Raw genomic sequence first — 122,608 nt, 5'->3', positions numbered from 1 at the left:
CGATTCCCCAGCACCACATATACAGAAAACGGCCAGAAGCGGCGCTGTGGCTCAAGTGGCAGAGTGCTAGCCTTGAGCGGGAAGAAGCCAGGGACAGTGCTCAGGCCCTGAGTCCAAGGCCCAGGACTGGCCAAAAAAAAAAAAAAAGAAATCACTACTTGGAAAATAACAAAAGTAGCAAGGGCTGGAGGTGGGGGTACAAATGGTAGAGCAGCTGCCTAAGAAGCTCTGATTGGCCCTGATTTCAAACCCTAGTGGCTCATAAGTGAACAAATAGATGCTGTTATTAAAAAAATTTCAGAGCTGGATTGATAGCATGTAGAGCTGTAATCCCAGCCTTGAGGAGGCTGATGCTGGAGGATCATGAATGAGTTCCTGTCTTGTTTTGTTTTTTGTTTTTTAAAAAAAGAGTAAGTGCCTGTAAATCCTAGTTACTGATATCAAGAGGATGGTGTCCTAGGCCAGCCTGGGCAGAAAAGTTCACAAGACTCCATCTCAGTGGAAGTAAGCTGGGTGAGATGGCATACGCTTATCATCACAGAGATGACTACCATATAATCCTATCCTGAAAAAGAGACCTGATCTCAAAAACAGCCAGAATAGTACTGGAGACATGCTCAGCAGTAGAGTGCTACCTCTCAAGTGTTGAGGTCTTGATTTCAAACCCCAGTACTACCAAAGGAAGAAAGAAAAGAATGGAAAATCGGATGGTATGGAGGCTTATAAACAAAATAAAAGATGACACAGAATCTTGTAACTGTTACCTTTTTGTGCATTTACCTATATACGTAGCTAATTGATATAAATGGAGTCAGAGTCTACTGTCTATAGGTTTGATTTTTTTTCAATTTATATTCTGGGTAACTATGTCAATAAACAATTATATATTACCATGAAAGTGACACATAATACTCTATTGTTTGTATTTATTACACATTCTTTTTTGTTGTTTTGGTTTTTTTTGGCCAGTCCTGGGGCTTGGACTCAGGGCCTGAGCACTGTCCCTGGCTTCTTGCTCAAGGCTAGCACTCTGCCACTTGAGCCACAGCGCCACTTCTGGCCATTTTCTGTATATGTGGTGCTGGGGAATCGAACCCAGGGCCTCATGTATACGAGGCAAGCACTCTTGCCACTAGGCCATATCCCCAGCCCTTATTACACATTCAAAGGGAGATATAACTGGGCACTGGTGGCCCATGCCTGTAATTCTAGCTATACAGAAGGCTGAGATCCGAGGATCAAGGGTCAAACCCAGCCTGATTAGAAAAGTCCATGAGGCGCTTATCTTTAATTAACCAGCAAAAAAAGCCAGAAGTGGAAGTGTGGCTCAAGGAGTAAAGCACCAGATTTGAGTAAAAAGCAACTAAAAGGAGCACAAGGCCCTGAGTTTAAGCCACACACACGTGCACTTTTACCTTAAGTAGCAGAACACCACCTGTGAGTAGTACATGCTCTACAAGAACACTAGGCTAAAGCCGGGCTCTGGTGACTCACACCTGTAATCCTAGCTACTCTGGAGGCTGAGATCCAAGGATTGTGGTTCAAAGCCAGCCCAGGCAGGAAAGTCCATGACACTCCTACTTGCAACTAACCATCAGAAAACCAGAAGTGGCCCTGTGGCTCAAAGTAGTAGAGTGCTAGCCTTGAACTAAAGAGCTCAGAGACAGTGCCCAGGACCTAAGTTCAAGCTCTAGTATCAGCACAAAGAAATAAACAACAAGCCAGTAAGTAAACAAGTATGCGCTGGACATACCATCCCTTCCCCAGGATACCCACTTTTGTAGGATGTACAGTCTAATGGAAGGCACTGATATCAAATAATGAATATAGACCTGTGCACTGGTGGCTCACGCCTATAATCCTAGCTACTCTAGAGTCTGAAATCAAATTGAAAGCCAGCCCAGACCGAAAAGATCATGGGACTCTTATTTCCAATTAACCAGCAAAAATCCTGGGCAGGATGTGTGGCTAAAGGAGTAGAGCACCAAGTGAGCATAGAAGGTCAGTAGTGAGCACAGGGACTTAAATTCAAGTATCTGTTATCTGCACAAAAAGGAAGAAGACCAGGAAGAGAAAGTGGGTGGTATGTTCTCCAAAGGCCCGGTGTTGCTGCTCCAGAGTGTTCTCTGCACTCCTAATGTAAACCGTGAGGTGCCTTGTCCCAGACCCCTGCCATCACCGTGGGGCAACCTCATCATCCTTCACTGATAGACTTTTATGAATATGGCGCTATTAGAGGCCGTGTGTGTGTGTGTGTGTGTGTGTGTGTGTGTGTAGGTACAGGGACAGTAAGAGAAACAAGGCTCTGTTCCTTAGGTAGAGCCTTCCTCTGATGTTTGAAAAAACAACCCAAAAGGGAAGGAAGTTTGAAGAACTGAAACCAGACTTGGTGTAGGTCAGTATTAACTTCTACATTAAAGCTGGTGGCGCACACCTGTAATTCTAGCTACTCGGAAGGCTGAGATCGGAGGACCATAGTTTGAGTCTTTTTTGTGTTTTGTTTTTGTTGCCAGTCCTGGGGCATGGACTCAGGGCCTGAGCACTGCCTCTGGCTTCTTTTTGCTCAAGGCTAGCACTCTACCACTTGAGCCACAGCGCCACTTCCGGCTTTTTTCTATATATGTGGTGTTGAGGAATCCAACCCAGGGCTTCATGTATACGAGGCTAGCACTTTACCACTAGGCCATGTTCCCAGCCCTAATTTGAGTCTTTGAGACTCATCTTCAATGAACTACCAAAATAGCTAGAGGTGGAACCATGGCTCAGGTGTGGGGTCTTCCCCATGCCCATCCACTCCCCATTCAAGTTCACTAAAAGGTGATGGCTCCAGTGTTGCTTTTCTTGAGAAGAGAAATATAGATGACATCTTCCTGACAAGTTAGGAGCAGTGTGGAAGGAAGACTTTACCATCTTGGCCCTAATATAAATAGAATGTACATGAGGTGTTTTTCATTCATGGAATCACCTGGTTGGTGCCCCACTTGTAGTAGTAGTGAGGGAAAAGTTGAATCAAACTAAGATAATATGTATAATAATGCTTTATGTGCGTGTGTGTGTGCGTGTGTGTGTGTGTGTGTGTGTGTGTGTGTGTGTGTGTGTGTGACTGGAATGTTATCATTCTCCCACTAGGGAAGATCAAAACATTGGAGACCTAGGAAGCAATCTCCAGGGGTGCAAGAAACCTCCAGTAGCAGGCATTAAATACAAAATGGATGCACAAAAAAAATCTCCAGTAAGTGTATTGGGGTGATATTGCATGCCCAGGCAAACTTAGTCACCGAGACCTGCCAAAAATGGGGACTGGCCTGGGAATATGGCCTAGTGGCAAGAGTACTTGCCTCATATACATGAAACCCTGGGTTCAATTCCTCAGCACCACATATATAGAAAAATCCAGAAGTGGGACTGTGGCTCAAGTGGTAGAATGCTAGCCTTGAGAAAAAAGAAGCCAGGAAACTCAGGCTCTGAGTTCAAGGCCCAGGACTGGCAAAATAAAACAAAACAAAAATGGGGACTAATGCTTAGCTAGCTCAAGTATAATTACATAAGTGCTAAAATAAAGTCACAGTGAATTGAAAAAAAAAAGGGGAGTAAGAATTCTAGGTCTAGGGAAACAACACAACAACAACTACAGAGCTTAAGGAGCCTCCTTAAATATTGCTCAATAGTCTGTTGGGGAGAATGTTGAAAAAAATATTTGAGAACAGCTAATTTTCTTTTTTAAATATAATTTTATTGTTATTATTAAGGTATTGTACAGAAGAAGGGTGACCATTTCATAAGTAAACAGAGAAATTCTTTTTGGGCAGTATCACTCATTCCTTCACTTTCTCTGTTTCTCCTCCCATGCCTGCCCACAAGTTTCACATAGTTCATTTTTCCCCTTAGTATACTGAATATCATGACTGCATTGATTCATCATTCCTCCATTTCTGCATCTGCTTTTTGCCTCCGCCCCTAAAAAGACAAAAAAAAAACAAACTCAAACAACTACGACAAAAGTTCTGTGTTTCTGTTTTCTGGAATTTGTTTTGATAAACAGTATTTTAGATGTTCAGAGGAGTTACACCTTTGGGCTCCTCCCCTAAGAGTATCCTCCTTTAGTCTCACTGTTAGTGCATGAAGTCCTAGAGTCCTGTATAGGTTATCATGTCCAGTTATATGTTAGATCTAGCTGCCATCTATGAGACATGTACCATTTGTCTCGATGAACCTGGCTTACCTCACTTAGCATAATTTGGTCTAGATCCATCCATTTCCCTGCAAATGACATAATCTTATTCTTTCTAATAGATGATTAAAATTCCATTGTGTATGTGTATCACGTTTTACTGATCTACTTTATCTATTGTAGGGCATCTGGGCTGTTTATATAACTTGGCTATTGTGAATAGTGCAGCAGTGAACATGGAGGTTCAAGTGTCTACTATATCCTGACTTGGGACACCATAGAAGTTGAGACTAGGTGCAAGTAGACTATGTATGTGTGAAATGGATTAAATACTCTGTGCATTAAATAAAAGTGACTTGTGCTTGTGCAGCCCTGAAGGCCAGAGAAAGCTCCTTGGGTTGACCTCATAGAATGCGTGATCTCTCTATGTGGTCCAGAGAAATATGGAAGACCTTGTCATTGCTATTTCTGACAAGAGTCTAAAATAAGCTGGGCACTGGTGGCTCATACCTGTAATCCTAGCTACTCAGAAGGCTGAGATCCGAGGATCGCAGTTTCAAGCAGCTTGGCAGGAAAGTCCATGAAACTCTTATCTCTAATTAACCACCAGAAAACCAGAAATGGAGCTGTGGCTCTCAACATGATGGAGCACTAGACTTGATCAAAAGAGCCCTGGGACAGCGCTCAGGCCTGATTTCAAACCCCACAATTGACACACACACACAAAAAAGTCTAAACTTCTCCCACAAAATTGTTCACCCCTCCTCTCTCAAACCAAACTATACCCCTTGCCTCTCTACATAGGAGGGATAATTGACCCCATTCCTGAGAAACTTGTTGGGTTGCAGTAAGAACCAACTATTTGAAGAGATAAACAGTTGGCACTAAGCATAACCAAGCAGATACCTGCTGGAATCATGGAGGATGGGGCCTCACCAGTCAACTGGAGTAGTATCTGTGTTCTAGTTCAATTGTCCACCCTCTCACCCTTGCCATTTCACCAGCTTGACCCATCTCAAATGAATATCTCATACCGGGTAAGGAGAGACCTCATCCTGGGAGGGGCAATGCTATTGGGCTGGGAATATGGCCTAGTGGTAAAGTGCTTGCCTTGTATACATGAAGCCCTGGGTTCGATTTCTCAGCACCACATATATAAATAAAAGCCAGAAGTGGCGTTGTGGCTCAAGTGGTAGAGTGCTAGCCTTGAGCAAAAAGAAGCCAGGGACAGTGCTCAGGCCCTGAGTCCACACCCCGGAACTGGCAACAAAAACAAAAAAATTATAAATCAATGCTATTCCGGGGGGGGGGGGGGTCCCTGCAGAAGTTCTCAGTAAGTTTTGTTGTTATTATCGGTCTGGGGCACTGTCCCTTGTTTATTTGCCCAAGACTAGCGCTCTACCACTTTGAGCCACTGTCCATTTTCAGTTTTTGGCAGTTAATTGGAGATAAGTCTTACAGACTTTCTTGCCCAGGCTGGCTTGGAACCATGATCCTCAGACCTCAGTCTCCTTAATAACTAGGAATACAGGTGTAAGCCACCAGCTCCTGGCCCCAATGAGTATTTTTTAGTAACTCAAATATTGTTTTTAGAAATTAATTTTTATTGTTATTATAAAGGTGATGTACAGAGAAATTACCATTTCATAAGTCACATACTGAGTATATTTCTTTTTGGACAATATGACCCCTTTCTTTTTTTTTTTTTTTTTTTTTTTTGCCAGTCCTAGGGCTTGAACTCAGGGCCTAAGCACTGTCCCTAGCTTCTTTTTGTTCAAGGCTAGCACTCTACCACTTGAGCCACAGCGCCACTTCTGGCTTTTTCTATATATGTGGTGCTGAGGAATCGAATCCAGGGTTTCATGTATACGAGGCACACACTTTACCACTAGGCCACATTCCCAGCCTCAGCCCTTTCTTCTCTCTCATCCAGTTTTTCTTTTCTGTCCATGACCACAAGTTGTATAGTTCATTTTCTTTTTTCTTTTTGCCAGTTCTGGGGCTTTTGGACTCAGGGCCTGAGCACTGTCCCTGGCTTCTTTTTGCTCAAAGTTAGCACTCTGCCACTTGAGCCACAGCGCCACTTCTGGCCATTTTCTGTATATGTGGTGCTGGGGAATTGAACCCAGGGCTTCATGTATGGGAGGCAAGCACTCTTGCCACTAGGCCACATTCCCAGCCCTGTATAGTTCATTTTCAACACCCAATGAGTTTTAAAGTCAGAAATTAGGCAGCAGCAGGTGTGTGTGTGTGTGTGTGTGTGTGTGTGTGTGTGTGTGTGTGTGTGCCAGTCCTGAGACTTGAACTCAGGGCCTGGGCACTGTCCCTGAGCTTCTTTTGCTCAAGGCTAGGACTCTGCCACTTGAGCCACAATGCCACTTCCAGCCTTTTCTGTTTATGTGATGCTAAGGAATCTAACCCAGGGCTTCATGCATGCAAGGCAAGTACTCTACCACTAAGCCACATTCCCATCCCCATCCATTCTATGGATACAAATGTAGATTGACAGAAAAGTCCATGTGATTCCGCTCCTAAAAATGGACAGCTGAGGACCTGGAGTGGGCTTGAACCACAAACCTTTTGACCAACAGCCAAATGTGCTAACCTGTTGCACCACAGAGACACTGCCAGCTCTCTTGCTCAGGACCTATGAGGAAGATGAGACCACTGCCTGTTGGCCTGGGAAGGCCTAGGAGGCCAAGGAGGTCAGGACTGCAAGTTTGTGGCCTTGGAAATGTAGTGCTTGGGGTTGGGGAGGCAGCCAGGAGGCCAGGCAATGGCCTTCACCCAGCACCGTGATAGAGGCGCTGGGCAATCTCCTAGGTGGCTCTTCTGGCCTTCTGTTTGCCAACATTGAGGCACCCTGAGAATGGAATCAGAGTATTTCCTGACTGCACCCTCCCTGCCTGGGTGTCTGCAGAACTCAGTCTCACCCTACATTTATCCCTACAGAGTGGAACCAAGAAAGGAAAAAGCACAGCGACAACCAGGAGTGACAGACTTCCCGAGACCCCTGGGCACTGGCCTTGCACCTTAGCCTTGCATTCCTGGCATTGTATCCCTACCTTGCATCCCTAAGCCTTAGACCTCTGGCCTTGCACCCTAAAGTATACTCTAAGCTGGAGCAGTTTAGAAGCCTGACTGTTGGATGTCTCAGCTGGATAAAGAACACCATTCACTTCCGAGAGGGGAGGAAAAGTTTAATGTACCGAGACACAGAGCAGCAGCTGCTGGGGAGGGTAGTTAAATTGAGATGCAGACAACCAGGCAGAACCCCCAGCCAACACTGATGAAGCTTCTCCTCAGGTCCCAGGGACCCGACAGAGTCGGGTGAGAGCACCAGCTGGCAGGAGACCTGGCCTAGTCCCTGTGCCTCCACAGCTGGCCAGGAGCAGCTGAGTTTGACACTCAGAACCAAAGGAGTCTCAATGGAGGCCCAAACTGGGTTCAGGAGATAAACAATCCCCAGCTTTGAATTTGGAGTGAGTTGTGTGTAGAGATGCATTCAATCAATGCCTTTCTTCAGAGTAGTTTACCCAAATTTTAGAGATCAGGGACTGGGGATATGGCCTAGTGGCAAGAGAGCTTGCCTCGTATACATGAGGCCCTGGGTTTGATTCCCCAGCACCACATATACAGAAAACAGCCAGAAGTGGCGCTGTGGCTCAAGTGGCAGAGTGCTAGCCTTGAGCAAAAGGAAGCCAGGGACAGTGCTCAGGCCCTGAGTCCAAGGCCCAGGACTGGCCAAAAAACAAAACAAAACAAAACCAAATTTAGAGATCAAGAAAAAGAAGATTGAGTTGGGCACTAGTGCTTACTCCTGTAGTCCTAGCTACTCACAAGGCTGAGATCTGAGGATGGCGGTTCAAAGCCAGCCCTGTCAGGAAAGTCTGTGAGACTCTTATCTCTAATTAACCATCAGGAAACTGGAAGTTGTGGCCCAAAGTACTAGAGCACTAGCCTTGAGCACAAAGAGCTCAGAGACAGCACCAGGCCCCAACTTCAAGCCCCATGACCAAAAAAAAAAACAAAACAAAACCTAAGGTTGGCTAAAACTGCAGATGCAGAAGACTGTGGGGAGAGCACAGGAGTTTAGTTCAGCTCTCTGGGACCTTCACTGAAGCAGTCCTTAGGAGAGGAACTCTGCCTTTGTTGCTGCACACCCCTCTGGGACCCTAATGACTTTCGAGATCCCAAGGGCTTGTGCTCAATCAAGCTTCTCCTTCCTATACCTCTCTGCCTCTACAGACTGTGTCTGGGCCCATGTAGCTAATGGGCAAAGGCACATCACGGGTGCATCAGGTGCTCTGGGACCTGGAAGGCCTGGCAGCGTGTCCAACACCCCACAGAGTGCTAGATCTTGCCTTTGGCCAAAACAAGGAGGAAGTGGCCAATTGGGAGAAAAGGGAGGGCTGAACTAGGGTGCTGAGAAAGCAGCCTAGGTCCTGGCACTCAGACCAATGGACGTTGAAGGTTATGCTCATTTATTAATATTAAATTTAAATCAAATGTATTGTAATATGTTTTCTTAAATATTTGACCTCAAGCCCAGTGCTGGTAGCTCATCCTTATAATCCTAGCTACTTCCAGGAGATTGAGATCTGAGGATTGTGATTCTCAAGCCAGCCAAGGCAGCAAAGTCTGCGAAACACTTCTCTCTAGTGAACCACCAAAAGGCCAGAAGTGGAGTTTGGGGGTCAAAAAGTAGAGCACTAGCCTTGAGCAAAAAAGCTAAGAGAGAGCACCTAAGTTGAAGGGTAATTAAATCCTTGTGAGAAAAAGTATAGCTCAGATATGCAAGACTCTGGATTAAATTCCTATTATTAAAAAAAAGAAAGTAAGGAAAGGAAGGAAGGAAGGAAGGAGCAAAGGAAGAAAGGGAAAGAAAGAAAAAAGAGAAATGAAGAAAGAAATAAAATAAGGAAAGAAAGCAGAAAGAAGGAAGGAGAAAAGAAGAAAAAAAGAAATGATCCAGATGAAGTTTGGCGTTCCTCCATTATTCATCTTTACCCACATACTCACTTTGTATCCTTTATCTGAGTATCTACAGTTAGTTCAGATATTTGCAGGCCTCTCAGTTACTAGGTAGAATTTTTGTTGTATTTCTGTTTCCCTGCTTGAAATAGAGTCATTGGATTCCATAAAGCACTTCCTAATGTTCAGGTTGTACAAAGTACAAGGACTTGGAATAGGAATTCTTTTCTGGAGCTTAGAAGCAGTTGTGCCTGGTCATCTTATTGCACGTGTGGAACAGCATTTTACAGGCATATCGCTTATCACTTGATCCTGTGCACACCAACCCATGGGATTCTTGCTATTCTCGGCCTCGTCTATGAACTAAAATTAGAAGTCGGCTGACATTACATGTCACTGGGTTACAGCCTCCCTGAGAACTGTAGGCATTTGCAGCCACACTGGAAACAAACAACAACAACAAAAATCACCCTGTAATCCATTCCTTGCTGACTGATAATCACTAACTTTGGGCACACTGGCTTCAGTGTCTACCAGCACTGGTAAGTATTTTTCATAACCAGTTTTTCTCTGTTCTTCATATATAGTTCGCTGATGATCAATTTCTGGTGTCTGTAATTGCCAGAATGTACAACTAAACTTGGATGAATCTTTTTGTGGGGGGTGGGGGTGGGGGTGTCATGCTTTTCTGTACAGGCTTGTGTTTCTTTGGTCTTTTTTCCCCTCTAAGAAGCTGACCTCCCCTGTGTTGTCACTGCCCTGCCCACCTCCTGGATGTCCTATATGCGTTCCAATTACATGTCAATCAAAGTCTAGGCAGAGATCTTGTGTTAGAGGTTGGTTCTCTTCTGAGGGAAATCTGCCATCAAGTGCAAAGTAATAGATGACCGAAACAGAATGGCAAATGAGGAAACGAATTCACCAGTGACTGATGAATGGTTATATATCTAGTACAATACACACACACGTAGGTAGTTAGGGCTTTAAGAATAGTTTTCATTATTTGCTGTTTTTTTTTCTTCAAATTTTTATTATCAAACTGATGTACAGAGAGGTTACAGTTTCATACGTTAGGCATTGGATACATTATTATTTGCTGTTATTTAAAGTAATAAAATATTTCAATATTGCTAATATATGAGAGTAAGAAATTATATGGAATATGCCCAGGTAATTAGATTATTAGTACATGTACCCTCAAGGTTTTTGTTTGATCTTTTGTGTGTGTGTATATATGTATGTATATATGTGTATGTGTGTGTGTGTATGTGTGCGCATGTGTGTGCCAGTATGATTGCTTGAATTTAGGGCCTCACATTCTTTTTAAATTAAATTTTATTGACAAGGTGATGTACAGAGGGAGTACAGTTACATAATAAGGTAGTGAGTACATTTCTTGTCTTACTTGTTACACCCTCCCTCATTTTTCTTTCCCTTACCTAGTTCAGATAAGCATATATACAATATCCAGAGTAGCAAAATCATATACAGTGACCACAGGGGGTACGCCAAAGGAAATTCACCTAGTATATTAAACACAATGAAAACAATAAAATCTTCCTGTTTCCATCTCTTGGAGTTCATTTTGCTTAGCCTCAACTTATATAATCATATGTACATAGCTGCTGAGCTATTGTGAGGGCCTCACATTCTTGTTTAGCTTTTATTTTAAGTTCTTTTACATCTTCATAAAGCTATATCCCTATTTTTATTGTCTTTCTTGGTTAAAATATATGTAAACACACACACACACAAAACGAGATTATACTATGTTGCCTAGGATGGCCTTGAATTTTGGAGCTCAAGTGATCCTGCAGTCTTAGCCTCCCAATAAGCTAAGATTTCAGACCTGCCCTACCACATTTGGAATTACATTGTTTAAATATCAATATAACATAGGATCTGGATTTTACAAGCATATTTACAACACAAACATCCACTTTTAAAAGTTTCTCTTGTCTAGCCTATTGAGATCCCCCAAGGTTCAATTCTCAGCCTAGAGAAATAAGCACATAACTAAAATCATTTCTCTTTCATTCAAATCTCGGGGACTTAAAAAATACCTTTTCTAATTTGAATGCATCTACAGTTAACAAATAGGCAAAATATTAATTTCTGAATCAAAAGTCCATAATGGCAACATCCAACTTTAAGGTGAAATATTTTATTGACCATGAAATAAAAAAAAAAAAAACTTCCTTTCTTCTTTGTAATTCAGCAAAACTACCTCCAACTTCTTCCTATAGGCCCAAAGGCACTGGCTGTCCTAAACTGTTCCTTGTCATCATCTGTACCTTGCTGGCTCATCTGTGCAAATGAACTGTTCATAGAAGTGTCACCATATTCTTCCTTGTGCTACAGCCTGGCAAGGACCAGACAGTGGAGCATAGGCTGGGAAATGAGTCATCAGGGACACAGTGACCTGATTAAGACTTAACCAGACATCCTGGATCTGCCACTTGAGTGAGGACATTCATTCCATCTTTGTTCTCCTTAGCTTTTTGTGTGATGTTGGTTATAGGTTTGTCTTATGTAGCCCTTATTATTTCAAGGCATGATCCTTTTAGGCCTCGTTTCTTCAACATTTTATGGAGGGAGATTGATTTTTGTTGATGGGTTCTCTGCACTTACTGAAATGAATCTGTGATTCTATATACGTGTTGTATTCTGTTTATGAATTTGCATTCTTGGAATAAAAACACCCGATGATGGTACATGACTTTTTTTTTTTTTTGGCCAGTCCTGGGCCTTGGACTCAGGGCCTGAGCACTGTCCCTGGCTTCTTCCCGCTCAAGGCTAGCACTCTGCCACTTGAGCCACAGCGCCGCTTCTGGCCGTTTTCTGTATATGTGGTGCTGGGGAATCGAACCCAGGGCCTCATGAATATGAGGCAGGCACTCTAGCCACTAGGCCATATCCCCAGCCCGGTACATGAATTTTTAAAAATGGGTTGTTGAGTTTGGATTGGGAGTGCTTGGTTGACAATTTTTGTGTTTATGTTCATCAGGAACATTGGTCTGAGCCAGGTGCCAGTGGCTCACACCTGTAATCCTAATTACTCAGGAAGCTGAGATCATTTGAAGCCAACCCAGGCAGGAAAGTCCTTGAGATACTTATTTCTGATGAGCTTTCAGGTTTTTGCTCGTTAATTGGAGATAAGAGTCTTACAGACCTTCCTGCCCAGGCTGGCTTGGAACCACAATCCTCAGAGCTCAGCCTCTGGGGTAGCTAGCATTACAGGGGCGAGCAGCACCTGGTCCTAAGGAACTTTCTTAAATGTCACAAATATTCTTTTTTTTTAAATTAATTTTTATTGTTTTTATAGAGGTGATGTACAGAGGGATTGCCATCTCATAAGTCAGTACTGAGTACATCTATTTTTATGTATTGTTTATTTTTTAATAGAATTGCTGGCTCAAAGTGTGTGAATGTTACAAGATAGATCCAAACTGATTTGGTCCCAAATCTCCTTTCAGTCACTGAACTAAAGTTTCCACAAAAGGTCATCCTCACCAATACCCTACTGCAGAAAAGGATACCCCAGCATGCTTTTCATGTGCACTTCTCCATTTCTAAATGTTCCATGAAAATATTTGAATTGTAGTATTTTACATAAGGGTTTTTAAGGGAAATATGACATGTAAAATATACACAATAGTCATAAGGTCTGGTGGTGGATGCCTGTATTGGTTATTTGGGAGGCTCGTGTGAAAGGACTGTTTGAATCTCTGAGTCTGAGACCGACCGAGCAACACTGTGAGACTCTGTCTCAGAAACCAACTAACCACTGGGAATGAGAGAGGCTGAGGCTCTCATCTGTAATCCTAGCGACTCAGGAGGCTGTGCTCTGAAGATTGAGGTTCAAAGCCAACCTGAGCAAACAAATCTGAAAGACACTTATCTACCATGAACCACCAAAAAGCTGGAAGTTGTGTGACTCAAGTGGTAGAAACTCAGCCTTGAGTGAAAAGGCCAAGTGAGATCACAAGGCCTTAAGTTCAAGCCTCAGTTCTGGTGCAAAAGAGAAGGGGGGGAGGGAGAAAGGGAGAGAGGGAGAGGGAGAGGCAGGAAGAGAGAGAGAGAGAAGAGAGAAAACAAGCAAACAAAATAATCCAAAAACCAATCTGAACAGTTTCTGAAACAGTGTTCAGCACACATTATCTAGTATGATTATCAAGGTATTTGATGAACATTCTAAACACATTGCTTCTCACCCTCCTATGGCACCATCTATTAGGTTCTTTCTGAGTGGTTCACTGTGATCCTGCTATTCAAACCTTCATGAAGTTGATGCCTTACTGACAATGTAGAGAAATCATGACAGAGAACGTGGTTTGCACTGGAGTGTTTCATGCTGCAAAGGAAGTTTGGGAAAAAAGAATAAAGAAACACAAGGAAGATCTGAAGCGAGAGAAGGAATTCCAACACAAGTATGCTATGACGCTTTTTTTTTTTTTTCCAGTCCTGGGGCTTGGACTCAAGGCCTGAGCACTGTCCCTGGCTTCTTCTTGTTCAAGGCTAGCACTCTACCATTTGAGCCACAGTGCCACTTCTGGCCTTTTCTATATATGTGGTGCTGAGGAATCGAACCCAGGGCTTCATGTATACAAGGCAAGCAATCTTGCCACTAGGCCATATTCCCAGCCTCCTGCTATGACACCTTTGTTATTTTGAATTAGTGAACATTCATAATCTCAACATTATAGAAGCTTATTTACTAAGTACTCAGTGGTAGAGTGCCAGACTTGATGAAACAGCCAAATGAGAGCTCAAGGCCTTGTGCTCAAGCCCCACTGCCAATTTTGTAAAAAGTGTTTGTATGTGGAAATGGTGGTCATGCCTTGTGGTAGGTGCTGTGTAACATTCACCAGTTTGAATGGTATCAGTCACCCTCATTTTCAGGATTGTTATTCGGTATTATTTTTTTTTTTTTAGTATCTAAAACAAGAAGTAAACACTAGAAGCATGGAGGTCAAGTGCTAAGCACCTCCCTAGCAAGTAAAAGGGCCTGAATCCATAATCCAGTACTAGAGGGAAAGATGAAAAGTAGCAGGTGACATTGGTTCACAAGCTTCAAAGCCAGCCTAAGCAGAAAAGTCTTTGAAACTCTTATCTGCAATAATTCAGAAAAACGTTGAAAGTAGAGGTGTGGCTCAAGTGATAGAGGGCCAGCCATGAGCAAAAAGAGCACAAAAAGCCTGAGTTCAACCCTCAGCACACACACCCAGAAAAAATCTGGCAATAGAAGGTACTACAAATTTCTAGCTACTTGAATAGCTGTAAGTTCCAGCTATGGCTCCTGAAGATCGCCTGATTTCTAGATTGGGGCTATATTTACGTTTGATGGCTCTCATATCCTCTGCCTCTTCCATATCTTACCTACTTTCCTGATTGTGCCACTGATTTTTACAAGAACAGTCCTTTTTCTCCTAGATTCCACATACAAATTCTCAGTCATTAGGTTTTCTTTTAAAATAGTAAATGTATTCATATAACTTAGCAAGTCACAGAAAATTCAGTATAAAAGGCCTAGCTAGGCAATTGAAAAGTAAGACAGATTCAAAAGTAGTCAGAGCAGAACCTCCATGCTGGCAAACTAGGCTTTGTTCTTACTTTCCACTGCCATCCCAGGCTGCCAGCTTGGGGTTTGTGTGAAAGGCCCTCAACCTTCCAAGATGACCAGAGCATTTGCCAACATCACAGCCAAGCAATTTGATGTTTTCAAAAGAAACTTCTTTTTCATTCATTTGTTCTTTTGTTCGGGCTATAGCAGAGTTTGAACTCAGGGCCTCTTACTTGCTTGACTGGTGCTCTTCCAATCAAGCCATGCTTCCAGTTGGACTTTTTGCTGGTTATTTTGAAAGTGGAGCCTGAGGGATTTTTCTGCCTAGGCTTGCCTTGGATCTTACTTTGGTCCTCTGGATCTCAGCCTCCTAGGTAGCTAGGATTACAACCAAGCCATCCAGAACTTGCTTTCTTTTATCTTTAAGAGTGAGGAGATGTTTCTCAGGTCCCTCCAGTAAACTCCTTCAATGGCCAGAATTGGGTCATTTGTACACCCCAGGCAGTTACCTTGCAGAGAAATGTGATTGAAATCAAGATGTATTCCATGATTGCTTGGGAGTAGGGTAACAATTGGTATTCTTCCACTAAAGAATAAGGGAGAGTCAGTCATGGTGGCACATGCCTGTAATCTTAGCACTTTGAGAGACTGAGGCAGGAAGATAGAGATTGTGACGCCAGCTTTGGATACAGAGTGAGACTTTGCCATTCATTCATAGATAGACAGACAGATAGATAGATAGATAGATAGATAGATAGATAGATAGATAGATAGATAGACAGATAACCAAATAAATCAAATAGGTGAAAGGTTATTGATAAGCCACAATTTGCATCTGGCAAATGTACGTGATTAGACTCTGGGCCCTGATGGCTCATGTCTATAATCCTAGCTACTCCTGAGATCTGAGGCTCTCAGTTGAAAACCAGCCTAGGAAATAAAGGAGACTCTTATCTCCAACTAACCATCACCCCTCCCCCCCCAAAAGAAATCTGGAAGTGAAGCTATAGCTTCAGTGATAGAGCACAAGCCTTGAACAACAATAACAACAGAAAGCTTAGGGGTAGCATCCAAGCCCTGAATTCAAGCCCCAGTTCTGACACACACAAAAAGATCAGGGTGAGGTTCTCATTCTTTCCATGCAAAGCCAACAAACATGCTAACAAAATAAAAAGTGATAGTAGCACTTATTTCTAGAAACTTTGCTGGCTGGTCTATTTTTTAAATTAATTAATTATTTTTTACCTGTCATGGGCTTGAACTCTTTAAGGCTAGCGCTCTATCACTTTGAGCCACAGCGTCACATCCAATTTTCTGGTGGTTAATTAGAGATAAGAGTCTCATGGACTTTATTGCTCAGGATGCCTTTGAACCGCAATCCTCAGATCTCAGCCTCCTGACTAGCTAGGATTACAGGCCTGAACTGCCAATGCCCAGCTATCTAGTTTATTTGTTGTATTTAATCCTTTTCAACTTGCTGAAATAACATAATTTGTACAGTAAGCTTGCTCTATTTGTTTATTTATGCCTTATTCAATCATGTGGTTTGGGCCCAGGCATGGTCAAAAGATTTTTTTTTTTAAATCAAGAGAAATTTAAGAAAAATGTTTACTTCCTCCATATGCATTATGTAGCACCACAGAGTCGGCTGTGTGCAAGGCCCGGCCCTCTATTGTGTTTGAGTCATTCTATGATCTGCTGAACACTTCCCTGACCTTAGTTTTGTGAAAATAAACCTCCATAAGAGTAAATGGGACACCAAAGCAAATCAAAAGTTAGTGTGTTTAGTATAAGTGATAAAGTGAACATCTAAGATTTGTTGAATGGATATTGAGCCATCAGATGGGGGAAATGAGTCAGACATCGAATGCTGTTCATCCTGCACATGTGCAATTTCACCAATCAGTGGTGGTTTCATGGGAGCCATACATCCGGTGATGCCATGGGTTTGCTGTATTAGGTTGTTCTGTGAGAGAACAAAAACAGAACAATAGCCTATATAAGTTCTGATCACTTTTTTCTTTAATTTGGTTCCAGTGCTTGAACTCAGGGCCTGGATGCTGTCCCTAAGCTTTTTTCTACTCAAGGCTGGTGCTCTACCACTTGAGCCACAGTTCCACTTCCTGCTTTTGGGTGGTTAATTGGAGATAAGAGTATCATAGATTTTCCTGCCTGGACTGCCTTTGAACTGTGATCCTCAGATCTCACCCCCCGAGGAGCTGAGATGACAAGCATGAGCCACTGCTCCACTTTCTGTTCACTGTGAACAAGCACTGCAGAACTGCAATAGCAATTCCACCGAATCAGACACTTAAAGCCCTCTCCTTTACCTCCCAACTATACATGGTTTTCCATTCTTAAAGTTCTGCCTCCTCTCCCACCTTCTCCCAAAATAGATGGGCAACTTCAGCCATCACATGCACTTCCAGCCAGCAGGAAGTTGCCCTTCAAAGAAAACGAACACACTTCTAATAGTCCATTGGCAAAACTTCACATCACTTATTTGTAGCTGCAAAAAAGAGTGAATGGTTAAATGTCTAGTGCCTAGTTAATTTAAAGGATTTTTTTTTAAGATAGAAACTTGCTGTGTAGCCCAGGCTTGCCTCAAACTCTAAAAGCCTCCTGCCTCAGCTTTCTGAGTACTGGGACTACAGGTATGCACCATTATACCCACCAGAGGACCCATTATTGGGAAAAAGGCATAAAATTATTTTTTTAAGGCATAAAAATTATTAGAGGATGATGAGTAGTCTTGGCCACATATAAATACTATTATTTTTCTCCGTTGCAAGTAGAAAAACCCAAGGGACAGGCCAATGTGTCTTTTCAAGGATCACATTGCCAATTAATGCAGAACTGATATTCACACCTTGATCTGACTCAGTGGGTATTACATTCACTTAGGCCTTCATTTTCCAGAGTTTCCTCTTTTATAAATAAAGCTATGCTTGTGAAATGTACTATGCTTATATTTTGCCAATTATAATAGTTTTCGCTTTCAGAGAGTCTTATAGTGGTGGAGAGGAACTAGACTCAACTCTGACTGCAACAAATAAATAAAAGGGTGATTTGCAGGCAGGAGGCAGGGGAGGGAGTGGATGGAAACATGTTAAGAGGAGTCAGAATGGGATTTCTGGCTGATGTAACTGGATAGGATTATTGCTGAAGAAAAGTGGCTAGGTAGTAAAAGCAAGGGATGTTCACCAAATTTGCTCAGCAAGATTCTTTTTGTTGTTGTTTTGTTTTTTTGTTTTTGCCAGTCCTGGGCCTTCGACTCAGAGCCTGAGCACTGTCCTTGGCTTCTTTTTGCTTAAGGCTAGCACTCTGCCACTTGAGCCACAGTGCCATTTCTGGCCGTTTTCTATATATGTGGTGCTGGGGAATTGAACCTAGGGCTTCATGTATATGAGGCAAGCACTCTTGCCACTAGGCCATATTCCCAGCCCCTCAGCAAGATTCTTGCTCATATTATATTCTATCAAAACAAAGAGGGCATCCCAAGGCAGGGCCTGTTTAAAGAGAATCTCAAAGGAAACTGTCATTGTCATTAATGACCCTCTTTCTCTGAAAGTCTCCAGATGTTGGAGGGGCTGTAAATCTAAGAGAAGACAGGAGAGCCTTGCCTAGCATGATTGAGACTCTGGGTTTCATCCCCAGCAAAAAATAAATAATCTGAAGAAAGATTATCAGCTAACATCTTAATCATTTAGGTACAGGTTTTCTTTAAAAGTTTGAATGTTGGGCAAAGGGAGAGGAAATAACCACAAATGACAATTCACAAAGGAGTGGGAGGTAACTCACTGTTACCTCAGGACATTTAGGGTACTGATAACTTTTATAAATTTATTTTTTATTTTTTATTTTTTGCCAGTCCTGGGCCTTGGACTCAGGGCCTGAGCACTGTCCCTGGCTTCCTTTTGCTCAAGGCTAGCACTCTGCCACTTGAGCCACAGCACCACTTCTGGCCATTTTCTCTATATATGTGGTTCTGGGGAATCAAACCCAGGGCTTCATGTATAGGAGGCAAGCACTCTTGCCACTAGGCTACATTCCCAGCCCCTGCTTTTATAAACCTTGCAAAATCAATTCTTGCCCGATATCCACACAACAATGACAGCTATCTATGCCAGTACTTGGGAACTAAAGTGATTGTTTGGTCTCTTAGACTAGCCCGGATTTGGGAGGAACGAGTGAGCTTAACTAAACTAAAAGAAAAGGTCACCAGAGAAGATGGAAGAGTCATTTTGAAGATAGAAAAAGAAGAATGGAAGGTAAATTCTAGAGAAGAAACTTATGATTTTGCACCTTTTGTTCTTGGAGAGTTGAGAAAATTATTCCAAGACTTTGTAATTAAGATTATAATAGCTGGTTCTGGTGGCTCACTCCCATAATCCTGAGATCTAAGGATCACAGTTCAAAGCCAGCCTAGGCAGGAAAGTCTGTGAGAATCTTACCTCCAATTAACCACCAAAAAGCCAGATGTGGAGTTGTGGTTTGTGGTAGAGTACTAGCCTTGAGCAAAAAGAAGCCAGGGACAGTGCTCAGGCCCTGAGTTCAAGCCCCAAGACTGGAAAAAAACAAAACAAAACAAAAAAACACCAAATCAATTTGGGCACCAAGAAGAATAGGAAAGAGACATATAAATTTATGTTGCAAAAATATAATTTGTTGTTGAGCACTGGTGTCTCATGCCTGTAATATACCTGATTATTTAGATTCAAAGCCAGCCAGCCAGGTAAGTCCACGAGACTCTTATCTTCAATCAATCAGCAAAAAGTAGGAAGTAGAGGTATAGGTCAAGTGGTAGAGCACCAGCCTTGGGCAAAAAAGCTGAGGGACGCTGTCCAGGCCCTGAGTCAAGCCCCAATACTAGTAGAAAACAATTTCTTTAAATTATTTGCTACTTAAGCTCAAGTCATTTGTGATATTTCTCCTAACCTTTGTTTTGTTTTCTTTGCCAGTCCTGGGGCTTGACATCAGGGCCTGAACACTGTCCCTAGCTTCTTTTTGCACAAGGCTAGCACTCTACCATTTGAGCTATAGTGCCACTTCCAGCTTTTTTTTTCTATATATGTGGTACTGAGGAATCAAACCCAGGGCATCATATATATGAGGCGAGCACTTTACCACTAGGCCATATTCCCAGCCCTCCTAACCTTTATAATATGTAATTTCTCATTTTCTTTTCTTTTCTTTTTTTTTTTTTTGCCACTCCTGGGGCTTGAGCTCAGAGCCTGGGCACTCTCCCTGAGCGTCTTTTGCTTAAGGCTGGCACTCTATCACCTGAGCCACAGCACCACTTCTGGCTTTTTCTGTGTGTGTGGTACTGAGGAATTGAGCCCAGGGCTTCATGCATGCTAGGCAAGCACTCTACCACTAACCCACAGTCCCAGCCCTCATTTTCTTTTTCTTTTTTTTTTTTAAGATGACTATCTGGCTATCATTTCTTTTAGAAATGATTGATTAAAGCTTCATGAAATAGAATGGATAATATTATTTTGTTAGGGGTGACTCCTGATTCATGTTCTTTCCCTCTTTAACTGCTGGGCTAAATCTATCCTCTCCTTTGTGGAGAGACAAAGCCTTTTATCCCCTTATGTGTTCCCTATCACTCTCGCCCTTGGCTGCCTGACCTGCAGGTGATCCAAGGTGGAATGGGGCCACAGATAGCCTCGGCTGGCGTGTGGTTGCGAGAATGCCCTCCCCCTCCCTATACTCGCCAAGGAAGACAGGTATGCATGGGCACTTCGGAGTAAGCTTCAGGAGCTTTCTGTTTATTCAAGGGAGGGGCAATCAGACTTATAGCAGTAATGACAAGGGAAGGAGAGGGACTGACCAGGTGCTACCGATAGGCTAATGAGCATGTCCATCCAAGAGCAGCACCATAGGACCTCCCCAACGGGCTAACGTCATTTCCCACAGAACCGCCCTCTGTGCGCCTGACCCCCCGCCCCCCACCACTACAACACACGTGCTTGCAGCTGGGAGGCGGGAGCTGGTTAGGCTGCCTCTTCCGGTTTCGGACCAGGAAGGAGGTGGGAGTGGCTAGCAGCCAGCAGTCCCAGGTCTTAAAGGTATAGCCATCCCCACACCTAACTATATTAAGCATACTGTAATTTTTATAAGTATTTATTTTTATGCATGTACATAGGTATTTTTAGCTACATGGTTGACTCCCTTGCTTCCTCTTGAATCTATTTTACACTGAATTCAAAATCAATAGAATTTAGAATACATGAAACTCTTTAAAATTTCCAGCTTAATGATACTTTAAAATACCTTGAAATGAAGAAAAGTTTAAATGACTGATTGAGAAGATCTTTTGGATAATCTCTTTTGTATGTGGCCAGTCTTGGGACTTGAACTCTTTTCTTTTCTTACTATTTATGCTACACCTCCACTTCTGGCTTTTTGCTGGTTAACTGAAGGCAAGAGTCTCACAGATTTGTCCATGTGGGGCTGGCTTTCAACCTATGATCCTCAGATCTTAGCCTCCTGAGTAGCTAAGATTACAGATGTGAGCCTCTGGCACCTGGTTGAATATTCCCAATTTATTAGCCCATTAACTCTAGGAAAGCCTAGTAGAACAGAATCTTTGAGACAAACTTCAACTTGTGTACATTGTTGACAAGATATGTCACTTTGTTTATTCTGCTATAATTGGAGTCTGAATTTTAGCAAAAAAAAGATAAAGGTCTTAGAACTTAGTACTAACACAGAGTACCTAGAAAAAAAACTATAAAGTTTGGTTTGTTTGTTTTTTTTTGTAGGTTCAAATGCAAGATCTGGGTGCTATCCTTTATCTTGTTTGTTCAAGACTGGTGCTCAACCATTTGAGCCCTAGCTTCACTTTCTGCTCTTTTGGTGGTTAATTGGAGATGAGTCTTACAGAATTTCCTACCTGACTGGCTTTGAACCGTGATCCTTAGACCTCTGCCTCCTGCATAGCTAATATTACAGGTGTTGTGGGAGGTCCATGGATCAACATGCAATGAGACACTCAGATTAGGAAAAAAAATTTTTTTTTAAATTTTGGCCAGTCCTGGGGCTTGGACTCAGGGCCTGAGCACTGTCCCTGGCTTCTTTTTGCTCAAGGCTAGCACTCTGCCACTTGAGCCACAGCGCCGCTTCTGGCCGTTTTCTGTATATGTGGTGCTGGGGAATTGAACCCAGGGCCTCAGGTATACGAGGCAAGCACTCTTGCCACTAGGCCATATCCCCAGCCCCAGATTAGGAAAATTTTAAAAAGATTTTATTGAGCGAGAAAGTACTGGCACATCAGGACTGCAGGTCAGGATCTCAAGACACAGTCCTGGCCATCTCAGAAGGCTTCGTATATACGCCAAAACCACAGGAATTTTCCCTTTGACTTAACTATAGGGGCTTGTTACTTCTGAAAAGTGTGGGTCACAACAGGTCAGGGTGCCTTAATCTTCACTGGAAACCATCTAACAAGGAGGTGGCAAAACAGGACAAAACTCTCCAGGAGTAGTTTACAGGTGTGGATCAATACAGAGCAAAACAAGTTCAAAGCAAGTTGGGGGCTGGGGATATGGCCTAGTGGCAAGAGTGCTTGCCTAGTATACATGAGGCCCTGGGTTCAATTCCCCAGCACCACATATACAGAAAATGGCCAGAAGTGGCGCTGTGGCTCAAGTGGCAGAGTGCTAGCCTTGAGCAAAAAGAAGCCAGGGACAGTGCTCAGGCCCTGAGTCCAAGCCCCAGGACTGGCCAAAAAAAAAAAAAAAAAGCAAGTTGGGTAAATACAACTACATAACTTTACAGCAAGGGCCAGCGTCAGAAAAAGTTTTACATTAAACAATACAGAATAAAGTTTTACATTGAACACTACAGGATAGTATCAGCAATACTTTGTTTTTGAGAGCTAGCAGAGCAACAGATTATCTTCATCACTTCACAGGCATCAGCCACCAGTGCCCAGCTCCAAAGTGCTTTTATTAATTAATATCACACCTCATTGTGCTAATGATCTAACTTAAGTCATATAGTGGTGATTCATTTCTTTTAGACTCTCCCTTCTTCTTTACTGAAACTCAATCAACTACAGGAATGGCAACTTCATAGAACTGGTTTATTGAAAATTCCTGAATTCATTGGAAGGTTCCAGAACCTCATTGTGCTAGATTTATCTCGAAATTCAATTTCAGAGATACCTCGAGGAATTGGTAAGAAAAGATTGCTTTTATTCCTGTGCTGTTTTACCTAACTGTTTTATTTTGAAGCTTACAAAAAAAAAGCTTGTGGGGCTGGGAATATGGCGTACTGGTAAAGTGCTCGCCTTGTATACATGAAGCCCTAGGTTCAATTCTTCAACATCACATATATAGAAAAAGACAGAAGTGGCACTGTGGCTCAAGTGGTAGAGTGCTAGCCTTGAGCAAAAAGAAACCAGGGGCAGTGCTCTGGCCCTGAGCTCAAGCCCCAGAACTGGCAAAAAGCAAAACATACAAGCAAACAAAAAAAAAGCTTGTGGCCTATACATATCCCTGAATCATGAGAATGTTGTAAACATTTAATCTAAATTGAAACTCAAAGGATGCAAGCTTCTGGGTTAGTTGGGGTTATGACAGATGAGATACCAAAGTGATAAAAGTCTGTTTGGAGACACTGTTCTAGAGATTTGGCAACAACATTGCTGGTTTAGCTATTCCTCTTACAACAAGCTGAAGGCAATAAAAACGAGTTAGTGTGGTGCTGGTGGCTTATGCCTGTAATCCTAGTTTCTCAGTGTTGTGTGGTAAAATATATCTTAAATCAGATATAAAACCAGTCATGAGAAAATCGAGAAGCCACATCTTGAAAGTCCAAATTGTGGAGTCTTTATTGGGTCTGCAGGTAGGCCAATTACAAAACCTTCTGGGGCTTGGACTCAGGGCCTGAGCACTGTCCATGGCTTCTTTTTGCTCAAGGCTAGCACTCTACCACTTGAGCCACAGTGCCACTTCTGGCTTTTATCTACATATATATGTGGTGCTGAGGAATTGAACCCAGGCCTTCATGCATGCTAGGCAAGCACTCTACCACTAGGCCACAGACAAAGGTCATGTGTTGGGTGTCTGGGTGGAGACCAAGCCTCAACAAAGCATTATACAGAAATACAGCACAAAGAGTAGAGCTCTCCTGGGGCTAAACAACACAAGGTACCTACATATTCCCCAAAGTGGGGCCATCTGACTCTACTCCTTTAACCAGGCATCTGCAATTCAAAGAATGGCTTGTCTCTGCTCTAGGCCTTGGAGCTGGGTCAACAGTCCCCCAACTCCTGGCTAGGCTCCTCCAGGATGTCCGTGAAAACAACAGCCCCTAGCACCTAGCCAGGCACCAGGATGGCTGTGACTCAGTTTCTGCATTACATCTGGAGGCTGAGATCTGAGGGAGGTTTGAAGCTAGCTTAGACAGACAAATCAAAGAGAATCTTATCTTCAATTAATCAGCAAAAAACCAGAAGTGAAGGTGGGGCTTGGGCTCTTGAGTGAAAAAGGCAGGCAAGAGTACAAGGCCTTGTGTAAGCCTGATAGTCTCCTCTCCCATAGCTTAGCATGTTCCCTTCCTATGCAACAATAGGTCCATATCGAAAGAGCGGCAAAATATGTAGCCCCCACCCCCTCTTCCTTGAGATGGCACTCCTTTTGTACATTTATGACCATGTAAGGCAACAAGACCCCCTTAGACTGACCTCCAGGCCTGGGCAGTTGCAGGACCCCCCCATATCTACCATTTGAAAGCAGCAATCGATCATAGCCCAACATGGTGAAGCCTCTGGTTCCCACATCCACACAGAAGTCCCCGCCTCTAAGACCTCCTAGGTTATATTTATCACTCTGGACAATAGACCGCACTTCTTCTCAATCCTCCCTGGTGAGAAGGGTTCTTGCCATTCCCTTTGCCAGCAATAAACTTTTCCTTTGTTCTTTTGTACCTGGATGTCTGCTTGGTTTCTGGCAATGTCTAATATATTTTAACACTGAAGAAAGAAGGGAGCGAGGGAGGGCGGCAGGAAGGCAGGCAGGCAGGAAAGAGAGTGGAAGAGAAAGAAAATGAAAATGAAAAATATTCATTGCACAGTGGGAAAAAATCCTCCAGATGAAAAATTACTCAATACATTTTGGTTTTGGTGTTGAGGCACAAACCCCATGCCTGGCAGATGCTAGAGCAGGACTCAACCACTGAACCACCTTCAGCCCAGGATATCTCAATGAAAATAGTCGAGTTCCTACCACCCTATGGCACTAATAAACTTGTCCAGTGTTTAAAGTCGGGGGAGGGCACAGACAAGAAAAAGAGGAGGAAATAAGAACTGTGAATTATATATGAAATCTGTCCTATAATACTTGGTTGTTGCTGGAAACATTTTGTTCATCTGCTTTCTACTATGTTTTATTTTGTAGGACTACTTACTAGGCTTCAGGAACTGATTCTTAGCTACAACAAAATCAAAACTGTCCCCAAGGAACTGAGTAATTGTGCCAGCTTGAAGAAACTAGAACTGGCTGTTAACAGAGATATATGTGATCTTCCACAAGAGGTTCGAAAGATCCACGTGCTTAGCCGATTATTGTCTATCTACTTGTAGTTTTCTCCTCCATTATATGTTAAAAAAGAAAGCTCATGAGGAAATACTAGAAATTTTATGTCAAAAATACTTAGCGAGGGGCTGGGAATGTGGCTTAGCGGTACAGTGCTTGCCTAGCATGCATAAAGCCCTGGGTTCGATTCCTCAGCACCATATACACAGAAAAAGCCAGAAGTGGCACTGTGGCTCAAGTGGTAGAGTGCTAGACTTGAGCAAAAAGAAGCCAAGGACAGTGCTCAGGCCCTGAGTTCAAGCCCCAGAACTGGCCAAAAAAAAACCCCAAAAAACAAAAAACAAAACAAAAAAAAGTAGTGAAAACCATTTCCTATTGTAGCTACATTGCAGCTTTTTTTTTTGCCAGTCCTGGGCCTTGGACTCAGGGTGTGAGCACTGTCTCTGGCTTCTTTTTGCTCAAGGTTAGCACTCTGCCACTTGAGTCACAGCACCACTTCTGGCCATTTTCTGTATATGTGGTGCTGGGGAATCGAACCCAGGGCTTCAAGTATACGAGGCAAGCGCTCTTGCCACTAGGCCATATCCCCAGCCCACACTGCAGCTTTTAAATTGAAGAAAAATCTTTGTAGCACAAAAAGTACTTCCATTATTGTCATTGTATTGATGTACCTTGTTGATTAGATTGCTATTTGCTTGAAAGCTAGACAGAATTAAATTTAAAAAATTAGGAAAATTAAATTAAAATTAAGTTAAAAAATAAAATTTTATGCTCAACATCCCTGGTAGTAAAGGAAATGCAAATAAAAACAACCCTGAGATACCACCTCACCCCAGTTAGAATGGCCTATACTCTGAACTCAGGCAACAACAAATGCTGGAGGGGGTGTGGGGAAAGAGGAACCCTTCTCCATTGTTGGTGGGAGTGCAAATTAGTACAACCACTTTGGAGAACAGTATGGAGGTTTCTCAAAAAGCTCAATATAGACCTACCCTATGACCCAGCCATACCACTCCTAGGCATCTATTCTAACCAGCAAACCCCAAGATATCAAAAAGACATTTGTACTTCCATGTTTATCGCAGCACAATTCACAATAGCCAAAATATGGAAACAACCCAGATGCCCCTCCACAGACGAATGGATCCAAAAAATATGGTACTTATACACAATGGAATACTACATAGCGATTAGGAATGGTGAAATATTGTTATTCGCAGGGAAATGGTCAGAACTCGAACAAATAATGTTGAGCGAGACAAGCCTAGAACACAGAAAACAAAGGGGCATGATCTCCCTGATATATGACTGTTAACAAAGGGAGACGGAGAGACAGTAGAGACCAAGTCTGTGAAACCAAAAACTGCTTGTCAAATAGTAGTCCCCACATTATTGGGGCAGCGACCCAACAGTATGTAACTAAAACCAAACAATTACTCAACATATAAAGGTCAAAAATTGACCTCTCAGGGGAATACAATAGCTCAAAAGCTATGTATGTACGTTCATATAAGACTACTGCCGACATATGGTCTAATATCAACATTACATTTAAAGCCCTAGGCGAACTTTCTTGGGCGTGGCCACGTGGCTACTGTATATGTTCTTGATACATTGTATATTGTATATATGTCTACCTGACCTACAGAAGGGATAGAAAAACAGGGCGTAAGATATCACAAGAAATGTATACACTGCCCTACTATGTAACTGTACCTTTTTTGCACAACACCTTGTCAAAAAATTTGTGTTCAATTAATAAATAAATTAAATTAAAAAAAATTTAAGACAAAAAAGCCAGGTGTTGGTAGCTCACACTTGTAATCCTAGCTACTCAGGAGGCTGAGATCTGAGGGTCATGGCTTAAAAAACAGTGCCCAAACTCTGAGAGACTTTTTTCCAATTAACCATCAAAAACCCCTGAAAGTGGAGATGTGGGTTAAGTGGTAGAGTGCCAGTTTTTGGAAGAAAAAAAAAAAAAAGCTAAGTGAGTGCACAGGCCCTCAGTTCAGGCCCCAGTACTGGCAACCAAACAAGCACTTAGGTACATTAATCAAAACTGAAAACCACGCAGAGCAATGATACATAGCCAACTGTATGAAGTAGGGAGGAATAGACTAGAAACTGTCATATCAGTATATTTTTTGTTAAACTGAGAATGCTAGTATTGTCCTACTGTGGTTTTTTTTTTTTTTGCCAGTTCTGGGGCTTGAACTCAGGGCCTGAGCACTGTCCCTGGCTTCTTTTTTGCTCAAGGCTAGCACTCTATCACTTGAGCCACAGTGCGACTTCTGGCTTTTTCTGTATATGTGGTGCTGAGGAATCAAACCCTGGGCTTCATGTATATGAGGCAAGCACTCTACCACTAGGCTGTATTCCCAGCCCTAAAAGGTGATGTACAGATGGGTTCCAGTTATGTAAGTCAGGTAATGAGCACATTTCTTTTTGAGTAATGTTACCCTTCCCCCCTCTCTGTTTTTTCCTTCTGCTCCCACCCACAAGTTGTATAGTTCATTTTCAACACAGTGTCTAGTGAGTATCATTGCTGCATTTGTTCACCCTTTGCCCTTTCATCTCTATGCCCTCCTTACTTTTCCAAAGACAGATAAGTGAACAAACAAGACAAAAGAAAACAAAAACAGCAATGAAGAAAAAACCTCTTGTTTCCATTTCCTGGAATTCATTTTGATAATTATTTTGTATGATCAGATGTACATAGGCATTGTGTCTTTGTGTCCCTCTCCTGAATATCTTCCTTTGGTCTCACTGTGTGTGAAGTGTCTAGAATCCTGTATAACATATCATGTCACAGTGTATTTTATTTTCTCTTAAACTTATTTATTGTTTTATTTTAAACTTATTTGTTTTGTCAGTTGAAAGGCTTGAATTCAGGGCCCAGACTCTGTCCCTGAGCTCCTTTGCTCAAGGCTAGTGCCATAAGGGCACCATAAAGGGGGGGGCACTGGGTTGGGAATGTAGCTTAGTGGTAGAGTGTTTGCCCAGCATGCATGAAGCCCTGGGTTCCATTCCTCAGCATCACATATAAACAGAAAATGCCAGAAGTGGCACTGTGGCTCAAGTGGTAGAGTGCTAGCCTTGAGCAAAAAGAAGCCAGGGACAGTGCTCAAGCCCTAAGTTCAAGCCCCAGGACTGGCACAAAACCCCAAAACAGAAAAATCTCATGGGGACTTTCCTACCCAGGCTGGCTTTGTACCCTGATTCTCTGATCTCAGCCTCCTGAGTAGTTAGGATAACAGGCATAAGCCACTGGCACCCGGCATCCACTTTATTTTAGGTCTAGCTTCCATATATGAGAGAAAACACACTATTTGTCTCTCTGATCTTGGCTTACCTCACTTAACATGATTTGTTCTAGGTCCATCCTAGAACAAATGACATAGCATTATTATTTCTAATGGCTGCATAAAATTCCATTGTAAATAGGTACTACATTTTTTGGATCCACTTATCTATTGTAGAGCATCTGGGCTGTTTTCATAGATTGGCTATTGTGAATAATGCAACAATGAACGTGATGTACAAGTGTCTTTGCAGTATCCTGGCTCCTGATGTTCTAGGTTAGATGCCCAAGAGTCGTATGGCTGGGTCATAGGAAAGAGCTAGGTTTAGGTTTTTGAGGAACTTCCAGACTGCTGTCCAGGGTGGTAGTTCTAGCTTACATTCCCACCAACAGTGCAGTAGGGTTTCTTTTCCCATATATTCCAGCCAACATTTGTTGTTCAAATTCAAAATGTTGGCGAATCTAACTGGGGTGAGATGTATTGATTTGTATTTCTTTTATGACCAGTAATGATGAGCACTTCTTCATGTATTTCTTTGTCATTCTTTTTTTTGCCAGTCCTGGGGCTTGGACTCAGGGCCTGAGCACTGTCCCTGGCTTCTCTTTGCTCAAGGCTAGCACTCTACCCCCTGAGCCAAGGCACCACTTCCAGCCTTTTCTGTTTATGCGGTGCTGAGGAATCGAACCCAGAACTTCATGTATGCTAGGCAAACACTATACCACTAAGCCATATTTCCAGCCAGCCCATGCCAAAGAATTTTTTCTTCTGAGAAGTCTCTCCTTAGCTCCTTTGTGTCCTACTATATATTTATATGTATTTGCTGGTTCCAGGGTTTAAACTCAGTGTCTTGTACTTTCTCAGCTTGCTAGCTTGCTCAGTTGATATTCTCCCATTTAGCCAAGCCAGCTTTTTGCTTGTTATTTTGGAGTTGGAGTCTTGTGAACTTTTCTGTTAGTGTTGGCTTCAAATCACAATCCTCCAGGTCTCAGCCTCGTGTGTAGATAAGATTACAGATGTGCATCACCACTATTAATTTTTGATGGTTTATTTAGAAACTGTAATTATCAAGCAGTAAAGTTGATGTATGGATGAAAGTAAAACATGATGATAAATGTTTACTGTTCGGGGGAAGCAAAAGCCTTTCCAGGAGGGTCCTGTTAACACTGGTACTTGGTTACTTTGGAAAATGAATTTGCATTGAATAGACACAATCCCACCCACCCCTTCTCCCCTCTTTTGTGCTAGACTGTACACATGCTAAGCACACACTCCATCACTTAGTTCTATCTAAGTAGATACAATCTATATATGCAGCAATATATCATACAAATATGTGTAATATATCATACACGTGTGTGTGTGTGTGTGTGTGTGTGTGTGTGTGTGTGTGAGTCCTGGGGCTTGAACTCAAGCAGGGTGCTGCCTCTGAGCTTTCTTTGCTCAAGGCTAGCAATCTACCACTTGAAACACTCCCATCTTTTTGGTGGTTAACTGTAGATAAGAATCTTACAGTCTTTCCTGCCCATGATGGTTCTGAACCATAATCCTCAGTTCTCCACCTCATGAATAGCTAGGATTACAGGACTGCCCATCTGTATCAGAATTTTTTTATTTTCCTGGAAGGCTACTAAGCTTTATTTTTCTGTTGGTTGTGAACTAGTATGCTAGAAGCTCAAATGTAATATGAACATCCCTCAGTGTCAAATAGCTCTTGGATCAGGGTGAACCTTTTAGTAGTTTACATGGTAGACATGTGGTTTTGAAAAACCTTGCTTTCTTCTTCAGCTCAGCAAACTGTTAAAACTGACTCACCTTGATTTGAGTATGAACCAGTTTACTACCATCCCTCCAGCTGTGTTGGACATGCCTGCCCTTGAGTGGCTAGATATGGGAAGCAACAGACTGGAGCAACTTCCTGAAACCATAGAAAGGTAAACTAAATAACTAACCAATGCCTTAAAACCACCTATGAAAAACAAGAATTGAAAACAAACTGAACAAGACAAAGGGGAACCCCCAATTCTCCATCACAATACACTCATTTAGTTTAAAATATGCTGGCTTGCCACAGAATATTTTCATTTGTGCCAAATATATAAAAGGGTTTGGAGAGTAGAAAAACTGGTTGTGTCACTTCCAAGACATTTGGCAAGAATATGCCACAGCTATACCCACAGGGCTGAGTGCATGCCGGGCATTTCTATGTACTTTACAAAAGGATGTGGGAATGAATGTAGAGAACGTTAGTCCACACCTCCAATGTCAGTTAGTAAGGTATCCTGGCCAGCATCCATGTTGTTAACCATTGTGCATTCCAGCTTTCATCTAACAGACCTGGTGATAATTTATGACTTTTCTCTTAAGACTCGATTGCATAACATTTAGCAACACCAAGCAAATGGTGACAACTGTGAAGAATTGTAAAATACATTGATTTCATTTCTACCACCATAGGATTGCAGAATTATGAAGCTTAATTCTGTAATGTAGTTTTAGTCAGGTCATGTGAAGTCAGTAAGGTCCGTACGTCTATTGGTTCAAAGAGACATTGCAAAAAATGACACTTCTTTGGGGTGTGTGTGTGTGTGTGTGTGTGCATCTGTCTGCCTATATTGAGCTTGAACTCAGAGCCTGGGGTGCTGTTCCTTAGCTTTCTTGCTCAGGGCTCAAGGAGCTCTACCATTGTCACAGCTCCACTTCCACATTTTTTTGGTAATTAATTGGAGAGACTTCTACTCAGGCTAGCTTTGAACTGAGATCGTCAGATCTCAGCCTACTGAGTAGCTAGGTTTGCAGGCATGAGCCACTGGTGCACATCCAATTTCTTTGATTTTTCAGGTAACAAAAATCTAGATTTTATATAATGTACTAATCGTAGAAACCTCTTTTAATTTTCCAGAATGCAAAATCTACATACTTTATGGCTACAGAGGAATGAAATAACATGCCTGCCAGAAGCAATCAGCAACATGAAAAATCTGGGTACTCTTGTTCTCAGCAATAATAAATTGCAAGATATTCCAGTATGCATGGAAGAAATGACAACTCTGAGGTAAGGAGTTGTAGATAAAAAACTGACATGTTCATTTTTTGCCACACAATAAGGTAATATTTAGAAATGATCGTTAATAAATCTGGTTCTTGGGCTGGGGATATGGCCTAGTGGCAAGAGTGCTTGCCTCCTATACATGAGGCCCTGGGTTCAATTCCCCAGCACCACGTATACAGAAAACGGCCAGAAGTGGTACTGTGGCTCAAGTGGCAGAGTGCTAGCCTTGAGCAAAAAGAAGCCAGGGACCATGCTCAGGCCCTGAGTCCAAGCCCCAGGACTGGCAAAAAGAAAAAAAAAAAAGTGGTTCTTATTTATTTGATGCATATCTTCTCAGAACCTTCTCCAATTGGGTTGGGATGTAGTGGCAAAACACTTGTGTAGCAAGTGCAACATCCTGGGTTCAATCCCCAGTACCAGAAAAAGACAAAAAGAAAAGTCAAAACAAACAAAACCTTCTCTAATGTTGAAATTCTATTATTTGACAAATAAGATTCATATAATACTGGTCTTATTCAAGAAAGAATGATTAAAAATAAACTGTATAGGGATTTTTCAGTCTTAAGAAATAGCCTGTGTTGGTGACTTTTTCATGAAAAGTATTTTTATACTGCTAATAACTGTCATTAGCTAATCCTAGTTACTCAGGAGACAGCTGGGGATTGTGGTTCAGTGAAAAGGCTGTGAGACTCTTACTTCCAATTAAGCTTTAACAGAAAAAGGAAAGGTGGAAGTAGAGCTGTGGCTCAGTTAGTAGAATGCTTGCCTTGAGCAAAAAAGCTCAGGTACTGCAGGTACAGGCTGGCATGCACACAAAACTCATTGGCAACAGTAAGTACTAATAGTATGAAATGAGTATTTTTTTCTTCTAGGAAATGTAAAGATTTTGGGGACACATCTCATCAAGATATTCAGTAGCTGAAGTGAGTCATTTGATCTTTCTCTAGGAAAATAAATGTACACATCGATAGCATCTATAAAAATACTGTTTTTGGTGAACTGCTAGGTTTGTCAACTTCAGAGACAACCCACTAAAACTGGAAATTACACTTCCTCCCCGTGCAAGCACAGATGAAGAGGAGGAACAGGAACTGTTTGGCCTTCAGTTTATGCATACATACATACAGGAGTCACGGAAAGCAGGTAGGTCGGTACACAAATCTATTTTGGTAAAATGTGCATAACTTTTCTTTCATTTCTTTATATATTTATCATCCCATCTTACTTTTTCTACCAGTTTCTAGTCTCTTGGCCAATATTGTAGGAGAAAAGTAAGGGAAATTGGAAACTCTGACAAAGATAAGGAAATAAAAGGTATACTCACATATTTTCAAATGGTGTCAGGAAATTCTTTGAAGCACTTGAAGCATAACCAAGTGAATGAAGAAGTAATCTACTATCCATTCAATTTCCCTGTCTATAGAGATGCGGGCCCTACACAGGAGGCGGAGATCTGAGGGTCATAGTTCAAAGCCAGTCTAGGCTTTGACTCTTACCTCTAATTAACCATCAGAAAACCAAAAGTGGTGTTGTGGCTCAAAGTGGTAGTGATGGTAGCCTTGTGCAAAAAGAACTCAGGGACAGCGTCCAGACCTGAGGTCAAACCCCATGACTGTCCCCTCCCCCCAAAATAGTTTGGGGCCTAAGTTTGGAAAGCAGAGAGGGTAAATATACCAAAGATAAGTTGGAATAAAATTAATCATCGAGTAAAGATGAGTAAAGGGAAGAGTTTAAGATGTATTTTTGGTTAGAGTAACAAGGCAGATGTGGACGCTGAGATGGGGAATGAAGGAAGTTGATTTGAAGGGCAGTAGTGGTAGAAGCTAAGGATGAGGCCTAGTTTTAACATGAAATCTGATGCATCTATGGGACATTCAAGGTGTGATAACTGTGCAGTTGAATATCAAGTTCAAGGAAGGGGTTTGCTGAACCTGAAAAATCTACAACTCAAAAATAGCACTATCTTAAGTAATCATCTTTTCCTAACATTGGAGAGTAAAACAAGGTTGGGAAAACAGTAATCTTGAACCAAGGGTGGCATGCTGAAGGAAAAGCTGATTTTTCCATAAAGTATTCTTATCATTATTATAAACATTATTAAGCTAAATGGGCCACAGAATTGAATCATTATGATAGTTCTTGGATGTGTAAATATGTCTTATTAAACATAATTGAGATTTTGTCTGAAGTGGAGGTGTAGCTCAAGTAGTAAATTGCCAACCTTGAGCAAAAAAGCCAAGTACCAATGCAAAGCCCTTAGTTCAAGCCCCAATCCTGGCACCACAAAGAGAGAGAGAGAAAGATTATATCTACCATAGAATAATTTTTATTCTAGGGCATAAACTGTTCAGTGATACAAACAAATCTTAGGACAAAAATTGACATCTATGATTCGGTAAAATAAGGGTATTAAATGATGTATCATCTTTTATATTCTCTTAATTGGAGATTGAATAACTTAAACATAATCAAAGTAACTTACTTTAATAACATTTGACATAAAACTTACGAGAAAAACATAACAGAAGTATTAATAGCCTGCCTGTTATTAAAGATCCATTCCTGAATTACTAGAATTACCATCACTAATTACGATTTGTTGAGCATTTACTTTGTGCCTGAAACCATTCTAAACATTTGAGGTGCACACAATGATGTTGCGAGGTAGGTTTTGTTATTAGAATCATCCCCGTTTTAAGAGAACATTGAGGCCCAAAGGATGAAGGAGCTTGCCCAAGATCACATAGTTGAGAGGTGGTAAGGATGGAATTTGAACCTAGACACTGTGAAAAGACATACAATTAGAGACAAAGGATAAAAAGACAAATGACTCCAAAAGCAATACTTGCAAAACCATTTGGTGTAAACCAACTGAACAATGCATGGGAGGAGAGGGAAAGGGGGAGATAACAAACTGTACAAGAAATGTATCCACTGCCTTACATAAGAAACTGTTACCCCTCTGTACATCACTTTGACAATAAATAAATATTTAAAAACACCTCTAAATCTAAAAAAAAAGACATACAATTAAAATAAAGTAGAAAGGTCCAGAATACAAAAAATGGGCTAGCATTATAGTTACCTTGCTAGCATTCCATTTTCTACAATTTTAGATTCTGGCATATACACTAATAATTAAGACAGTTTTCACAAACGAATATAGAAACAAGTCAAGGATAGATGTGCAAAAGAATAACAGTCACACCAATGTTTGGTTTATTATTTGTTTGTGCATAGACCCCACTTATCCGATAAATAACACCTAAATGTGAGGTTTTTGGTTTCATCATTGAATTCTATTTTATTCCAAATTTCTTTCTCAAATTGGAAAGAATGCATCTATTTTGTGTACTTACATTTGTCAAAATTGAGCTGCTAAGAGATATGATACCTAATTAACTTCAAGAGTTATTTGCAATTTGTGATTAATGCTTTTAAACATCATTTGGGAATTTACGTTTTTTTTTTCTTTTCAAAAGCATCTCTTCAGTTGGTGTTTGTTACGGACAAATTCTGGTAATACTATACAGATGTTTGAAGGTGATTTATTATTTTTTTTTTATTTTTTATTTTTTTGGCTAGTCCTGGGCCTTGGACTCAGGGCCTGAGCACTGTCCCTGGCTTCTTCCCGCTCAAGGCTAGCACTCAGCCACTTGAGCCACAGCGCCGCTTCTGGCCGTTTTCTGTATATGTGGTGCTGGGGAATCGAACCTAGGGCCTCGTGTATCCGAGGCAGGCATTCTTGCCACTAGGCTATATCCCCAGCCCCTGAAGGTGATTTATTGATTATACATGTATCAGAATTTGCTTGCATTTGAAAAAAACACACCTGCTTATCCTTTTTTTTTTGGTTGATCATGGAACTTGAACTCAGGGCCTCGGCACAGTCCCTGAGCTTTATTGCTCAAAGCTAATCTCTACCACTTTGAGCCACAGCACCACTTTGAGCCACAGCACCACTTCTGGTTTTCTGGTGGTTAATTGGAGATAAGAATCTCACAGACTTTCCTGCCTGGGCTGCTTTGAATTTCAATCCTCAGATCTCAGCCTCCTTATTAGCTACAAGTATAGGCATAAGCCACCAGTACCCAGCACAATTAATTATCCTTTAAATTTCTGCACAGAAAAACATCCACCTCTAAGCCAAATATTCAGATTGGCATGTTACAAACTCACAATTGATAATTACATTTGGGCTTGAGAAATAAAAAATATTAAATAAAACAAAAGGAAAATACATTTCATAAACTATTGCAAATAGAAAGTTCATATGTTAATTGTGTGTTTGATCTGTTATGTGTATTTCAGATGATCAAGTTAACTGTTCAACTGCTTTACTGACCTCTATAAACACTGATGGATAATGTAATTCAAAATGCCATGGTGAAGAGGATTACTTTAAGAATTTGGTGAATTTTCTGTTTGGACTTTTGAAGTAAAAAAACAATGCTATTGCCAAAGTTTAATGAGGCCACAGTATTTTTAAAGTTCCTATTGTGTGCTATTTAAGTATAAAAATACTTAAGTAAGTATAAAAATATTAAATTTTTTCTTTTGTGGAAGACACATGTCCAAACTTCTTTTCCATTAACCAGTTATTTGTGGTGAAGAAGAATGAATTGGTAAGGCTGTTAACAATACATTTTCCAGAGACACCAAAGGGTCTACATAGTTCTGTAAAGCAGGACTGAAACCCTTTTGCTCTAAATACTGGACTCGGCCTTGGTCAATCAGCAATTTACAGAGATGCCCTATCTTCTTCTTTTCTTCAACAGTGAGAATCCTAAATTGAATAAAAACAAAGCATTAACATGTTGTAAAAAATTATGAAAATTATTTATTTCTTCTATTTACTGAGAAGCTGCTAAATGACCACATTATACAAGGTGCTATGTCTCATGCTTCTAAGATACATATATATTTTTTGAGCGATACCCACCTAGGCCCCAAGACATTTAGTTTATAATCACAATAAAAGCATGTTCATTTAATCTACTATAAATTAGATTGTAAATTAGCCAGGCACTCATTCCTGTAATCCTAGACACTTAGGGGCTGAGATTTGTGAATTTCCTACCAGTCCAGGGAGGAAAATCTATGAGACTCTTACCTCTAATTAGTTACCAGAAAGCAAGAAGTGGAGCTGTGGCTTAAGTGGTGTATAGTGCTAGCCTTTAGCAAAAAAAGCTAAAGGATAGTGCCCAGACTCTGAGTTCAAGCCCTAGAACTAGGACACATGAAATAAAATTAGACTGTAAAAATATTCTTGAATAAATTGTTGGTATTGTTCTTGATAAGGAAAGTAGTCCCTTACTTAGTTTTTCTCTGGTTCTACTGTCTGAGGTTCAATTACTGTGGACATATTAAGTGGAAATGAAAAATTCCCCAAATAAACAATTCATAAATTTTTTTTTGGTGCCTGTCCTAGAGCTTGAACTCAGGTCCTAAGTGCTGTCTCTGAGTTTTGTCTCTGAACTTCTTTTTGCTCAAAGCTAGAGCTCTACCCCACTTGAGCCACAGAGCCATTTCCTGTTTTTTCTGAGAAGTTTATTGGAGAGAATAGACTCAGGGACTTTCCTGCTTGGGCTGACTTCAAACCATGATCCTCAGATCTCAGCCTCCTGAGTAGCCAGGTTATAGGCATGGGCCACCAGCACCTGGCTAACAATTCATAAATTTTAAATTAGTGCTATTCTTGGTAGCCTGATGGAATCCTGTGTCATTCCACTTCTTCCTATATATCTATCACTCCTTTGTCCATACACCCTGTATGTTACCTGCTCATTAGCCACTTATGTGGTCATTTTCATGATCAGACTGACTGAGGAGGTATGGCAGTGGATACCGACTTTGGTACCAGCACCAGTTTTATGTATCCATTGGGGATCTTGGAGTATTTCACTAGAGGATTAAGGGGAAAATACTGTACTGCAACAACAAAGTATTTCTTCTTTAGTGTTGTGCATTATAAATACAGTAACTTACCCAGGCAAATTATCAGTGCTGTCATCTGTGATTCTGTATTCTCCATCATCATGCTCTTTGCTATCATCATTTTGATGATCTTTGCTCTTTGTAGTAATATTTGTGTCTTCCAAAGGTGCTTTTCTCATCCCACAAGTTGCCCAACTACTCATTCGCTGGAAATAATGGAATTCTACTGCTCCAAGGCCTAGGGCCCTAAAATATTCTTTGCCCACATAATGTCTCCAATCACACCTATGGTGACAACAGAGTGCAATAACGATGCCAGCCACAGGAGGCCACTTCTTTGGGACATTATTTTCATTTCCTTCCTTGGCCAAAGTGTTCATATCATTTTCTGTTTTATCATTCTTTATACGTTTGGCTAAAGGTTCTTCATTCTTTTCCTCATAACAGGCAGCATAAGTTTCAACCAAACATCGTAATGCAAGATCTGCAAACAGAATTATGTGCCCCCCCAAAACCACATCATCTTTAATATTACTTTTTTACATTTCTTAAACAGTATGATTCTTAAAAATCCAACAACAAGAACAACGAACAGGCATTTCACTTCATGTTTGTAATAATTCCATCATAAGTTACCAACTGTTTAAATTTTCTCTTTTCTGTCTTTATTCTGCAAAGAACCTACTTTCCTGAAGCTGAAGATCTATAATCTCAATCTCTTGTCTCTCATTTCTTCTAACCTACCAAACTGAAGACATCGATTGTATCTAAAATTTTTTTCCCTTTTCCTATCTTACATTTGAGGGAGAGTTTTGAGCCTAAGAAACACAAAAAAATGAAGAAGACAATTTTGCTTAGCATATTGAGATGTTCAAGATGCTGATCTTGAAATGTAAGACTTTCACAAAAATAGTATAAACGAGAAGTTAAAAAAATGGATTCAGAATGTAGGAAGTAGGCCTCATTGGGTAGCCTTACTGTATTTGCATTCATTCAGCAAATATTTAATGCAAAAAATCAAAGACACAATGGTGATTAATATGTACAAACTTAAGGGGTATACATTCCATGTTAAAATGAAAATATTTTAAAACTAAATAGACTGGAAGGGCTGGGAATATGGCCTAGTGGCAAGAGTGCTTGCCTCATATACATGAAGCCCTGGGTTCGATTCCCAAGCACCACATACATAGAAAACGGCCAGAAGTGGTGTTGTGACTCAAGTGGCCAGAGTGCTAGCCTTGAGCAAAAAGAAGCCAGGGACAGTGCTCAGGCCCTGAGTCTAAGGCCCAGGACTGGCAATAAATAAATAAATAAAATAAAATAAAAAATAAATAGATTGGAAAATTCAATAATATTAACTTAAAAAAACCTTTTTCCTCTGATGAGATTATCATACAGTGTCCAATTAATTAAAAGGACAAATGCTTATTATTAAATTTTGTTATCCTAACATGTAAAAACTGGATAGTAAATGATATTTCTTTAGTAAATTTAGTTCAAAATATGAATTTCAGCCAACAAATACTGGAATCAGTTATTTGGAGAAAGAAAGAGCTCCTCTATCATCTTGTAAATTCTCTCTTTCCAGACTTTCTTTTTTTTGGGGGGGGGGCATGTCTCACTATGTTGTTCAAGTTGGTCTTGAAATATCAGATATTTTCATATCTACTTTTATAGTTTAGGGCCAGAAAATAATTTTATTAATTTAAAAATAAAAATTTAAAATGTGCACAAGAAAAGGCATATTGATTGTGTAGCAGATGAGTCTGCACATTACTATTTAAAGGATGAGTGGAGGAGGAAGACGGTGAAAGAAACAGAAAGAATGGCATTAATGAAGGGAAAGTAATGGGAAGAAGTATCACAAAAGAAAAAGAGATAGAACTTCAAGTAGAGCAAGCAGCTGCAAAAGAGAGAAGGGGGAAAAGTTAAGAGTAATTCAAGGGAAGAAATGTTCAACATGGGAAAGGGCTACCACAAATGCTATTCCTTTGAGAAACATAGATTACATAGGAAGAATAAAAAAATGTGTGCTTTCCCCACCCCATAATAGAACTGGCTTATTTTTAATGAGTGTTAAGTAAGACAAGGTACATGAAAGAAGTCTAAAAAATATGACAAACAACACAAACATCTATTACTTAAAGCCATTTCCAGGCTATTTGAATAATATCTTATAGAAGCTCCATGTTCCCCTGTATGTATGATGTAACAATGGCTAACAGTTAGGGAGCACTAACACAGGCCAGGCATTGTGGTCAATAATAATAAATTACTATCTCTAGAGTTGGGTGCCCATAGCTCACACCTGTAATCCTAGCTAATCAAGAGGCTGATATCTGAAGATCATGGATCAAAGACAGCTGGGGCAGGAAAATCTATGAGGCTCTTATCTTCAATTAGCCACCAGAAAACCAGAAGTAGTGCTATGGCTCAAAGTGGTAGAGAGCTAAGCTTGAGCGAAAAAGCTCAGGTACAGCGCCCAGGACCTGAGTTCAAGCCCTATGACTGACCAAAAAAAAGAGTACTTCCCAATGAGTTTCCAAGCACTTCCTTCAAATTAGCCCAAATTAGTGGATAGCCAGAAAAATCCCTGTATTTGCTTCAGAATTGCCATGGCCACTATGAAGATGACAAACTGTAAACACCAAAAATAAAAGCTAGCAGGAAATGAAAACTTTCTTTGTTAAAAAAAAATCAAAACTAAGAAGTGGGGGGGAAATGATGGAAAGGGTGACATTGATCAAGATGCTTTGTATTCATAATTGGACTTAGGGAACTGAAACGCCTTTGTACAACTACTTAAAAAAATAAATATAACCTGGGTGCTGGTGGTTCATGCCTGTTATCCTACCTACTCAGACGGCTGCGCTGACTGCAGTTTGACGCCAATTCGGGCAGAAATGTTCATGCGAGTCAACTTTTTTTTTTTTTTTGCCAGTCCTGGGGCTTGAAATCAGAGCCTGAGCACTGTCCCTGGCTTCTTTTTGCTCAAGGCTAGCACTCTGCCACTTGAGCCACAGCGCCACTTCCGGCTTTTTCTATATATGTGGTGCTGAGGAATCGAACCCAGGGCTTCATGTATACGAGGCAAGCACTTTACCACTAGGCCATATTCCCAGCCCCACTCTTATCTCTTAGAAACCACAAAAAGCTGGATGTGGAGCTGTGACTCAAGTGGTAGGGTGCATAAAAGCTCAGGGACAGTGCCTAGGCGACAGGCTCAAGACCCAGGACAGGCAGAAAATATATGAGTAAAAACTAAATTAAGGGGCTGGTGATATGGCCTAGTGGCAAGAGAGCTTGCCTAGTATACATGAGGCCCTGGGTTCAATTCCCCAGCACCACATATACAGAGAACGGCCAGAAGTGGCGCTGTGGCTCAAGTGGCAGAATGCTAGCCTTGAGCAAAAGGAAGCCAGGGACAGTGCCCAGGCCCTGAGTCCAAGGCCCAGGACTGGCCAAAAAACCAAAACAGAACAAAACAAAACAAAAAAAAAACTAAATTAAAAAAAATTAAAAATAAATAAAAATTAAAAGGAAAAAATCTAAACAGGCAACGAGAGTTGCTAGTAGAGCATGAACTTTAAGTGAAAAAGGCACATAAGAGGGCTGGGGATATAGCCTAGTGGCAAGAGTGCCTGCCTCGGATACACGAGGCCCTAGGTTCGATTCCCCAGCACCACATATACAGAAAACGGCCAGAAGCGGCGCTGTGGCTCAAGTGGCAGAGTGCTAGCCTTGAGCGGGAAGAAGCCAGGGACAGTGCTCAGGCCCTGAGTCCAAGGCCCAGGACTGGCCAAAAAAAAAAAAAAAAAAAAAAAAGGCACATAAGAGAGCAAGGCCCTGAGTTCAAGCCCCAGTACTGGCGCGCGCGCACACACACACACACACACACAAAATTCCCTATAACAAGAAAAACTAAACTACTAAACCATTAAAATGACTGGGGACCATTTAAGCTAAAATTTCATGAACGAATTTAGAAATTATTAGTGTGTTTACATTACCTGTTGCCACACCACACAGATGTTTTCCAATTCCTACCACAGGCAGTTTTCCTTCTCTTAGCACAGGAATCTTATCTGAGATAAAAGGAAGAATTAAATTTGCTTTCTTGTTCTCACAAACACTAATGGAATCTTTTAAGAGAAAATTAGAATCTTTGAGTTATAGTGCTGAAAGACACTCAAACATTTTTTTCTATATAGAATCCAACATATAGTATAAGAACTTGTTTATAGTTTGTCATATCAGCAAAGTAATATATTCAGTTAAATAATTTTAAATATGGTGGTTTATATATAAATGTTCTGTTGCTTCTCAAGGAATGGAAGATGCTGGGATATTTGCACTGTTTTCTTTTGAAGAAATAAAAAACTACAGGAAAGGTATAGAAAGTGAAGAGAATGACTGAGGGCATATGTGTGCATGAAATGTAATTCGAATTCTACAGCTATGACATTTTAATTTAAATTTTAGGAAATATCTTTTATATATAATTATACAAAAACTATCTCATTTAATGGTTTAGGGCAAAAAGCTTGTGGTTATGGTATGAATAAATTTAAAATTAAACAAGACAAAGAAGTAACATATAGGCACATATTTATAAAAACTTTTATTAAACTTGCTTCAAATAGAATACTTCACTCCCAGCTGATATCCAAAACCATTTTTTTAAGGTTGCAATCCTAATTCAATTTGCATTTGTTATATATTCCATGTTAACAATGGACTAGGGGCTGGGAATATGGCCTAGTGGCAAGAGAGCTCGCCTCGTATACATGAAGCCCTGGGTTCAATTCTCCAGCACCACATATCTAGAAAACGGCCAGAAGTGGAGCTGTGGCTCAAGTGGCAGAGTGCTAGCCTTGAGCAAAAAGGAAGCCAGGGACAGTGCTCAGGCCCTGAGTCCAAGCCCCAGGACTGGCCAAAAAAACAAACAAACAAAAAAACAACAATGGACTAATTTTAATTTTGGTATTCTTGAAACACTGCTCCATATATATGGGTATTTAGGAAACTCTGAGTTTGAAATTTCTGGACTTTATGGTATAGAACCATGGAAAGTTATGCAACTTACTCAAACATAAGTGTTGAATATCAATTTGAAGTCTTTCAAACATTGAATTTTTCTTTCTGTGTTTACCATCCACCTGCATAAGTAGAACATTATTGTAATAATGACTTTTTATGTAAAGAAACCCAGCCATATGAAAAATGAAAAGATTTCTATTTGTTTTCAAAATTCAGATTGAGTTTCCATCTTACTATTTACCGTTTAAAAAAGAGAATGAACAAAATATTTAAAGTTGTACATTTTTGATGAAAACTCCAAAATAATAAAATAATTAGATAAACATTTTATAAGGCTTTAAAATGGTATCGATTATTGTGCATATAATATTTTGTTTAACCCTATAAAAAGTTTCCAATTCACTCACAAAGGGGCCAAGATGTTGTTATCTCCTTTATCTTTGTTATCCCTAGTTTCTATTGTGGCTTCTTATACTCTTTGAAAGCTTGAAATTATTTTAAACTACATCAATTATTTGCATGGCATACAGATCTTCATTTGTAGCCCAGATCTAAGGATCTTCAATACCTATCTATTTTTTTTTTCTGGCAGCGTGGGGATTAATTCCAGGGCCTTACACATGCTAGAAAAGTATCACTGAGCTACATCTCCAAGCCCTTGTTGGAAGTTTTGTTATTTTATGTACTAGTGGAATGCTAGGCTAGTGCTCTACAGCAAAGATACACCCCAAATGTTTAGATATATATCTAATTATAAACTAGAAAGCCCTACTTCAACAGCAAACTGGACATGTCCAGAACTGAACTCCTTATTTGTCTCTCCAAATGCATCCATCTTCTTTCTCGTCAAGAAGAGAGCTACTTACAATTACTACCACAATTACTCCTCTTCTATTATCTTATGGGTAATAAATCAAACAGGTGTGAGGTTGGTTCTATATCTTCATAATCTTAAGAGTATCTAGTTCTTATCATTATAATAAGAAACTTAATATATACAACAAACATACTTGTATTCTGCTCCAGTAGATGGAAGCTTCTTGAAGGCAGGAGCCAAATGTTTCTCACTCTTATTTCCAACACATAGCAGAATAATGTCAAAATACTTCCTCGACACAAAGTATAAGAACCTTCCCTAATGGTTCTCCTCTCCAGTCTCATCATTCCTATCCCCTGCTACTGCCTGCCACCCCCCAACTAAGAGAAAAGTTGACTGGTGGAATTAGGGGAATGCATGGTTCAAGTGATAGAGTGATTGCCTAGCAATTTCATGGCATTAAGTTCAAGCCCCAATACTGACCAAAAAAAAAGAAAAAGAAAAATGTTATCAAAGTTTTGTTACTAATGTGCTGCAGTGGTTTCACTTACCTTAAATCTTTTTTTTTTTTTTTTTGCCAGTCCTGAGCCTTGGACTCATGGCCTGAGCACTGTCCCTGACTTCTTTTTGCTCAAGGCTAGCACTCTGCCACTTGAACCACAGCGCCACTTCTGGCCGTTTTCTATATATGTGGTGTTGGGGAATCGAACCAAGGGTTTCATGTATATAAGGCAAGCACTCTTGCCACTAGGCCATATTCCCAGCCCCCTTACCTTGAATCTTGTAGTCACTTTTTCCACGAGGATGAAGTGAACTTTCTCAGCATCTTTTAAGGCAATATCAACCCAATGAGATAATTTTCCCTTGCCTGCTCCAAATTCAACAAAGCATCTTCTTGGACCAAGTAACTTTAATTTTTCAATGTTACCTAAAATAGAAGCCTGCAAACTTCACAAGATTATTTTATAAACTAGAGCAAGCAGATTTGGCTCAAACAGGAAAATAGCAAGGCAATTTCTATAAAAGGCAGTATGTCCACACTAGTACTTTCTGTTTAGTTTTTAATTTTTTTCTTGCTTTAAAATATTGAAAACTGTGAACAGGCTGAACCATATCAATGCCAAAAATTTAAAAAGTATTTATATATAGATATTTGAAATGTAAATAACTTTATATTCTGAAAGACTAAAAAAGTACCATTAATAGCCATATGGAGAGAGAATAGAATATAATAAAAACTACAAAGGTAGTTATTGTGGCCTAAAATGTACCTGCTGTTTCAAGTGCTTGGTTGCAGAGTCCCCATTTCTAGGGTCATTAATGGCATCCTGTAAAGCTGGGTGCGACATGATGTGATCATTAAGTGTGGAACTCAAACCTGTGGCAAGTACAAAATAACAGCTAAAGCAACCAAACCTCAAATTATATGCCTCTAACAACAGCAGTAACATTTTATAAACCAAAATAGTATCAACTCATTTACCACTTAGTTGTTCCAAAATAATTTAACTTAACTTGCAACTTTAGACAGACTTACCTTCACTTGCTTTTCTCAATTTGTTAATTAAGTTTCCCAACTGCTCTTCAGATAGAGAAGATATTGGAACCTGTATGCAAAAACAAAACTAAATAATGGAGTCCCCAAATGCTTTAAAACACCATGACTGATGACTAGTGGAAGGTTAACAAGCAAATCTCACAGCAGTTTAGGCTCTTTTTTCCTGATAAAATCTCTTGTGAGCTGCCACTGGATTTGCCCAACTGCTAAGTCTCCCTTCACTGACTGCCAGGCTACTTTAATTCATCTGGCCTCCTCAGAATCAAGAAGTCTACACTCAGAGGACTCACAGGGGCCTCAGAGACATACTATAGCTTGTTATGAGGTATAAGCTGATCTAGGACAATTAACTATCATTAACAATACTAATTCTACAGGAAAATGCATTCCACATTCAAATAACATATTTATGCCAGACAAAAATGAGAATATGGCTTATTCACAATGCAGAGATAACTTACAAACACCACTGGAAATTAAATATTAAGTTAATGTACTTACTAATTGTTCAGGTATTTCTGTCTCATCTTTTAAGCCTGCATTAATATCTTGAACAAAGAAATCCTTGAAAAACAAAACAAAACCATTTTATTAATATGAAGCTCACAAAAATTAACCTGAAAAAGATTCTTCCTTTCTGTCTCATACTGTGTACCTGCCCTCTTTCTCCTTCCATTCATTTAGTCATTAAATAATTACTGAGTGCCTGTTACAGAGATTGGTTTGCTTTAGGTGTTGGAGGAATCAGAAGATTTAGGTGTAGTAGAAACAAGAAGATTTGGGTGTAGTAGAAATCAGAAGATACAAATCTCTGTGAAGCTTTGAGTCTAGTCAGACTTTAATTATCTAAATAAGCATTTGCCACCTAAAAAATTCAGTAGCAATTTCTATTAACATTTTTACCTGTTTATAGCAGACTGAGGACTGTGCCAGTTTTGCTTTATGCTGTCAAATCAAGAACAAGAGCGTATACCATTTATTAGGCTTGTAGCCTGGTCACTAAAATGACATATTAAAATGACATCTTAAAATTGCTGACTGCCGGGCTGGGGATATAGCCTAGTGGCAAGAGTGCCTGCCTCGGATACACGAGGCCCTAGGTTCGATTCCCCAGCACCACATATACAGAAAACGGCCAGAAGCGGCGCTGTGGCTGAAGTGGCAGAGTGCTAGCCTTGAGCGGGAAGAAGCCAGGGACAGTGCTCAGGCCCTGAGTCCAAGGCCCACGACTGGCCAAAAAAAAAATTGCTTACTGCCTGGGCCTGGATCTGGGCAAGGTAGTGACTAAGAAATTCAGCAATCAGGAGACCTGTGTAGAAATTGGTGAAAGTGTACGTGGAGAAGATGTCTACATTGTTCAGAGTGGTTGTGGTGAAATTAATGACAATCTAATGGAGCTTTTTTTTTTTTGGCCAGTCCTGGGCCTTGGACTCAGGGCCTGAGGCACTGTCCCTGGCTTCTTCCCGCTCAAGGCTAGCACTCTGCCACTTCAGCCACAGCGCCGCTTCTGGCCGTTTTTTCTGTATATGTGGTGCTGGGGAATCGAACCTAGGGCCTCGTGTATCCGAGGCAGGCACTCTTGCCACTAGGCTATATCCCCAGCCCCTAATGGAGCTTTTGATCATGATTAATGCCTGCAAGATTGCTTCAGCCAGCCGAGTTACTGCAGTCATCCCGTGCTTCCCATATGCTCGGCAGGATAAGAAGGGTAAGAGCCGGGCTCCAATCTCAGCCAAGCTGGTTGCAAATATGCTCTCTGTAGCTGGTGCAGATCATATCATCACCATGGATCTACATGCTTCTCAGATCCAGGGCTTTTTTGATATCCCAGTGGACAATTTGTATGCAGAGCCTGCTGCCCTGAAGTGGATTAGGGAGAACATCTTGGAATGGAGGAACTGTACCATTGTTTCACCTGATGAGGGCAGAGCCAAGAGAGTGACCTCCATTGCAGATTGGTTGAATGTGGACTTTGCATTGATTCACAAAGAGCAGAAGAAGGCCAATGAAGTGGACCGTATGGTGCTAGTAGGAGATGTGAAGGACCGAGTGGCCATCCTTGTGGATGACATGGCTGACACTTGTGGCACGATCTGTCATGCAGCTGACAAACTTCTCTCAGCTGGAGCTACCAGAGTTTATGCAATCTTGACTCATGGGATCTTTTCTGGCCCAGCCATTTCTTGCATCAACGATGCCTGCTTTGAAGCAGTTGTAGTCACTAACACTATACCTCAGCAGGACAAGATGAAGCACTGCTCCAAAATACAGGTGATTGACATCTCCATGATCCGTGCAGAAGCCATCAGGAGAACTCACAATGGAGAATCTGTTTCTTACCTGTTCAGCCATGTCCCTTTGTCCCTTTGTAATAGAATAACTTCAGAGGCTTTTTTTTTTTTTTTTTTTTGGCCAGTCTTGGGCCTTAGACTCAGGGCCTGAGCACTGTCCCTGGCTTCCTTTTGCTCAAGGCTAGCACTCTGCCACTTGAGCCACAGTGCCACTTCTGGCCATTTTCTGTATATGTGGTGCTGGGGAATTGAACCCAGGGCCTCATGTATACAAGGCAAGCTCTCTTGCCACTAGGCCATATCCCCAGCCCCCTTCAGAGGCTTTTTAAAAATGAAGTTAACCCCACCCCCCCTTGTTCTCCCTTGGTTTCTCTTAGTATTTGACAAATTTAGCAGAAGACCTAGCTTGCTCCAGTGTAGCTTTCTACATCTCACACTGTATATTAGAGTTAGTGGATCCTAATTTGGGGAAAGACAAATTGAGATAACTGCTGGGATTTTCTACCTGCATTATCTTATCCTGGCTTGCTTGGTCATTTTATGACCCCTGCAGCATTCACTAGAGCTCAGCTGCTATAAGATTTGCAGACTTTTGAGCATGTTCTGCAAAGCTGTTTTAAATGTGATTGACAAAGTTTGGATTCCTTTGCATGTGAATGCTTTGGGATTTTTTTCCCCTTTGTTCCAAGTAACTAGCAACAAAGCCTGCATATGTGAAACAAATTCTCCAAGGCCTACTACATTACAGCAGGTCTGAACAACCCCTGTAAAGGCAGGAGTAAGCAGTTCAGCTTAAGCAGGATCTTCAAGTGGAGAATGGAGGTAGCTCAGTGTAGCAAATGTGTCTTGGGAGGAAGAAGCCTGATCTATCATCATCATCTGCTTGACTGTGTAGCTTGGATACTCCTTTGTACCTAATCCTTTCTATTTGGCATTACATTCAGCTATCTTGACCTGGCCAAATATCATTTGGGGCCCAACTAGTCATTGTACTCTAGTCTTCTGCAATACAGACTTGCTTCCTGCTGGGTAATTGTTAACATTCATGTTAGATAATTTGCTGTAGTTTAATCTTTCAGCCTGCTACCACTGTGGTTGTAGGTTTTAGGTGATATCTTACATAGTGCCTTTTAACTAATAAGTATTTAATTTTCCTTGGATCGTTTGGCCTCAAGTGAACTGAGACTGTTTTCAAGAAACTGATATTATTGTCTGTTGTAGAGAAAACTAATAAAGTGTTCGTGTGTGAAAAAAAATGACATCTTAAAATACTGATTAAAAATCGAAAGCAGCTAAGTGTGGTAGCACACGCCTATAACCCCAGCACTTGGGAGGGAAAGGCAAGAGGGTCACAAGTTTGAGGCCAGACTGAGTTACATAGTGAGTCCTGTCTGCAAATAACAACAAATTAAAGAAGATGAAATGACTGAAGAGGTAGGATGTATCAAGGAACAGTTATGAAGGATACAAAGGACAGGTTGCCAATTTTTTTTAAAAAATTGAAAGCAGAAATGTTTTGTGACATGAAGTCATTTCATTCATTAAGTCATTCATTTTCTTAGCCCTTCCCTACTGCAATTGTTATTTAAATTAATGTGAAATTAGATTTTCAAGATTAGTTTAATTTACTCAAAAAACGCTCATGTGGGGCTGGGAATATGGCCTAGTGCCTCACATACATGAAGCCCTGGGTTCGATTCCTCAGCATCACATATATAGAAAAAGCCAGAAGTGGTGCTGTGGCTCAAGTGGTAGAGTCCTAGCCTTGCGCAAAAGAAGCCAGGGATAGTGCTCAGGCCCTGAGTTCAAGCCCTAGGACTGGCAAAAGAAAAAAAAAAAAGGCCATGAATTCCTTGGCTGCTATCCTGGACTGTATAAATTCAGATGCATGAAATAATACCATTTTACAAATTTTGATTCAAAGGTGAAGTAACTCCTGAGGATATCATGTGATATAATAATTGCTTTTGGCTCACACATGGCATAAAATACTATTGTGAATTTAGCTTTAATTACATGTTTAACAGTGGACACTGGTGATGAAATGGAATGGGTAAAGGCCATGGTGCTTTCAATAACACTCATTTTCTACAAAATTCTATTCTGAATTATGACTGTTAACTGTATTTAAAATTTCACTCACTATATTCACGTAAATGAATTTACCAAATTCAATCCTTAAGGTAAAGTGTCTTGTTTAACATGTACATTTGTAATACAGTAAATATTATGTAGATAAACATTACATACCACATCACTACTCAATTTTACTGATCAAACACTTACAGGTTTTGGCTTCTCTCTTGCATTACATTTTTTCAAATGCTTTGCTAGTTGATCTTCATATACTGTGCTAAATTTAAAGAGAAAATGTAAAATGAGAATTTTGGCCCTTACCATATCTAGTATAGAAAAACCCTTATCTCTATACTTACTGTTTTGGATCTAAAGGACACAGGATTCTTTTCCGAGCATTTTCTTCCTAATAAAATAAAGGAAATAAAGCTACTTAAGTAAAATACTGAGTCTATCTGTAGTATATCTATGTTCTCAAAAAGGTAAGGAAAATTTAAAGGGACAATGAAAAATTGGCAAAATCAGTTCATGGGGTTTAACAACAATGCAATCTACAATGTAGCTGGATTTTGTATGTGAATAAATACTGCTTTAGAAAAATAGCTTCAAACAGCTTTTAGAGAAATAAAATTTTGAATATGAGACAACACTTATTTTACATGTCACCAAGGGAAAAAAAGTTAACCATGGACTTAAAAAGCTGATATAAATGTATTTAGTTGCCATGTACAACATGGTGTTTGAAATATGTATAAAATATGTGGAATAACTTAATAGAGCTGATTTACATACATGTTACAGATGCTTTGTGAAAAATGCTGGTTATCTAAATGACATTGGCTTTTTAAGATGCATCTCTATCTCAAGGTTGTTAAAGTGTAGGAAAAGCATCTTAAAAACAATGAGATATGGCATTTACAAAATTGGTAGAGGTCATTTTCCACTGGCTTTGCAACTTTTCAGTACAGCAATTATATGCTTTCCAGTGACACTAACTTAATGCTATGCCCTAGGAGAAAATAGAGGAAAATTAATAGTGTTGGCAATTGCACTCGACATTCCTTATGAATCTGTACGAAACAAGGTATTATAATTACTAAGACAGGCCAGCCAGACTGCTTAGCTATGATTCTCAGCTATATCAGCAACTAGCCTAATGACCCTAGGCTTATATGAAAGACGAGGATAATACGTCTTACTCACTAAGAGTTGTGAAAGTTAAGTAAATGAACATTATAAAAAATCAAAATAACAAAACGGTTTCTAGCTATAGGGTAAATATTAACCAAGTGTTCATCCTTACTAATTTCTTTTGGGTTCATTTCAGTTCTAATGCGCCTCTCAGCACTTCCATGAGATTAGGCATGTTGAATTTTATGGAAAAGCTAAGAAATTTTCAACATTAAAAAAAATACTGAGCTGGTTGCTGGTGGCTCATGCCTGCAATCCTAGCTACATAGGAGGCTAAGATCTGAGAACATAGGTTAAAGCCAACCATGGAAAGAAAGTCCACAAGACTCTTATCTGCAAAGAGCCAACAAAAAATGCTGAAGTGGAGCTGTGGCTCAAGTGGGTAGAATGCTAGCCTTGAACAACAACAAAAAAAGAGTCCAGGGACAACATCCAGGCCCTGACCCAGGACCAATACACATATCCCCCATCCCCAACAAACAAGCCTAAAACAACAACAAGAATTTAACTTCCTGCCAGGTGCATGTATTGCAATATAGGTTTATATTGATCTGGGAGGCTAAGGTGGGTAGATTACTTGAGATTACTAGTTGGAGAACAGCCTGGGCAAAACAGTGAGATCCCATCTCAAAAAACAAACAACAAAACTTAACTTCTAAAAGGGGGACATGACTGTTCTAACTTCCAAAGGCTAACCACAGAACAAAGGGCGAAGAAGCTCTTTTTATATGTGTGTATGTGTGTCTGTACTGGGGGGCTTGAACTCAGGGCTTCACACCCTTGCTTAGGTTGTTCTCAAGGCTGGTGCTCTACAGTAGTACTTGAGCCACAACTAATTCTGGGTGTTTTTTTTGCTGGTAAAATGGAGACTCATTTGTCTCTAGGATTTGCATACTTGGGCTGGCTTCAAACTGTGATCCTCAGATTTCAGCTTTTTGAGTAGCTAGTATTAAAGGCCTGAATTACTGGTGCCTGCTGATAAAGCTTTTTAAAAAACATTTACCCTCTGGGTTTAGAAAGTGTTTGTGAATGCTGGTGCAATTGACATTTTGAGCTGGAAGATTCTTTCAGCGGGGAGGGACTATTCTATGGATTAGCAGTGTCTCTGGCCTCAAAACATTAGATGCCATTACTTCTTAGTTATGATAACCAAAATGCTTTAAGACATTTCAACTGATTTTGTACTTTATCTACCCAGACCATCTATAAGGTGACTGAAACTTGTGAGATAAAAATCATCCCCAGTTAGGAACCACAGAAATGAGGTATAACTACTGTCACTACAGCTACCTCTGACACTTAAAGAAAAAAAAAAAGATGGGAACCACTCACCCAATTACAATATAAATTACTAATTCAAGAAATGATCACAATTCAAAAGCCAATTGTAATTGCAGAAAGTGTAGATGTCACTTCTCTCTATGACTACTAATTAACTCTTAAGAATTAGATGTCTGGATAAAATACAATATCATTCTATGGCAAATCCCATTCTTCAATCAATGGATATTTGCTGGCCCCTTAAAACTAAGCAATAAACTGTGGGTAGACTTTAAAAGAATTCCCACAGTAAGTCACAATTCCCATATGCCAAAACAAGAATATCTCTACTTCAGTATGCTTCACCTTCTGTAAAGCTATTCAAACCCAGATAGGAAGTAGCAATGGCAATAATGGACGGGTAGGTGATGAGGCTAATCTGCACTGGATTTCTCCTAAAAGAATAAACTATTTGAACAAGAAACCACACACTGCAAATAATTCCAGACCTTTAGAAAGGATGAAAGCAGATGCTAATCTATTTGGTTTATTTTTCTAATTCCGTTGAGCATGCTTTTTCCTCTCAGCATCCTCCTGTTGGTGTTAATTTCCCTATCCCATATATTTTCAAGTAATGTGCACCGACACAAATACATTGGCTGACCGGTTATACGTGTAACTGCATCAGCGAACAAAACTGCACTTGGTTTCAATTTTATTTTTCATTTCCATAAATACTATTTTATATGAGCAGAGAGGTTTCCAATGTTAAAAGGCCAATTGTTATATGTAAAAATCTTTCCTTCCCCGCTCCAGGACCTGTTAGCCATGATAAGCTGTTTCCTTGGAAATTTTAAGTCTAAATTATTTTTAGTTTCTTCCCTGGGCGCTCGGACCACCAGGAGGCACATTCATTCATTCCTGGCTCTCCGCTGGCCACCCGGAGCATCATTCGTTCACTCATTCCCTCCCGAGTCTCCCGGACCGCCGGGGGCTCGCTCGTCCCTTCCCTCCCTTCGGCCCTCCCACCGGCCCCCGCAGAGCGGGCGGTACCGGACCTCCGCAGCGCCGGAGTGCTCGCCGCAGAACCTCTTCCCCGCGGCCGCCACCATCCTGCAGAACCGCCTCTTCTTTTCCACATAGTACCCGCATCTCCCCTCAGCCGGAAACCCAGCAGCGCACCCCCTCGGCGGAGACGCCGCCATCATCCACGTCCCGCCACGCCCGGGATGGTCAGCATCCGGCGGCCGGCGCTAAAAAAAAAAAAAAAAAAAAAAAAGTGTCAATGTCCTCGTACCCTTAACAAAGATGGCGATTGCCGGTGTCCCTCGGGCTCTTTCCTTCAACAAAGATGGCGGCATCGCGTTTCCCACACGCCGGTCAGTATCCGGAAACGGTTCAACCACTCGAGGGCTAACCCCGCCCTCCACCGCAGAAACCGGAAGCGTCTGATGGTGGCTGGCGAGGTCCAAACTTCCTTCGTCTTTCCCTCCGTTCCTCGCTCCTCCTTCTCCGCGGGAGCTGAGCGCCAAACTCAAACCCGGTCCAGACTTGGACGTCTTTCAGGCGAGTTCGGAGGCCTAGGCCTGTTGTTTTGCCTCACACCGCCCGGGGTCTACGATGAGTCAAGTTCTGTTCCAGCAGATCGTCCCCTTGCAGGTGAAATGCAAAGACTGCGAGGAGAGGTGAGGTCCGCGTCGCTCGGTGCCCGCGGGTGGCGGTTGGGGTCGCGCCTATGGTGAAGATGGCGGCTTGGGCCAGTGGGGCGGGGCTGGGGTCGGGGCCGGGGAGCCGACGGGGAACCGGCGGGGACGGGTGGTTGCCTCTGGCACCGACTGGCCGTTGCGGAGGGGACGCTGGGAAAGGAAATGGGCCATGGAGACCCGGCCCCGCTCCCTGAGGTCCCAATAGGCTCATTTATTATTGTCATTATTATTAGTATCATCATTATCATTAATTTTTTTAAATGCAGCCCCTGCAGCTTGAACTCAGGGTCTGCGCGCTGTCCCTGAGCTTTTGTGCCCAAGGCTGGTGGCTCTACCACTTGAGCCACATCTCCACTTCCAGCCTTTTTGAGGGTTTTGGGGTTTTTTTTGCTTGTTTTTTTTTTTTTTTTTGCCAGTCCTGGGCCTTGGACTCAGGGCCTGAGCACTGTCCCTGGCTTCTTTTTGCTCAAGGCTAGCACTCTGCCACCTGAGCCACAGCGCCACTTCTGGCCATTTTCTGTATATGTGGTGCTGGGGAATCGAATCCAGGGCTTCATGTATTAGGAGGCAAGCACTCTTGCCACTAGGTCATATTCCCAGCCCTTTTTTGAGTATTTTTATTGGAATTTATGTCACTGGAGATTTATTTATTGGAGATCAGAGTCTCACCAAGTTTCTTGCCCTGCCTGGCTTCGAACCCCACTCCTCAGATCTCAGCCTCCTGAGTAGCTAAAGGATTACAAGCGTGAGCCCCTTGGTGCCGGGCCTGGCAGGTTAATTCTTGCCACAGTTGACAGAAACTTCGTTGGTGAAATTATTGTGGACTTGTGAAAACTCACTGCGGGACACTTAGGATGTGGCGGTCTTCGTGGAGTTAGTGGATGCAAACTTGCAAGTGTAAGGAAATGATGATAATATTAGAGCGTAAATAGGATTGATTTTTAAGTCAGGTGATCTGTTTGACCAGACCCTCCCTCAGTTTTACCGTGCATTTGCTCTCTCTTAGGGCCTCTGTTTTCTCCTTTGTACAATCAGTGTAACTTAGTTGTAATTAGGATCAAGAGTGAAAATGCAGATGTGTCCATCTAGCAAGCCAGTGGACCTGAATTCAAATCCCAATATGGCAAGACAAACAAATAAACCTGAAAGATGTAGGATTGCTGCATAACAAAATTAATTCACTGAGTTGTCAGTGTACTATAGTATGTGATCCAGAACTTGAATCCTATGGATACAGCTCTGTGGGTTATTTAATTAGTTGGCTTTTTGTTGTTGTTTGTTTTGAAGACTCAGCTCAGGGCTTTACATATGCTGTTGTATATTTGTGTATTATTTTGTGCTGTTCATTGTGGTAGCCACTAACCACATATGTTATTGAACATTTGACATGGTGCTGATCCAGATTGGGTTGCTATAAATACAAAATAAAATTAACATTGATTTTAAAGATATTCTATGAAACACAAATGTAAAATCTCAATAAGTTTTATGTTGATTATGCATCAAAAAGGGAATATTTTAGGTTTATTACATTAATATATAATTAAAATTAATTTATTAACTTAATTTTTTATTGTTATTATAAAGGTGATGTACAGAGAGGTTACCGTTTCATAAGTCAGGTAATGAGTACATTTTTTTTTTTTTGGACAATGTCACCCCTTCCTTCATTCTCCCACTTTTTCCCTCCTGTCCTTTCCCACAACATGTGTAGTCCAAATTCTCGGCCGGTGAACTGCCCCTTAACGTTTTTCACCCAAGGCTGGCATTTTACCCCTTGAGCCATTTCTGGCTTTTTGGTGAATTGGAGATAAGAGTGTCACAGACTTTTCCTGCCTGGAGAACTTTGAGCCTTGATTCTCAGATCTCAGCCTCCTGAGTAGCTAGGATCACAGGTGTGAGCTGATGGCACTGGCACCCTGCCTTCTGTTTATTCTTCTTTGAAAACCTTTCAGATACTCCTATTTCCTGACCTATAACAGGGTCAGCAGATAGAGCCCTTAAGGCCACAGCTTTCCTTATTTCCCACCAAACTGTTGTGGCTGATTTAGCAGAAATGAATAATTGTACTATACTGTTTTTTGAGGGGGAGAGTAACCTCATTGTGGCCATGGTAGAGCATTTCAACACTGAAGAGAGAGATAGAGAAAGTGTGCAAGACACCTGGTAGCTGAAAAAGCCTAAAAGACTTACTCTTGTGGTCCTTTACAGAACTGTTTGCTGACCACTGATATATTGGAAGAATAACCTAAATTCCTTAGTAAGTATTCAAGGCCTGTTCAGCTCAACAAATACTTGTAAATGCCTGATGTGTGTCAGGAGCTGTCCTAGGTGCTCAGAAGATGAATATCCCTCCTGTGCCCCCTCCATCCCAGGCAGACAAAGATGTAACCATTGTGCTTACCATTGGACTCATATTTCCCTTGGAGCTGGGTGCTGGTGGCTCATGCCTGTAATCCTACTCAGGAGGCTGAGATCTTAGCATTACTGTTTGAAGCCAGTCCAGGCAGGAAAGTCCATGAGACTCTTATCTCCAATTAACTACCAGAAAAGTGGAAGTAGTGCTGTGGCTCAAAGTTTTGATAGAGTGCTAGCTTTGAGTGAAAAAGCTCAGGAACAGCGCCCAGGCCTTGAGTTAAAGCCCCACGGCCAAAAAAAAAAATTTCCCCTGGAGAAGCAACATGGTATAGATTAAGAGTTCAAGTTCCCATTTCAAACTGTTACTTATTTGTCTATCTTATACAATTTTGATTTATTTACTTTTGGGGGGGCAGAAGGTTGTTTTGTTGGTGTTGGGGGTTGCACATGTGAGACACATACTCTACCATTGACTTACCCCATCCAACCCTGGATCTTCTATAATTACTTTTTATACCTTTTAAAATGAATTTATAATAACTGCCTATTTCGTAGAATTATTGGGGGTGACAGGAGTTAATACATAGAGTGAGTTCTTAGAACAATGCATAGGGCATTACTTTTTCTTTTGTAACTTCAAGGTATGTCTTAAATCCCTTCACCTTTCAAAGTTGCCTAATTTGAAATTGATTACCTCTATTCATCTATTTAGGTAGCATGCTGTAAGCAAGCTCTGTGACTTCTAATATGTGCCTCAGGTTCTTCCTCTGTAAAAGCAATAGTTATTCAAGATGATGCTTGTAAACTAAAATGAAATATGTAAAATACCTGGCAGGTACCCCGTAACACAGGCACTCAGTAGGCATTAATTAATAACTCTTCCTTTCCCTCTCTTCAATCCATAGAATAAAATCAGAAGAAAATGTAGGGGAAAGTCATTTAACCTCAGTTTGAGGATCTGGATCATGTTTGTTTGGGTTTGTATCCCTAGCACCCAGTGTAGTACCTGGCTTAGAGTAGCTTTTATTTGTCTCAGCTACTGGGTGACAGCAGCAGGTCTGAATCCAATTCTGCTAATGGTGGATGGTTAAGATGTTCTTTATTTAAAATAACATCTAGCCAAATCTAACTGTCCCAGAAGATATAATGCAGATTTATGTAGTGTTCAAAGTGGGACACTTACTGAAATGAGAAATCGTATCATTGTGTGACATTTTATGTTTGTTTTATATTGCTTTATTATGGCATGAACTTTTTTTTTTTTTTTTTGGCCAGTCCTGGGCCTTGGACTCAGGGCCTGAGCACTGTCCCTGGCTTCTTCCCGCTCAAGGCTAGCACTCTGCCACTTGAGCCACAGCGCTGCTTCTGACCGTTTTCTGTATATGTGGTGCTGGGGAATCGAACCTAGGGCCTCGTGTATCCGAGGCAGGCACTCTTGCCACTAGGCTATATCCCCAGCCCTGGCATGAACTTTTATAATGGAGCAAATAAGATTTGTAATTTCAAGATTTTTCTACAAGATATTTCTAGGGATGTGTTTTAGACAAAACATGGGGAATATATTTGATTTTTAAAACTTTTTCTTGCTAGTCCTGGGGTTTGGGCTTAGGGCCTAGTCACTGTCCTTGAGCTTCTTTTTTTTTTTTTTTTTTAAAGTGGAATTTCTTTTATTTACTGGCAAATCACCTTAGTTGGTAAATACAGATAATGGGCACATTTGGCAATTTATAAAGCACCTCTGAGCACACTGAGAACCTTTGCCACAAGGGCTTGCAGTGTAGCTCGGTAGAAAGTGCCTGCCTAGCAAGCATGAAACTCTGAATTGAAATCCTAGTACTACAGAGAGAGGGAGAGAGAGAGAGAGAGAGAGAGAGAGAGAGAGAGAGAGGTAGAATTAAACTTGAGCCCAATTTGGTTCATGTTGTTTCTATAATCTCACACTGTTTCTTTAAGAAACAGATTTTCTTATTTATTCAATAATCCACGTATCCAACTATTCATCTAAAACTCTGAATTGAGCACCACTCCTCACTCTACAGCCTCTCACCGGACACGAACTCCTGCTCTGTCTAGGCATCCACCAAGGATGTCCAGCTGCTCTTCTTCATCTATTCTCCTACTTTATTCTTTTTCTTCCCAAACTGATCCAGGACCCTGAGCCACTCCTGTAGAATACTGGACTATCACAAGATCCGTTCTCCACTTGACTGTGGGCTCGTTGGAGACTCATTACGTACCCAGCACACCTTACTCTGCCTAGCATGTGACAGGTGTAAATGTTTATGGAGAATTGTCAACTGGTTGGATCATAGGTTTCCAAAGGATGACTTGGGCATTCAGAATAAAATACTTTTCATGCCAATTATGTAGGCAAGATTCTCAAGGCCTGTGGAGGTTAAAAGATACATTGGAAGAACACATCACCTCTCCTACTTCCCAAGTAGTACTTCCCAATAGTCTGCCATCTCAGCAAGGACTTTTATTTCATTTCTTTGGGCTCACAGAGGAAACAGGCTTTATAGTGTGAGCTCAAAGAACTGGGAGCCAAGGTGTTAGAGTCCCGTTTGACTTGGGGAGTGACATGAAGTATATGAAGGTTCGTTTGGATATCAACCTTTTGAATAGATTAAGGAGGCAAGGCTGGGAGCAGGAGGCAGGTGGAAGATAAGACAGCATTTGACAAGGCGGAGCTGTTCAATGCCTGAACAAACAACTCCTCTCTGGAGAGAGACAGAGAAGGGCTTCACAGAGCGTGTATAAGACAAGCTTCATGTGCAGGGAAGTGAAGCGTTCTGCAAACACGTTTCTCCCCTCTGCTGGGTTGTCACAGCCCCAACCCCCCTGCACATGTCATTTATCCTTTACATTCCAACTTGCACCGGACTCTTCGGGGCCAGGAGAAAACCAGCCGGGTTTTGGGGGGTATCTACCGCATTCTCATTTCCAATCTTCACTGCTTGGATGGAGATATTGTCTTAGGCCTCCTCTGTTCCCCATCCCAGAGTCTGTTTCTTGGCAGTGTGCCCCTGGCTTGGTGGGGCCTCTGATGCATCCCCCCAAGCTGCTGCCTGTCAAAGCCCAGTGAGAGGCACCTTATCAGTTCGCTGGCAGACGGAGGGTGGTGTTGCCATGTGCATGCACTGAATCACTGATAGGTGCACTTGCAGAATCAAATTGTGCACCTTTAATGAGCCACAGAGCCTCCCTATGTGCTATGATAGTGCCGGTTGCAGGAAAGCATCTTCAGATGGGTCTTTGAAATGGCAGATGGAGAACTGGGCGGGGTGGATGGGAGTTCATTCACAGCAGAGTTTTTGTAGAACCCATTTGGTTTGTGCGAGAGCCTGTAAGCATCTAGAAGAGGCCAGATTTGATGCTTTGGTTCACACCCAAAGAATGGGTAATGGGTGCACACATCCTAGGTGCTGGCTGAGGGAGTCTGGCTTCCAAGATGCCTTCATTTGAAGGCAACATGTTTCCCAGACCTGGACCCTGCTCCTGGATGATAAAGGCTTTGTTATATTATTCTCCTTTTTCCAGCCTGTGGCTCAGCCAGCAAGGGGGAGAACAAGTGGGTCTACTTTTTCCTTGGGCCTGAGTTCAATACCTGCCTTCACCTCTCATTCACTTTGTGATCTTAGACAAAGTAGTCAGCCTTTCTTGATTTCTTCCCCTGTGAGATAGCAATGGGACAGAGCTCTTTCTGGAGATGCTGCTGAGGAGGCCTAGTCCTGAAGGAACTGGGAAGACCATCTGGAGCACTGTGAGGAGGAGAGTGACATCTGTTCCACAGACCTGTAGCTGGTGCAATATCCTTAAGGGCCAGATAGGCAGATGGCCAGATAGTGAGGCGCTGGTGACTGGGTGTGGAGACTAGGTAGGAAAGCCAAGGGGATCAGAAAAAGAACTATTTAGAGAACAGGAATCAAGATCTCATGCATGAAGGGTGGCAGCAAGGGGCAAGGAATGGTCAGAGGAAGAGAGATCATGAGCAATGACAGTGATAGCACAAATCCCAAATGAAATTTAGGAGAAATGCATGCTTGTGCTTCACACTTGATTCCCTGGAAAATGTCCATCATCTCTCCACTTCATAGATGGGCTCTGAAGCAGACTCCAAGTAGCTGCTGCTACTTGGCCAGAGCAGGGAGGATGAGAAAGACTGGCTCACATCCTCCACATCTGCTACCCTGGGCCACGTCCATTCCCTAGTCTTTTCCCTCCCCTGGATCTTCTCTGAACTGCCATGCCTGGGAGTTTACAGAGCTCAGTGTACACACCTCAGAGGGCTCTTCTCCATCTTAGTTCAGTCTGCCTGCTTTCTCCAGCACTCCTCTGAGATGATCCTTGAGCTTCTTTTGCTCAAGGTTAGCACCATACTGCTTGAGTCACAGCACTATTCCTGGCCTTTTCTGTTTATGTTGTGCTGAGGAATTGAACCCAGGGCTTCACGCATGCTAGGCAAGCACTCTACCACTAAGCCACATTTTCAGTGCCTAAACTTATTTTTAATTTTCTCCCTCATATCTCATGTATTAGCATTTCAAATATATGCAATATGATTCATTTATGGTTATATCAATATAACTTTCAGATTTATGTAAAGGATATTTTATTAATTAGATGCTTATTGAATTTATTTTATTTTATTATTGTCAAACTGATGTACAGAGAGGTTACAGTTTCATACGTTAGGCATTGGATACATTTCTTATACTGTTTGTTACCTCCTCCCTCATTCCCCCCTCCCCCCTCCCCCTTTCCCTTTTCCCCCCAATTTTTTAAACAAATTTATGAAATATAGGACTCTAAAAACTGAAGCATAAAAAGCTAGGTTTCAGTTGTAGTTTCATGCCACTGTGATGACTCATGTTACAAACAAAACAAAACGACAACCAGATATCATGGCATTGTAGAAAAAAAAGATCTCCATAAGCCATAGAATTGAATCTACCTATTTCTACAAGTTAGGAAGTTAAGGTGTTTGGGTCCCCCCTGCCCCCCAAAGAAAGCTTAAGTGGAACTGGAGTAGTATTCTTGTCTGTTTTATATAGTTTTCCAGATACAAAAAAGAAAAATACATTCTCTTGTTTTAAAAATAATTCTCTATGGACTGGAGGTATAATTTAGTGGTAGAGCCTATGCCTAGTACAAATGAAACCCTGAGTTTCATCCCCTGTGCCATAAAACAGACAAAAACCCCTCCAAAACTCCAACAAAACCTTCCTATCTTTGTACTGTAGATTAGTGCTGCTCTTCCTTTTCAGATAATAGATTCAAGTTAAGGTAACATTCATCTTTCTCCTGTGAACTAGCATTGAACACTCAATTCTCTGTACAATAGAAATTTAACTAAATGACACATTTTAAAGCAATATAATCACAACTGAGCTTTAAAAAAGATTCATGCAGGCTGGGAATATGGCCTAGTGGCAAGAGTGCTTGCCTCTTCCACATGAAGCTCTCGGTTCGATTCCCCAGCACCACATATATGGAAAACGGCCAGAAGGGGCGCTGTGGCTCAGGTGGCAGAGTGCTAGCCTTGAGCTGGAAGAGGCCAGGGACAGTGCTCAGGCCCTGAGTACAAGGCCCAGGACTGGCCAAAAAAAAAAAAAAGATTCATGCAGTTTGAATCTTGGTCACTTGTTTCTAGGTTATTCCTTTGTCAGTTGCTGAATCTAGTTTTTATTTCTGTGGACATAAGGAGTAGAATATGGAAAAGTTTAAAATCAAATCTTTAGAAAGATAATTTAAAATTGAGTAAGCTTGAATTTCTTCCCCCTGCACATCAGAGGAAAACATTGTTATTGAACCTAACAGAAGAGTTTGAGAACCACTCATCAGTAAATGCTTTTTAATTAAATTTCCCTTTCATTTCTTAATGATTTAAACATCCTTCTACGCCTTGATTAATGTTTCTGGCTGATTATGTATATGTGTTCAGTACTGGATTCTCCATAAGATATAGCATATAATATGAAATATTCTAGTCTTATCTCAGACCTAATCTAGGATAAGATAGGTAATCATAAACTTTCCGACTTTCCGACATAGAAAATATGTCAAGCAGGTTTAACTTGTAGATCTGAAAAAAATTGTGTATACAAAAGAGTATAGATTGTCATTTCCTTGATTCTGGATAGTCTAAATGCTCTAGTATGAACATTTTAAGTTTTTAGAATGAAATCTTTCATTAAGTCAGTTTAATCACTTGAAATGTAAAAAGTTGTTAACTAAATTGAAGGTTTGTCTTTCAGTAGATACTATTTTAGAATTAGCACAGTAACATTCACCACAATAGTACTACGTACTCCAGCTGTTTATCTCATTTAATTCTCATAACCTCCCTGTTTTATAGGTAAGAAAAATTTAGTCTTCCATTAAAAACTACAAGGTTACATAAAAGAACAGCTTAAGCTTCAAATCCATGTGCTTCCTAAAATCTGTTGATGTTAGAGAATGTTGGCTTAATAAGGCTGAAAACTGTTTCTGAGACTTGTCTTTTCATCTAGGAGAGTGAGTGTGAGAGTGAGCATTGAACTGCAGTCAGTTTCTAATCCAGTTCATAGAAAGGTTGGTATTTCCCTTTTTTTTTCAATATGATAATTCTGTATATATTAGATAATTATTTTTGTTTTATTAAGAAATTTTGTTTACACTCACCTTGTTTTCTAGTATTGAGTTGTTTTGTAATTGTTGTGTTATAGGATAGCAAAATCTCCTAAAAAGTAATTATACCATGTATTTCTAAATCATGTAAGAAGAATTAAGAGTTGGGATGATAGTCTCCTTAGGTTTACCCAGAGCCTGTAGAAGTTGCTAGAGTCTATGAAGAATTGGCATTCCATAGTACAAATGGGAGAAAACAGAATAAACTGAAGTACTCTAAGGAGATATTTTTAAATCTTTTGTTCCTTTTGAAGAACGGCAGAGCATCAGTTCCATATGGTCTTCAGAAGTTATGTATCATTAGCAGAACAAAGGATAGAAACCAGAGTTAAGAAATATGTTTGTTCATTCATTTATTTGAGAGGTTTTATTTATTTATTTTTGATTAGCTTACATTAGTTATACTTACGGAGTTTCTTATCACTGTGATATTTCATACATATATAGTATCACAATCAAACAACTCTTACATTCCTCTCCTTTATTGCCCTCCATTCTTCCACTATATTCATCCTTATTTTCTGTTCTGCCACTCCCTCTGACTGATACTTGCCCCAACAGAGCCTGTTTCACTTTCTTATCGTTCTTTTTAAAAAAAATTTTTTTAAGTGTGTGATATTGTACCTAAGGAGTTTCACCATAGTGTTTCAGATTTTTTTTTTAAATAGCATATTAAAATGAATTTCAAGAAGTGCCTACATAGAAGCACTTAAGAGAATGGCATTCTGAGACAGGGCCAATACCCAAATGGCTATTTTTTCTAGAGTAGAGAGTATATACTACATTCTGATTCTGTATGCCTGCTGTACCTCTTCATTTTATAGCTCTACTAATAGATGCTTTAGACTTTTCTAGTTCCTTAGTAGTCCTGAGTAGATTTTATTTCAAACTAGTTTTAACTTGAATGCTTAGTCTTATTAGTTCTCACTTAGCTTGTAGCTAAGCCCAGTTTTCCTTGCAGCTGTGGTCTCTGAAGTTTATAATTTCAGTGTGCTTCTGTTGGCTTTTTAGCCATTGTCACACTGCAAAAAATGCAACCTAGAAAATGGTCTTTATGAAAGGAACCTGCTTCATCAGAAAAATGAAAGCAGATGGGTGTCTCCATCAGTAACCACCTGGAGTGGGAGAGAATATGCCCTTAAGGGAGGCCCTGGCAACCTGTCACCTGATCCTCTTCTGCCTGAGACAAAAGCTCCTTTTGTAAGGTGGATGGTTGTCAGCTCTGCTGACAAATTTCCTGCTTTGAAATGCCAGACCAGTTACTTGAAGGGACACTGAAAATGTAATTGTTCTGTAGTAAGGAGTATTTGGGGTGGTCTAATTGTCCCTACACTTCTGGTAGGATATTTGTACACTCTGAGCTCCTAGCATCTAACTAATTTCTGTAGATTCCTTATGGCTCTCTGTTTAAGATTCTAAGTTTCTAAAGACTAATAAAAATGTACAGAGGGCTAGGAGTTTAGCTGAGTGGTAGAGTGCTTGCCTCATATACATGAAGCCCTGGGTTCGATTCCCCAGCACCACATATATAGGAAATGGCCAAAAGTGGCACTGTGGCTCAAGTGGTAGAGTGCTAGCCTTGAGCAAAAAGAGCTCAAAGACAGTGCCCAGGCCCTGAGTTCAAGCCCCAGGACTGGCTAAATAAATAAACAAAATATACAGACCAGAGAAGAAAGCTGGTCCAGGGTACAGCTGTGATATTTTGATGTTACTGGATTATTTTTCAAGAAGGAAATCTGAATTTTTTTTTTTTTTTTTTTTTTTTTTTGCCAGTCCTGGGCCTTGGACTCGGGACCTGAGCACTGTCCCTGGCTTCTTTTTGCTCAAGGCTAGCACTCTGCCACCTGAGCCACAGCGCCCCTTCTGGCCATTTTCCATATATGTGGCACTGGGGAATCGAACCGAGAGCTTCATGTGTAGGAGGCAAGCACTCTTGCCACTAGGCCATATTCCCAGCCTGAAAATATTTTTTTTAATAATCCTTTCTTTTAGGATTTAGTTATTCGTCTGACTGATGATACAGACCCATTTTTCCTATATAATCTTGTTATATCTGAAGATGACTTTCAAAGGTAACTAAACATGGGGGACAGGGCTGGTCTTACTTAATTTGGGAAGAGGTTTTTTAGTTTTACAAATACGTTGGTACTGTTTTTCTTTGATGTGCATTTTCCAGCCATGCATTATTTATTTAAATCATGCCTATTCAAAATATTAAAATTTTCTGGGAGTAATTGACAATATGTTCTATAATTATTTAGGACATCTCTGAAAAATATTTCTTACAGTATTAGATTTCAATTAAAACAGCTCAGAAGTTTGAAATTATGGCTACAATTCTTGATGTATTTTTCTCCTATTGACTAAATTATAAAAATAAAAGTTTCCTCATATAGTTTTAGTAAACAAAGGGTGTTTAGGAACTAAAGAATCTTTGAAGGTATTAATTGTAAGTAACGATAATAATCCAACTTCTAAAACACATTTTTTGTTTTTGTTAGTTTAAAATTCCAACAAGGTCTTCTGGTAGACTTCTTAGCTTTCCCACAAAAGTTTATAGATCTCCTCCAGCAATGTACTGCAGAACATGCCAAAGAAATTCCAAGGTACGTTACATGAGGGGGGACATTATCAAGACAAGTTGATGGAATGATACTTTCCATGCAAGTACCTGTTTACTTTGAAACCTGCAGCTGAGGCTCTTTTAAATCTCATGTTTTAAGGAAGTCTTGGTTAATATCAGGCATGTTTAAGGAACGAAGTGTAATTCAAGTGTATAGCACTTGCCCTAACAAGCACAAGGTCCTGTGTTCAGTATCAAAAAAAGAAATATTTGCTCCTTTATTTTTGTTTTGACATAGCCACTAACGTTATTTGAAATACCTAACAGTATAAAGTATTTGCTTTTATAATGACCCTGGAAGGAGGGAGTACAATTATTTTTGCTTGTAGATATTCATGTTCATGTAGTGTTAAGGCCTGATCCTTGTAAAGTTTACCATTAAGATAGAGAGCTTTCTTGCCTTTGCAAGGCCCTGGGTTCCATCCCCAGCATGAAAACAACCAACTAAACAAACAAAAATTCAGAAAAGCTTACTGACACTCTTATTAGTTTCATCTACTGATGATTGCTATATGAATCAGTGATTCTATTAGAAAATACAAAAGGTTTCTCTTCTTAGGTTTATTAGATGTAATTCTTTTATTAAACAAATCTTTAATCATCAGTTAAGATTGTTTACTCTGAAAGATACAGAAAAGGATAAATGCTTAATTTTAAAAATATCTAATTTTCAGAATAAGGAATTGGTATTCTTGTCACTGTTGTAGTAATGCATTTTTTTATTTTGGTTTTTACTGTTTGTTCATCTGTCTTTCTGAACTCAGGAGGTTTAATTGTACACTGTGCTTCAGTTCCCCACCCCTGTGATTTGTCTTGTTCTTTACCAGGGGGATCTTTTCATATTAACCCCTGTAAATTCAGTATGCTCCCTCTAATGGTCCTTCTAAGTAGAGGAGCTCATAATTTAAAATCAAAGTTTGACCATCTCATGAGTGTATTACCATGTGACTTCTTTTCAAAGATTTTTGCTGCAGCTAGTTTCTCCAGCAGCTGTTTTGGATAACTCACCTGTATTTTTAAATGTGGTAGAGACAAATCCTTTTAAGCATCTTATACACCTGTCACTAAAACTCTTACCTGGAAATGATGTAGAGATAAAGAAGTTTCTAGCATGCTGTTTGAAATGTAGCAAGGTAAGATTTTAAATTTAAACTGTTCTTTTAAACTTGTTACCAGAATACTTTGGTAAATCACTGAAAAGTTAATTTTTTATATAAAAATATTGTGTTATTTTTCATTTAGCTAATGTGTAAGTATAGAACTGGACTAGGAATTAAGAAACTTAAGTTTCAGGTTTTTTTTTTCTAATTTTCTGTGACTCTAGGCACTAAACTCATACCATAATTTCATTGTTTGCTACTATTTATCTAGCCATCTAAAAGTATGCTAAATATCTACATTAGGTTATGACACAGGAAACATGGCATTGCCACTTGAACCTTTGGGCTATATTGTCAGTAAATGTTGTATATCAGCGTATCTGAAATGCTCATGGTGCATAGATCATCTAGCAATCTTGCTAAAATGTAGCTTCTGATGTGAAGGCTCTAAGATACCACAAGCTTTTAGGATGATTCTGATGCTTTATTTTGCTACACTTTGAGAAGTTTGGCTACAGATGGCTGAATTAAATTGTAAACTGCATAATCTTATTGTTTCTATAAATAGGAAGAAAAATTATCATTGACACAGTCATTAGATGATGTTACTAGGCAACTGAACTCAACACAAAAGGTAATTGATATGTCATTTTGCTTTTGCAAGTCATCCAGACACTGGTTCTGAATTGCTTCTTGAATTAAGTCTAAGCTTTTATGTATTTTCTTTCAAACTGTCATACCATTGAATTTCTTCTTCTTTTTGCTATCCATCCTCTACCAATTAACTCTGTTGGTCTGATGCTCTCTTTTAGATACTTAATTACATGTAAACATTTTTCCCAATTTATAATATATTTTCTCTAAATCTTCATTAATATTCTCTCTCCTTTTGCCTTTTATTCATCTTATTCCTCTGGCTTAAAATGGCTTTTCACTTCTTACCAAATTCCCATCCTTTCTTTTGATTGTGATTGGAACTAATTCCTTTGATGTTTTCAATCATGACTACTACATTTTTATCTCTAATCCTTGAAATTGAGGGTCAAAGTATCTGTCATCCTAGTTTATCAGGAAGCATAAATAGAGAATGAAGGTCTTGGTCCAGGCCAGCACAGACATAAACTTGAGTCACTATGTGGCTAAAGTGGTAGAAGGTCTGCCTCACAAGCAGGAAGCCCTACGTTTAAGCCCCAAGATATCATTCATTCATTCATTCATTTGTCAGTAAGAAAAGATAGCTGGGTGCTGGTGGTTCACACCTGTAATCCTAGCTACTCAGGAGACTGAGATCTGAGGATCACAGTTGAAGCAATCCCAGGCAGGAAAGTTTATCTCCAAAAAATTACTCAGAAAAAGCTGGAAGTGGATTTGTGGCTTAAGTGGTAGAGTGAGAGTGCCCAAGTTCTGAGTTCAAGCCTCAGGATTGGCACACACACACACAAAGTAGTTTAGGCTTATCTATTTTAGCTCAGAAATTGTTTCTATTCAGATCTTGATTGCCTAAAAAAACAGAAAACTATATGAAGGATTTGGGTATGAATTGAAAAGTTGTGAAATTTCATTTTCTTTAATATCCTTGGAAGTATTGTTATGTTTTAATGAGAAGCATAACATTCTGCTGAGATGATCTTAATATCCTATACTGAACTCTAGACACTGTCGGAAAAAATACAAGAATTAGAGAAGTTACGGAATGAATGGGCCTCACACACGGCTTCGTTGACAAATAAGCATTCTCAGGAACTGACAAATGAGAAGGAAAAAGCCTTACAGGTAAGCCAACGTTAAAGATAACTGGAAAAGCATTTTTATTACTCTTGGTAATTTTATTAACCAGAAATGGAGTAAATACAAATTATTATAACATTTTCAGGGGCTGGGAATATGGCCTAGTGGTAAAGTACTTGCTTCGTATACATGAAGCCCTGGGTTCGATTCCTCATTACCACATATATAGAAAACAGCCAGAAGTGGCGCTGTGGCTCAAGTGGTAGTGCTAGCCTTGAGCAAAAAGAAGCCAGGGATAGTACTCAAGCCCCAGGACTGGCAAAGAAAAAAAACAAAACAAAAATTGTAACATTTCCAAACACGGAATTATATGAAGTAAAAGTTGAAAGTTTGTCTTCTAAAGTCTTACTACTCAAAGATAATAGAGCCAGGTTCTGGTGACTCATACCTGTAATCCTACTCAGGATACTGAGATCTTAGGATCATGGTTTGAAGCAAGCCACCCAAGGCAGAAAAGTCCATGAGACTCTTAACTCCAATAAACTGTTCAGAAAAAGCCCAAAGTGGTGCTGTGGCTCAAGTGGTAGAATGTTAGCCTTGAGCAGAAAGAAGGTAGGGACAGCAACCAGGCTCTTCAGTTCAAGCCCCAAGACCAGCACCAAAGAAAAATAATTTAAAATATTGTACTACCTTCTAGGTTCCCTTATGTGCCTCCTGTATCCATGTAGTACTCTTACAGGTCATCACTCTTCTAACTTCCATCATTGAGTAGTTTTGCCTGTTCTTTAATTTTGTATACATGAAATCATGAGGTCTATCTTTACTCAGCATAATCACTCTGAGATTTAGACATGTCCTTGAATGTTTTTTTTTAATTGTTCTAGAGTATTTTGTGTATAGACTATTAGTTTATAACTTTCAATATTAGCCTTTGAGTGATTTGTGATGCTTTCCTATTGCAAATTAAACTGGTATAAGCATCCTTATACAGGTCTTTGTGTACAGGCATGTACTCATTTTTCTTGGGTATAATTTAGGATTGGAATGTCTGAGTTCTAGTATGGGCATATGTTTAGCTTTAGTAGAGATTGCTTGTTTTCTCCTCCCCCTCCCCTTTTTTCCTCTCTTTTGTTTGATCATAGGGCTTGAACTCAGAGTTTGGGTGCTATTCCTGAGCTTTTTACTCAAGGCTAGCACTCTACCACTTTGAGCCACAGTTCTACTTCTGGTTTTCTGGTGATCAATTGGAGATGAATCTGATGGACTTTCCTGCCTAGGTTGGTTTCAAACTGTGATCCTCAGATCTCAGCCTCCTGAGACATGGCACCCGGCTAATTGCCTGTTTTCCAGTATGGATTTAATCTACTGTACTTGGGGTTATAATAACAATGAACACTTTTTCATATGCATTGAACATTTATTCTTTTGTGCAATCTAATCTGAATTTTATATGTATGTCTGTACAAAAATATTAACAGTTTTATTTGTAACTGTGAAAAATTGGGAACTTTGATGTCCATGTTAAGGTAGGGTAGGCATTAGATGAATTGTGGATAGTCATGGTGTGGAATATAGTGCAGCTATTAAAAGTGTTCACAAAGAGTTTTTTAGGCTAAGGGCATGTCACAATTGGTAGAATGCTTGTGAGGCCAAGGACTTCAAAAGCAAAAACAATAAAAGCTTAATTGTTTTTAATGATGAGAAAGTGCGAATACTGAGGGAATAAAAAGCATGGTTAACACCAAAACGCTTCAAGGAGAACTGTGGCTCAAGTGATAGAGTGCTAGCCTTGAGCAAAAAAGGTCAGGGACAGTGCTGTGGTCCAATCCCTGGGCCAGCACAAAAGAAAAGAAAAACAAAACAAAAAACACTCAGAAACCAAAAGCAACAAAGGAAAGCCTGATTAAATTTTGTAACTATCTAGTTTTTAATTTTTGAGTTTAAATTTGTATTGTATATAATTGGATATGTACGTGTATGTATACATAAATGATTGGAAAATATTCCTGAATATTTAAGAGTGATTCCCATATGGGATTATTTGTCATCGGTGATTTCCTTTGTGTCCTTAAAGCCATGTATAGTTTTCATAATGAGGAAAACATTTGTAAAAGATACTTAGGATTTGGTAGATTTTTTTTTAAGGTGAGTAGGATTTTATAGTGCTCATTAATAGATAGTGCAGTATGGTTCAAACAAGAACCAGAGATTGTGTAGTTCTATTCATGTTCAAATTGTTGTTTAAATATGCCTCCTACAAGATTGAACTAGTAAATAAATCTTGCCCATTGTACAGTTACAGGCATTTTATAAACAGGTATATTATAGTATATATAGGCAAATTATAAACACATATATGTATGTATGCACATATGTGTGTGTGTGCTGTGAAAAACCGAAACAGTATAATGTTTTAGCAGAACTTAGAGTTTTATAAACTTGCTCTTTTTTCTAGATGCATACTATATATTTCTAGATGTATACTATATATACATTGTTTCGCTTAGGTTTTTCTGTTTTTAATCATATATTATTCTGTTATACCATTCTGTTAACTTGAAGGCCATTACATGTGAATTTAGGAGAAGCGGATCATGGTGTTTACTTTTGACTTTCTTCCTTACTCCTTCATAAATCCCTAATTGAAAATACACCCATTGAAAAACAGGGATATCTATAAATGATAAAGAAGAAAATTGTGATTTTTTTTCTCCCGAATCTTCCCGTATTTTTTTTCTTTTCTTCTTGATATATTTTTGTTTTATAACAGGCACAGGTTCAATATCAACAGCAGCATGAACAGCAGAAAAAAGATTTAGAAATCCTCCATCAACAAAGTATCCACCAGCTGCAGAGCAGATTGTCTGAATTAGAAGCAACTAATAAAGAGTTAACTGAAAGGAAATATAAAGGAGACTCTACTGTTAGAGAACTTAAAGCGAAGCTTTCGGCCATTGAAGAGGTATTAAATGTTGGCTTTTCCCCCATCCTGAATGTTTTCGTTTGTTCACTTCATTTTAATTTGTTTGTTTCATTACAAATGTGGTAGTCTTCTGAACGCTTTGCAAAGATTTCTTGTGCTAATAGAATAATCTTTTCAGAAACTCCAAAGAACATCAAGATTATGAAATTTTATAAGAAAACCTAATTCAGAGTAGAACTGCAGCAAGCTGAATATTTTTATTAAGGTTCTTGAGTAGTGTATGGACACAAATCTGAGGGTTTGGGTATATTTTTACTATTAGCCCGATGTTTATATCTCAGAGGTACTCAGTGTTGATAGGGCTAAGTCTCTCAGTCTATACAGTATTCCAAATTAGTGTTTGGTAATAATAGTGTTACTACTAGATAATAATAGATAGTATTTGCTGAGTATTTGCTATGTGGTAGGCATTGTATAAGAGCATACATAGATTAACTCCATTCTTGTAACATTTGTTTAAGGTAGGTGTTGTTGTTACCCCTCATTACAGTACGGATGATGCTACCAAGGCGCAGAAAGGTTAAGTAATATGCCTAAGGTCACATAGGCAGGAATTGGAAGCTTAAAGATTGAAACCTATCTGTTATTTGACTGTCTTTGCTAGTGCCTTGTTCTTTGAAGCACCAGAAAAAGTTGTACTTTTGTGCATTTGTTTTTGCGTACTGGGATTCAACTCAGGGCCTAGCAGGTAGGAGGAGGGGCTCGGTGGTCTCCAACCTTATACAGCCCATGAAATCATTTGGTACATGACAGTACCAAATGACACTGTATTTCTACTTGGCTGCTTGTACGTGGCTCTTCTTTGGCTCATGTTGGCCATCTGTGGCCTGTTTGCCTTTATCAATCATGTAGTATGGATTTGAGTGATATTATAAACATCCAATGGCCTTGGCAGAGAAAAGGTTCCCCACTCGTGGCAGCACATGCTGGGCAAGTACTGTACACTGTGCTACACCCAAGAGTGTGGAAGAAGCTTAACCTTGCTGCTGTGGCACAGCACATGGTGATATTATGACGTTGATGACAGTCTTCTATTGTGTTGTGCCAAGTTGCAAGACCACCACCAAGAAGACCGAGACTCAGACATTCCGAAATGCAATAGCAAGGCAAGACTTTATTCAAACGGGGCCGCGGCCCGGGCCTTGTCCTACCCACCGACACAGCGGAGGTTAGGAGGCAGCCCTGAGCTGCGATTACACAGGGCTTATAAAGGCAAAGAACAAAGTTACAACAATCAGGTGTTCAAGTAAGCAAGATTAGGACACAGGTACAAATCTGATTGGCTCAGGGTTCGAGGCATTCTAGGGGTGGTCAGAGTTAAGCATTCCCAGCGGTTAGAGTTCTAGATCAACTGGGCCCTAATGGGCTTGTCTTGGGTCTGCTCACAGGGCCTGCTTATCTCAGGTTCGCGTGGTAAAGTGGGGTTCGCGTGGTAAAATGGGGTTCACGTGGTAAAATGGGGTCTGACTTCAAAGTCTGGCACTTCATTTCCCCCTTTTTCTTTTTGGTACCTTGGGAGCCAGTCATGGCTCCATTCTGTCCATTTCAATGGCTTGCATGTCTAGGGGATGATATAGAGATAAGGCATGGGCCAAAAGGGCCCAATGTAGTAACCAAAGGGCCTGTCACCATTTCTCACAAGTACAGTCTCTGTACCTCTGTTTTGCATGCCTCTAGTTTATCCTGCCTCATCTTTCCAAAAACAACTCTGGTCCCTTGGTTTTAAAGGGGGGCTGATGGGTGAAGATCATCCATCTTCTGTAACTTCTTCAGGCTGACTCAGGGGCGTTGACCTTACCTAGCCAGGAACCTATAACCTTACCAAGGGACTGCAGGATTACTGCAAACTGAAAATTAACTTTCAGCTATACAGATTTACCATTAGCTATATAGTGTTTAGTATCCAAATGTAAGCAACAAAATACATAAACTTCTCAGCTGTGCTCTAAGGGTCGGGTGGCTATACCCGTATTCCTGAGCAAGCCCAAAACTACCTAAAATAAGGGGGTCACCTAACTTTGGAGTGAGCTGCCAAAATAACATCAACACTAGCCAGGGTAGTAAGGAAAGAAGGCAAAAAGAAAATTATAACAATGTTCAGTTTAACTTTCTTTTCTTGAGGCGAAGGTGAAGCAGCTGAGTCGGGTGCTTGGAGACCTCCCATGTTCCACCATGATAGTCCTCGTCCAGGGCAAAGGGGTCAGCTGGCCTGGCGTGGAAGCAATGAACCCCATTGGTGATGCCGTCTAGGGTCCCTTCCACCGTTGTTCTAAGGATTTGGGATTATGCCTTCGGACGAACACCCAGTCCCCTGGTCTGAATAAATAGGGGGTAGGGACAGAAGCAGAATCATATAATGCCTTAAGTAGGGGTCACATATTCTTGTGCACGAGCTGCAATCGAGTTTACAAAAAAAATTCAGCATCATCCAAATTAGCAAGCAATTCAATCTGAAGGCTTAAAGCCAAGCTGATAGGGAGAATTTCTTCCTCTAAGCAGACCAAAAGGAAGGAGTGACACCCAGTCTGCGCCAGTCTCTAAGGCCAATTTAGTTAAGGTCTCTTTTAGAGTCTGATTCATTCTATCTGTCCTGAACTCTGGGGTCTATAAGCACAATGCGATTTCCAATCCGTCCCCAGTGCAGTGGCTATTCCCTGACTTACTTTTGAGACGAAGGCCGGTCCGTTGTCCGACCCAATGGTGGATGGGAAACCATACCTGGGTAGGATTTCTTCCAGGATCTTCTTAGCCACTACATTCGCAGTCTCATGCTTTGTTGGATAGGCTTTAACCCATCCTGAAAAGGTGTCCACAAAAACTAGCAAATATTTGTAATTTCTGTGAAATCTACTTCCCAATACACGCCTGGCCTATTCCCACAGAGACGAGCTCCTTTAGTAATCTGTTGATTGGGGGCATTGGCAAGCTGACAGGCCTTGCAATTTTTAACAATATCTTCAATAAGTTGATCTCCTTGTCTAATTTTCACTTTGGAGTATTGGAGCAAGTCCTGCATTCTTCAGGTTCCCATGTGAGAAGCTCAGTGGATTCTCTTAAGGATCCCCTTACTAGCCCTGTGGCAGGATAAGTTTCCCTTCACAAGTTTTCCACCAGTCATTGTTTCCTTCTCTGTCCAGGGGTTTTGTGGGCCATGGGAATTTTCTTTATCCACTCCAAGCCTTCTTGGGAATACTGGGGCACAGGAGGCAAAGCTCATGGCCCTGGGTCTACTAAAGTCTGTTCCCAGGAACTCTGACTTGTCTGGCTGATTTAGGCACAGGGATTTTCAGCACAGTCTACGTGCATCTGACAGCCAACGTTTGCTCTCTTTTAATTAATGAAGCCCAGATGGGTGACTTCAGGTTTACAAATTTGTGCCTTTTAACATTGTAGTTTGTAAAAGCATTTTCCTGACTGGCTGGGGAACTGATCTCTGATGACCTAAAAAGTTACCTTTGCAGGCCTTTAACAGATCTCAATAAGGACACAATCTCAGTCTACAAGCTTTCTTTCCTAAACAGATGTATCAGCTTAAAATTCTCATTGCCAGTCAGAGCTTTGAGTAAATGCGGGGGTGGGGGGGTTGAGATTTTAATCTATCCTCTCATTTGACAAACTTACCCTTACTAACCACTATCACAGATGACTGGCAAGTTCCTGCCCAGTAGACAGACATGGGCATTGGAAAGGCATGCTTATGAACTATTCTTCTAGGACTTCTCGGCTTTAACTTTTGAAAGGCCAAATAGGAGTGACTCTAGGATCTGACACCATCTCTGCCATCCAAGCAGCGGCTTACTGCCTCTGGATGCTCCATCACTTTTGTCCCAGGAGGAGTGACTTTCCACTGGACTTGGACTCAGGACCTGAGCGCTGTCCCCCAGCTCTCCAGCTCAAGACTAGCGCCCTACCACTTTGAGCTCCACACAACTCCATTCCCAGCACTCTGCTGGCTGCTTAGAGACAAGTCTCTCACAGGGACCTTTCTCTGCCCGGGCTGGCTTCAAACTGCAGATTTCAGATCAGTGAGTCTTACAAGAGGCCACTTTCCTCCAATTAGAAGCAATAAGGTGGTCCACACAGAAGTAGTTTTTAAGCATGCTCTCTTATCTGGAACTTATTAAGGGCCAGTATTAGATCTTGACAAACTTGTAGGAATCATCTGTGCTTCTCTGTGGGCCTGCTGGAAAACCTACGAAGAAGCTGGAATGGCAATTAAACATTTTGGTAGCCATAATTCTCCTTTTCTCACTTTGCAATAATTTAGGACAATTTTACTTCAAAATTTCTTACCTAGAAAGGTATTCTTGATTTCCAAAGCCTTTTTTTTTTTTTTTGGCCAGTCCTGGGCCTTGGACTCAGGGCCTGAGCACTGTCCCTGGCTTCCTTTTGCTCAAGGCTAGCACTCTGCCACTTGAGCCACAGCGCCACTTCTGGCCGTTTTCTGTATATGTGGTGCTGGGGAATCGAACCCAGGGCCTCATGCATAGGAGGCAAGCTCTCTTGCCACTAGGCAATATCCCCAGCCCTGATTTCCAGGGCCTTTTTAAAACTAACACAACACTTTAGCTTTTATCTGCATCGGGAAAATTGAAGCTCACAGGCATTCTGAAACCAGGTGCCACCCTTTGCCTACGGGCTGCTTGTTTCAAAAGAGCCTCTTTTTTTTTTCTTCAGTCCCAGTTACTGCATGGCATGAAGACTTTTGAATTTTTCCTTAATGCAAGAATTACAATTAGAAATACTTATCCATTCAGGTTTCCAATATATTAGTGAGAAACATTGGCCCATTTTGCCATTTCTTCCTACATACATTGAGTTAATGAGAGTTTACTTCTATCCTCATTAGTTTAATATATATATATATATATATATCCTGTTAAATCCAAATTTCTGACACTTAGCTCTGGTTTTTTTAAAATTTAAATTAAAGAACCCTGAGAAATCCTTTTTTAACTCTAGTTCTTCTTTAAAACAATGCAATAATACCTTTAAAGCATTTGGTAATGCCCAAACTTGATGACCATTTGAGTTTAAACTTAAACTTAGTTTTGCATCATACTGCAGTCTTGAACATGTTCACACTCACACATGCACACACACACACACACATTTTAGAAAGATCTTAAAGCATGCAGAATAAGCATCGGCCATACATTTTAAGACAAAAACCTTTAACAAATGATTTTAGCATTCTCCAGCCTCATTTTCCAGGGCTTGATAGTTTTAGTAAAACATTTTTAGTCTTAGTAAAACATTTTAGCACACCAAATAATTTTCTGCTTAAGAAGGCTGGGTGGGGGTCCCCCTAGAGTTCTTTTTTGCGGACACTCTCACTGATTGACTGATTGTGGCTGTCACCTGTACATCTTTCCATTGAGCTAAAGTCAAGTGCAGGGGAGAGGAAGAAACATTCCCCATCATCCGTTTGTCAGTCAGGCACAGCGCAAGAAAGAAGCACACAAAAATAATCACAGGCACAAAGACCAAACAACACTTACAGACAGACTTAGGGAGCCGTGGCTTACAGGTTCGACTGTCTCTGTCCTGCCCCTGTGAGGGGGCAGACCACACAGTCTCACTGTGTCTCTCCTGCCCCTGTTCAGGGGCAGACCACTCAGTCTCACTGTTTCTCTCCTGCCCCTGTGAGGGGGCAGACCACACAGTCTCACTGTGTCTCTCCTGCCCCTGGTGAGGGGGCAGACCACACAGTCTTGAGGCTCTCTCTCTCCCGTTCCTGTGTAGGAGCGGAGCAGACAACCCTGAATATAGAGTGGACTGGAAGGGCGCCCGTTAGAAGGGCCTCCCTTCAGGTTCAGGGTGGTAGTGGGAAGCCTGAGCCCCCTGTGGAGGGCTTGAGGTGTGCCCCAAGTCCTCCAGGACTGCCCATATGAGCGTGTCCACTCCCGCTGGTCCTTCACTACCTACAGGTTCAGATTCAGGCGGCTGGCCAAAAACAGAAAACAAAACTACAAATCACACAGCCACAGACACACAGAATGAACAGCGCTATTTTCTTACCTTCGGAGTCTGGGGTCTCGGGGGTCTCTGGGGCCATCCCGGACGAAACCCCAAATGTTGTGCCAAGTCGCAAGATCATCACCAAGAAGACCACCGAGACTCAGACATTCCGAAATGCAATAGCAAGGCAAGGCTTTATTCAAACGGGGCCGTGGCCTGGGCCTTGTCCTACCCACCAACACAGCGGAGGTTAGGAGGCAGCCCCAAACTGATTACACAGGGCTTATAAAGGCAAAGAACAAAGTTACAACAATCAGGTGTTCAAGTAAGCAAGATTAGGACACAGGTACAAATCTGATTGGCTCAGTGTTCGAGGCATTCTAGGGGTGGTCAGAGTTAAGCATTCCCAGTGGTTAGAGTTCTAGACCGGCTGAGCCCTAATGGGCTTGTCCTGGGTCTGCTCACAGGGCCTGCTTATCTCAGGTTCGCGTGGTAAAGTGGGGTTCGCGTGGTAAAATGGGGTCTGACTTCAAAGTCTGGCACTTCATTGTTCTGTTATTAATTTGGATTTGTGGAGACCAAGTCTCTAATGTAGCCCAAGCTGTTCGCAACCTTGTGACCCCCTGCCTCGACGACCACCCCAGTGTTGGAATTATAGCTATGTGTCAACATAGCAGCTCTTAGACATTATCATATTAATCATGTAAAGATCTTTGTGGATTTCCAATTTTGTTGTGAGACAAAGCTTCTCTACGTTGTCCTGATTGGCCTCCAATTCCTGGTCTCAAACAAATCCCCTGCCCTATCTCAGTAAGTTGGTACTACAGGTGTACACCACTGTGTCTCTGGCTTGTAGATTTTTTTTTTTACACAGGATAAACTTTATTTAAAGATCTACATAAAATACAACAATGTCAAAATGAGAGAACTTTTTTTCCAAAATGTTGAAATTATTATTCAACACTAGAACCTGGCTCTTTCCTTTAGCCTGTCTGTGGTGGACATTGCCATTAGGGGTCTGTTTTCCCTGCTCATTTTCACTGTTTTCCTCTCTGGCCTTTGAGTGGCACATTCCAGTTCTCTGGAAACGACTCACATTATTTTCATTTCCAACAGAGGGAAAGATATTGATGCATTTATCTCTACTCCATCATGGGAAATTTATACCCTTCAATACTCTTGTTTAAATTGTGGCTGTGCAAACAGTGTAATGAGGAACTTCAGGCTAACCTATAAAAACACTTATGATTTCTTTATGCAATAACAGTAACATTGTTTTAATATTTTCATTAAAGAATTACTTTTATTACTTCTCTACAAAGCTACAAAAATGCCTTTAAAAGCACTTATGAAAACACCAAAAAAAGTACTTTATAATCCTGAACTGATATGATATGCCTTGTGTGATTTACAACTAAGAATAAGATAGTATATATCCTCTGAGTTAAAATTTCTGGATGATTCCAATGGCAATTTACAAGAAGAAGCTATAAAGACTTACAGATGGGAGGATAGCAATGGCAAGGCTCTGGCTGTGAACACCAGTACCAAAAAAAAAAAAAAAAAAAAAAAGAAGGATTTTCAATTTCAACTCCAATTAAGTTTTGAAAAGCTACACACTTGCTGATAGGCACTAATGGTGAGAAGAATCTGCAAGAGTCATAGAAGATTTGTACGCAAGGCATGCTGGGCCTCTCCCTGTGACTGATTGAAGTATTTTTTCTTTGTGTTTTTTTCCCCCTTATATTTTAAATAAAAGTAGAAATATACATATAGTAAAAGAAAAAAGGCATAGTGCAGAGAGATCTAAAAGAACAATATGCTTCTCCCCTAACAGATCCATGTCTTTAAAATCTTTAATAGTTGTATGAGTAATTCACAAAGTAATATTGGTTTGGAGTCTTCTAGCTGCACATACGTTTCGAGCTGTTGGAACTGTCTTGCCTTGTCTTCTCTAACACCTCTGGTACAGAGGAAAGTCCTTCAGTCTTCCCCTTCATGGGGCAAGTTTACCAGGCAACATGCACACAGCTGAGAGGCAGCAGAGTCCCCGCAGCACCTCTGATCTAGTCATGGCTCCCAGGGGATCATCCCTGAAAGTCAGGAATCCTGTTTACTAGCAAGGCATTTCCAACAACAAGAAAACCTCGACATCCAGATGAGGGATCTGATCCTTGTAAATTGGTGAGACTTGTCTAGAGGGACGGGCGCTCAGCCGAGTCCTTCCTGAATGCCCCGGATCCTCCGGGCCAGCTGCACATCCTTGGGGAAAAGAGTGACTGGGCCGGCGTGTATAGAGAGGAGATAGGCCTCCTCAAAAAGGTGAACCAGAAATGCTTCTGCCCCCTCTTGAAGGGCCAACAGGGCCTGTGCTTGCCAATTGAAGTGGAGACCGCGAGTGAATTTACTGCAAATTTCTCTCGCCAGGCGGCAGTTTCCTTAACAAGAGGTGTGTGGTCTTGTGCAGCTTAGGGACCTCTTTAAGCCAGCCATGTCTCCGCTGGAAGGAAGGGCCTCCGGAGGGGCCGCGCCGGGCCGTGCTCGCGCTGCGCCTCCTCCAGGGTCTCAGGCTTGCGGCGCGGGCCCATGGTGGGCCGCGAGGGTCCCGGCGTCTGCTCCTAGGGACCCGAGGCCAGCAGCCGGAAGACGGGGAGCGCAGCCCCGGCTTCGTGCTCCGAGGAAGCTCCGGCTAGCGTTCAAACCGCCCGCTGGCTTGTAGATTTTTTTAAAGTATCATTGTTAGAATATATTAGATATTGCCAGACTTCCAGGTTCAGAAGAACAATGGAAAGATTTATTGCCAGCAAAGGGGCTGGCAAGACCCCTTCTCACCAGGAAAAGTGAGAAGTAGTGTGGTCTGTTGTCTGGGGGTGACATATATAACCTAGGAGGTTTTGGAGGTGGGGATCTCGGTGTGGACATGGGGACCAGGGGCTTCACCATGTTGGGCTATGATTGTTGGCTGCTGTCAAGGGGGTCCTACAGCTGCCTTGACCCTGGAGGTCACCTGTAAGGGGATCTTGTTGCCTTACATGGTCATAATTGCCCTAGAGGAATGCCATCTCAAGGAAGAGGGGATGGAGGCTAATTATTTACTACCCTTATTAGAGGGCCCTCGTGTTGCCTAGGGAAGGAGCATACTAAGCTCTGGGAGAGGGGGCTATCAAGGGTACAATCATATTTAAGAAGAAAGATTGGCTGGGCTCGGTATTGTTTACAACCCCAACTACTTTGGAAGGTGGAGCTAGGAAGATTAGGTAAGAGACCATTCTGGGCAAAACAGCTTGAGGAGAGGCTGGGGATATGGCCTAGTGGTAGAGTCTTGCCTCCTTATACATGAAGCCCTGGGTTCAATTCCTCAGTACCACACACATAGAAAACGGCCAGAAGTGGCGCTGTGGCTCAAGTGGTAGAGTACTAACCTTGTGCAAAAAGAAGCCAGGGACAGTGCTCAGGCCCTGAGTTCAAGCCTCAGGACTGGGGGAAAAATAAAACAAAAAACAGCTTGAGGGCTGGGGATATAGCCTAGTGGCAAAAGTGCCTGCCTCGGATACACGAGGCCCTAGGTTCGATTCCCCAGCACCACATATACAGAAAACGGCCAGAAGCGGCGCTGTGGCTCAAGTGGCGGAGTGCTAGCCTTGAGCGGGAAGAAGCCAGGGACAGTGCTCAGGCCCTGAGTCCAAGGCCCAGGACTGGCCAAAAAAAAAAAAAAAAAAACAGCTTGAGGTGACCCTGTCTGAAAGCCAGGCATGAAAGTGCGGGTGTGTAATCTTAGCTCTATGGAATGTGATGAATTGAGTAAACTGTAGACCCAGATGAGTTATGTGAGGCTGTATCTGAAAATAGGTCTATTCTATTACTATATGCCAGTCAATGTTCTAGGCAATTTATATAAGGACTTTTGTGAAGATTAAATTAAATAATTTATGTAGTATGTTTTGTGTTGCTTTTGAGACATGCATGGTCTTGCTAGGTAGCTCAGTCTCGTCTCAGACAAACTAAACACTTTAAGTCCTTTTTTTGAAAAGAAACCCCACAATTTGTACATATAAGGGCAGAAAAATCTTAACTCTAGTTCATAGTCCCTTTCTACTCTTAGAATCATTTAGGAAGATAGAAAATTATTTTTTCAAGTTGTAATTTATTCACTGTAGCCCAAATTTATAGTTTACATAGCCCATTAGAAAGAGACCTTCATGTCTTTTTAAAAATGTCTGTATTAGGTATTTATGATTATTAAAGACTGTTTAGTTTATTTTTTCAGGCTTGGCCTAGTCCTATGCCACCCAGGCTTACCTTGAGTTTGTAGTCTTTCTGTCTTAGACTATAGCTATGGTCCATCAACCCTAGCTTTGAGGATATTTAAATTTTTTAACTTTTTTTTTTTTTTGGTCAGTCATGGGGCTTGAGTGCTTTCCTTGAGCCCACTTCCAGTTTTCTGGTGGTTAATTGGAACAGTCTCACGGACTTTCCTTTCTGGGCTGGTTTTGAACCACAGTCCTCAGATTTCAGCTTCCTGAGTAGCTAGGATTATAGGCGTAAGCCAACAGCACCCGGCTTAAAATTTTTAATTCTCTTTTTTTAAATTAAATTTTATTGATAAGATGATGTGCAGAGAGGGTATAGTTACATAATAAGGTAGTGAGTACATTTCTTGTCATATTTGTTACACCCTCCTTCATTTTTCTTTCCCTTTCTCAGTTCAGATAAGCATATATACAGTATCCAGTGTACCAGAATCATATACAGTGACCACAGGGGTTACGTCAAAGGAAATTCACCTAGTACATTAAACATTGACAACAGTAAAATCCTCCTGTTTCCATCTCTTGGAGTTCATTTTGCTTAGCCTCATCTTAGATAATCATGTGTATGTAGCTGTTGAGACCTTTTTATGTTTATTTAGTAATTGTTTGGTTTTAGAGAGATGATCTAAAGTCGCTGACCAAAATATGTAGAAATACCATTTGAAAAGAAGTTTGTTGCTTTACATACATGATCTCTGCTGTTCTCCCCTCCCCCTCCAACAACCACATATCAGGGAGACCATGCGCCTTTGTCCTCTGTGCTTTAGGCTTGTCTCGCTCAATATTATTCATTCAAGATCTAACCATTTCCCTGTGAATAACATTATTTTATCATTTTTTTGCCATTAAGATTACCTTCATTTTAAGTACACATTAAACAAGAGATTGGTTATCTAAAATCAAATGTAACACTTTTGAAAGAGACATATTCTAAAATAACTGATTTCAATGACAAATTGAAAATTTACTGAGTAGTCTGATTTCTAAGTTTATCTTGCTGCTAATTTCATTAAACATTGACAACTTTTTCAGTAGGCAGACAATTATGTTTACTTTAGAGACAATATTTTTTGTTGATTATTCAGTAGAATTCATTGTTACCTAATATGCACAGAATGGACTTTTCTATGAAATTATGTAGGATGTCATGTTATCTTCTCCATATTAATAACCTAATTGTATTTTCATATGTGCAAGTAAACTTTATGAGCAATATTATTTGTTAGCTCTCTCTACTCTAGTTGCTTCTCACCACACAATCTGAGGCTGTTTTAAGAGTTCTTTTTTTTTTAAAAAAAGGGCTTACATTCACAAGGCTTTTATCCTGTTTGGGTTCTCCAATGCAAACTGAGTTTTCTTCCAGGTGAAAGACATTCCACATCTATTACATTCCTAACGTTTCTCACATGTGTGAATTCTCTTAGGCCTGCTAAAGTGAGTTTTGGTTGAAAGACTTTCTATGTTTACAAGGTTTCTCACCTGTGTGAATTTTTTTTTTTTTTTTTTTTTTTTTTTTTTTGCCAGTCCTGGGCCTTGGACTCAGGGCCTGAGCACTGTCCCTGGCTTCTCTTTGCTCAAGGCTAGCACTCTGCCACTTGAGCCACAGCGCCACTTGTGGCCATTTTCTGTATATGTGGTGCTGAGGAATTGAACCCAGGGCCTCATGTATACTAGGCAAGCACTCTTGCCACTAGGCCATATTCCCAGCCCCTCACCTGTGTGAATTCTATTATCCATGCCAAGGTCTGTCCACGTTTGTTATATTCATAAGGTTTCTGTCCTGTGTGTTCTCTGATGAACATGAAGGTCTGTCCCACTTCTAGGTGAAAGAATTTCCTCATTTGTTACATTCGAACTTGCTGCTTGTGGTCCATTGTTCCTCCTCCAGGCTGGGAATCGGTTGAAATGATCCCAGGGTGTTGCAGACACCAGAAATCTAGGCCATACGGGTAATGATAATATTATCCCATGAGCTTCGCGTGCACCTTGGACACGACCATCTCTTGGGCCTCCGAACACAGAGGTCCGGGGTTGGGTTCCGGGGAGACCCCTCCAGACGACCAGCTGGGCTCCTCAAATGACCTGCAGGTGCAGCCGCCCGGGACGTGGATCCGGGGCATGGGATCCGGGACCAAAATTTTTAATTCTTGGGGCTAGGGATATGGCCTAGTGGCAGTGGGTTTGCCTTGTATACATGAAGCCCTGAATTCGATTCCTCAGCACCACATATATAGAAAACGCCACAAGTGGTGCTGTGGCTCAAGAGGTAGAGTGCTAGCCTTGAGCAAAATGAAGTCAGGGATAGTGCTCAGGCCCTGAGTCCAAGCCCCAGGACTGGCCCCCAAAATAAATGAATAAATAAAAATTCTTTCTTTCTATCTCAGTGGGAAATGAGGGGTGGGGCGGGTCCTGGGACTTGAACTCAAGACTGGGCACTGTCCCTGAGCTTTTTTTGGTCAAGGCTAGCACTTTACCACTTGAACTACAGTTCCACTAGCGATTTTTTGATAATTGATTAGAGATAAGAACTTTCATGCTAAGTCTGGTTTTGAGCTATAGGCCTCAGATCTTAGCCTCCTGAGTTTTTAGGATTACAGGTGTGGGCCACCAGTAACCTAGCATTTTTTCTGAAATAGCAGGTTTTTTTCTTTGTTTTTTTTTTTTTTTTTTTTGTTTTGTTTATCTGTCTTTGGGAGGGTAAAGGGGAGTCCACAGAAATGGATGGACAAAGGGTGAAAAATGCAGCAGTGATACTCACCAGACACCATGTGGAAAATAAACTATACAACTTGTGAGTGGGGATGGGAGGAAAAACTGGGATAGAGCAAGAGAAGGGGTGACCTCCAAAAAGAAATGTACCTGATTATGTAACTCTAACCCCTCTACATCACCTTTATAGTAACAATAAAAATTAAGAAAACCTTAAAAAATAAAGATATAGTGAGAATGTAATATCAGAATAAAAGAACATTCTTCTACAAAATTACTAAATTCATTTTAAACTTTAAAAAAAGAATTTGGGTTTGATTTTGTACACAGTTTGCAGCAATCTAAGGAATAGAAAAGAGACTTTTTAGAGTTCTGTGGGGGAGATTTCTTCCCTCATATTCTTTATTTTTTAACTTAGTCATAAATTGCGCTATGTTTACTTTCTTCATTCTTTTTTTTTTTTTTTAATTTTTTTGCCAGTCCTGGGCCTTGGATTCAGGGTTGGAGCACTGTTCCTGGCTTCTTTTTGCTCAAGGCTAGCACTCTACCACTTGAGCCACAGCTCCACTTCTGGCTGTTTTCTATATATGTGGTGCTGGGGAATCAAACCCAGAGCTTCATGTATATGAGGCAAGCATTCTTGCCACTAGGCCACATTCCTAGCCCTTTTTTTTAGTTTTTAAAAAGTGACTCACTTCGCAGAATGTATCAGTAACTGTAGACCTGCTCCACTTGGTCATTTGATGATCAAGTTCCCCTGCCTTACCATTCTTGCCTTATTTCTATTCCAGGGAACACAAAGCTTCAGGAAATCTTTGAGTAATTTAAAAAGTAAAAAATAGGTTTCTGGACTTTACCTGTGCCAGTGGATTTCAGAAGCCATAGTACCAAGTAATGGTAAATCATCCATCACTCATGGATCTGGTTTGGTCAGTGAATCCATGGTGGCTATAGCATTGTTGTGGTGTTGACCAGTTGAAATACTATATTAGTGCACATTGTAATGAACTGTCTGGTACAGCATTGCAGTAAAGCTGGAAGGCAGGAATCAACAGGTCCCAGGAAAACTTTTCAAGTGCTTTGAGAACACAGGATTCAGATGAATGTCCATAGTATTTCTTCTGACCATTGTGGCTATTGTCCAGCAGGTACTAAGGTTGTGATGGATAAGGAAGATCACCCAATCTTGGGTTTTCACGATTATTGTTATGGATCACTTACTCCTTTTTGTCATCCCCTTTGATTGACTTTGATGTCTGTAGTTTGAAAAGCATCCTTGGAGAAATGGTAAAAATGGATCAACAACTTCTTTCCAGTACTCCTCCGGAACAATTATTTAAAATGGCCCGCCATCTTGGCAAAATCCATGAAGAACTCCAAGGTCAGCGCAGGATGCTTTCAATGAAGGACATGTTCCAAGCGAAAGGACTGGAAACGACCTAGAAATTAAATTTTCATTCAGGTGCTGTTAGAGATGTACTAGCAAATCAAAGCACAGATGCATTCAAATACGTGTAGATTATCTCTTCCTGCCTTCTCCACAAATCCAGAACTGCAGTGACAGCAGAATGCTTTCAGTCAGTGCTGAGTCAAAATGTTCCACAACTGCAAGTAATTTCTGTTGCTCCTACCGGCATTTTTCATATACCTTAATTGTAAGTGTACTGTCTTGCTAGTTTTTTTCCATAATGAATATTTTCTTTTTTCCCCATAGGAACTGCAACGAACTAAGCAAGAAGTTCTGTCTTTGAGAAGAGAAAATTCTACCCTAGATGCTGAATGCCATGAAAAAGAAAAGCATATTAATCAGCTACAAACAAAAGTGGCAGTTTTAGAACAGGAAATCAAGGATAAAGACCAACTTGTCTTAAGAACAAAAGAGGCATTTGATACAATGCAGGAACAAAAGGTCTTTAATACTTTTCTAAATAAATCAGTGAGTAGAGTTGGAAGTTGTTTCCCTAAACAAACACAAATATGCCAATTATTTGTGTCTTTTCAAAAATCAGGTGGCATTAGAAGAAAATGGTGAGAAAAATCAGGTACAACTAGGAAAACTTGAAGCTACAATAAAATCACTATCAGCAGAACTTCTGAAGGTTTGTTCAGTAATTTAATAGAATATTAATATTTCAGTGGATTATATAGAGATACACATATTAAACTCTTTTATAGGCAAATGAAATCATTAAGAAGTTACAAGGGGATCTGAAAACTTTAATGGGTAAGTTGAAACTGAAGAATACAGTTACTATTCAGCAAGAAAAACTCTTGGCTGAGAAGGAAGAAAAGTTACAAAAGGGACAAAAGGAATTACAAGATGTTGGACAGTCTCTTCGAGTTAAAGAACAAGAGGTAGTTAATACTTCAATTTTTTTGTGTAGATTATTTTGTTTATAGAGTGTAGCAGAATTCTTCATGTGTTTTTAAAATTTCTAGTTTGTTACATTAAACATTAGGTTTGGCCTTTTTAAATAAGTTGTGTTTTAAGACAAAACACAACTACTTTAACAGAGGTAATAATTTTATTTGTTTGGCAAGTTAAATATGATTCAAATATATTGATTGCTCACATATGTATAGGATGTATGATGTATACTTAACACTTAAATATTTCGTTACATTGTGGAAATAATTGCATTCTTTTTATTTTCATTTAATAGTAGTAAGCACTTAATCAACAGTACTAATACATTTCTTCAGTTTTTATTTTAACCTTTATTTTCTTTGACTTATTCTGAGGGTTGACATATTTCAGGTATGCAAATTACAGGAACAGTTAGAAGCTACAGTTCAAAAGCTTGAAGAAAGTAAGCAGCTTTTAAAAAATAATGAGAAATGTAAGTATGTTATATTTTTAAGAATGAGGCTTATAGTTTTATTCTCAACCTAAAAATCTTATTTGAATTAATAGGTTTCCATGTTCAAATAATTTCTCCTTTATGCTGTGTTAATGTTCAGTAAACTATATCATCTTCCCTTTAAAAGCTATCATAAAGAAAACTATCACACATTAGTAATCTAAAATGAATAGCCTTGGGGCTGGGAATATGGCCTAGTGGTAAAGTGCTTGCCTTGCATACAAGAATAGCCTTTGACTACAATTTATTGTTTAAATCCTCACTATTTCTTAAAAAAAAATTCTGCTAACCAAATAATAGCAATATGACGTGAAAGTAAGATTTAAAATTAAACTTTTAACATTTTATTAGTTCCTACAACTGAGTATCAGACACTGTAACAGAGCTAAGTTTGAATCCTTATGTCTGTAGCCTTTCTGGATATATTATCTTAGAAAAGTCAAATTATCTTATTTTGTTTGCAAAAGAATGTTTTGTACTTTGGTGGGTCACTTCATAGGAACACAGTAAAAGAACTTCTAAACATTTTAATAAAGAAATTGCATTTTTCTTGCAATCCTAAAAATAGATAAACTCTAGATAGATAAACTGTAATATATTGTCTAGAAACAAAAACTTTTGAAGAGAAGCAGAAATATATTCTGAGGTGACAGAGTGAGCCTTGCTAAAATAAAAATATTTAATTACAGAAATCTAGACAAACCTAGTTATAACTGAAAACTTGTGAAAACTTATAGCTCAAGTTAAATAAAGCTCCAAAACTAAAAAACTACCCCACACTCTGGCTCATGCCTATAATCTTAGCTATTCTGGAAGCTGAGACCTGGAGGATCTTGGTTTGAAGCTAGCTGGGGCAAAAAAGTCTATTAGACACAACCTCCAATTAACTAGCAAAATGTCAAGACTAGAGGCTTGGCTTAAATAGTAAAGCCATGGTACTGGGATTGAAATATGCAGTCTGGAGCTCATATTCATGGCTTTTTAAAATACTTAAATTATTATGAAAATAAAAGCAGCCAAATAAAATTCTTTAATTTGCTTCTTATTCTCTTATTTAAGTAATCACATGGTTAAATAAAGAACTAAATGAAAATCAGCTAGTGAGAAAGCAAGATATATCCGGTCCTTCCACCACTCCCTCTGCGCATGCCAGTAGCAGCACAATCAGAAGTGGAATTTCCCCTAACGTGAATGTGGTAAGATGCAGACTAAAAATGTGAATGACACTAGTTAATTTCCTGTAATGAAAGCATTCCCAGATTGTTCTGAAGGCTTCAGGACTTAAAGTAACGATACTAATACAGTCCGAAATTCTACAATTCCTTAGCACTGAAGCCCTTTGGTAATCCGGCATGGGCATAGTTGCTCTTAACAAAATGTCTCCTCTTCGAGGGCACATTGCTTTAGAAGACTTTTCACTATGTTGAAATCATTTTTACTCAAGTGTCAAATAGACTGAAAAAAAATAAAAGCATAGAATAAAGATAATTTTCAAGAAGAGAGAGTTCAGTATTTGGACTCAAGTTTGGAATTATAATAGAAAAGCCCTAAGGTGAACTCAGTAAAATTACAAAGGGATTGAAGCTCTGGTAGCATGTTTTGTTGGCTCTAGAGACAGAAACTAAGACAGATGCTTTCTAGTTTCCATAACTAGGAAGAAGGGAAAGTAAGAATGGAAGCACCTGCTGATTGTGGTAGGTAGGATATGTTTGTTATTCTAGCTAGTCAGGAGTTGGAGATAAGAGGACAAACTTAGGAGACTGTGTCTCAACACAGAATGAGCCCCAAAGGACTTGAGAGCATAAGTCAAGTGGTACAGTGCTTGTTTGAGTCCTGGCGTTCAGTTCCTTACCACCACAACCACAAGAGCAACAAAAGCAACTCATTAGAGCTAGGACATGGCTTGCTATCATCTGGTGCTAGGAATTTGACTGGTACACACAGGGAGGTCCTGGTTTGTTCTGTTGAAAATAATTGATGCTTTTGGCTATCAGGAATTGTAGAGAGTAATAACATTCAACTTTCTAATTCCCCTCCCCTCCTTTGGTTATAAGGCTTGAACTCAGGGCCTTTGCGCTGTCCCTGCTGGGTTTTTTTTTTTTTTCCCCTTAAAGTTAGTGCTCTACCACTTGAGCTACAGCTCCATTTCCAGTTTTCTGGTGTTTAATTGGAGATAAGAATATCATGGACTTTCTTGCCTGGGCTGGCTTAGAACTGTGATCCTCAAATCTCAGCCTTCTGAGTATTTAGGATTACAGGAGTGAGCCACCCAGTGCCCAATCCTAATTGAATTTTTAATCTACTTCAGTAAACAGTATACATGCTAAAGTGAAAAGGAAAGGATAAGAAATACCTGATGCTGAATTAAAACTAAAAAAAAAAACTGCTAGACTCAACTTTACTGATATGAATAGGGTGTAGAGGATGTATTGTGCAACTGCTGGTATGACATCTCAAGATTTATGTTTGAAGGGCTTAGAAGCATGGTTCTTTGGGTAGAGAGGAAGCCAATGAGTGAAAGTGCCCAAGGCAATGAGTTCGAGTTCCAATCTTGGATCAAAAAAAGAAAGGATTCCTGTTTCAAGTGGCCTCCTATTTTAAAACAACTTTTTATGACACTGGTTATTGTGATATTGCTATATTGAAAGTTAGTGAAAGCTTATTACCATTTCAGTTCATTTATGAATGCTAATTATTTTTCATCAATCTAGTAGAAATTTCTCTCAATTTTATTTCTGATAAAGGCTATTTATTGATGGTTCATTCTTCCTGAGACCTTTCCTACAATGCAGGCTAGAGTGAACCAAGATGATTCTGTAGTCTTTGTTTTAATGTAGGCCCGATATTGTGTTTGGCCCAAGCTAGTCCAGCAGTTTTGTGGGCTGGGATGTAGCTCAGTGGCAAAGCACTTGCCTAGCAAGTGCAGTGCCCTGGGTTTGATTCCCAGTACCAAAAAAAGAAATACAGTTAAAAAACCAATTTATGGTACGATATAAATAAAATTAGCATGCTGTTTTTACTAAGGAAACAACAAATGCTATTTCGAATTCTGTTTCATTCTTATTTTTATGTTTGAATTTTTAGGTTGATAGTAGACTCACTTACCCTGGCTGTAGGATTGGTTATCCTGTTTCCTCTGCATTTGTATTCCAGAATACCTTTCCTCATACCATATCTGCCAAAAACACCATCCACCCAGTTTCAGGACCAAAGGTAGCCAAATTAACAAATTGTGGGAAAGTATAGGAACTTCCTAGTATATAATTTGTACCCTTTAAAGCTCATTTATTGTTTGATTAACAGGTAATGTATTAGGTGAATAAATTACCAAATATCTAGTATATAATGCTGTAGGAAATAGGTGCACTGTTTCTTTAGTCAAAGCAATTTATAAAAATCTAGGTATTAGTCTGCCTAAACTTCTTATTCCTCTTCTCTCCCATTTTTTATTCATTCATCTGTTTTAATCTGCAAATACAGGCTTACTGATATCTAATAAATGTTGTATTACATGTGGTAAGACGTTTGGATTTTTTTTTTTTTTGCCAGTCCTGGGGCTTGAACTCAGGGCCTGAGCACTGTCCCTGGCTTCTTTTTGCTCAAGGCTAGCACTCTGCCACTTGAGCCACAGTGCCACTTCTGGCCGTTTTCTATATATGTGGTGCTGAGGAATCGAACCCAGGGCTTCATGTATACAAGGCAAGCACTCTTGCCACTAGGCCATATTCCCAGCTAGATGTTTAGATTTTATAGCCAGAATTTAAAGGTCTGTCTCACTGGTTTATAGCAAATCCTAAAATATGTTTTTCTATTTTGGTGGTATTGTGGATGGAACCCAAGGCCTTGAATATGCTAGGCAACCATTCTAACACTAATAGATTTTTGTATATAGTAAGGTATATCATTCTGCTGTGTGTCTCATCCATTCTTTTTTTTTTTTTTGGCCAGTCCTGGGCCTTGGACTCAGGGCCTGAGCACTGTCCCTGGCTTCTTCCTGCTCAAGGCTAGCACTCTGCCTCTTGAGCCACAGCGCCGCTTCTGGCCGTTTTCTGTATATGTGGTGCTGGGGAATCGAACCTAGGGCCTCGTGTATCCGAGGCAGGCACTCTTGCCACTAGGCTATATCCCCTGCCCCATCATCCATTCTTTATCCCATCTGCGTTTGCCTGCCCTTTCCTATTGTGCATGTTATTTTGTTTTCTATTTTATATCTGTATTGGCTTTGTGTTTTCTCAGGCTTGTACACACATTTTTGTCTTACCATAAACTGTCAAATATATTACTTCCTATATATAACAAAACCATAAAATAATGTATTTTCGTTTTCTCTTTCTTGCCTTATACTTGTGCTGTTTTGCCCCATCCATACCTTTCTTCCAAGTATGACTCACTTTGTCCTCTTTATCGCCATTTCTGCTACTTTTTGACAGGATGTAGATTGTTATACAGTATTGATTTTTGGATTTTCTTATTCTTATTTAGAGTAGCATGCATTTAAATTACTTGTGGGTCATCTTGTGAGGATTTTTCTTTCTCATTAGCTCTTCTAGAGTACATGTAAAATACTTTTTACTCAAGGAATAGTTCAGCACTGTTGCAAAGATGTGCCCCTCGTGGCTTTTTACTAAAGTCTTTGTCTCTTTGTTTTGAATGTTGGAAATTATTCAGCTTAAAATGCCCACCTGTCTTTCCCCAATGTGTTAGCTTTACATTACATCTGTGACAAAGTACCTGAGAATCAACTTAAAAGGAAAAAAGATTTCTTTTGGCTCTTGGTTGTAGACGTGTTTTCAGTCTATAATCAATTGGCTCTACCGCTTTGGCCTTTGGCAAGGCAGAGCATCATGGCAGAGCACAGCTAGAGGACCTTACTCATTGCCTCATGATGGTTGAGACACAGAGGGAGGCAGCCCTCTGAAGTAACTGGTTGGCCCCACCTACTGAATGTTCCAGCACTTGCCAGTAGCACCATAGATTGGAGGGTAAGCTTTGGATGACAGCGAACAGCCAAACCATCATCACCTCAGCCTCATGGAGTTTTTCCCTACATCTGGGCCAAGCGCTCAGTGAAGACTCCAGGGGAATCGGGTAGATTTCTAGCCCATATTCTGTGTAGCTCCTTCTCAGCAGAACGCTACCCTATGCTTGCCACTGAGAAAGACCAAATGCACCAGCTCAGCACTCCCCAAGCATATTTGGTGAAGAGTAAAACACTGCTAAATGCCATTAAAACACTATTAAGGATGGGCTTTTTACTGTAAACATGTTTATTTTTCCTTTAAACAGAAGTGTTGGGACTCAAAGCGCTAGGACTCCCTAATTAACAGCTTTAGGCTCTTCTCTGATACCCTGGCTGCCTTGAGGGAAGACTCTGCCATAGCTGTCTGTTGTCAAAGTACACCTCATAGCCAATCATGATTTTAAACCTTGGTGAACTCTAGGAACCTTTTTGCACTCAGGGCCTTGTGCTTGCTAAGCAGGTGCTCTATGCCCCCAGACCTAGGAGCTACTTTCACATAGGCCAGAGAGGGAATAATTTCTCTAGTGGGCTAACAGAAGAACTATAATTGGCATAAACATGGTTCTTCGTTTGCATGAAGAATTGCCATGACTAGTGCAAACACCCTTACCACACCCCTTCCTAGCTGTGTGCACAGGCTGTTCTTGAGCTACACTGTTCACACCTTCCTGTGCTGCTGGCTTCGTGTTACAGTATTAGATCCCCCCAGTAAAAGGCTTCTTTCAGGTGGTCTTTTCTTGCTTCTTTTTGATCTTTATCATTAGTAAAGCCTGCTGAGTTGGTCACATGAGGAGATGGTAGGGTGATTGCAGCAGCAATGGTGACGCACAAGAGAAAGGTTGGCTCAAGAGTTCCAGAGAGCAGCAGGAGTGGAAACAACAGACTATTATGATCTGAAGGGAAGAAACTGCAGGCCCTTGTCACAAGCCTTAAGGAACAAGGGTCCCCCACACCCCAGGACTCTTCAGGACCTGTAACACTTGCAGCACTGTCTGCTACTGCAGCTCACTGCTGCTGGAAGCCAAGGATTTTCAATAGCTACCAAGTGTCATGGTCTCCAGTGGTCAAATACCATAATCCTCCAATCTAAGTGGCTAGAGCCCCAAGTCTCTGAGCCATAGGAACCGAAAGCCCGGAGCAGTAGGTCCCTGGTGGAGCTGTCAGCCTCTGTGTGTGTGTGGTGGTCCATCCCCTGGGCTTCAAGTCTAGCCCTGAAACACTGAAAGACTTCTGCCACTATTCCCATCCTGGTAGAAGAAAACCTCTCACTAAACTCTTTGATCTCCATCTAGCAGTTGTTCTGCACTGCTGTTTAGGAAAAGACATCCAGTTTGAAAGCTGACTGGTGTAAGCTTCCTATGTCTCAGGGACCACAGTCCTGTACTGTGTATTGTGTGTGGTCTGTCTTGAGAATATGCTTTTCCTCTGCTCTATCCAGTTGCCTAGTTTCTAATTGGTGGCCAGAGTCTATATGTAAATCATTTGTACACTTTCTTTTCATTTTCTCCCTCTAATTGCATGTTTATTTTACTTCAAAAATCTATTTGTGTACAAAGCTATAATGTAGACTTTAATACAGAACTAGAATCTTTAATGTTAAATAGCCAAGTACAGAGATTTATAATTTTGTTAAACTAGTGCTTGTGTATTATGAGATCTACTAAAATGGATAGTCATTTGCTTGTACCTTCTCTTTTTGTACGAATGTGGTCATTTTGCTTATTTATATATTGGTAAAGTGATTTGTTTATAGATTTTAAAAATAGGATCTGTTTATACCTTTCTTGTCAAAAAAGTCTGAGTGTATTATTGCTTTCAGTAAAGTATGTTAGATGCTGATACTTAACTGTTCATAGATGAATAATTTTATTTCAAAATTCAAACTCAAAGCTCTCATCTAGAGTTCTTAACTATAAGAGAAAGTTATACCTTTGGAAGTTCTTCGAAAGGGCATTCCCAGAATGCATGAGGTGAATGCAGTTGTGGTATTGGATAGTTGTTTGAAGGGGTTAATGTTTGGTGTTACTCACCTTGCTTGTATGTCAGGAATTTTTTTAGTAAGAAGTAGGATTCTTTTTATGAAGCCTTGGTAGAATGTGCTTGTGATATAAAATGTAGGCAGAAACCTCTATTTTTAGGATCTAGATTTATTGGAATGAAAATGTCAACCACCTGTCTCTGTTCCACTTCAGTTATGAGGTGTTTTCCTTCTTCACAGGTTCAGTTTAACTTGCAGCTTACAAAACCAGATGCTCAGTCAGGAACAACTAGTATCATGCCTTGCTCAACAGACAAGGAAAAGTGAGTATTGACATAAAATTTAATGTTGGTAGTTTTGAGGGCCATAATGAAGAATTCTTATTAGTACTTGAAAGCAGTTGTGTCCCTATTTATCTGAGATATTAAGGATGCAAACTTAGTCTAAATTGCTTTTAGCTATTAAAAAATGGTTTCATGTATGTATCTTTAAACTATGGGATACCCTTAGATGTGGAATTTTTCACTTTTGTAGCTATGTTGGTGCTCAGAATTTGAATTTGTGGATTAATAATCAACCTATATATTTGAGGTAATTAGTATTTTTCTTTTAAGTGGTGAAAATTTAGGGCTGGAATCTAAATACTTGAAGAAAAGAGAAGATAGCATTCCTTTACGTGGACTCAGCCAGAATTTATTTAGTAATTCAGGTGAGAAGACATTTGGACTGGATGGCATATAGTACTGGATGGTGTAGACTGGATGGTGTGGGTAAATAACAGTATTCTTTCTTGTCCCCACTTGCAGAGCATCCGAAAGATGGCACATCTTCCAAGCCCACGGTGCTCCCTTCCACATCTGCCTATTTCCCTGGGCAGTTACCCAGTTAATCCCAGCCTCACCGGCTGCATTGTACTGACACTTCAGAAACTCAGGTGGTTTAAAAATTATGTTTAACATAAGTAATCTTAAATAAGCAACTTTCAAATTTTATTTAAGCTGTTGTTCGGCCACTTTATCTGCTGCCATTTATGGCAAATATTTTATGGGAACAAATTTGTACTTGGGTATTGGTAAAGATTCTAAGTAAATATTTTTTTGGTTTGTGAACATGTTCTATAAAGTATGAATTTTATTAAATTTTCAGAAGAAAGGGATTGATCATTATAGTGGACATTCTAATCATACTGAAAATTTGAGCTAATTGAATCTGACAGGAAAGTATGGGGGAAGAACTGGTATTTACGTAAAAAGGAGTCTTCATGATACCTTCAAATGAGTAAAACAAATCTAAGTCATCACCTGTAACAAGCAAAAATGATTGTTTTCCCCAAAACAGTTAAATTAGCTATTGTCTATATTTTTGTTGCCTTTTTGCCAGTACTGGGGCTTGGACTCAGGGCCTGGGCACTGTCCCTTAGCTTTTTTGCTCAAGGCTGGCACTCTTCTATTTGAGCCACAGCTCTGGCTTTTGGGGTGGTTAAATTGGAGGTAAGAGTCTCACAGATTTTCCTGCCTGAGCTGCCTTTAAAGTGCAGTCTTCAGATCTCAGCCTCCTCAGTAGCTAGGATTATAGGCATGAACTACTGGCTCCTGGCTGTAAAATAATTTTTATACAAAAACAATTTCAATAGGATTTTCACATGATCAGATTAGAACTCCTTAGTCTCATGAGCTGAAGTTTATAGAAGTTTAGTGTTTGCTGAAAGTTTATAGTCATCAAACGGTTCTAAATTTGGAGTTTTATTTGCTATTTACTAAAATATTTCCTTTCATTGAATTTGTGTGTGTGCGTGCATGCACACAACGTGCCAGGACTGAGGCTTGAATTCAGGCCTTGGGAGCTATCCCTCAGCTTATTTGCTCAATGCTGACACTTTTCCACTTGAGCCACAATTCCACTGTGGCTTTTTATTTTTGGTGGTTAATTGGAGTCTCATGGATTTTCCTTCCTTGGCTGGTGTCAAGCCGAGATCCTCAGATCTCAGCTTTCTAATTAGCTAAGATTAGATGAGAGCCACCTGTGCCCAGCCTTATTCAAGTATTTTTAAAATCAATATACAAAATATGAGATCATGAATATTAATTGTATGTTTTATATTATCAAAACTTGGGTTCATTTTTACTGTTTTCTTAATAAAGGGAAGTAACTGCCATAACTTACCTCTTCCTCACTACTGAAAATTTCAAATAATTGTTCCTTGGGGTACCCCAGGGCTGGGAATATGGCCTTAGTGGCAAGAGTGCTTGCCTCGTATACATGAAGCCCTGGGTTCGATTCCCCAGCACCACATATATAGAAAACGGCCAGAAGTGGCGCTGTGGCTCAAGTGGCAGAGTGCTAGCCTTGAGCAAAAAGAAGCTAGGGACAGTGCTCACCTGAGTCCCAAGGCCCAGGACTGGCAAAAAAACAAAAACAATAAATAAAATAAAACCTACCCCAGGGCTGGGAATATGGCCTAGTGGCAAGAGTGCTTGATTCGTATACATGAAGCCCTGGGTTCGATTCCCCAGCACCACATATATAGAAAATGGCCAGAAGTGGCGCTGTGGCTCAAGTGGCAGAGTGCTAGCCTTGAGCAAAGAGAAGCCAGGGACAGTGCTCAGGCCCTGAGTCCAAGGCCCAGGACTGGCCAAAAAACAACAACAACAAACAAACCTACCCCAGACCAAGTATTTTCTTATTGACACCAAAAGCAGCAGGAATGGGGAGCCTTGATACCAAAGGCCACTGTACTTTTGTATCATTTGAGGGCCACACAAAATTTCAACAAAGGAGGGCTTTGGACAGTGTCATGTTCATCCTATGTACCAAATAATTTCATGGCCCTAAGTAGTCTGTAGGCTAGAGGTTTCCTCAGCCCTGCAATTGAAACTAGCATTCTAAGAACCCTCTAATTCAAATCTTGTTTACAAACCAGTAATGCTTGTGAGAAAAATTGTTTTTATATACTTACAGAAGGGGAAAAAGATAATTCAGTGATTACTGTTGTCACTGAATTCATATAACACAAGGATCTTAGCTAATTTTTAATGAATCCACTGTCTTGAGCCTTATTGTTTGAAATTAAACTAGGGGTATAATTGGCAAAACCAGTAATATTAGGCAATTTGCTTTTGCTCTCATTTAGATGTAGTGTACTAGTAAGAATACAGTTAAAATAACATGAAAAAAGGGTCTTGGCAGTATGGAACTATGCTTTGTTGTAAATAATGGAGTCATAATGTATAAAGCACTGACTGGGCTTGGGTAGGACCCAGCTTTTTTCAGTTGTGCACTCTAGATGGACATGTCCACACATGGGAATTCCATCTCCAAAAGATAGGCTAGAGACTGTCTTAGATGGACTTGCTAACACGTTCCTCTTACTGCATATATGTAGACTTCTGAGTGTGCTGTGTCTTTGCTCTACCTCTTAAACCTGTTTGTAATGGTTTTCCAGTATATAATTGTACATGTTAATAAAAATGTTGCATTTGATGTTATTCCTATAAATGAGCTGTTAACACTTTATTACAGATAAAGTATTACAAATTGGAGAGGCACCATGTAAAAAGTAGGTTAAAAAGAGGACTGGGCTGCATCTACTTAGAAAAGCAAGTACTTCCAACTGGTATGAAAACTTTTCATTTAGCCTAATTTTTAGTATTTTACAGTGAGAAGAGAAATTGATACAAATTCAGACAGCTTTGATTTGCTGCTGTAGAGATGAGTATGGTAAGTTATGGCAAGGGACTCACAGATCAAGACTTTTTTTAAAAAGAAAAAAAATCATTAAAATATTTAATTTTATTAACAGAATATTTACATTTTAAAGACCTTATTTAGCCATAGTGAATGTTCCAAGTTTAAAAAGCATTAGGCAATAACCACACAAGATGAAAACAGTGTAAACTATACAATACTTTATGTACAATTTTTACAAAGTAACACTTTTTAAATAATATAACTGGACACAAAAATATACACTTTAGAGAAATTCACATCAGTAATTGTATAAAGCTCTCTTCTAGGGTCCTGAAATTTAGGACAAACATTAGCTCTGTAAATAAAGTGTTACTGTGACAGTCCTGAAAGGCCACTATATATATTTATCTACATATAGATATCACATTGACATTTTCAAGGCTACCAACTTTACTATAATGTTTTAGATTATGTATTCAAGTGTTGAGGTTCTTATGATTATGCAAACATTAAAAGAATATGGTATAAGAAGTAACTGGGGAACAAATTTGAGCCAGCATTTAGATTTACAGGCTCTAACTACCCCAATTTAAATTTTAAATGGCTGATAAAGAGTAGTGAATGATGTTTAAAATAAATTACTGCAAATAAGCTTGAAACATGATTCAGACTTAGTACAATTTTCTTGTGTCTTTTTAAAAAATTGCAAACAACTCATTTACCATTTCTTTATTTTAGCGCACCTGCATTAAGGCTTTGAATTATTTGACTCAAGATTTTACAAAATTTAAAATCTGTCTCAGGATTTTACAATGTTAAAAGGAACAGGTCCACAACCACACTACTTACTCTGTCTCTCCAGGAGTCAGCATAGAGTTAAAGCTCAACACCTTAGGGAAATGGTAGCAGACATATGCTAATATCTAAGAAGTTACAGGTAGAGTTTTTAATTAAAGGATGTATAATAAAACAGCTTAGTGGCAAGAAACTGGTGCTAATAAAAAAAAAGTTTTCTTTTCAAAAGAAATTGTAACATCTTTGGAAAACTGTCCTGTTCTTTCTTTAGTTCCCACGGAGTTCATGCAGATACATTTCATAAGACAATCAAAGTACATTGTAGATGGAAATGGAATGTACATCCAGAACTATAGGTGGAAACTAAGACCTGGGCGCTGATAGAAAACTCCTGATTTCCGTCATCACACATTTGTGTCCTGGAGTAAAGGTTCTTTGGCCTCTCCGGGCGCTTGCGTACTGTGAGGGTGGCTGTGACTGCCACAGTGCTTTCTCCAACTGCTTGACCTTAAACTTAAATTGGTGTGTTCTGGGATAAACAAGGCAACAAGTAGAGCCAGCAGTACCGAACAGGCTCCAAAGAGGAACGGGGGACCAGGAATGATGGAATTCTGAGGAAGACAAAAATGAGTAAGATTGTTGTGTACACTGTTCACAGTTAAAACTGACTAAAGCCATAGTTAATAAAATGATTCTTCAGGAGAAAAGGGACTTTATCATACTCATAAAATTCTGGGAATGTGGCTTAGCAGTAGAGTGCTTACCTAGCATGCATGAAGCCCTAGGTTTGATTCCTTCAGCACCACATAAACAGAAAAAGCAGGAAGCGGTGCTGTTGCTTAAGTGGTAGAGTTAGCCTTGAGCAAAAAGAAGCCAGGGACAGTGCTCAGGCCCTGAGTCCAAGCCCCCCAAGACTGACCACCCCTGCCCTCCGACAAAAATTGGGGTGTGGGGGGGAGATGAAAACTGCAAAGAGCCTGCACTGAAATACCATGTCACTCTGCATCAGATCTGAAAACACTATGAAATTGCACTGAGTTCGTTAGTTCAAGAGAAAAGCACAAGAAGCCTTCAAATGGAAAACCAAGTAGCATACAGCATTAACAACCAATAGTAGCATTCATTATCTTCTTTGTTTCAAAAAGGTAGTTAACATTATCAAGGGACTGAAAGCTACAAAAGCACAAATATAAAGATCCCTCCCTGAAAAGGAAGGGTCCTTTAGAGTAAGTAGCCCCATGGTCCATTCATTCTTGTTTTGTTTTTTTGCCAGTCCTGGGGCTTGAACTCAGGGCCTGAGCATTGCTAGCACTTTACCAATTGAGCCACAGTGCCACTTCTGGCTTTTTCTATATATGTGGTACTGAGAAATCGAACCCAGGGCTTCATGTATCAGAGGTGAGCACTTTACCACTAGGCCATATTCCCAGGCCCCGCCCCCCCCCCAATCGTTCTTAAAAACTTAGTAGTCCCCAATCCTTATTTATTTATTTAGGGTTGGTCCTAGCTTGAACTCAGGTCCTGAGCACTGTCTGTAAGCTTGTTTTAAGGTGAGGCCTCTACTACTGGAGCCAAAGCACCACTTCTTTTCTGAGTAAATAGAAAGACTCTCATGGACTTTCTGCCCAGGCTGACTTTGAATTGAAATCCTCACATCTTGGACTCCTGAGTAGCTAGAATTATAGGCATAAGCCACCATTGCTTAGCCACGAATAATTTTCTTATGCAGAAGTAGGCTTACCAGCTTTAAGATTAGTGTGTGGGATATCTGATTAGTATGCCAGGAACTGGGTGAGACACACATAGCTGACTTGACAAATGGGTAATTCAACATTAAAAGTTTTATGTGGCTGGTTGTGAGGCTTAAATTCATGGCTGGGAGCTATCTCTGAGCTTTTCTGCTTAAGGCTAGCACTCTTCCACTGTAAGCCATAGCTCTACTTCCAGTTTTCCAGTAGTTTATGATAGGTGGTTAGAGTCTCATAGCTTTTCCTGCCCCGGGGTTAATTTGATCCTCAAATCACAGCTTCCTGAGTAGCTATGATTACAGGAGTGGCCTAGCACCAACAGCATCAAAGCCAGCTAAATAAAGATTACCTGTTCAAAATGGTGCTGAGGGCTTGTGTTTGTCCCCAAGTCTGTTCCTGTTATTGGCAGTTCCTTCAGCTCTACATGGAATATGTAGAAAATGAATCCATACAGGGCAGGCCCCAGCCCATTGCACAATCCTCGAATCCCCGTTATCATCCCCTGAACAACACCTACATTGCCAAAAAGAAACCATGAAAATGCTGTTTTCATTGATCAGAACCAGTACAAATGAAATCCATGTAAAATAAAAGGCTTCTTTTCTCCAATTTAAAATGCAATTTGTTTGGGCCTCAGGCTTTTTTCCTTCATTCCTACAAGTGATTGAGGCCATCTTATGCAACATCTTTTTTTGTTATGACCAGACTGTCTTTCCAATTTAACTTTTTCAAAAAATCAATCTTCACCTGCTGGCATACCAAAAATTGAATTTGCCATCCGCAAAGTATAGCTTTTGTTTGGCATGTTGTACATTTTAACAAAAAAACCTAAATTTTACAAATATCCCAAGGTACTCAAACACAAAACAAAATATTTAGTTAACAAAATGCTACTAGGTATTTTGTCAAAGCAATGCTGAAGTAACTACCATCTCCACCTATTTATAGAGTGAGCGGTAAGGGACCAAATAGCCATTGGAGGACAGCACCCGCTTTTCCTGATTACCAATGACACCCATTTTAAATTCTCTACCTTGAAGATATACTTTGTTTTAGTACTTATGTGACTGGGGGCAGAGAAAATTCTGGACTAGAACGTTTTGCCTGCCAGCAGTGATCTGGTTCTATGAGCTCACCCTGTTGATCAGCATCAGCAGTTCGTGAAACAAGGGCGCTGACCGCTGGGAAGGTGATGCTGGACATGGCTGCCACTGCTCCGGCAGCCCACATCATCCTATAATAAAGTAGCAATGGGAAGTGAATGGACGTAGCTACAGGAGGCCAACCACAGTCAAAAGCCAAGAAAGGAAGAGCTGGCTCAATTCCTTCCTGGGAGCAAGTCACTTAAAAGTCTAACCTAGTTTATTCTCAAAACCAGGAACAGCTACTTATTCACAACCATTTGATATAAATTTGGGGTAGTATGCTGAGCATTCTTCAGAAAGTTGACAGGAAATATAAACATCAGATATTCTAACAATCTGAAGGCAACAAGCCTTCCGATTTGTGATTTGATGTAAAGATACTATGATTGGAGCTAATTCTTAAATTGTAAACATAAATGTAACAGATACACTGGGAGTGGCAAAATGAAAGCTGGGAGCACCTTTGTAAAAGGTTAGTCTGAAAAACATCTCCAGAGTACTTTGTTAGTTGGCGGGGAAAGGGTACTGGGGTTTGGCCTTAGGGCGATGGGCTGGCTCTACCACTTGAGCCACACCTCCAACTCCCACACATTCTTTTTTTTTTTTTTTTTTTTGGCCAGTCCTGGGGCTTGGACTCAGGGCCTGAGCACTGTCCCTGGCTGCTTCTTGCTCAAGGCTAGCACTCTGCCACTTGAGCCACAGCGCCACTTCTGGCCATTTTCTGTATATGTGGTGCTGGGGAATCGAACCCAGGGCCTCATGTATACGAGGCAAGCACTCTTGCCACTAGGCCATATCCCCAGCCCCATCCCACACATTCTTGATGTTTACTCAAAACTGCAATCAGATGAGGGGACCAAAGCCAGCCTTCACCACGGCCATCAGTTCTGCAGGAAACTAGACTAGGAAAAGCTGGACCTAAACAAATGGACTTTGTTCACCTCTCATTTGCCATCAGTTAGTATTACTTGTTTCTCTAACCCGACAGTAAGGCAAACTTCAGGGCCTCTTGGCTATGGTATTTTGTGCTTTTTTCAAGATTAAAGGCTCCTTAGAGATTCAAGAGCTCAACAACATCAAGCAGAATTTCAGGTAGTCAGAGAACTATAATATAAAATGCCATTCCCGCCTAGTCACTCTAGGAGAATATATATATCCAAATGCGAGAATATGTTATACATGTTTTGAAGATAAGGAATGTCATGAGACAGTCTTTGCTGTAGTTGAAAAGCAAAAGAGGGCTGGTGATGCACATCTGTAAGCCCAGCATTGCAGAGCTGACTCCAAAGGATTAAAGTTCAAGCCTAGCTTGAGCTACCATGACACCCTGTCTCAACTTTTTTTTATCTTTTCTTTCCCCCATCAGAAAAAGATATTAAGAAAATGAACATGAGAAAAATATATATGTATAATACCTACCAAGGTTCTGAACCAAAGCCATACCATGCCAGTTGTAGTATTTGAAATCCCAGACCCAATAAAATGGTATTCTTATTTCCAATTGACCTCATAAGTAAACTCAAGACTATAGTCTAGAGAAAAAAAGACAGAAAAGCATTTGTCAGTATAATTTTTTCCAATTAAAAAAAATACTTGATGCTTTCTATCACTAATGGGGCTCTATTACTACTGTTCTACAATTTGGTTTTTCAGCAACAACTGCCCTGTCTGAGGTCACAGCTTTAGGCTGATACAGATCCGGATGGTCTGAAAACTTACTATCCAGTTCTACTAAGAACCAATTGAATCAGAAGCTGCAAATAAGCAAGCACAAAAATTTGTAGCTAAAGATCTGGCGATCCTTGTTAGGTAGGGAGGTAGACATCTTTATCCCCGAGTGAGTACTTTCAACAATGTGAGCTTTAGGAACTCACAAGGCAAAAACATTTGTTCTTACCATTGCTAAATACATCTTAAGAGGAAGAAATGTAACTGAGAAACAGGCTCACATAGGATGAAATGCCTGCCCCTTGAGCGAGGAGCCAGGATGAAAGTCACCACCAGTGTTCTCCACTCTTAGACCAGGCTCAACCGGCCAGCACCAGACCATTCCAGAATGCGAGGCCAACTCTTCAGCCCAGAGCTCATCACCAAACTGCTTATAAAATGCAGTGGCCTCATAACCCTCCATCCAACTTAGCTTGCAATTAAGTAATTATGTACAGAATTCAATGTTCTCCCATCTTTGGGAAATTGCTCTTACATCTGAATTCAGTTTTTAAATAATGACTCAGACTAGGTTCAAGCTCAAGCACCAACAAAATAAAACACTCCTCCACCCATTTAACGGAGGAGGCAACTGAAACAAAAGGTATTATTTTTTCAAGGCAACATGATGAACCATTAAAACTGGAAACAATTCAGAAACACCTCCTGTCCTCCCTCCCTGGGGCCACTGCCCTGTGTGCAGCTAGCATAGCCCAGGGCTGCACAAACCTCCTGTCCCTTCTTCCATGCCTTCTACCCTGTGTTCCAGACACCTAAGTCTCCAGTGTTTACATGACATTCTAGCTAGGACGTCTAAGTTCTTTAAGAGACTCTCAAGTCTCTTTGAGTCCCTATCACCTAGTTCTTCGTCAGTATTTATGTGAGGTATGCACATCTAGAAGAGTCAGTGTTCATCCCATGAACAATGGAACAAATTATGTAGTGTGCCTAACAAAAAAAATCTAGTTTCTCGTAATATAACTCATTTTGAAGATAAGAGAACTGAACTCTGAAAGGTTAAATGCCTTTGATCAAGATGAACTGACATCAGCTTACCTGGTTAACAATGACTTAAGCATTGGTCAGTCACAAATATCTGACAAGTTCCCATTAAGTCTAAGTCTTATTCTAGGTTTGAAGACAGGCTTGAAAGTCAGAGTACCATGTGCATGCTCACTTCATGAGTCATTTCTGAAGTCCAAGCAGAATGTGGGGAAGGGGCTATATCTGGGGGAAGACAGCCTCTAAGGTGACAGCAAGAGCAAAGACGGTGGACTACAACATGCCCATCAAGATTCGGAGAGTCACATCTAGAGTTTGACCTTAGATGCTTGCTAGCTAGGTGCTCTTACCTCCTGACCTACACTGGAGCCCATACTACTACTATTTTTTAAAAACATTTCATTATGTTTGAGTAGTTAGGAATTACCATTCAACAAATCCATTTTAAAGTACAATGTATTTTGACAGATGTTACCCCATACTACTTTTTAAAGTTTCTTCAAATACTATGGAAAGACCAATGACTCAATTAAGTACCTGCATGAGATTCAAGGGTGAGATAAATAAAAATCTAGAGCTCTACTACAGCTAATAAGCAGAGGCAAAAAGAATAAAAATGAAGCGGAAAAAGCCATCCTCCAGTACTTGCCATATCATGAGGAAACATGCTGGAGTTGGCAGGGACACAGGAACATGGGTCTAACAAGCGAGCCATGCATAGTGGCCATGCATGGGGGTGGGGGGAGCTACAAGTAGCTTATGCTGCTGGGGAGGAGGAGAAGACTGGTCTTGGTGGCATCAAAGACTATGCTGGTGCATAAAGGACAATACAAATCTAGCCTCTCAGCTTTGGGCAGTTTTAGTAAATTGTATGACATAAATATATGTAATTATCAATATTATAGGCAGCCTAAATATGCTTATTCAACTGATTTTGAAGGCCAACTATTTTTCTCCCTTTCACTATGATTTCTCATCTCAAAAACTGCTTCTAAGCTGAGTACTGGTGTCTCACTCCTGTAATCCTAGCTGTTCAGGAGGCTGAGATCTGAGGTTTGAGGTTCAAAGTCAGCCCATGTAGGAAAGTCCAATTAACTACCAGATGGAAGTAGAGCTGTGGCTCAAAGTGGTAGAGTGATAGCCTTGAGCAAATGAGCTCTGGGACAGTGCACAGGCCATGAGTTCAAGACCCACAACCAACAAAAAAATAAAGTATCAACAAAATTGCCTTCTGGTTTACGTGTCACATATTACTATGTAACAGGATCAATACTAGCTGTCCTAACATACCTGAGTTCCTGAACCCACAGACTTCAGACTTCTGACCTTAACTACTCACCAAGATACCGTTACTTGCCAGCTGGCCAGCCACGGTTACCCTCTATGACCCCAAAAAGGAAACTCACCTGGGCAATAATGGAAAGAATGCCAAGGACTGCTATAAATGCTGCAACACTTTCTGGTGAAAATTTCATTATCTGAAAGGTTTCAAAACCAAGTGAAATTAATGACTGGAAAAGCACAATATCAAAATAGTGTTAAATGTTAAGAACATGTATATTAATACTAAATAGGCCAGTAAAATATTTACAGAGAATGTTTATCTTTAGCTCAGTGAGTTCAAATTTTAACTTATTTATAAACAAAGCTTTCTTTAGCAAAAACATAAAATTTAACATAAAAGATATTTAGTTATATGTGGTAGGTCCCTTCATTTGCATATACTAAATTGGAGACAGCTATCAAGCATTCAGAACAATTTTACAAATAAAACTATAGCATCTGTGCTCTGCATATCATTGATATAGGGTTGATTTCAGTGTAGAAAGACTGGAGTTGAGAGGAAAGAAACTTGTTTGTGTTCTCATTTTCACTACCTGTTCTCACGTTCAAAAAGAAATTAGTGGAGGTAAACAAGTCAAAACAGCCTATTGCCTCTATAAGGAAAGACAAAATGCATCTTTTTGCCTAAATTAAAAATATACAATATGCCCTTTAAGAAATACATAAAGGGGCCACCTCACACCTGTAATCCCAGCTACTCAGGAGGCAGAGATCTGAGGATCACGGTTCAAAGCCATCTCAGGCAGTAAAGTCCGTCAGACTCTTATCTTCCAATAAACTACTCAGAAAAAGTGAGAAGTGGTATTGTGGCTCAAATATTAGGAAATAGAGGCCCAGGGACAGAGTGCAGGCCCAGCAACAACAACAAAAAAACCCAAAAGAGAACTGCATGAAGGGGTGGTAGGGTGCTTGTCTAGCTGGGAAAGAAAAGGAATATAAGGCACACTAAAGAGAAAGTCTAGTTAGTTGGCTGTTGTTTACAAACTGGCCATCAAAGTTTTTTTTTTTAATCAAAGCTTTTGCAGAATACTTCTTGTATGGTACATATGCAATAGGATTTTACCTGTCTGAGGTATAAAAAAAAGCTTGAATATTGGCCTGCCTCCGGTAGGTAGGAGAGAAATACCGTGATGCAGATCAGCAGCACTATGGAATCTTGACCCACTTTTTTTAAGGACTAGAAACAAGAAAAAGACATAAGGTTTCAAAAAGCAAGTATTCTTGAAGGAATGCAGACATTGCTTTGGATTTCTTTGGATACAACTAGTGGCCCTTTTATCCTCCCCAAACTATTCTGAAAAGTATTTTAACTTTTTTTTTTTGCCAGTCCTGGGGCTTGGACTCAGGGCCTGAGCACTGTCCTTGGCTTCTTTTTGCTCAAGGCTAGCACTCTGCCACTTGAGCCACAGCGCCCCCTTTGGCCATTTTCTGTATATGTGGTGCTGGGGAATTAAACCCAGGACCTCATATATAGGAGGCAAGCACTCTTGCCATTAGGCCATATTCCCAGCCCTGAAAAGTATTTTAAAATGGAAAGAAAGGAGGGAGGGAGGGAGGGAGTCAGGGGAGGGGAGGGAAAGGATTAAGATGACTGGTAGCTCACACCTGTAATCTCAGCATTCAAGAGGTTGAAGGATTATAAATTGAAGGCTAGGATGTACCACCTAATGAGACCCTGTCTCAAAAACTTTCAAGATGTTTTCTTCAAAGACAACCACAGCAAAATATGAACACTACATGGAATGATGTTTTCACGATTTTGCTCAAGAGACACAAGAAAGAGAAACTTACTGCAAAGGGGTCAGCCTGTTCCCAAGAAATGGGTGCGCCCCATGATGCTGGGCGCATCTTCTCAGGCAGCGACTCTGGCACAGCAACAAGGATAAAACAAATATCTAGCAAAGCTATTGCTGTAGCCAGAACTACCACCAAGCTGTCCCCATATACTCGTCCAAGGTAAGCTCCAATTGCAGGACTGGTGACTAAACTTGCAGCAAATGTTGCTGAAACCTGCAACCAATTAAGGACAGAGAGGAACAAATTAGGGAGGAGAGCTCAACTCCCTTCCTTTGTCCCACATCAAGTCATAGCTCCTGTTACCGCCTGTCCTGCTGCTACCTGGGCCACTGTTACTGTGTCCCTTCTGCAGGAAGATACAAAGATCAGATTCTTGTCTAAAAATACGTAATGGACTCTCAGGACAGTGACTTCAACTTTTTTAAACCTTGGAGCTCTTTGTGCAAATAAATCCTATGGATAAATCATAGGCAACCCAGGATTTACCAAAAACGAAACAAACAAAAAAACAACAAAGGAAAAAAACTCCACTCCATTCCAGTTTAGCAAAAATTAGGAGCCTAGAGTCCCAGGCAAATAAATCCTCCTCCCATTAAGTCCTGCTGATCCTTAGGGACTCCAGCAAATCTGTGTGTTCAGTTACCTTGTATCATTTAATGTTCTACATTTACAACTGAAACCACTAGAATTAGTGGTTGACAAGTTTCTCTGTATAGGTATTGTGTATATAAAAACCCTCCTAATTCCATAACTCTTTGTAATAACGTCCTCTGAATCAGAGATCGCATACTTTGTTTTTTCTCCCTCAGGACTAGAGTTTAAACCATGGACCTTACATTTGCTAGGGCTCCCTATCACCTGAGGCATGCCCAGCATTTTTTTATATTATTATTATTATTACTCTTCTGCAAACATAGCACTTCTATTGAGTAACTACGACATCCTACAGAGAACTTCAATCTTTGGTCACAGCATTAAGAGCTCTTGGATTCAGAACACTTACATAAGCCTTCTTTGAAATGACCTCTGCTTTAATAATAATAATTATTGTTGTTGTTGTCGGACATGGGGCTTGAACTCTGGGCCTGGGCACTGCCCCTGAGCTCTTCAGTTAAGGCTAGCACTCTACCACTTGAGCCACAGCACGACTTCCAGTTTTCTGGTGGTTAACTGGAGATTGAGTCTCATGGACTTTCCTGCCTGGGCTGGCTTTGAACTACAATCCTCAGATCTCAGCCTCCCAAGTAGCTAGGACTACAGGCATGAGCGACCTGTGCCCAGCTACTTTAATTATCTTTTGGATAGAAATCTATTGACTGTGATCCTACCTAAGGCCTCTGGCAGAGCTGAAATCATAGGCAAATATCTAACACCAGGGTTATTGAGCTGTCTTATTATTTGCCTAAAAGCTGGCTTTGAACCTCAATTCTTCAAACTGAATAGCATAATGCCTGGTCAAGCTCACAGATTTTTTATGAAACCAAGATTCAATTTGATATATTTGGACTGTATTCATCAGGATGCTTAAGAGAATATTTTCTGGGGCTGGAAATAGGGCCTAGTGGCAAGAGTGCTTCCCTCGTATACATGAAGCCCCAGGTTCGATTCCCCAGCACCACATATATAGAAAATGGCCAGAAGTGGCGCTGTGGCTCAAGTGGCAGAGTGCTAGCCTTGAGCAAAAAGAAGCCAGGGACAGTGCTCAGGTCCTGAGTCCAAGGCCCAGAACTGACAAAAAAAGAATATTTTCTGAAACTTACCACCGTCCTACTTCTACCTAATTAACCATCTGTGTATTACTGTACTTATGAGAGCCATTTTGCACCTAGATTTGGCGGATAAGGAACTGCTGCCATCAGTGTGTTTACCCAAACAATGTCTGAGTGTTACAAAACTATTACACGTGATAAATTAAGCTAAGAATGGTTCCTGCATTTTTAAAGAGTTACAAAAGGCCTGCCAAGTTACAATAAAGATCTGCTGAAGTGTGAGCTATATGTTAGCCTCTTGTATTTCATATTACACACAAAATATGAATAGTAATTTTTAATGACATATTAAATATTTCCATTTTAGACCACTTAACAATGTAAAATATACTAATATTTCAATTCCATATATGTGACATAAATACTTCCCACATATCAAGTATCAAAATTTACAGTTTTACACTGAAAAAAAAACAACTGTAGTCTAAGGGAAAACTATTTCTGCCATGTATTTTACACAAAAAACAAAACAAAACAAAAAACACCATGAAATGAAAAAGTTTTCACTCCTTGTACTAAGAACACTAGAAACAGGGTATTTTCCCCTAGATACATAAGATATAGACAAACGTACATACCAGCCCATAAGCCATACTTCTTTCATGTTCTTGGGTTATATCCGCTACATAAGCAAATACCACAGAGAAAGTCACTGCAAAAACCCCAGAAACAGAGATAACAGCAAAGTACCACCTAGGAATGAAAGACAACCAACAAGAAATGGTTAGAGCAATTAGCAATACTTGGGACCTTCCTTCATTGCTATTAACTAGAGTAAAAATAGCTAGTAGTTTAAAGGACAGTGCCTGGGTTAACATTTCTATAAATCCCAGTCCAAACACACTAGGAAACATGGGACTGCAAGTGGTCCTTTGGGAGCTACTCAGGAACTACACAAGAAAGCATTTAATGGATTCAGCTAAAACCTTTCATCTAACTGTTCAACTGCTAGGTTCAACTGCTAGGTAGCTTTGGTGTTTCAGTTAAAAAGCAAGGTTGTTATAATTCACTCATTACTATTTTCCACCAGGCTACTACATACACACAGACACACACATGTGTGCTGGCATGCACAAATATTAGTCAGGGTGTCTAAGAGAGTAACCTTGTATAACTAGGAGAAGCAAATGCCTGAAATCCAACCAAAATAAGTAAGCAAAGATTGGGTAGGATTTTGATATATAGTTTCCTTAAAAGAAGGCAGTATGGCCACGCTCACACTATAATCCTAGCTTCTCAGGAGGCTGAGATCAGAGAATCACTATTCGAAGCAGGAAAGTCCATGAGACTTACATCCAATTAATCACAGAAAAAGCTGAAAGTGGTGCTGTAGCTCAAGTGGTAGAATGCTAGCTTTGAGCAAAAGCAGCTTAGGGATAGCACTGAGGGCCAGAGTTCAAGTCCCACCCCTCAAAAAAAAAAAAAAAAAGGCAGTAAGCTTTTCTTATCCACACTTTCCATAGTACTGCCTGAGGAGCCAACTTCTGGATGGGGAAGTGCCAGCTGAGGAGGGTAGAGCAGCAAAATAAGCCGGACTCTTTGGAACATCACTTCTGGGCTGCTCAACTCCAGACTCAGAGAAAGAAACTTCCTCATTGTAAGCAACTACTATTTGGCTTCACTGATAGAGCGTAAAATCTTTTCCTAATTAATACAAATAACGATAAATTTAGTGGTTGGTAACATTCTACATAGAAATAGTAGAGCCAGAAGCTCTAAAGCCCTTATGAACTATTACTTAGGTATACAATTTTAAGAACCTTCTTATCTGTGTCAAAGAATGAACATATTAGAAGAATAAAACGAAAACCTACATAGATTAGTTGGTATAGAAAATCATAACAATTTAGAAACAAAAATCAGTAATAGAAAATTCCATTCAGCTGCTATCATCTCAATGAGCACATACCATGGACTGATCTTCATCAAAGGAATTGGGGCACATGTGAAAAACACTGTTAGCAGCAAGAAGGACTTTCGGCCCCAAACATCAGAAAGAGCACCAATAAGTGGGGCGCTAAGGAATGACAACAAACCCTAAAATATGCAAATAAAAAAGTGTATGTTATATATCCACAAGTAAAAAAATAAGTCAGTTTAGAACCTACAAAGAACTTTAAAGGAATTTTTTCTAAAACAAAGCAACCAATAAACTTCAGATAATAACTTATTTCTTATCTATATATAATGTTAAAATTTCCTTAGGCTAGAATTATATACAGGGCTCAGGCTAGACACTGAAACACTCTAATTCTCAATTACAATAGCTCTGTATTAGTAACTCTAAAAAATCATATGCTATCTGTTTTTATATTGATAGATGAATTATCTGTTTCTAAAAATCTGTTATCCAAATTGAGTCAAGAGTGAAGAATCTGCATAGAGCCAGCTGCATGGCTACTGGTCATGACACATGCTGTTTGTACAGTGCTTGTCTAGCAAGTGCCTGGCTCTGAGTTCAAACCCCAATACTGCCAAAAAAAATATGTTCAGTAACAAACACTTTACCACAATGATGTAATTTATGGAGTTTTTTAAAAGCACATTTTCTGTCCTTAATCTCTATATTACTAAAGCATTGAAACTTCTAGAATAAAAGTTCTAATTTAAAATGGGAAGGAGGATGTGACTTAAGTCACATCATATTTTATACCTGAATCCCCCCCTTAATCCCCCCCAAATTTACTGTTATAAAAAACTGACAGATCAGTCAATTTACTTAGAATTCTGACAGAATTATACACATAAGTATGTATGTACACCTATGTATGATTGATCTTACCTTTACTCCTTGAATTAAGCCATTCATCAGAAACGTATGTTTGGGGAAGGTCTCATGTAATACCTAAAGAATAAAAACCAAAATAAAAATCACATTACATTTAAGTTTTATAAAATTTCTTCAAGTATATTTTCAAATATTCCATCAAAAACCAATCTAGTTTTTATGCTTTTTTTTTTTTTGGCCAGTCCTGGGCCTTGGACTCAGGGCCTGAGCACTGTCCCTGGCTTCTTTTTGCTCAAGGCTAGCACTCTGCCACCTGAGCCACAGCGCCCCTTCTGGTCGTTTTCCATGTATGTGGTGCTGGGGAATCGAACCGAGAATTTCATGTGTAGGAGGCAAGCGCTCTTGCCACTAGGCCATATTCCCAGCCCACCAATCTAGTTTTATATAAATTTTCAGACTTTACAGATGAAAAGGGTGAATATGGTCAAAATACTTCACCTACAAGTGTGAAATGGCACGCAAACTTGTTGGTACTAGTTTGGGAAGAGGCTGAGTTTCATCATGGTGTAACCACATACAAATACAAACAAACGCTTAGCACAACTAGTTGATGATAATTAAGAAGCATTTACATACTGCTATCTCTCAGTAAAAATAACAGAGAATAGCCAGGCACCAGTGGCTCACACCTATAAACCTAGCTACTCAGGAGGCTAAGATGTAAAGATCATGGTTCAAAGACAGTCGAGGCAGAAAGCCCATGAACCACCAAGAAATAAATAAAATAAATAAATTAGCTTTATTTGGGCTAGTAAGAAATCTTTTCCAAGGTCTAGATTTAGGAAAATGTAATTAGTCTTTTTTCAGATTCTTAGCCCCAATAAAAAGAACATGTATTTGGAAAATGCAACGGCTTACATGAATCTCAAAATAATTATGGCAAGTAGTGCAGGCTGTCAACATCATCTCTCCTAAACCATTCAGTGTAAAAATCCGTTACAGAATGGTGGCATTTGCTTAAACATGCCCAGTGACAGACCCAAATTTATACCCAAAGATCCAAGCAGTAACCTGTAAGATTCAACTGAGAATACTGGTAGAGATTAAGCGTGGAAAGGAAAAAAGGCCATCTTTTCCTTAAAAACTGGAGGAAAAGAGATCTTAGAGTCAGTGGTAAATAAGTTCAAGATTACTTACCACTAAGGTGGGCGCTGTCAACAGTCCCCAAGCAAAAAACTCCAAAAAGATGACAATAACCGCATGATAAACACTAGGAGAACCTATTCCTTGAGGCTACAAAAACAAATTTAAAAAAATTAAGGCATTCCAGGATTATTAAAAATAATGACAATAATCAATAAAATTAAGCACACAGTCAAATGCTACTTAGCAACAGAGACAGATTCAGAGTCCAACCTACTGCTTTTGGGCTACTTCTATCAATGTAAACAACATTTAAAGTCAGGATGTGGATGCAAACAAACATTACAAAGTCATACCTAAGGCTTTACCCCAAAACTTATGTAGGAATACAATGCTGAAACGATGTATCACTTTTAATAAGGTCAAAAGGCATTATTACCAATTAATATAACCTCCTAAACTACAGAATTGAGGTGCCTGAAGATCCTCTTGGTAGAACCTGTCACTGAACTTAAAATGGGGAAGAGATTAAAGGATCATAGCTGGGAATGAACCTGTACAGTACCTCATCCATTCACTAAACCATTACAGTAGCTGCTATGTATAGGTATTACTATACCTACTGTGTACCTACTATGAATCTGTAGAGGTTCTGCAGCTACAAAAATAAGAGTACTAGGGGTGCAGCTCAAGTGTTAGTGCTTGCCTTGCAAGCATGAGGCTATACATTCAATCCCCCATTGTCCACAGGCCACTCCCCTCCAAAATTAAGACCTACTCTCTGACCTCAAAGTTCACAACCTAGGAAGGAATAAAGTTCATTTTAATGCAGGTTTATGTGTAAATGCAGGAAGAGATATGCAGTGTGGCTTGGCCATGTGGTGCCCTTCTGAAAGGCCTGTGTGCTGAAGGCATGGTCTCCAGCTGATGCTGTAAAAAGAGGTGGTTGAATCATGAGGGCAGAAACTTCACAAATGGGTTAACCAATGATGAGTTCATACTGAATGGCAGCTGGAAGGCAGGGCTGGCTGGAGGAAACTGGTGAGCTACTTGCTCTAGCAGCAGGTTTCCCCCCATGCTTGAGCCAAAGGATCACAGGTTGATTTGTTTATTCTGGCTAGAGTCAGAAAGAATCCCTCTTCCCTTTAGTTGTTTACTCAGGTAATCTGTCACACCAAAAAGTAGGTGTGTAAGGAAGCAAGGGAAAAAGTATAATAAAGAAGTGATGTGATAAACACATTAGAAAAACCATAATGAAGCAAGCAAGGACAATAATACTTGCAAACTTCTGGAGAATATAGTTCTAATATGGATAAAGAAGGGGCAAAATCTACAGCTGCAAACTGCAAAGGAGTGTCTAGTCTTTACTCGATATGCTCATCAGCTCTGTTCTTCTCAGCACGTCTCTCTGACGACTTCCTGAAGGACAAAACTGGGGAGCTAAGGGCGTGGCAGCAAGTGCTAAGTCTGTGCAAGTTCAAGATGCCCCGGCTGTGAAACAGTGGGGCAGTATGGGCGCCAAGAGCAAGGAATGGTGCTTCCTATGTAATGTCTAACAGAAAACAGGATTTCAGGGTGATTTGAAAAGGAAAACCAGCACCATGGACTGGGTAGAAACACCAGAGGGAGAGCTGATGTGGCCAACAAGCAGAGAAAACATTGACCAGCAAGTAGCGTACAGTGTCAAGAGAGGTGGCCAGGTGCCCCTGGCTCAGGCCAGTAACCTTAACTACCTACTCAGGAGACTGCGATCCAAGGATCATGGTTCAAGCCAGCCCAGGCAGAAAAGTCCCTGTGAGACTCTTATCTCCAATTAACCACTTAAAAACCAGAAGCGGTGCTGTGGCTCAAAGTAGCAGAGTGCTAGCCTTGGGAAAAAGCGCTCAGGGACAGCACCAGGGGCCCTGAGTTCAAGCCCTGCAACCAACAAGAGGTGGGAGAGGGGAAGGAATGTTCATACATGGACAGTTGGCATTTAGACATGCAAAAAATTGTGTGGGACAAAAAGAAAAGTTCTGACGAGTATCAGTGTGAACATAAACAACATATTTGACCTTAAATGCTAAGATATGCTACCTAAAACCACAAGACACTAAGCCAATAGTCTACTGAGCTGAGTAACTTCTCTCTTCTGCCCGCATGATAGTCTTCAACCCCAGAAGTTAGAAACAATCTCCTTTAACCTTTTACCTTCACTTCCCAGTCTAATCCCCAAATTCCAAAACTGCATTTTCCACTGGTAATAGACTATACTTTAATCAGCTAGGCATTGGGCTAAGTCTTTTAAAATCTAGACAATTTCTGTAGACATATTAAGCTCGCTCTCTAGGGTACTTATTTCATTTTATTTTGCCTAAACTTAACAATTCTCAAGCTCAAGGTCCCAAGGCAAGCCTTGTGCATTATTATCTTGTGATATGATCATTTGGCTCATGCTAAGCACAAGGTGCATAAAGATATTTGTAGGGCTAGGCATACTGGTACACACCTGTAAACCCAGCTGCTTGGGAGGTGAAGACAAGAGACCTCAGTTTGAGGCCAGCCTAGGAAGAATATAGTTAAGACCCTATTTCAAAAACATGCCATTATGGTGGCTTAGGCCTACAATCCCAGTTCCTCAGGGAATCCAGTGTAAAAGTAAGGCCTGCCACAATAAAGACTTCCTATGAAAAAAACAAAGGACTGAGGGTGTGGCTTGATTGGTAGAGCACTTGCCTACCATAAGACCCGGAGTTTAGGGCTGGGGATATAGCCTAGTGGCAATAGTGCCTGCCTCGGATACACGAGGCCCTAGGTTCGATTCCCCAGCACCACATATACAGAAAACGGCCAGAAGCGGCGCTGTGGCTCAAGTGGCAGAGTGCTAGCCTTGAGCGGGAAGAAGCCAGGGACAGTGCTCAGGCCCTGAGTCCAAGGCCCAGGACTGGCCAAAAAAAAAAAAAAGACCCGGAGTTTAATTCCCAGTATTGCCAAACAAATAAATAAACAGCAACAACAAACTTCAGTTGTTTGTAGAACTGAAATGAATTAGACCCTAACTTAAAATGTTTTGAGACTTTTCAACTTTACCTTAGCATGAAAGTGACATGCATGCAGTGTAAACCACCTCTCAAATTTTAAACTGTAATCTTTCCCAAAGCTTGTGATATGCACAATACTCTTGTTGTAATGCAGCAAGTAGGTCAATAAGCAATACTCCACAGTGCTTTTTCAGGAAGTTAGGTATACTAAATGCATTCTTGGGTTATGGCAGTTGAGATTTACGAAGTATTTAATCAAGACATATTTCCAGGGGCTGGGAATGTGACTTAGAGAAAGAGTGCTTGCCTAGCATGCACGAAGCCCTAGGTTTGATTCCTTAGCACCACATAAACAGAAAAGGCCAGAAGTGGCTCTGTGGCTCAAGAGGTAGAGTGATAGATAGCTTTGAGCAAAAAGAAGCCAGGGACAATGCTCAGGCCCTGAGTCCAAACCCCAGTGTTGTGCCAAGTCGCGAAACCACCACCAAGAAGACCACCGAGACTCAGACATTCCGAAATGCAATAGCAAGGCAAGACTTTATTCAAGCGGGGCCGCAGCCCCGGCCTTGTCCCACCCACCGACACAGCGGAGGTTAGGAGTCAGCTCGAGCTGCGATTATACAGAGCTTATAAAGGCAAAAGACAAAGTTACAGCAATCAGGTGTTTAAGCAAGCAAGATTACGGGTACAAATCTGACTGGCTCAGGGCTCGAGGTATTCTAGGGGCGGTTAGAGTTAAGCATTCCCAGTCGTTAAGAGTTCTCGACCAGCTGGGCCCTAATAAGCTTGTCCTGGGTTTGCTCACAGGGCCTGATTATTTTCAGCACGTGGTAAAGTGGGGTTCGCGTGGTAAAGTGGGGCCTGACTTCAAAGTCTGGCACTTCACCAGGACTGGCAACAAAAACAAAAAAAGACATATTTCCATTCTAACTTGAAAAGTATCTGTATTCTGTAAGACTTTTCTACCTATCACTGTAGTAGACATGAATATATCTGGATATGTGAAACAAAGTGTATACTCATTAAACTTGTGATTTCTCCATTTAACCCCTATATACTGTATCATCCATGTATCTTTCATGTGAATTATACAAACCAGATTAAAAAGATAAAGAGCAACTGAGATGATTTACTTCCTAATACACATCAACACACAAAGCAAGCAGTGGATTCTCCAAAAGAAAACAAGCTTTACCACCACATGCAAAGTATGATTCTTGTGTCTCACATTAAAAAAAACGGTTGTAAAAGATACTGTTCAGGGGCTGGGAATACGGCCTAGTGGCAAGAGTGCTTGCCTTGTACACATGAAGCCCAGGGTTCGATTCCCCAGCACCACATATATAGAAAATGGCCAGAAGTGGCGCTGTGGCTCAAGTGGCAGAGTGCTAGCCTTGAGCAAAAAGAAGCCAGGGACAGTGCTCAGGCCCTGAGTCCAAGGCCCAGGACTGGCAAAAAAAAAAAAAGAAAAAGAAAAAAGATACTATTCAGGACATCTGAGGAAATTTAGATGTGGAATAACTTATGAGATGGCACGGTTTGGATCTTTAAAGCTCTCCAAAGGCCCTGTGTTTAAAGCTTGGTCCTCAGCTCATGGCCCTATTAGGTGGTGGTACATCTAAAAGGTGGAACCTAGTTGGAGGAAGTTAGGTCACTGGGAATATAATCTTGAAGCAACACTGACAGCCAAGCCCCTTCCTTTTTTGCACCCAGCCCCAAGTGAATAGGCCTTCCTGATCAGGATGTTCTGTGCAGCCACATGCACAGAGCAGACCCGGCAATTAGGGCTGAGCTGAAATCTCTAAAACAGGGAGGCTTTCCACTTATTAGCTTAGGTATTTACTACTATAATGAAAAAGCTAACACAGGTAACAATAATGTTATGGTTTCCAAGTGTGATATTTATATTTCAGTTATTAAGAAAGTAATTTTTTTCCAAATGAGGTACAGGCTACAATATCTACAACTGACACAATTCTTCCAACATGCACAGAAATATTCTACAAAACAAACAGAAATCAAAAGCCAGGCACTGGTGGCTCATGCTTCTAATCCTAGCTACTCAGGAGACTGAGATCTGAGGATTCCAGTTTGAAGCCAATCTGGCAGGAAAGTTCGTTAGACTACTGTCTCCAAAAACTACCAAAAAAGCCAGAAGTAGAGCTGTGACTCAAGTGGTAGAGAGCACTAGCCTTAAGAGGAAAACAACAACAACAACAACAACAACAACAAAAAGTTCAGGGACAGTGCCCAGGCCCTGAGTTCAAGCTTCAGGACAACACACATACACACACACACACACACACACACACACACACACACACACACACACACACAGAGAGAAAGAGAGAGAGAGAGAGACACACACACACACATCAAAATAGAGAAAATACTTTCAGGAATAATTTGCTGGGTGGCAGTGGTCTACACCTGTAGTCCTAGCTGCTAATTATTTGGACAAGTGGGGAAATTTCAGGGTGGAGTAAATATAAGATGCTTCAGGCTGAAGCTGAGGCAGGAGGATTGATTTGCCCCTGGAGTTTAAAGGCAGCAGAGGCATCTACCTTCACAATCTAACTAATAAAGTTTCAAGCTAGATACTATCATTACCTGTATCTTCTAGTCCAATGCAGCAAATAAGATGTAGACTGGAGTCAATCCAGGCAACTTCAAAGGCCCAGTCTGCATATATATAATGCGACAGAATATTATCTTCTTAGGTAGTAAGGATTGCCTCTCAGCCTTTTTGGCATCCTAAGGCACAGCAAATTGCCCGATACCTAATTGAATGCCCATCTCTAATCCTAACAGTGAGAGTAAACCATACTAGATGTCAACTTTGCAAAACAACTGGTTTGGACAAAACCAGATTAAAAACAACTAAAAGAAGGCTGCATGTGTGGGTCAGTAGGAGACTGCATTTAACCAGGGTTTGATTCCCAGTGCCACAAACAACCAAAAAGCAAAACAAAACAAAACACAAACTCCAGATCTAAAGTTATACAGGTAAATGTAATTTATCTTAATTGTGGGCTACTCAAATGAGCAATCTTTACCTGGCCTCAGAGCAGACTGGAATACAATTTCATTTAGGAGGGTGAATCACCAGCTCAGTAGTGGGGAGGTGGGGGGTGGTGGTGTTAACTTATGGTTAACCCAGTTCCTTTAGAAGAATCCTTCTTTAATTGTTAAAACTCCAAATCATTAACAACAAACACTCTACTAGTTTTATCAATATCAGAATTGGCTGACAGGCTTACAGGCATGTGAATCATCATCACCATCACACTCTGGCGAAGGAGCCTCAGAGGCTTTCCCTGAATGGAACCAGACCCCACAGACCTTTTTATAAGCCGCTGAAAGGATACTGTCAACAGAAACATCAGAGGCTTGGGGCATGGTTCAAGCAAGTGCCAGGCCTGAGTTCAAATCTCAGGATTAAAAACAAAAACAGTTTAAAACATCCTATAATACAATTAATTTTAAAAACACAAAAGGCCAGCCCTGGGGGTTCACAACTATAATCCTAGCTTCTCCGAAGACTAAGATTTGAGGACGAAGTTCAAAGCCAGGAGAGACTATCTCCAATTAATCAGCAAGGAATAACACAATTACAATAAAGGCTCACCTAGAAAGGTGCTGTTACAAGCTGAAGCTTTTTACCACCTTAAATTTGCACACTAGGTCTGGTAGGATTCCAAGAAAGCCTACAATCTGAAGAAGCTTCAACCGTTTCCATCCTTAGACATTAAGTGTCCTGGGATAAGAAATAATACCCTAACATGTATCACTCAAGAAGTCTGCAGCCAGCACCAGTGGCTCTCACCTGTAATCTTAGCTACACAGTAGGCTGAAATATGAGGATTAAGTTTAGGCAGACAAATCCAAGAAGGTTCATATCTCTAATTAACCAGCAAAGAAAGCTCAAATAGAGGTGTGGCTCAAATGGTAGCCCTGAGTTACCACTTGGAAGGTAAGTTAGTATGAGCTTTGTGAGAAAAATCTAAACCAGAGAGGCTGAGTTCAAGCCCTAGCCCCCACAAACAGAAAAACATCTCTCCCAATTTAAGTGATTCACACTTATAATCCCAGCTACTTATGAGGCTAGCAGAGAGGCTAGCCCAGGGCAGAAGGTTGCTAAACTCCATCACTAACAAAAACCCAAGCTGAAGGCAGGGAGGGGAGGAATGTCTTCCAAAGCTCTGGATTTGGAAATAATCTGCTATGAGCAAATCAAATGATTTTTTTTTTTTGCCAGTCCTGGGTCTTGAACTCAGGGCCTGAGCACTATCCTGGCTTTTTGCTCAAGGCTAGCACTTGAGCCACAGCTCCACTTCCAACTTTTTTTCTATATATGTGGTGCTGAGGAATCAAACCCAGGGCTTCATGTATAGGAGGCAAGCACTTTACCACTAGGCCACATTCCCAGCCCTCAAATAAATTTTTTTTTAAAAGAAGTAAAGCTAAACTCTACAAGGAAAAGTATTTCTTGATCAGTTTCACTCCTTTTGCAAAGAATACCAATCTTAAAATTTCACATTGCTAAAATATAATCAACCCATCACTGCCTATTTTGTGAATCATTCATTTCCTTTCTATAGCTGACAAAAGCCAAAGTATTGTCTCTCCAATTTTATCTTGACTTGTTTTAAAGAGCTTATTAAACGATGTGATCAAACTTATTCTATAGTTGAGTAAAGAGAATCTGTAAGAGTATCTGAGAAATTCACCTTTCTCAACAAATGTCAGAACTAAAGCATCTAAAAATGTGACAGCTGAAAATGTATTCTGAAATCCTGCCATATGTCCCAAGCTTTCTCAATTCTGGCATAGTTTACATTAGGCCCTGTTGTGAAATGGCAGAGAATTGTCATTTATTTCAGTTGAATCCAGCAAGCCCTCAATGGTGGCCTACTTGCAAACTGATGGAGACTATTATAAAGCCCAGCCAGAAACGGATTAACGGGATCCCTTGCTGCACCCTTTTCAATAAACAAAACATTATTTCACCTGTCCATTCCATTTCAGAACGTGATACCAACGGATCCACCAAAGATAGCGACTGGGAAACCTCAGCACCTAAGTATGTAGGTGAGTTCTGTAATTAAAAATCCTACTTCCCCAGGTGGTAAACTACGGCACGGCGCATGAAGTTTACTGAAAATAACAAATGTTCTTAACAAAGCACACTTTTTCTTAACCTTCGATCTTTCATCCTTTCAAATGCTCAGACTATGCTCGAGTCTACAGTGTCTGCCTTTGGTGCAGAATGTAGAAGCTAGCCGGACTCAACGTCAGCCCCCTGGGTCCGCCGTCCGCTTCCGACTCCGGGGTGAAGGGAAGCCCACCCCAAACAGGGTGGGCCGTACAGGCAGCGGCGAGGGGCAGACTCCGGCCCCGGTGCTGGGGACGGCGAGGGAGGGCGTGCTGGACTCTCGCGCGGCCGCGGCGCCAGATGCCACCCGACTCGCAACATATGGGACGGGGCCTGGCGGCGGCGACTCTGACACGGCGGGGTCGGGGCGCGGCCGGCAGAGCCCACTCGCAGGGCCCGCGGCCGAGCCGCACGTGGGGCGGAGGGCGCGGGCTCGGCGGCGGCCCGGGCGGCAGCGGCAGGTGCGGGCGGCTTCCCCAGTGGCAGGCCTCGCAGGCCGCAGGCCGGGGCGGGGTGGGGGGGAGGGACGGCCCACGGCGGCGGCGCGGCGCGGGGACCCCGGGACGGCGGCCCCGCGGGCGGAGCGGCCGGAGGCGGCCGCGCTGGGCGGGAGGAGGTGGGAAGGGCCCGGGGACGCTCGCCGGCGCGGAATCCCGGCTCACCGTGCCTCCGTCCTTGATGATGATCTTCTTGGCCAGCATGATACTGCGGTTCGCGGCCCGTTTCTTCTTCTTCCCCTGGGTCATTTTACCATCCTCGATTCCTGGCGCTGCTGCAGCCACTCCCGGGGCGGCTGGCCCCAGCGGCTAGTGCCGTCCCGCCACTACTGCCGGGCCGAGCCACTCGGGGCGCCCGCCGCCATCTTGAGGGCCCGGCCTGCCTCGGGCGGCGCGTCACATCGTGCGATCGGCCGGCGAGCGCGGCGCACCCGCCTCTGCCCCTCCCTCCGCTCGGCTCCGCCCGCCGGCGCGTTCCCCCGGCCCCTCCCCTCCTCCAGGCTCCGCCCACCCGTACGCTCCTCCTGGCTCCCGCCCTCCCTCCGCCCGGCCACGCCCGTCCCCGCGCTTCGCCGGCACTGGCCCGGAGGGGCGCCAGGACCTCCGCGGGCTCGCGCTTGCGGCCCGGCCCCACCGCTCGCTTCTCCTCACAGTTCTGGGCTGTGGGGTCCGTTATTGCCACCCGCACCGATGGGGAAATCTGTGTCCAAAAGTTTTCTCCTGCCGGTTGACAAAAGGAACAGCACTGCATGGCAACAGTGCCTTCGGATGTAGGCGTGGTCTGCGGCTGTGTCCTAATCCAGACGGAGCCCGAGGGGCAGCAGGCCGCCAGAGTGAAGAGGGGGTCGCCGCGCTGGTGCGGAGGGGGGGGGTTGCGGGGGGGGGTGTGGCGCGGGGGCCCAGAGCTCCACCAGGCAGGCCGGCCTACAGCAGCCCCAGCCCCAGGGACTTTTCTTTATTCCTCCACACACAGGTGTCACACTCAGCCACTACCCTCTTAAAATTGCTTAAAATTACACTGGTGTACTAGAACAAGTAACACAAGTGCTATTTGAACAACAAAGTATTTCTAGTGTTAACATTTTGACCTAGACAATTACAGTGCTAGAAGCAATTATATATATTTTCAGCCTGGACCCCCAGGGCTCTCAGCTACTTAAGAGGCTGAGATTTGAGGATCACGGTTCGAAGCCAGCCTGGGCAGGGAAGTCTGTGAGACAATTAATTACAGAAAAAGCCAGAGGTGGTGCTATGGCTCAAGTGGTAGAGCACTAGCCTTGAGCAAA

At 40.8% G+C, this 122,608-nt stretch overlaps 5 protein-coding genes, 1 long non-coding RNA gene, 1 other non-coding gene and 1 pseudogene across 9 annotated transcripts; 3 read left to right on the top strand and 5 right to left on the bottom strand.

Annotated features, from left to right (window-relative positions):
• The first annotated feature begins 9,478 nt into the window (after positions 1–9,478).
• Positions 9,479–36,018, top strand: Lrrc39 (leucine rich repeat containing 39). Its single transcript, XM_048352039.1, has 9 exons — positions 9,479–9,687; positions 13,383–13,575; positions 18,874–18,979; positions 22,738–22,894; positions 25,118–25,254; positions 30,343–30,488; positions 31,457–31,609; positions 32,613–32,749; positions 35,918–36,018. Exons 2-9 carry the CDS (start codon positions 13,463–13,465, stop codon positions 35,971–35,973), a joined length of 1,005 nt encoding a protein of 334 aa, XP_048207996.1. The 5' UTR covers positions 9,479–9,687; positions 13,383–13,462; the 3' UTR covers positions 35,974–36,018.
• Positions 36,019–36,134: 116 nt separating this feature from the next.
• Trmt13 (tRNA methyltransferase 13 homolog) lies at positions 36,135–53,026 on the bottom strand. The gene is made up of 11 exons (XM_048352035.1): positions 52,838–53,026; positions 49,688–49,734; positions 49,539–49,605; positions 45,463–45,525; positions 44,941–45,010; positions 44,675–44,781; positions 44,177–44,344; positions 42,633–42,705; positions 41,557–41,631; positions 37,595–38,027; positions 36,135–36,392 (listed from the first exon to the last, which is right to left on the bottom strand). Exons 1-11 carry the CDS (start codon positions 52,985–52,987, stop codon positions 36,197–36,199), a joined length of 1,449 nt encoding a protein of 482 aa, XP_048207992.1. The 5' UTR covers positions 52,988–53,026; the 3' UTR covers positions 36,135–36,196.
• Positions 46,206–48,426, top strand: LOC125355596 (ribose-phosphate pyrophosphokinase 1-like; the record flags this gene model as incomplete). Its single annotated transcript, XM_048352040.1, has 3 exons — positions 46,206–46,349; positions 46,567–47,349; positions 47,573–48,426. Coding segments are annotated over 3 exons (936 nt in total), but the record flags the coding sequence as incomplete, so codon positions are not given.
• Positions 53,027–53,241: 215 nt separating the features above from the next.
• Positions 53,242–95,251, top strand: Sass6 (SAS-6 centriolar assembly protein). 3 transcript variants are annotated; one of them, XM_048352031.1, is made up of 17 exons: positions 53,242–53,464; positions 62,356–62,416; positions 64,505–64,584; positions 65,014–65,118; positions 66,097–66,268; positions 66,804–66,869; positions 67,889–68,008; positions 70,734–70,925; positions 85,641–85,835; positions 85,936–86,025; positions 86,102–86,281; positions 86,685–86,766; positions 87,847–87,983; positions 89,872–90,000; positions 94,026–94,108; positions 94,400–94,494; positions 94,592–95,251. In XM_048352031.1, exons 1-17 carry the CDS (start codon positions 53,400–53,402, stop codon positions 94,672–94,674), a joined length of 1,935 nt encoding a protein of 644 aa, XP_048207988.1. In that variant the 5' UTR covers positions 53,242–53,399; the 3' UTR covers positions 94,675–95,251. The 3 variants fall into 3 exon arrangements, with proteins under 3 accessions (XP_048207988.1, XP_048207989.1, XP_048207990.1); XM_048352032.1 differs by lacking the exon at positions 62,356–62,416; XM_048352033.1 differs by lacking the exon at positions 89,872–90,000.
• LOC125354415 lies at positions 78,830–79,850 on the bottom strand (annotated as a pseudogene).
• Positions 95,252–97,556: 2,305 nt separating the features above from the next.
• Positions 97,557–121,756, bottom strand: Mfsd14a (major facilitator superfamily domain containing 14A). Its single transcript, XM_048352034.1, has 12 exons — positions 121,488–121,756; positions 112,705–112,800; positions 111,562–111,624; positions 110,689–110,816; positions 109,358–109,472; positions 107,005–107,223; positions 106,277–106,390; positions 105,276–105,347; positions 102,580–102,692; positions 101,152–101,249; positions 100,365–100,528; positions 97,557–98,878 (listed from the first exon to the last, which is right to left on the bottom strand). Exons 1-12 carry the CDS (start codon positions 121,569–121,571, stop codon positions 98,672–98,674), a joined length of 1,473 nt encoding a protein of 490 aa, XP_048207991.1. The 5' UTR covers positions 121,572–121,756; the 3' UTR covers positions 97,557–98,671.
• Positions 104,271–104,732, bottom strand: LOC125355597. Its single transcript, XR_007211690.1, has 2 exons — positions 104,388–104,732; positions 104,271–104,350 (listed from the first exon to the last, which is right to left on the bottom strand). It is a non-coding gene; the product is annotated as an uncharacterized LOC125355597 (long non-coding RNA).
• LOC125355800 lies at positions 107,903–108,036 on the bottom strand. Its single transcript, XR_007211733.1, has one exon. It is a non-coding gene; the product is annotated as a small nucleolar RNA SNORA25 (small nucleolar RNA).
• Positions 121,757–122,608: the final 852 nt, after the last annotated feature.

The sequence above is a fragment of the Perognathus longimembris genome, chromosome 7 (genome assembly GCF_023159225.1).
Source record: "Perognathus longimembris pacificus isolate PPM17 chromosome 7, ASM2315922v1, whole genome shotgun sequence".
In the NCBI taxonomy this organism is placed as follows: Eukaryota; Metazoa; Chordata; class Mammalia; order Rodentia; family Heteromyidae; genus Perognathus; species Perognathus longimembris.
This window is presented reverse-complemented; position numbering and strand designations above follow the sequence as displayed.

Bases quoted from the DNA above. Each gene is read 5' to 3' on its own strand.
- Trmt13 (XM_048352035.1), bottom strand. From the start codon at position 52,987: ATGATGGCGGCGTCTCCGCCGAGGGGGTGCGCTGCTGGGTTTCCGGCT. The intron at 45,011-45,462 runs GTAAGTACATTA...TTTTGCATACAG, and splicing joins CAGAAATACCTGAACAATTA to GTTCCAATATCTTCTCTATC. The intron at 41,632-42,632 runs GTAAGTTGCATA...CTTTTATCTCAG, and splicing joins TATTCAACACTTATGTTTGA to ATAAGATTCCTGTGCTAAGA.
- Lrrc39 (XM_048352039.1), top strand. From the start codon at position 13,463: ATGACAGAGAACGTGGTTTGCACTGGAGTGTTTCATGCTGCAAAGGAA. The intron at 22,895-25,117 runs GTAAGAAAAGAT...TTTATTTTGTAG, and splicing joins AGAGATACCTCGAGGAATTG to GACTACTTACTAGGCTTCAG. The intron at 30,489-31,456 runs GTAAACTAAATA...TTAATTTTCCAG, and splicing joins CTTCCTGAAACCATAGAAAG to AATGCAAAATCTACATACTT.
- Mfsd14a (XM_048352034.1), bottom strand. From the start codon at position 121,571: ATGACCCAGGGGAAGAAGAAGAAACGGGCCGCGAACCGCAGTATCATG. The intron at 105,348-106,276 runs GTAAAATCCTAT...GAAACCTTTCAG, and splicing joins TTTTTTTATACCTCAGACAG to ATAATGAAATTTTCACCAGA. The intron at 102,693-105,275 runs GTGAGTTTCCTT...TTTTTTCTCTAG, and splicing joins TTCTTTCCATTATTGCCCAG to ACTATAGTCTTGAGTTTACT.
- Sass6 (XM_048352031.1), top strand. From the start codon at position 53,400: ATGAGTCAAGTTCTGTTCCAGCAGATCGTCCCCTTGCAGGTGAAATGC. The intron at 66,870-67,888 runs GTAATTGATATG...ACTGAACTCTAG, and splicing joins AACTGAACTCAACACAAAAG to ACACTGTCGGAAAAAATACA. The intron at 86,026-86,101 runs GTTTGTTCAGTA...ACTCTTTTATAG, and splicing joins TATCAGCAGAACTTCTGAAG to GCAAATGAAATCATTAAGAA.